Source organism: Vitis vinifera, chromosome 4, assembly GCF_030704535.1.
Source record: "Vitis vinifera cultivar Pinot Noir 40024 chromosome 4, ASM3070453v1".
NCBI classification, from domain to species: domain Eukaryota; kingdom Viridiplantae; phylum Streptophyta; class Magnoliopsida; order Vitales; family Vitaceae; genus Vitis; species Vitis vinifera.
The window spans coordinates 12,895,242-13,039,420 of NC_081808.1; positions in this window are offsets into that span (position 1 = coordinate 12,895,242).

Genomic DNA, 144,179 nt, shown 5'->3' on the forward strand with positions numbered 1-144,179 from the left:
CTCGCATGGATTCTACCTATTCCCGATACTCGCCCGGATTCTATTATTTTTCCGTACTCACATTGATTCGACCATTTTTTATTAATCGTCGGGACAGTTTTTCAATACTCGCACGGATTCTTCATTTTCTCGGTACTCTTCCGGATTCTACTTTTTTGTGGTACTCACACTGATTCGACCCTTTTCCGGGACACGTCAGAACAATTTTTCGATACTCGCATGGATTCTACCTTTCCCGGTACTCGCCCGGATTCTATAATTTTTCGGTACTCACATTGATTCGACCATTTTTTTGTAATCGTCGGGACAGTTTTTCAATACTCGCACGGATTCTATCTTTTCCCGGTACTCGCACGGATTCTACTATATTTCGGTACTCACACTAATTCGACCCTTCTCCGGTACTCGTCAGGACAATATTTCGATACTCGCATGGATTCTACCTATTCCCGGTACTCGCCCGGATTCTATTATTTTTCCGTACTCACATTGATTCGACCATTTTTTATTAATCGTCGGGACAGTTTTTCAATACTCGCACGGATTCTATCTTTTCCCGGTAGTCTCCCGGATTCTACTATTTTTTGGTACTCACACTGATTCGACCCTTCTCCGGTACTCGTCACGACAATTGTTCGATAGTCGCACGGATTCTACCTTTTCTCGGTACTCTCCCGGATTCTACTATTTTTCGGTACTCACACTGATTCGACCCTTTTCCGGTACTCGTCAGGACAATTTTTCGATACTCGCATGGATTCTACCTTTTCCCGGTACTCGTACGGATTCTATAATTTTTCGGTACTCACATTGAATCGACCATATTTTTGTAATCGTCGGGACAGTTTTTCAATACTCGCACGGATTCTTCCTTTTCCCGGTACTCTTCCGGATTCTACTATTTTTTGGTACTCACACTGATTCGACCCTTCTCCGGTACTCGTCACGACAATTTTTCGATACTCGCATGGATTCTACCTGTTCCCGGTACTCGCCCGGATTCTATTATTTTTCGGTACTCACAGTGATTCGACCATTTTTTTGTAATCGCTGGGTCAGTTTTTGAATACTCGCACGGATTCTTCCTTTTCCCGGTACTCTTCCGGATTCTACTTTTTTTTGGTACTCACACTGATTCGACCCTTTTCCGGTACTCGTCAGAACAATTTTTCGATACTCGCATGGATTCTACCTTTTCCCGGTACTCGCCCGGATTCTATAATTTTTCGGTACTCACATTGATTCGACCATTTTTTTGTAATCGCCGGGACAGTTTTTCAATACTTGCACGGATTCTATCTTTTCCCGGTAGTCTCCCGGATTCTACTATATTTCGGTACTCACACTGATTCGACCCTTCTCCGGTACTCGTCAGGACAATATTTCGATACTCGCATGGATTCTACCTATTCCCGGTACTCTCCCGGATTCTATTATTTTTCCGTACTCACATTGATTCGACCATTTTTTATTAATCGTCGGGACAGTTTTTCCATACTCACACGGATTCTATCTTTTCCCGATAGTCTCCCGGATTCTACTATTTTTCGGTACTCACACTAATTCGACCCTTCTCCGGTACTCGTCAGGACAATTTTTCGATACTCGCATGGATTCTACCTTTTCCGGGTACTCACCCGGATTCTATAATTTTTCGGTACTCACATTGATTCGACCATTTTTTTGTAATCGCCGGGACAGTTTTTCAATACTCGCACGGATTCTTCCTTTTCCCGGTACTCTTCCGGATTCTACTATTGTTTGGTACTCACACTGATTCGACCCTTTTCTGGTACTCGTCAGGACAATTTTTCGATACTCGCATGGATTCTACCTTTTCCCGGTACTCGCCCGGATTCTATTATTTTTCGGTACTCACATTGATTCGACCATTTTTTTGTAATCGTCGGGACAGTTTTTCGATACTCGCACGGATTCTATCTTTTCCCGGTAGTCTCCCAGATTCTACTAATTTTCGGTACTCACACTGATTCGAGCCTTTTGCGGTACTCGACAGGACAATTTTTCAATACTCGCATGGATTCTACCTTTTCCCGGTACTCGCCCGGATTCTATCATTTTTCGGTACTCACATTGATTCGACCATTTTTTTGTAATAGCCGGGACTGTTTTTCGTTAGTCGCACGGATTCTAACTTTTCCTAGTACTCTCCCGGATTCTACTATTTTTCGGTACTCACACTGATTCGACCCTTTTTCGGTACTTGTCAGGACAATTTTTCGATACTCGCATGGAGTCTACCTTTTCCCGGTACTCGCCCGGATTCTATCATTTTTCGGTACTCACATTGATTCGACCATTTTTTTGTAATTGCCGGGACAGTTGTTCGATAGTCGCACGAATTCTACCTTTTCTCGGTACTCTCCCGGATTCTACTATTTTTCGGTACTCACACTGATTCGATCCTTTTCCGGTACTTGTCAGGACAATTTTTCGATACTCGCATGGATTCTACCTTTTCCCGGTACTCGCACGGATTCTATAAATTTTCGGTACTCACATTGATTAGACCATTTTTTTGTAATCGTCGGGACAGTTTTTGAATACTCGCACGGATTCTTCCTTTTCTCGGTACTCACACTGATTCGACCTTTTTCCGGTACTCGTCAGAACAATTTTTCGATACTCGCATGGATTCTACCTATTCCCGGTACTCGCCCGGATTCTATTATTTTTCCGTACTCACATTGATTCGACCATTTTTTATTAATCGTCGGGACAGTTTTTCAATACTCGCACGGATTCTATCTTTTCCCGGTAGTCTCCCGGATTCTACTATTTTTTGGTACTCACACTGATTCGACCCTTCTCCGGTACTCGTCACGACAATTGTTCGATAGTCGCACGGATTCTACCTTTTCTCGGTACTCTCCCGGATTCTACTATTTTTCGGTACTCACACTGATTCGACCCTTTTCCGGTACTCGTCAGGACAATTTTTCGATACTCGCATGGATTCTACCTTTTCCCGGTACTCGTACGGATTCTATAATTTTTCGGTACTCACATTGAATCGACCATATTTTTGTAATCGTCGGGACAGTTTTTCAATACTCGCACGGATTCTTCCTTTTCCCGGTACTCTTCCGGATTCTACTATTTTTTGGTACTCACACTGATTCGACCCTTCTCCGGTACTCGTCACGACAATTTTTCGATACTCGCATGGATTCTACCTGTTCCCGGTACTCGCCCGGATTCTATTATTTTTCGGTACTCACAGTGATTCGACCATTTTTTTGTAATCGCTGGGTCAGTTTTTGAATACTCGCACGGATTCTTCCTTTTCCCGGTACTCTTCCGGATTCTACTTTTTTTTGGTACTCACACTGATTCGACCCTTTTCCGGTACTCGTCAGAACAATTTTTCGATACTCGCATGGATTCTACCTTTTCCCGGTACTCGCCCGGATTCTATAATTTTTCGGTACTCACATTGATTCGACCATTTTTTTGTAATCGCCGGGACAGTTTTTCAATACTTGCACGGATTCTATCTTTTCCCGGTAGTCTCCCGGATTCTACTATATTTCGGTACTCACACTGATTCGACCCTTCTCCGGTACTCGTCAGGACAATATTTCGATACTCGCATGGATTCTACCTATTCCCGGTACTCTCCCGGATTCTATTATTTTTCCGTACTCACATTGATTCGACCATTTTTTATTAATCGTCGGGACAGTTTTTCCATACTCACACGGATTCTATCTTTTCCCGATAGTCTCCCGGATTCTACTATTTTTCGGTACTCACACTGATTCGAGCCTTTTGCGGTACTCGACAGGACAATTTTTCGATACTCGCATGGATTCTACCTTTTCCCGGTACTCGCCCGGATTCTATCATTTTTCGGTACTCACATTGATTCGACCATTTTTTTGTAATAGCCGGGACTGTTTTTCGTTAGTCGCACGGATTCTAACTTTTCCTAGTACTCTCCCGGATTCTACTATTTTTCGGTACTCACACTGATTCGACCCTTTTTCGGTACTTGTCAGGACAATTTTTCGATACTCGCATGGAGTCTACCTTTTCCCGGTACTCGCCCGGATTCTATCATTTTTCGGTACTCACATTGATTCGACCATTTTTTTGTAATTGCCGGGACAGTTGTTCGATAGTCGCACGAATTCTACCTTTTCTCGGTACTCTCCCGGATTCTACTATTTTTCGGTACTCACACTGATTCGATCCTTTTCCGGTACTTGTCAGGACAATTTTTCGATACTCGCATGGATTCTACCTTTTCCCGGTACTCGCACGGATTCTATAAATTTTCGGTACTCACATTGATTAGACCATTTTTTTGTAATCGTCGGGACAGTTTTTGAATACTCGCACGGATTCTTCCTTTTCTCGGTACTCACACTGATTCGACCTTTTTCCGGTACTCGTCAGAACAATTTTTCGATACTCGCATGGATTCTACCTTTTCCCGGTACTCGCCCAGATTCTATCATTTTTCGGCACTCACATTGATTCGACCATTTTTTTGTAATTGCCGGGACAGTTTTTCAATACTCGCACGGATTCTTCCTTTTCCCGGTACTCTTCCGGATTCTACTATTTTTTGGTACTCACACTGATTCGACCCTTCTCCGGTACTCGTCAGGACAATTTTTCGATACTCGCATGGATTCTACCTTTTCCCGGTACTCGCCCGGATTCTATTATTTTTCGGTACTCACATTGATTCGACCATTTTTTTGTAATCGCCGGGACAGTTTTTCGATACTCGCACGGATTCTATCTTTTCCCGGTAGTCTCCCGGATTCTACTATTTTTCGGTACTCACACTGATTTACCCTTTTCCGGTACTCGTCAGGACAATTTTTCGATACTCGCATGGATTCCACCTTTTCCCGGTACTCGCCCGGATTCTATTATTTTTCGGTACTCACATTGATTCGACCATTTTTTTGTAATCGCCGGGAAAGTTTTTCAATACTCGCACGGATTCTTCCTTTTCCCGGTACTCTTCCGGATTCTACTATTTTTTGGTACTCACACTGATTCGACCCTTTTCCGGTACTCGTCAGAACAATTTTTCAATACTCGCATGGATTCTATCTTTTCCCGGTACTCGCCCGGATTCTATCATTTTTCGGTACTCACACTGATTCGACCATTTTTTTGTAATTGCCGGGACAGTTGTTCGATAGTCGCACGGATTCTACCTTTTCTCGGTACTCTCCCGGATTCTACTATTTTTCGGTCCTCACACTGATTCGACCCTTTTCCGGTACTCGTCAGGACAATTTTTCGATACTCGCATGGATTCTACCTTTTCCCGGTACTCGCACGGATTCTATAATTTTTCGGTACTCACATTGATTCGACCATTTTTTTGTAATCGTCGGGACATTTTTTCAATACTCGCACGGATTCTTCCTTTTCCCGGTACTCTTCCGGATTCTAGTATTTTTTGGTACTCACACTGATTCGACTCTTCTCCGGTACTCGTCACGACAATTTTTCGATACTCGCATGGATTCTACCTGTTCCCGGTACTCGCCCGGATTCTATTATTTTTCGGTACTCACAGTGATTCGACCATTTTTTTGTAATCGCCGGGAAAGTTTTTCAATACTCGCACGGATTCTTCCTTTTCCCGGTACTCTTCCGGATTCTACTATTTTTTGGTACTCACACTGATTCGACCCTTTTCCGGTACTCGTCAGAACAATTTTTCAATACTCGCATGGATTCTATCTTTTCCCGGTACTCGCCCGGATTCTATCATTTTTCGGTACTCACACTGATTCGACCATTTTTTTGTAATTGCCGGGACAGTTGTTCGATAGTCGCACGGATTCTACCTTTTCTCGGTACTCTCCCGGATTCTACTATTTTTCGGTCCTCACACTGATTCGACCCTTTTCCGGTACTCGTCAGGACAATTTTTCGATACTCGCATGGATTCTACCTTTTCCCGGTACTCGCACGGATTCTATAATTTTTCGGTACTCACATTGATTCGACCATTTTTTTGTAATCGTCGGGACATTTTTTCAATACTCGCACGGATTCTTCCTTTTCCCGGTACTCTTCCGGATTCTAGTATTTTTTGGTACTCACACTGATTCGACTCTTCTCCGGTACTCGTCACGACAATTTTTCGATACTCGCATGGATTCTACCTGTTCCCGGTACTCGCCCGGATTCTATTATTTTTCGGTACTCACAGTGATTCGACCATTTTTTTGTAATCGCCGGGACAGTTTTTGAATACTCGCATGGATTCTTCCTTTTCCCGGTACTCTTCCGGATTCTACTTTTTTTTGGTACTCACACTGATTCGACTCTTTTCCGGTACTCGTCAGAACAATTTTTCGATACTCGCATGGATTCTACCTTTTCCCGGTACTCACCCGGATTCTATAATTTTTCGGTACTCACATTGATTCGACCATTTTTTTGTAATCGCCGGGACAGTTTTTCAATACTCGCACGGATTCTTCCTTTTCCCGGTACTCTTCCGGATTCTACTATTTTTTGGTACTCACACTGATTCGACCCTTCTCCGGTACTCGTCAGGACAATTTTTCGATACTCGCATGGATTCTACCTTTTCCCGGTACTCGCCCGGATTCTATTATTTTTCGGTACTCACATTGATTCGACCATTTTTTTGTAATCGCCGGGACAGTTTTTCGATACTCGCACGGATTCTATCTTTTCCCGGTAGTCTCCCGGATTCTACTATTTTTCGGTACTCACACTGATTCGAGCCTTTTCTGGTACTCGACAGGACAATTTTTCAATACTCGCATGGATTCTATCTTTTCCCGGTACTCGTCCGGATTCTATCATTTTTCGGTACTCACATTGATTCGACCATTTTTTTGTAATAGCCGGGACTGTTTTTCGTTAGTCGCACGGATTCTACCTTTTCCTAGTACTCTCCCGGATTCTACTATTTTTCGGTACTGACACTGATTCGACCCTTCTCCGGTACTTGTCAGGACAATTTTTCGATACTCGCATGGAGTCTACCTTTTCCCGGTACTCGCCCGGATTCTATCATTTTTCGGTACTCACATTGATTCGACCATTTTTTTGTAATTTCCGGGACAGTTGTTCGATACTCGCACGGATTCTACCTTTTCTCGGTACTCTCCCGGATTCTACTATTTTTCAGTACTCACACTGATTCGACCCTTTTCCGGTACTCGTCAGGACAATTTTTCGATACTCGCATGGATTCTACCTTTTCCCGGTACTCGCACGGATTCTATAATTTTTCGGTACTCACATTGATTCGACCATTTTTTTGTAATCGTCGGGACAGTTTTTCAATACTCGCACGGATTCTTCCTTTTCCCGGTACTCTTCCGGATTCTACTATTTTTTGGTACTCACACTGATTCGACTCTTCTCCGGTACTCGTCACGACAATTTTTCGATACTCGCATGGATTCTACCTGTTCCCGGTACTCGCCCGGATTCTATTATTTTTCGGTACTCACAGTGATTCGACCATTTTTTTGTAATCGCCGGGACAGTTTTTGAATACTCGCATGGATTCTTCCTTTTCCCGGTACTCTTCCGGATTCTACTTTTTTTTGGTACTCACACTGATTCGACTCTTTTCCGGTACTCGTCTGAACAATTTTTCGATACTCGCATGGATTCTACATTTCCCGGTACTCACCCGGATTCTATAATTTTTCGGTACTCACATTGATTCGACCATTTTTTTGTAATCGCCGGGACAGTTTTTCAATACTCGCACGGATTCTTCCTTTTCCCGGTACTCTTCCGGATTCTACTATTTTTTGGTACTCACACTGATTCGACCCTTCTCCGGTACTCGTCAGGACAATTTTTCGATACTCGCATGGATTCTACCTTTTCCCGGTACTCGCCCGGATTCTATTATTTTTCGGTACTCACATTGATTCGACCATTTTTTTGTAATTGCCGGGACAGTTTTTCGATACTCGCACGGATTCTATCTTTTCCCGGTAGTCTCCCGGATTCTACTATTTTTCGGTACTCACACTGATTCGAGCCTTTTCTGGTACTCGACAGGACAATTTTTCAATACTCGCATGGATTCTATCTTTTCCCGGTACTCGCCCGGATTCTATCATTTTTCGGTACTGACATTGATTCGACCATTTTTTTGTAATAGCTGGGACTGTTTTTCGTTAGTCGCACGGATTCTAGCTTTTCCTAGTACTCTCCCGGATTCTACTATTTTTCGGTACTGACACTGATTCGACCCTTCTCCGGTACTTGTCAGGACAATTTTTCGATACTTGCATGGAGTCTACCTTTTCCCGGTACTCGCCCGGATTTTATCATTTTTCGGTACTCACATTGATTCGACCATTTTTTTGTAATTGCCGGGACAGTTGTTCGATAGTCGTACGGATTCTACCTTTTCTCGGTACTCTCCCGGATTCTACTATTTTTCGGTACTCACACTGATTCGACCCTTTCCCGGTACTCGTCAGGACAATTTTTCGATACTCGCATGGATTCTACCTTTTCCCGGTACTCGCCCAGATTCTATCATTTTTCGGCACTCACATTGATTCGACCATTTTTTTGTAATTGCCGGGACAGTTGTTCGATAGTCGCACGGATTCTACCTTTTCTCGGTACTCTCCCGGATTCTACTATTTTTCGGTACTCACACTGATTCGACCCTTTTCCGGTACTCGTCAGAACAATTTTTCGATACTCGCATGGATTCTACCTTTTCCCGGTACTCACCCGGATTCTATAATTTTTCGGTACTCACATTGATTCGACCATTTTTTTGTAATCGCCGGGACAGTTTTTCAATACTCGCACGGATTCTTCCTTTTCCCGCTACTCTTCCGGATTCTACTATTTTTTGGTACTCACACTGATTCGAGCCTTTTCTGGTACTCGACAGGACAATTTTTCAATACTCGCATGGATTCTATCTTTTCCCGGTACTCGCCCGGATTCTATCATTTTTCGGTACTCACATTGATTCGACCATTTTTTTGTAATAGCCGGGACTGTTTTTCGTTAGTCGCACGGATTCTACCTTTTCCTAGTACTCTCCCGGATTCTACTATTTTTCGGTACTGACACTGATTCGACCCTTCTCCGGTACTTGTCAGGACAATTTTTCGATACTCGCATGGAGTCTACCTTTTCCCGGTACTCGCCCGGATTCTATCATTTTTCGGTACTCACATTGATTCGACCATTTTTTTGTAATTGCCGGGACAGTTGTTCGATAGTCGTACGGATTCTACCTTTTCTCGGTACTCTCCCGGATTCTACTATTTTTCGGTACTCACACTGATTCGACCCTTCTCCGGTACTCGTCAGGACAATTTTTCGATACTCGCATGGATTCTACCTTTTCCCGGTACTCGCCCGGATTCTATTATTTTTCGGTACTCACATTGATTCGACCATTTTTTTGTAATCGCCGGGACAGTTTTTCGATACTCGCACGGATTCTATCTTTTCCCGGTAGTCTCCCGGATTCTACTATTTTTCGGTACTCACACTGATTCGAGCCTTTTCTGGTACTCGACAGGACAATTTTTCAATACTCGCATGGATTCTATCTTTTCCCGGTACTCGCCCGGATTCTATCATTTTTCGGTACTGACATTGATTCGACCATTTTTTTGTAATAGCCGGGACTGTTTTTCGTTAGTCGCACGGATTCTACCTTTTCCTAGTACTCTCCCGGATTCTACTATTTTTCGGTACTGACACTGATTCGACCCTTCTCCGGTACTTGTCAGGACAATTTTGCGATACTCGCATGGAGTCTACCTTTTCCCGGTACTCGCCCGGATTCTATCATTTTTCGGTACTCACATTGATTCGACCATTTTTTTGTAATTGCCGGGACAGTTGTTCGATAGTCGTACGGATTCTACCTTTTCTCGGTACTCTCCCGGATTCTACTATTTTTCGGTACTCACACTGATTCGACCCTTTCCCGGTACTCGTCAGGACAATTTTTCGATACTCGCATGGATTCTACCTTTTCCCGGTACTCGCCCAGATTCTATCATTTTTCGGCACTCACATTGATTCGACCATTTTTTTGTAATTGCCGGGACAGTTGTTCGATAGTCGCACGGATTCTACCTTTTCTCGGTACTCTCCCGGATTCTACTATTTTTCGGTACTCACACTGATTCGACCCTTTTCCGGTACTCGTCAGAACAATTTTTCGATACTCGCATGGATTCTACCTTTTCCCGGTACTCACCCGGATTCTATAATTTTTCGGTACTCACATTGATTCGACCATTTTTTTGTAATCGCCGGGACAGTTTTTCAATACTCGCACGGATTCTTCCTTTTCCCGGTACTCTTCCGGATTCTACTATTTTTTGGTACTCACACTGATTCGAGCCTTTTCTGGTACTCGACAGGACAATTTTTCAATACTCGCATGGATTCTATCTTTTCCCGGTACTCGCCCGGATTCTATCATTTTTCGGTACTCACATTGATTCGACCATTTTTTTGTAATAGCCGGGACTGTTTTTCGTTAGTCGCACGGATTCTACCTTTTCCTAGTACTCTCCCGGATTCTACTATTTTTCGGTACTGACACTGATTCGACCCTTCTCCGGTACTTGTCAGGACAATTTTTCGATACTCGCATGGAGTCTACCTTTTCCCGGTACTCGCCCGGATTCTATCATTTTTCGGTACTCACATTGATTCGACCATTTTTTTGTAATTGCCGGGACAGTTGTTCGATAGTCGTACGGATTCTACCTTTTCTCGGTACTCTCCCGGATTCTACTATTTTTCGGTACTCACACTGATTCGACCCTTCTCCGGTACTCGTCAGGACAATTTTTCGATACTCGCATGGATTCTACCTTTTCCCGGTACTCGCCCGGATTCTATTATTTTTCGGTACTCACATTGATTCGACCATTTTTTTGTAATCGTCGGGACAGTTTTTCGATACTCGCACGGATTCTATCTTTTCCCGGTAGTCTCCCGGATTCTACTATTTTTCGGTACTCACACTGATTCGAGCCTTTTCTGGTACTCGACAGGACAATTTTTCAATACTCGCATGGATTCTATCTTTTCCCGGTACTCGCCCGGATTCTATCATTTTTCGGTACTGACATTGATTCGACCATTTTTTTGTAATAGCCGGGACTGTTTTTCGTTAGTCGCACGGATTCTACCTTTTCCTAGTACTCTCCCGGATTCTACTATTTTTCGGTACTGACACTGATTCGACCCTTCTCCGGTACTTGTCAGGACAATTTTTCGATACTCGCATGGAGTCTACCTTTTCCCGGTACTCGCCCGGATTCTATCATTTTTCGGTACTCACATTGATTCGACCATTTTTTTGTAATTGCCGGGACAGTTGTTCGATAGTCGTACGGATTCTACCTTTTCTCGGTACTCTCCCGGATTCTACTATTTTTCGGTACTCACACTGATTCGACCCTTTCCCGGTACTCGTCAGGACAATTTTTCGATACTCGCATGGATTCTACCTTTTCCCGGTACTCGTCCAGATTCTATCATTTTTCGGCACTCACATTGATTCGACCATTTTTTTGTAATTGCCGGGACAGTTGTTCGATAGTCGCACGGATTCTACCTTTTCTCGGTACTCTCCCGGATTCTACTATTTTTCGGTACTCACACTGATTCGACCCTTTTCCGGTACTCGTCAGAACAATTTTTCGATACTCGCATGGATTCTACCTTTTCCCGGTACTCACCCGGATTCTATAATTTTTCGGTACTCACATTGATTCGACCATTTTTTTGTAATCGCCGGGACAGTTTTTCAATACTCGCACGGATTCTTCCTTTTCCCGGTACTCTTCCGGATTCTACTATTTTTTGGTACTCACACTGATTCGAGCCTTTTCTGGTACTCGACAGGACAATTTTTCAATACTCGCATGGATTCTATCTTTTCCCGGTACTCGCCCGGATTCTATCATTTTTCGGTACTCACATTGATTCGACCATTTTTTTGTAATAGCCGGGACTGTTTTTCGTTAGTCGCACGGATTCTACCTTTTCCTAGTACTCTCCCGGATTCTACTATTTTTCGGTACTGACACTGATTCGACCCTTCTCCGGTACTTGTCAGGACAATTTTTCGATACTCGCATGGAGTCTACCTTTTCCCGGTACTCGCCCGGATTCTATCATTTTTCGGTACTCACATTGATTCGACCATTTTTTTGTAATTGCCGGGACAGTTGTTCGATAGTCGTACGGATTCTACCTTTTCTCGGTACTCTCCCGGATTCTACTATTTTTCGGTACTCACATTGATTCGACCCTTTTCCGGTACTCGTAAGGACAATTTTTCGATACTCGCATGGATTCTACCTTTTCCCGGTACTCGCACGGATTCTATAATTTTTCGGTACTCACATTGATTCGACCATTTTTTTGTAATCGCCGGGACAGTTTTTCGATACTCGCACGGATTCTATCTTTTCCCGGTAGTCTCCCGGATTCTACTATTTTTCGGTACTCACACTGATTCGAGCCTTTTCTGGTATTCGACAGGACAATTTTTCAATACTCGCATGGATTCTATCTTTTCCCGGTACTCGCCCGGATTCTATCATTTTTCGGCACTCACATTGATTCGACCATTTTTTTCTAATCGCCGGGACAGTTTTTCGATACTCGCACGGATTCTACCTTTTCCTGGTACTCTCCCGGATTCTACTATTTTTCGGTACTCACACTGATTCGACCCTTTTCCGGTACTCGTCAGGACAATTTGTTCGATACTCGCATCGATTCTACCTTTTCCCGGTACTCGTCCGAATTCTATTATTTTTTGGTACTCACATTGATTCGACCATTTTTTTGTAATCGCCGGGACAGTTTTTCAATACTCGCACGGAATCTTCCTTTTCCCGGTACTCTTCCGGATGCTACAATTTTTTGGTACTCACACTGATTTGACCCTTTTCCGGTACTCGTCAGGACAATTTTTCGATACTCGCATGGATTCTACCTTTTCCTGGTACTCGCCCGGATTCTATTATTTTTCGGTACTCACATTGATTCGACCATTTTTTTGTAATCGCCGGGACAATTTTTCGATACTCGCTAGGATTCTACTTTTTCCCGGTACTCAACCGGATTCTATCATTTTTCGGAACTCACATTGATTCGACCATTTTTTTGTAATCGCCGGGACAATTTTTCGATATTCGCTCGGATTCTACCTTTTCTCGGTACTCTTCCGGATTCTACTATTTTTCGGTACTCACACTGATTCAACCCTTTTCCGGTACTCGTCAGGACAATTTTTCGATACTCTCATGGATTCTACCTTTTTCCCGTAGTTGCCCGGATTCTATCATTTTTCGGTACACACATTGATTCGACCATTTTTTTTTAATCGCCGGGACAGTTTTTCGATACTCGTACGGATTCTACCTTTTCCCGGTACTCTCCCGGATTCTACTATTTTTCGGTACTCACACTCATTCGACCCTTTTTCGGTACTCGTCAGGACAATTTGTTCGATACTCGCATCGATTCTACCTTTTCCCGGTACTCGTCCGAATTCTATTATTTTTTGGTACTCACATTGATTCGACCATTTTTTTGTAAACGCCGGGACAGTTTTTCAATACTCGCACGGATTCTTCCTTTTCCCGGTACTCTTCCGGATTCTTCTATTTTTTGGTACTCACACTGATTCGACCCTTCTCCGGTACTCGTCAGGACAATTTTTCAATACTCGCATGATTCTACCTTTTCCCGGTACTCGCCCGGATTCTATCATTTTTCGGTACTCACATTGATTCGACCATTTTTTTGTAATAGCCGGGATTGGTTTTCGATACTCGCACGGATTCTAACCTTTCCCAGTACTCACTCGGATTCTACTATTTTTCGGTACTCACACTGATTGACCCTTTTCCGGTACTCGTCAGGACAATTTCTCGATACTCGCATGGATTCTACCTTTTCCCGGTACTCGCCCGGATTCTATCATTTTTCGGTACTCACATTGATTCGACCATTTTTTTGTAATCGCCGGGACAATTTTTCGATATTCGCACGGATTCTACCTTTTCTCGGTACTCTTCCGGATTCTACAATTTTTCGGTACTCACACTGATTCGACCCTCTCCAGTACTCGTCAGGACAATTTTTCGATACTCGCATGGATTCTACCTTTTCCCGGTACTCGCCCGGATTCTATCATTTTTCGGTACTCACATTGATTCCACCATTTTTTTGTAATCGCCGGGACAATTTTTCAATACTCACACGGATTCTTCCTTTTCCCCGTACTCTTCCGGATTCTACAATTTTTTGGTACTCACACTGATTCGACCCTTCTCCGGTACTCGTCAGGACAATTTTTCGATAGTCGCTAGGATTCTACCTTTTCCCGGTACTCGCCCGAATTCTATTATTTTTCGGTACTCACATTGATTCGACCATTTTTTTGTAATCACCGGGACAGTTTTTCAATACTCGCACTGATTCTTACTTTTCCCGGTACTCTTCCGGATTCTACAATTTTTTGGTACTCACACTGATTCGACCCTTTTCCGGTACTCGTCAGGACAATTTTTCGATACTCGCATGGATTCTACCTTTTCCCGGTACTCGCCCAGATTCTATCATTTTTCGGTACTCACATTGATTCGACCATTTTTTTGTAATCGCCGGGACAGTTTTTCGATACTCGCACGGATTCTATATTTTCCCGGTAGTCTCCCGGATTCTACTATTTTTCGGTACTCACACTGATTCGAGCCTTTTCCGGAACTCGACAGGACAATGTTTCAATACTCGCATGGATTATACCTTTTCCCGGTACTCGCCCGGATTCTATCATTTTTCGGTACTCACATTGATTCGACCATTTTTTTGTAATCGCCGGGACAGTTTTTCAATACTCGCACGGATTCTTCCTTTTCCCTGTACTCTTCCGGATTCTACTATTTTTTGGTACTCACACTGACTCGACCCTTCTCCGGTACTCATCAGGACAATTTTTCGATACTCGCATGGATTCTTCCTTTTCCCGGTACTCGCCCGGATTCTATTATTGTTCGGTACTCACATTGATTCGACCATTTTTTTGTAATCGCCGGGACAGTTTTTCGATACTCGCACGGATTCTATCTTTTCCCGGTAGTCTCCCGGATTCTACTATTTTTCGGTACTCACACTAATTCGAGCCTTTTCCGGTACTCGACAGGACAATTTTTCAATACTCGCATGGATTCTACCTTTTCCCGGTACTCGCCCGGATTCTATCATTTTTCGGTACTCACATTGATTCGACCATTTTTTTGTAATCGCCGGGACAGTTTTTCAATACTCGCACGGATTCTTCCTTTTCCCGGTACTCTTCCGGATTCTACTATTTTTTGGTACTCACGCTGATTCGACCCTTCTCCAGTACTCGTCAGGACAAATTTTCGATACTCGCATGGATTCCACCTTTTCCCGGTACTCGCCCGGATTCTATTATTTTTCGGTACTCACATTGATTCGACCATTTTTTTGTAATCGCCGGGAAAGTTTTTCAATACTCGCACGGATTCTTCCTTTTCCCGGTACTCTTCCGGATTCTACTATTTTTTGGTACTCACACTGATTCGACCCTTCTCCGGTACTCGTTAGGACAATTTTTCGATACTCGCATGGATTCTTCCTTTTCCCGGTACTCGCCCGGATTCTATTATTGTTCGGTACTCACATTGATTCGACCATTTTTTTCTAATCGCCGGGACAGTTTTTCGATACTCGCACGGATTCTATCTTTTCCCGGTAGTCTCCCGGATTCTAATATTTTTCGGTAGTCACACTGATTCGAGCCTTTTCCGGTACTCGACAGGACAATTTTTCAATACTCGCATGGATTCTACGTTTTCCCGGTACTCGCCCGGATTCTATCATTTTTCGGTACTCACATTGATTCGACCATTTTTTTGTAATCGCCGGGAAAGTTTTTCAATACTCGCACGGATTCTTCCTTTTCCCGGTACTCTTCCAGATTCTACTATTTTTTGGTACTCACACTGATTCGACCCTTCTCCGGTACTCGTGAGGACAATTTTTCGATACTCGCATGGATTCTTCCTTTTCCCGGTACTCGCCCGGATTCTATTATTGTTCGGTACTCACATTGATTCGACCATTTTTTTGTAATCGCCGGGACAGTTTTTCGGTACTCGCACGGATTCTATCTTTTCCCGGTAGTCTCCCGGATTCTACTATTTTTCGGTACTCACACTGATTCGACCCTTTTCCGGTACTCGACAGGACAATTTTTCAATACTCGCATGGACTCTACCTTTTCCCGGTACTCGCCCGGATTCTATCATTTTTCGGTACTCACATTGATTCGACCATTTTTTTGTAATCGCCGGGACAGTTTTTCAATACTCGCACGGATTCTTCCTTTTCCCGGTACTCTTCCGGATTCTACTATTTTTTGGTACTCACACTGATTCGACCCTTCTCCGGTACTCGTCAGGACAATTTTTCAATACTCGCATGATTCTACCTTTTCCCGGTACTCGCCCGGATTCTATCATTTTTCGGCACTCACATTGATTCGACCATTTTTTTGTAATAGCCGGGATTGGTTTTCGATACTCGCACGGATTCTAACTTTTCCCAGTACTCACTCGGATTCTACTATTTTTCGGTACTCACACTTATTGACCCTTTTCCGGTACTCGTCAGGACAATTTTTCGATACTCGCATGGATTCTACCTTTTCCCGGTACTCGCCCGGACTCTATCATTTTTCGGTACTCACATTGATTCGACCATTTTTTTGTAATCGCCGGGAAATTTTTTCAATACTCGCACGGATTCTTCATTTTCCCGGTACTCTTCCGGATTCTACTATTTTTTGGTACTCACACTGATTCGACCCTTCTCCGGTACTCGTTAGGACAATTTTTCGATACTCGCATGGATTCTTCCTTTTCCCAGTACTCGCCCGGATTCTATTATTCTTCGGTACTCACATTTATTCGACCATTTTTTTGTAATCGCCGGGACAGTTTTTCGATACTCGCACGGATTCTATCTTTTCCCGGTAGTCTCCCGGATTCTACTATTTTTCGGTACTCACACTGATTCGAGCCTTTTCCGGTACTCGACAGGACAATTTTTCAATACTCGCATGGATTCTACCTTTTCCCGGTACTCGCCCGGATTCTATCATTTTTCGGTACTCACATTGATTCGACCATTTTTTTGTAATCGCCGGGACAGTTTTTCAATACTCGCACGGATTCTTCCTTTTCCCTGTACTCTTCCGGATTCTACTATTTTTTGGTACTCACACTGACTCGACCCTTCTCCGGTACTCATCAGGACAATTTTTCGATACTCGCATGGATTCTTCCTTTTCCCGGTACTCGCCCGGATTCTATTATTGTTCGGTACTCACATTGATTCGACCATTTTTTTGTAATCGCCGGGACAGTTTTTCGATACTCGCACGGATTCTATCTTTTCCCGGTAGTCTCCCGGATTCTACTATTTTTCGGTACTCACACTGATTCGAGCCTTTTCCGGTACTCGACAGGACAATTTTTCAATACTCGCATGGATTCTACCTTTTCCCGGTACTCGCCCGGATTCTATCATTTTTCGGTACTCACATTGATTCGACCATTTTTTTGTAATCGCCGGGACAGTTTTTCAATACTCGCACGGATTCTTCCTTTTCCCGGTACTCTTCCGGATTCTACTATTTTTTGGTACTCACGCTGATTCGACCCTTCTCCAGTACTCGTCAGGACAAATTTTCGATACTCGCATGGATTCCACCTTTTCCCGGTACTCGCCCGGATTCTATTATTTTTCGGTACTCACATTGATTCGACCATTTTTTTGTAATCGCCGGGAAAGTTTTTCAATACTCGCACGGATTCTTCCTTTTCCCGGTACTCTTCCGGATTCTACTATTTTTTGGTACTCACACTGATTCGACCCTTCTCCGGTACTCGTTAGGACAATTTTTCGATACTCGCATGGATTCTTCCTTTTCCCGGTACTCGCCCGGATTCTATTATTGTTCGGTACTCACATTGATTCGACCATTTTTTTCTAATCGCCGGGACAGTTTTTCGATACTCGCACGGATTCTATCTTTTCCCGGTAGTCTCCCGGATTCTAATATTTTTCGGTAGTCACACTGATTCGAGCCTTTTCCGGTACTCGACAGGACAATTTTTCAATACTCGCATGGATTCTACGTTTTCCCGGTACTCGCCCGGATTCTATCATTTTTCGGTACTCACATTGATTCGACCATTTTTTTGTAATCGCCGGGAAAGTTTTTCAATACTCGCACGGATTCTTCCTTTTCCCGGTACTCTTCCAGATTCTACTATTTTTTGGTACTCACACTGATTCGACCCTTCTCCGGTACTCGTGAGGACAATTTTTCGATACTCGCATGGATTCTTCCTTTTCCCGGTACTCGCCCGGATTCTATTATTGTTCGGTACTCACATTGATTCGACCATTTTTTTGTAATCGCCGGGACAGTTTTTCGGTACTCGCACGGATTCTATCTTTTCCCGGTAGTCTCCCGGATTCTACTATTTTTCGGTACTCACACTGATTCGACCCTTTTCCGGTACTCGACAGGACAATTTTTCAATACTCGCATGGACTCTACCTTTTCCCGGTACTCGCCCGGATTCTATCATTTTTCGGTACTCACATTGATTCGACCATTTTTTTGTAATCGCCGGGACAGTTTTTCAATACTCGCACGGATTCTTCCTTTTCCCGGTACTCTTCCGGATTCTACTATTTTTTGGTACTCACACTGATTCGACCCTTCTCCGGTACTCGTCAGGACAATTTTTCAATACTCGCATGATTCTACCTTTTCCCGGTACTCGCCCGGATTCTATCATTTTTCGGCACTCACATTGATTCGACCATTTTTTTGTAATAGCCGGGATTGGTTTTCGATACTCGCACGGATTCTAACTTTTCCCAGTACTCACTCGGATTCTACTATTTTTCGGTACTCACACTTATTGACCCTTTTCCGGTACTCGTCAGGACAATTTTTCGATACTCGCATGGATTCTACCTTTTCCCGGTACTCGCCCGGATTCTATCATTTTCCGGTACTCACATTGATTCGACCATTTTTTTGTAATCGCCGGGAAATTTTTTCAATACTCGCACGGATTCTTCCTTTTCCCGGTACTCTTCCGGATTCTACTATTTTTTGGTACTCACACTGATTCGACACTTCTCCGGTACTCGTTAGGACAATTTTTCGATACTCGCATGGATTCTTCCTTTTCCCGGTACTCGCCCGGATTCTATTATTGTTCGGTACTCACATTGATTCGACCATTTTTTTCTAATCGCCGGGACAGTTTTTCGATACTCGCACGGATTCTATCTTTTCCCGGTAGTCTCCCGGATTCTACTATTTTACGGTACTCACACTGATTCGAGCCTTTTCCGGTACTCGACAGGACAATTTTTCAATACTCGCATGGATTCTACGTTTTCCCGGTACTCGCCCAGATTCTATCATTTTTCGGTACTCACATTGATTCGACCATTTTTTTGTAATAGCCGGGATTGATTTTCGATACTCGCACGGATTCTAACTTTTCCCAGTACTCACTCGGATTCTACTATTTTTCGGTACTCACACTGATTGACCCTTTTCCGGTACTCGTCAGGACAATTTTTCGATACTCGCATGGATTCTACCTTTTCCCGGTACTCGCCCGGACTCTATCATTTTTCGGTACTCACATTGATTCGACCATTTTTTTGTAATCGCCGGGAAATTTTTTCAATACTCGCACGGATTCTTCCTTTTCCCGGTACTCTTCCGGATTCTACTATTTTTTGGTACTCACACTGATTCGACCCTTCTCCGGTACTCGTTAGGACAATTTTTCGATACTCGCATGGATTCTTCCTTTTCCCAGTACTCGCCCGGATTCTATTATTCTTCGGTACTCACATTGATTCGACCATTTTTTTGTAATCGCCGGGACAGTTTTTCGATACTCGCACGGATTCTATCTTTTCCCGGTAGTCTCCCGGATTCTACTATTTTTCGGTACTCACACTGATTCGAGCCTTTTCCGGTACTCGACAGGACAATTTTTCAATACTCGCATGGATTCTACCTTTTCCCGGTACTCGCCCGGATTCTATCATTTTTCGGTACTCACATTGATTCGACCATTTTTTTGTAATCGCCGGGACAGTTTTTCAATACTCGCACGGATTCTTCCTTTTCCCTGTACTCTTCCGGATTCTACTATTTTTTGGTACTCACACTGACTCGACCCTTCTCCGGTACTCATCAGGACAATTTTTCGATACTCGCATGGATTCTTCCTTTTCCCGGTACTCGCCCGGATTCTATTATTGTTCGGTACTCACATTGATTCGACCATTTTTTTGTAATCGCCGGGACAGTTTTTCGATACTCGCACGGATTCTATCTTTTCCCGGTAGTCTCCCGGATTCTACTATTTTTCGGTACTCACACTGATTCGAGCCTTTTCCGGTACTCGACAGGACAATTTTTCAATACTCGCATGGATTCTACCTTTTCCCGGTACTCGCCCGGATTCTATCATTTTTCGGTACTCACATTGATTCGACCATTTTTTTGTAATCGCCGGGACAGTTTTTCAATACTCGCACGGATTCTTCCTTTTCCCGGTACTCTTCCGGATTCTACTATTTTTTGGTACTCACGCTGATTCGACCCTTCTCCAGTACTCGTCAGGACAAATTTTCGATACTCGCATGGATTCCACCTTTTCCCGGTACTCGCCCGGATTCTATTATTTTTCGGTACTCACATTGATTCGACCATTTTTTTGTAATCGCCGGGAAAGTTTTTCAATACTCGCACGGATTCTTCCTTTTCCCGGTACTCTTCCGGATTCTACTATTTTTTGGTACTCACACTGATTCGACCCTTCTCCGGTACTCGTTAGGACAATTTTTCGATACTCGCATGGATTCTTCCTTTTCCCGGTACTCGCCCGGATTCTATTATTGTTCGGTACTCACATTGATTCGACCATTTTTTTCTAATCGCCGGGACAGTTTTTCGATACTCGCACGGATTCTATCTTTTCCCGGTAGTCTCCCGGATTCTAATATTTTTCGGTAGTCACACTGATTCGAGCCTTTTCCGGTACTCGACAGGACAATTTTTCAATACTCGCATGGATTCTACGTTTTCCCGGTACTCGCCCGGATTCTATCATTTTTCGGTACTCACATTGATTCGACCATTTTTTTGTAATCGCCGGGAAAGTTTTTCAATACTCGCACGGATTCTTCCTTTTCCCGGTACTCTTCCAGATTCTACTATTTTTTGGTACTCACACTGATTCGACCCTTCTCCGGTACTCGTGAGGACAATTTTTCGATACTCGCATGGATTCTTCCTTTTCCCGGTACTCGCCCGGATTCTATTATTGTTCGGTACTCACATTGATTCGACCATTTTTTTGTAATCGCCGGGACAGTTTTTCGGTACTCGCACGGATTCTATCTTTTCCCGGTAGTCTCCCGGATTCTACTATTTTTCGGTACTCACACTGATTCGACCCTTTTCCGGTACTCGACAGGACAATTTTTCAATACTCGCATGGACTCTACCTTTTCCCGGTACTCGCCCGGATTCTATCATTTTTCGGTACTCACATTGATTCGACCATTTTTTTGTAATCGCCGGGACAGTTTTTCAATACTCGCACGGATTCTTCCTTTTCCCGGTACTCTTCCGGATTCTACTATTTTTTGGTACTCACACTGATTCGACCCTTCTCCGGTACTCGTCAGGACAATTTTTCAATACTCGCATGATTCTACCTTTTCCCGGTACTCGCCCGGATTCTATCATTTTTCGGCACTCACATTGATTCGACCATTTTTTTGTAATAGCCGGGATTGGTTTTCGATACTCGCACGGATTCTAACTTTTCCCAGTACTCACTCGGATTCTACTATTTTTCGGTACTCACACTTATTGACCCTTTTCCGGTACTCGTCAGGACAATTTTTCGATACTCGCATGGATTCTACCTTTTCCCGGTACTCGCCCGGATTCTATCATTTTCCGGTACTCACATTGATTCGACCATTTTTTTGTAATCGCCGGGAAATTTTTTCAATACTCGCACGGATTCTTCCTTTTCCCGGTACTCTTCCGGATTCTACTATTTTTTGGTACTCACACTGATTCGACACTTCTCCGGTACTCGTTAGGACAATTTTTCGATACTCGCATGGATTCTTCCTTTTCCCGGTACTCGCCCGGATTCTATTATTGTTCGGTACTCACATTGATTCGACCATTTTTTTCTAATCGCCGGGACAGTTTTTCGATACTCGCACGGATTCTATCTTTTCCCGGTAGTCTCCCGGATTCTACTATTTTACGGTACTCACACTGATTCGAGCCTTTTCCGGTACTCGACAGGACAATTTTTCAATACTCGCATGGATTCTACGTTTTCCCGGTACTCGCCCAGATTCTATCATTTTTCGGTACTCACATTGATTCGACCATTTTTTTGTAATAGCCGGGATTGATTTTCGATACTCGCACGGATTCTAACTTTTCCCAGTACTCACTCGGATTCTACTATTTTTCGGTACTCACACTGATTGACCCTTTTCCGGTACTCGTCAGGACAATTTTTCGATACTCGCATGGATTCTACCTTTTCCCGGTACTCGCCCGGACTCTATCATTTTTCGGTACTCACATTGATTCGACCATTTTTTTGTAATCGCCGGGAAATTTTTTCAATACTCGCACGGATTCTTCCTTTTCCCGGTACTCTTCCGGATTCTACTATTTTTTGGTACTCACACTGATTCGACCCTTCTCCGGTACTCGTTAGGACAATTTTTCGATACTCGCATGGATTCTTCCTTTTCCCAGTACTCGCCCGGATTCTATTATTCTTCGGTACTCACATTGATTCGACCATTTTTTTGTAATCGCCGGGACAGTTTTTCGATACTCGCACGGATTCTATCTTTTCCCGGTAGTCTCCCGGATTCTACTATTTTTCGGTACTCACACTGATTCGAGCCTTTTCCGGTACTCGACAGGACAATTTTTCAATACTCGCATGGATTCTACCTTTTCCCGGTACTCGCCCGGATTCTATCATTTTTCGGTACTCACATTGATTCGACCATTTTTTTGTAATCGCCGGGACAGTTTTTCAATACTCGCACGGATTCTTCCTTTTCCCTGTACTCTTCCGGATTCTACTATTTTTTGGTACTCACACTGACTCGACCCTTCTCCGGTACTCATCAGGACAATTTTTCGATACTCGCATGGATTCTTCCTTTTCCCGGTACTCGCCCGGATTCTATTATTGTTCGGTACTCACATTGATTCGACCATTTTTTTGTAATCGCCGGGACAGTTTTTCGATACTCGCACGGATTCTATCTTTTCCCGGTAGTCTCCCGGATTCTACTATTTTTCGGTACTCACACTGATTCGAGCCTTTTCCGGTACTCGACAGGACAATTTTTCAATACTCGCATGGATTCTACCTTTTCCCGGTACTCGCCCGGATTCTATCATTTTTCGGTACTCACATTGATTCGACCATTTTTTTGTAATCGCCGGGACAGTTTTTCAATACTCGCACGGATTCTTCCTTTTCCCGGTACTCTTCCGGATTCTACTATTTTTTGGTACTCACGCTGATTCGACCCTTCTCCAGTACTCGTCAGGACAAATTTTCGATACTCGCATGGATTCCACCTTTTCCCGGTACTCGCCCGGATTCTATTATTTTTCGGTACTCACATTGATTCGACCATTTTTTTGTAATCGCCGGGAAAGTTTTTCAATACTCGCACGGATTCTTCCTTTTCCCGGTACTCTTCCGGATTCTACTATTTTTTGGTACTCACACTGATTCGACCCTTCTCCGGTACTCGTTAGGACAATTTTTCGATACTCGCATGGATTCTTCCTTTTCCCGGTACTCGCCCGGACTCTATCATTTTTCGGTACTCACATTGATTCGACCATTTTTTTCTAATCGCCGGGACAGTTTTTCAATACTCGCACGGATTCTATCTTTTCCCGGTACTCTTCCGGATTCTAATATTTTTCGGTAGTCACACTGATTCGAGCCTTTTCCGGTACTCGTTAGGACAATTTTTCAATACTCGCATGGATTCTACGTTTTCCCAGTACTCGCCCGGATTCTATCATTTTTCGGTACTCACATTGATTCGACCATTTTTTTGTAATCGCCGGGACAGTTTTTCGATACTCGCACGGATTCTTCCTTTTCCCGGTACTCTTCCAGATTCTACTATTTTTTGGTACTCACACTGATTCGACCCTTCTCCGGTACTCGACAGGACAATTTTTCGATACTCGCATGGATTCTACCTTTTCCCGGTACTCGCCCGGATTCTATCATTTTTCGGTACTCACATTGATTCGACCATTTTTTTGTAATCGCCGGGACAGTTTTTCAATACTCGCACGGATTCTTCCTTTTCCCTGTACTCTTCCGGATTCTACTATTTTTTGGTACTCACACTGACTCGACCCTTCTCCGGTACTCATCAGGACAATTTTTCGATACTCGCATGGATTCTTCCTTTTCCCGGTACTCGCCCGGATTCTATTATTGTTCGGTACTCACATTGATTCGACCATTTTTTTGTAATCGCCGGGACAGTTTTTCGATACTCGCACGGATTCTATCTTTTCCCGGTAGTCTCCCGGATTCTACTATTTTTCGGTACTCACACTGATTCGAGCCTTTTCCGGTACTCGACAGGACAATTTTTCAATACTCGCATGGATTCTACCTTTTCCCGGTACTCGCCCGGATTCTATCATTTTTCGGCACTCACATTGATTCGACCATTTTTTTGTAATCGCCGGGACAGTTTTTCAATACTCGCACGGATTCTTCCTTTTCCCGGTACTCTTCCGGATTCTACTATTTTTTGGTACTCACGCTGATTCGACCCTTCTCCAGTACTCGTCAGGACAAATTTTCGATACTCGCATGGATTCCACCTTTTCCCGGTACTCGCCCGGATTCTATTATTTTTCGGTACTCACATTGATTCGACCATTTTTTTGTAATCGCCGGGAAAGTTTTTCAATACTCGCACGGATTCTTCCTTTTCCCGGTACTCTTCCGGATTCTACTATTTTTTGGTACTCACACTGATTCGACCCTTCTCCGGTACTCGTTAGGACAATTTTTCGATACTCGCATGGATTCTTCCTTTTCCCGGTACTCGCCCGGATTCTATTATTGTTCGGTACTCACATTGATTCGACCATTTTTTTCTAATCGCCGGGACAGTTTTTCGATACTCGCACGGATTCTATCTTTTCCCGGTAGTCTCCCGGATTCTAATATTTTTCGGTAGTCACACTGATTCGAGCCTTTTCCGGTACTCGACAGGACAATTTTTCAATACTCGCATGGATTCTACGTTTTCCCGGTACTCGCCCGGATTCTATCATTTTTCGGTACTCACATTGATTCGACCATTTTTTTGTAATCGCCGGGAAAGTTTTTCAATACTCGCACGGATTCTTCCTTTTCCCGGTACTCTTCCGGATTCTACTATTTTTTGGTACTCACACAGATTCGACCCTTCTCCAGTACTCGTCAGGACAATTTTTCGATACTCGCATGGATTCCACCTTTTCCCGGTACTCGCCCGGATTCTATTATTTTTCGGTACTCACATTGATTCGACCATTTTTTTGTAATCGCCGGGACAGTTTTTCAATACTCGCACGGATTCTTCCTTTTCCCGGTACTCTCCCGGATTCTACTATTTTTCGGTACTCACACTGATTCGACCCTTTTCCGGTACTCGACAGGACAATTTTTCAATACTCGCATGGACTCTACCTTTTCCCGGTACTCGCCCGGATTCTATCATTTTTCGGTACTCACATTGATTCGACCATTTTTTTGTAATCGCCGGGACAGTTTTTCAATACTCGCACGGATTCTTCCTTTTCCCGGTACTCTTCCGGATTCTACTATTTTTTGGTACTCACACTGATTCGACCCTTCTCCGGTACTCGTCAGCACAATTTTTCGATACTCGCATGGATTCTACCTTTTCCCGGTACTCGCTCGGATTCTATCATTTTTCGGTACTCACATTGATTCGACCATTTTTTTGTAATAGCCGGGATTGGTTTTCGATACTCGCACGGATTCTAACTTTTCCCAGTACTCACTCGGATTCTACTATTTTTCGGTACTCACACTGATTGACCCTTTTCCGGTACTCGTCAGGATAATTTTTCGATACTCGCATGGATTCTACCTTTTCCCGGTACTCGCCCGGATTCTATCATTTTTCGGTACTCACATTGATTCGACCATTTTTTTGTAATCGCCGGGAAAGTTTTTCAATACTCGCACGGATTCTTCCTTTTCCCGGTACTCTTCCGGATTCTACTATTTTTTGGTACTCACACTGATTCGACACTTCTCCGGTACTCGTTAGGACAATTTTTCGATACTCGCATGGATTCTTCCTTTTCCCGGTACTCGCCCGGATTCTATTATTGTTCGGTACTCACATTGATTCGACCATTTTTTTCTAATCGCCGGGACAGTTTTTCGATACTCGCACGGATTCTATCTTTTCCCGGTAGTCTCCCGGATTCTACTATTTTACGGTACTCACACTGATTCGAGCCTTTTCCGGTACTCGACAGGACAATTTTTCAATACTCGCATGGATTCTACGTTTTCCCGGTACTCGCCCAGATTCTATCATTTTTCGGTACTCACATTGATTCGACCATTTTTTTGTAATCGCCGGGACAGTTTTTCAATACTCGCACGGATTCTTCCTTTTCCCGGTACTCTTCCGGATTCTACTATTTTTTGGTACTCACACAGATTCGACCCTTCTCCAGTACTCGTCAGGACAATTTTTCGATACTCGCATGGATTCCACCTTTTCCCGGTACTCGCCCGGATTCTATTATTTTTCGGTACTCACATTGATTCGACCATTTTTTTGTAATCGCCGGGACAGTTTTTCAATACTCGCACGGATTCTTCCTTTTCCCGGTACTCTCCCGGATTCTACTATTTTTCGGTACTCACACTGATTCGACCCTTTTCCGGTACTCGACAGGACAATTTTTCAATACTCGCATGGACTCTACCTTTTCCCGGTACTCGCCCGGATTCTATCATTTTTCGGTACTCACATTGATTCGACCATTTTTTTGTAATCGCCGGGACAGTTTTTCAATACTCGCACGGATTCTTCCTTTTCCCGGTACTCTTCCGGATTCTACTATTTTTTGGTACTCACACTGATTCGACCCTTCTCCGGTACTCGTCAGCACAATTTTTCGATACTCGCATGGATTCTACCTTTTCCCGGTACTCGCTCGGATTCTATCATTTTTCGGTACTCACATTGATTCGACCATTTTTTTGTAATAGCCGGGATTGGTTTTCGATACTCGCACGGATTCTAACTTTTCCCAGTACTCACTCGGATTCTACTATTTTTCGGTACTCACACTGATTGACCCTTTTCCGGTACTCGTCAGGATAATTTTTCGATACTCGCATGGATTCTACCTTTTCCCGGTACTCGCCCGGATTCTATCATTTTTCGGTACTCACATTGATTCGACCATTTTTTTGTAATCGCCGGGAAAGTTTTTCAATACTCGCACGGATTCTTCCTTTTCCCGGTACTCTTCCGGATTCTACTATTTTTTGGTACTCACAATGATTCGACCCTTCTCTGGTACTCGTTAGGACAATTTTTCGATACTCGCATGGATTCTTCCTTTTCCCGGTACTCGCCCGGATTCTATTATTGTTCGGTACTCACATTGATTCGACCATTTTTTTGTAATCGCCGGGACAGTTTTTCGATACTCGCACGGATTCTATCTTTTCCCGGTAGTCTCCCGGATTCTACTATTTTTCGGTACTCACACTGATTCGAGCCTTTTCCGGTACTCGACAGGACAATTTTTCAATACTCGCATGGATTCTACGTTTTCCCGGTACTCGCCCGGATTCTATCATTTTTCGGTACTCACATTGATTCGACCATTTTTTTGTAATAGCCGGGATTGATTTTCGATACTCGCACGGATTCTAACTTTTCCCAGTACTCACTCGGATTCTACTATTTTTCGGTACTCACACTGATTGACCCTTTTCCGGTACTCGTCAGGACAATTTTTCGATACTCGCATGGATTCTACCTTTTCCCGGTACTCGCCCGGACTCTATCATTTTTCGGTACTCACATTGATTCGACCATTTTCTTGTAATCGCCGGGAAATTTTTTCAATACTCGCACGGATTCTTCCTTTTCCCGGTACTCTTCCGGATTCTACTATTTTTTGGTACTCACACTGATTCGACCCTTCTCCGGTACTCGTTAGGACAATTTTTCGATACTCGCATGGATTCTTCCTTTTCCCAGTACTCGCCCGGATTCTATTATTCTTCGGTACTCACATTGATTCGACCATTTTTTTGTAATCGCCGGGACAGTTTTTCGATACTCGCACGGATTCTATCTTTTCCCGGTAGTCTCCCGGATTCTACTATTTTTCGGTACTCACACTGATTCGAGCCTTTTCCGGTACTCGACAGGACAATTTTTCAATACTCGCATGGATTCTACCTTTTCCCGGTACTCGCCCGGATTCTATCATTTTTCGGTACTCACATTGATTCGACCATTTTTTTGTAATCGCCGGGACAGTTTTTCAATACTCGCACGGATTCTTCCTTTTCCCGGTACTCTTCCGGATTCTACTATTTTTTGGTACTCACACTGATTCGACCCTTCTCCAGTACTCGTCAGGACAATTTTTCGATACTCGCATGGATTCCACCTTTTCCCGGTACTCGCCCGGATTCTATTATTTTTCGGTACTCACATTGATTCGACCATTTTTTTGTAATCGCCGGGACAGTTTTTCAATACTCGCACGGATTCTTCCTTTTCCCGGTACTCTCCCGGATTCTACTATTTTTCGGTACTCACACTGATTCGACCCTTTTCCGGTACTCGACAGGACAATTTTTCAATACTCGCATGGACTCTACCTTTTCCCGGTACTCGCCCGGATTCTATCATTTTTCGGTACTCACATTGATTCGACCATTTTTTTGTAATCGCCGGGACAGTTTTTCAATACTCGCACGGATTCTTCCTTTTCCCGGTACTCTTCCGGATTCTACTATTTTTTGGTACTCACACTGATTCGACCCTTCTCCGGTACTCGTCAGCACAATTTTTCGATACTCGCATGGATTCTACCTTTTCCCGGTACTCGCTCGGATTCTATCATTTTTCGGTACTCAGATTGATTCGACCATTTTTTTGTAATAGCCGGGATTGGTTTTCGATACTCGCACGGATTCTAACTTTTCCCAGTACTCACTCGGATTCTACTATTTTTCGGTACTCACACTGATTCGAGCCTTTTCCGGTACTCGACAGGACAATTTTTCAATACTCGCATGGATTCTACCTTTTCCCGGTACTCGCCCGGATTCTATCATTTTTCGGTACTCACATTGATTCGACCATTTTTTTGTAATAGCCGGGACTGTTTTTCGTTAGTCGCACGGATTCTACCTTTTCCTAGTACTCTCCCGGATTCTACTATTTTTCGGTACTGACACTGATTCGACCCTTCTCCGGTACTTGTCAGGACAATTTTTCGATACTCGCATGGAGTCTACCTTTTCCCGGTACTCGCCCGGATTCTATCATTTTTCGGTACTCACATTGATTCGACCATTTTTTTGTAATCGCCGGGAAAGTTTTTCAATACTCGCACGGATTCTTCCTTTTCCCTGTACTCTTCCGGATTCTACTATTTTTTGGTACTCACACTGATTCGACCCTTCTCCGGTACTCGTTAGGACAATTTTTCGATACTCGCATGGATTCTTCCTTTTCCCGGTACTCGCCCGGATTCTATTATTGTTCGGTACTCACATTGATTCGACCATTTTTTTGTAATCGACGGGACAGTTTTTCGATACTCGCACGGATTCTATCTTTTCCCGGTAGTCTCCCGGATTCTACTATTTTTCGGTACTCACACTGATTCGAGCCTTTTCCGGTACTCGACAGGACAATTTTTCAATACTCGCATGGATTCTACGTTTTCCCGGTACTCGCCCGGATTCTATCATTTTTCGGTACTCACATTGATTCGACCATTTTTTTGTAATAGCCGGGATTGATTTTCGATACTCGCACGGATTCTAACTTTTCCCAGTACTCACTCGGATTCTACTATTTTTCGGTACTCACACTGATTGACCCTTTTCCGGTACTCGTCAGGACAATTTTTCGATACTCGCATGGATTCTACCTTTTTCCGGTACTCGCCCGGACTCTATCATTTTTCGGTACTCACATTGATTCGACCATTTTTTTGTAATCGCCGGGAAATTTTTTCAATACTCGCACGGATTCTTCCTTTTCCCGGTACTCTTCCGGATTCTACTATTTTTTGGTACTCACACTGATTCGACCCTTCTCCGGTACTCGTTAGGACAATTTTTCGATACTCGCATGGATTCTTCCTTTTCCCGGTACTCGCCCGGATTCTATTATTGTTCGGTACTCACATTGATTCGACCATTTTTTTGTAATCGCCGGGACAGTTTTTCGATACTCGCACGGATTCTATCTTTTCCCGGTAGTCTCCCGGATTCTACTATTTTTCGGTACTCACACTGATTCGAGCCTTTTCCGGTACTCGACAGGACAATTTTTCAATACTCGCATGGATTCTACCTTTTCCCGGTACTCGCCCGGATTCTATCATTTTTCGGTACTCACATTGATTCGACCATTTTTTTGTAATCGCCGGGAAAGTTTTTCAATACTCGCACGGATTCTTCCTTTTCCCGGTACTCTTCCGGATTCTACTATTTTTTGGTACTCACAATGATTCGACCCTTCTCTAGTACTCGTTAGGACAATTTTTCGATACTCGCATGGATTCTTCCTTTTCCCGGTACTCGCCCGGATTCTATTATTGTTCGGTACTCACATTGATTCGACCATTTTTTTGTAATCGCCGGGACAGTTTTTCGATACTCGCACGGATTCTATCTTTTCCCGGTAGTCTCCCGGATTCTACTATTTTTCGGTACTCACACTGATTCGAGCCTTTTCCGGTACTCGACAGGACAATTTTTCAATACTCGCATGGATTCTACGTTTTCCCGGTACTCGCCCGGATTCTATCATTTTTCGGTACTCACATTGATTCGACCATTTTTTTGTAATAGCCGGGATTGATTTTCGATACTCGCACGGATTCTAACTTTTCCCAGTACTCACTCGGATTCTACTATTTTTCGGTACTCACACTGATTGACCCTTTTCCGGTACTCGTCAGGACAATTTTTCGATACTCGCATGGATTCTACCTTTTTCCGGTACTCGCCCGGACTCTATCATTTTTCGGTACTCACATTGATTCGACCATTTTTTTGTAATCGCCGGGAAATTTTTTCAATACTCGCACGGATTCTTCCTTTTCCCGGTACTCTTCCGGATTCTACTATTTTTTGGTACTCACACTGATTCGACCCTTCTCCGGTACTCGTTAGGACAATTTTTCGATACTCGCATGGATTCTTCCTTTTCCCGGTACTCGCCCGGATTCTATTATTGTTCGGTACTCACATTGATTCGACCATTTTTTTGTAATCGCCGGGACAGTTTTTCGATACTCGCACGGATTCTATCTTTTCCCGGTAGTCTCCCGGATTCTACTATTTTTCGGTACTCACACTGATTCGAGCCTTTTCCGGTACTCGACAGGACAATTTTTCAATACTCGCATGGATTCTACCTTTTCCCGGTACTCGCCCGGATTCTATCATTTTTCGGTACTCACATTGATTCGACCATTTTTTTGTAATCGCCGGGAAAGTTTTTCAATACTCGCACGGATTCTTCCTTTTCCCGGTACTCTTCCGGATTCTACTATTTTTTGGTACTCACAATGATTCGACCCTTCTCTAGTACTCGTTAGGACAATTTTTCGATACTCGCATGGATTCTTCCTTTTCCCGGTACTCGCCCGGATTCTATTATTGTTCGGTACTCACATTGATTCGACCATTTTTTTGTAATCGCCGGGACAGTTTTTCGATACTCGCACGGATTCTATCTTTTCCCGGTAGTCTCCCGGATTCTACTATTTTTCGGTACTCACACTGATTCGAGCCTTTTCCGGTACTCGACAGGACAATTTTTCAATACTCGCATGGATTCTACGTTTTCCCGGTACTCGCCCGGATTCTATCATTTTTCGGTACTCACATTGATTCGACCATTTTTTTGTAATAGCCGGGATTGATTTTCGATACTCGCACGGATTCTAACTTTTCCCAGTACTCACTCGGATTCTACTATTTTTCGGTACTCACACTGATTGACCCTTTTCCGGTACTCATCAGGACAATTTTTCGATACTCGCATGGATTCTACCTTTTCCCGGTACTCGCCCGGACTCTATCATTTTTCGGTACTCACATTGATTCGACCATTTTTTTGTAATCGCCGGGAAATTTTTTCAATACTCGCACGGATTCTTCCTTTTCCCGGTACTCTTCCGGATTCTACTATTTTTTGGTACTCACACTGATTCGACCCTTCTTCGGTACTCGTTAGGACAATTTTTCGATACTCGCATGGATTCTTCCTTTTCCCGGTACTCGCCCGGATTCTATTATTGTTCGGTACTCACATTGATTCGACCATTTTTTTGTAATCGCCGGGACAGTTTTTCGATACTCGCACGGATTCTATCTTTTCCCGGTAGTCTCCCGGATTCTACTATTTTTCGGTACTCACACTGATTCGAGCCTTTTCCGGTACTCGACAGGACAATTTTTCAATACTCGCATGGATTCTACGTTTTCCCGGTACTCGCCCGGATTCTATCATTTTTCGGTACTCACATTGATTCGACCATTTTTTTGTAATAGCCGGGATTGATTTTCGATACTCGCACGGATTCTAACTTTTCCCAGTACTCACTCGGATTCTACTATTTTTCGGTACTCACACTGATTGACCCTTTTCCGGTACTCGTCAGGACAATTTTTCGATACTCGCATGGATTCTACCTTTTTCCGGTACTCGCCCGGACTCTATCATTTTTCGGTACTCACATTGATTCGACCATTTTTTTGTAATCGCCGGGAAATTTTTTCAATACTCGCACGGATTCTTCCTTTTCCCGGTACTCTTCCGGATTCTACTATTTTTTGGTACTCACACTGATTCGACCCTTCTCCGGTACTCGTTAGGACAATTTTTCGATACTCGCATGGATTCTTCCTTTTCCCGGTACTCGCCCGGATTCTATTATTGTTCGGTACTCACATTGATTCGACCATTTTTTTGTAATCGCCGGGACAGTTTTTCGATACTCGCACGGATTCTATCTTTTCCCGGTAGTCTCCCGGATTCTACTATTTTTCGGTACTCACACTGATTCGAGCCTTTTCCGGTACTCGACAGGACAATTTTTCAATACTCGCATGGATTCTACCTTTTCCCGGTACTCGCCCGGATTCTATCATTTTTCGGTACTCACATTGATTCGACCATTTTTTTGTAATCGCCGGGAAAGTTTTTCAATACTCGCACGGATTCTTCCTTTTCCCGGTACTCTTCCGGATTCTACTATTTTTTGGTACTCACAATGATTCGACCCTTCTCTAGTACTCGTTAGGACAATTTTTCGATACTCGCATGGATTCTTCCTTTTCCCGGTACTCGCCCGGATTCTATTATTGTTCGGTACTCACATTGATTCGACCATTTTTTTGTAATCGCCGGGACAGTTTTTCGATACTCGCACGGATTCTATCTTTTCCCGGTAGTCTCCCGGATTCTACTATTTTTCGGTACTCACACTGATTCGAGCCTTTTCCGGTACTCGACAGGACAATTTTTCAATACTCGCATGGATTCTACGTTTTCCCGGTACTCGCCCGGATTCTATCATTTTTCGGTACTCACATTGATTCGACCATTTTTTTGTAATAGCCGGGATTGATTTTCGATACTCGCACGGATTCTAACTTTTCCCAGTACTCACTCGGATTCTACTATTTTTCGGTACTCACACTGATTGACCCTTTTCCGGTACTCGTCAGGACAATTTTTCGATACTCGCATGGATTCTACCTTTTTCCGGTACTCGCCCGGACTCTATCATTTTTCGGTACTCACATTGATTCGACCATTTTTTTGTAATCGCCGGGAAATTTTTTCAATACTCGCACGGATTCTTCCTTTTCCCGGTACTCTTCCGGATTCTACTATTTTTTGGTACTCACACTGATTCGACCCTTCTCCGGTACTCGTTAGGACAATTTTTCGATACTCGCATGGATTCTTCCTTTTCCCGGTACTCGCCCGGATTCTATTATTGTTCGGTACTCACATTGATTCGACCATTTTTTTGTAATCGCCGGGACAGTTTTTCGATACTCGCACGGATTCTATCTTTTCCCGGTAGTCTCCCGGATTCTACTATTTTTCGGTACTCACACTGATTCGAGCCTTTTCCGGTACTCGACAGGACAATTTTTCAATACTCGCATGGATTCTACCTTTTCCCGGTACTCGCCCGGATTCTATCATTTTTCGGTACTCACATTGATTCGACCATTTTTTTGTAATCGCCGGGAAAGTTTTTCAATACTCGCACGGATTCTTCCTTTTCCCGGTACTCTTCCGGATTCTACTATTTTTTGGTACTCACAATGATTCGACCCTTCTCTAGTACTCGTTAGGACAATTTTTCGATACTCGCATGGATTCTTCCTTTTCCCGGTACTCGCCCGGATTCTATTATTGTTCGGTACTCACATTGATTCGACCATTTTTTTGTAATCGCCGGGACAGTTTTTCGATACTCGCACGGATTCTATCTTTTCCCGGTAGTCTCCCGGATTCTACTATTTTTCGGTACTCACACTGATTCGAGCCTTTTCCGGTACTCGACAGGACAATTTTTCAATACTCGCATGGATTCTACGTTTTCCCGGTACTCGCCCGGATTCTATCATTTTTCGGTACTCACATTGATTCGACCATTTTTTTGTAATAGCCGGGATTGATTTTCGATACTCGCACGGATTCTAACTTTTCCCAGTACTCACTCGGATTCTACTATTTTTCGGTACTCACACTGATTGACCCTTTTCCGGTACTCATCAGGACAATTTTTCGATACTCGCATGGATTCTACCTTTTCCCGGTACTCGCCCGGACTCTATCATTTTTCGGTACTCACATTGATTCGACCATTTTTTTGTAATCGCCGGGAAATTTTTTCAATACTCGCACGGATTCTTCCTTTTCCCGGTACTCTTCCGGATTCTACTATTTTTTGGTACTCACACTGATTCGACCCTTCTTCGGTACTCGTTAGGACAATTTTTCGATACTCGCATGGATTCTTCCTTTTCCCGGTACTCGCCCGGATTCTATTATTGTTCGGTACTCACATTGATTCGACCATTTTTTTGTAATCGCCGGGACAGTTTTTCGATACTCGCACGGATTCTATCTTTTCCCGGTAGTCTCCCGGATTCTACTATTTTTCGGTACTCACACTGATTCGAGCCTTTTCCGGTACTCGACAGGACAATTTTTCAATACTCGCATGGATTCTACGTTTTCCCGGTACTCGCCCGGATTCTATCATTTTTCGGTACTCACATTGATTCGACCATTTTTTTGTAATAGCCGGGATTGATTTTCGATACTCGCACGGATTCTAACTTTTCCCAGTACTCACTCGGATTCTACTATTTTTCGGTACTCACACTGATTGACCCTTTTCCGGTACTCGTCAGGACAATTTTTCGATACTCGCATGGATTCTACCTTTTCCCGGTACTCGCCCGGATTCTATCATTTTTCGGTACTCACATTGATTCGACCATTTTTTTGTAATCGCCGGGAAATTTTTTCAATACTCGCACGGATTCTTCCTTTTCCCGGTACTCTTCCGGATTCTACTATTTTTTGGTACTCACACTGATTCGACCCTTCTCCTGTACTCGTCAGCACAATTTTTCGATACTCGCATGGATTCTACCTTTTCCCGGTACTCGCTCGGATTCTATCATTTTTCGGTACTCACATTGATTCGACCATTTTTTTGTAATAGCCGGGATTGGTTTTCGATACTTGCACGGATTCTAACTTTTCCCAGTACTCACTCGGATTCTACTATTTTTCGGTACTCACACTGATTGACCCTTTTCCGGTATTCGTCAGGACAATTTTTCGATACTCGCATGGATTCTACCTTTTCCCGGTACTCGCCCGGATTCTATCATTTTTCGGTACTCACATTGATTCGACCATTTTTTTGTAATCGCCTGGAAATTTTTTCAATACTCGCACGGATTATTCCTTTTCCCGGTACTCTTCCGGATTCTACTATTTTTTGGTACTCACACTGATTCGACCCTTCTCCGGTACTCGTCAGCACAATTTTTTGATACTCGCATGGATTCTACCTTTTCCCGGTACTCGCTCGGATTCTATCATTTTTCGGTACTCACATTGATTCGACCATTTTTTTGTAATCGCCGGGACAGTTTTTCGATACTCGCACGGATTCTATCTTTTCCCGGTAGTCTCCCGGATTCTACTATTTTTCGGTACTCACACTGATTCGAGCCTTTTCTGGTACTCGACAGGACAATTTTTCAATACTCGCATGGATTCTATCTTTTCCCGGTACTCGCCCGGATTCTATCATTTTTCGGTACTCACATTGATTCGACCATTTTTTTGTAATAGCCGGGACTGTTTTTCGTTAGTCGCACGGATTCTACCTTTTCCTAGTACTCTCCCGGATTCTACTATTTTTCGGTACTGACACTGATTCGACCCTTCTCCGGTACTTGTCAGGACAATTTTTCGATACTCGCATGGAGTCTACCTTTTCCCGGTACTCGCCCGGATTCTATCATTTTTCGGTACTCACATTGATTCGACCATTTTTTTGTAATCGCCGGGAAAGTTTTTCAATACTCGCACGGATTCTTCCTTTTCTCGGTACTCTTCCGGATTCTACTATTTTTTGGTACTCACACTGATTCGACCCTTCTCCGGTACTCGTTAGGACAATTTTTCGATACTCGCATGGATTCTTCCTTTTCCCGGTACTCGCCCGGATTCTATTATTGTTCGGTACTCACATTGATTCGACCATTTTTTTGTAATCGCCGGGACAGTTTTTCGATACTCGCACGGATTCTATCTTTTCCCGGTAGTCTCCCGGATTCTACTATTTTTCGGTACTCACACTGATTCGAGCCTTTTCCGGTACTCGACAGGACAATTTTTCAATACTCGCATGGATTCTACGTTTTCCCGGTACTCGCCCGGATTCTATCATTTTTCGGTACTCACATTGATTCGACCATTTTTTTGTAATAGCCGGGACTGTTTTTCGTTAGTCGCACGGATTCTACCTTTTCCTAATACTCTCCCGGATTCTACTATTTTTCGGTACTGACACTGATTCGACCCTTCTCCGGTACTTGTCAGGACAATTTTTCGATACTCGCATGGAGTCTACCTTTTCCCGGTACTCGCCCGGATTCTATCATTTTTCGGTACTCACATTGATTCGACCATTTTTTTGTAATCGCCGGGAAATTTTTTCAATACTCGCACGGATTCTTCCTTTTCCCGGTACTCTTCCGGATTCTACTATTTTTTGGTACTCACACTGATTCGACCCTTCTCCTGTACTCGTCAGCACAATTTTTCGATACTCGCATGGATTCTACCTTTTCCCGGTACTCGCTCGGATTCTATCATTTTTCGGTACTCACATTGATTCGACCATTTTTTTGTAATAGCCGGGATTGGTTTTCGATACTTGCACGGATTCTAACTTTTCCCAGTACTCACTCGGATTCTACTATTTTTCGGTACTCACACTGATTGACCCTTTTCCGATACTCGTCAGGACAATTTTTTGATACTCGCATGGATTCTACCTTTTCCCGGTACTCGCCCGGATTCTATCATTTTTCGGTACTCACATTGATTCGACCATTTTTTTGTAATCGCCGGGAAATTTTTTCAATACTCGCACGGATTCTTCCTTTTCCCGGTACTCTTCCGGATTCTACTATTTTTTGGTACTCACACTGATTCGACCCTTCTCCGGTACTCGTCAGGACAATTTGTCGATACTCGCATAGATTCTACCTTTTCCCGGTACTCGCCCGGATTCTATCATTTTTCGGTACTCACATTGATTCGACCATTTTTTTGTAATAGCCGGGATTGGTTTTCGATACTCGCACGGATTCTAACTTTTCCCAGTACTCACTCGGATTCTCCTATTTTTCGGTACTCACACTGATTGACCCTTTTCCGGTACTCGTCAGGACAATTTTTCGATACTCGCATGGATTCTACCTTTTCCCGGTACTCGCCCGGATTCTATCATTTTTCGGTACTCACATTGATTCGACCATTTTTTTGTAATCGCCGAGAAAGTTTTTCAATACTCGCACGGATTCTTCCTTTTCCCGGTACTCTTCCGGATTCTACTATTTTTTGGTACTCACAATGATTCGACCCTTCTCTGGTACTCGTTAGGACAATTTTTCGATACTCGCATGGATTCTTCCTTTTCCCGGTACTCGCCCGGATTCTATTATTGTTCGGTACTCACATTGATTCGACCATTTTTTTGTAATCGCCGGGACAGTTTTTCGATACTCGCACGAATTCTATCTTTTCCCGGTAGTCTCCCGGATTCTACTATTTTTCGGTACTCACACTGATTCGAGCCTTTTCCGGTACTCGACAGGACAATTTTTCAATACTCGCATGGATTCTACGTTTTCCCGGTACTCGCCCGGATTCTATTATTTTTCGGTACTCACATTGATTCGACCATTTTTTTGTAATAGCCGGGATTGATTTTCGATACTCGCACGGATTCTAACTTTTCCCAGTACTCACTCGGATTCTACTATTTTTCGGTACTCACACTGATTGACCCTTTTCCGGTACTCGTCAGGACAATTTTTCGATACTCGCATGGATTCTACCTTTTCCCGGTACTCGCCCGGATTCTATCATTTTTCGGTACTCACATTGATTCGACCATTTTTTTGTAATCGCCGGGAAATTTTTTCAATACTCGCACGGATTCTTCCTTTTCCCGGTACTCTTCCGGATTCTACTATTTTTTGGTACTCACACTGATTCGAGCCATTTCCGGTACTCGACAGGACAATTTTTCAATACTCGCATGGATTCTACGTTTTCCCGGTACTCGCTCGGATTCTATCATTTTTCGGTACTCACATTGACTCGACCATTTTTTTGTAATAGCCGGGATTGGTTTTCGATACTCGCACGGATTCTAACTTTTCCCAGTACTCACTCGGATTCTACTATTTTTCGGTACTCACACTGATTGACCCTTTTCCGATACTCGTCAGGACAATTTTTCGATACTCGCATGGATTCTACCTTTTCCCGGTACTCGCCCGGATTCTATCATTTTTCGGTACTCACATTGATTCGACCATTTTTTTGTAATCGCCGGGAAAGTTTTTCAATACTCGCACGGATTCTTCCTTTTCCCGGTACTCTTCCGGATTCTACTATTTTTTGGTACTCACACTGATTCGACCCTTCTCCGGTACTCGTCAGGACAATTTGTCGATACTCGCATGGATTCTACCTTTTCCCGGTACTCGCCCGGATTCTATCATTTTTCGGTACTCACATTGATTCGACCATTTTTTTGTAATAGCCGGGATTGGTTTTCGATACTCGCATGGATTCTAACTTTTCCCAGTACTCACTCGGATTCTCCTATTTTTCGGTACTCACACTGATTGACCCTTTTCCGGTACTCGTCAGGACAATTTTTCGATACTCGCATGGATTCTACCTTTTCCCGGTACTTGCCCGGATTCTATCATTTTTCGGTACTCACATTGATTCGACCATTTTTTTGTAATCGCCGGGAAATTTTTTCAATACTCGCACGGATTCTTCCTTTTCCCGGTACTCTTCCGGATTCTACTATTTTTTGGTACTCACACTGATTCGACCCTTCTCCTGTACTCGTCAGCACAATTTTTCGATACTCGCATGGATTCTACCTTTTCCCGGTACTCGCTCGGATTCTATCATTTTTCGGTACTCACATTGATTCGACCATTTTTTTGTAATAGCCGGGATTGGTTTTCGATACTTGCACGGATTCTAACTTTTCCCAGTACTCACTCGGATTCTACTATTTTTCGGTACTCACACTGATTGACCCTTTTCCGATACTCGTCAGGACAATTTTTTGATACTCGCATGGATTCTACCTTTTCCCGGTACTCGCCCGGATTCTATCATTTTTCGGTACTCACATTGATTCGACCATTTTTTTGTAATCGCCGGGATATTTTTTCAATACTCGCACGGATTCTTCCTTTTCCCGGTACTCTTCCGGATTCTACTATTTTTTGGTACTCACACTGATTCGACCCTTCTCCGGTACTCGTCAGGACAATTTGTCGATACTCGCATGGATTCTACCTTTTCCCAGTACTCGCCCGGATTCTATCATTTTTCGGTACTCACATTGATTCGACCATTTTTTTGTAATCGCCGGGAAAGTTTTTCAATACTCGCACGGATTCTTCCTTTTCCCGGTACTCTTCCGGATTCTACTATTTTTTGGTACTCACACTGATTCGACCCTTCTCCGGTACTCGTCAGGACAATTTGTCGATACTCGCATGGATTCTACCTTTTCCCGGTACTCGCCCGGATTCTATCATTTTTCGGTACTCACATTGATTCGACCATTTTTTTGTAATAGTCGGGATTGGTTTTCGATACTCGCATGGATTCTAACTTTTCCCAGTACTCACTCGGATTCTCCTATTTTTCGGTACTCACACTGATTGACCCTTTTCCGGTACTCGTCAGGACAATTTTTCGATACTCGCATGGATTCTACCTTTTCCCGGTACTTGCCCGGATTCTATCATTTTTCGGTACTCACATTGATTCGACCATTTTTTTGTAATCGCCGGGAAAGTTTTTCAATACTCGCACGGATTCTTCCTTTTCCCGGTACTCTTCCGGATTCTACTATTTTTTGGTACTCACACTGATTCGACCCTTCTCCGGTACTCGTCAGGACAATTTGTCGATACTCGCATGGATTCTACCTTTTCCCGGTACTCGCCCGGATTCTATCATTTTTCGGTACTCACATTGATTCGACCATTTTTTTGTAATAGCCGGGATTGGTTTTCGATACTCGCACGGATTCTAACTTTTCCCAGTACTCACTCGGATTCTCCTATTTTTCGGTACTCACACTGATTGACCCTTTTCCGGTACTCGTCAGGACAATTTTTCGATACTCGCATGGATTCTACCTTTTCCCGGTACTCGCCCGGATTCTATCATTTTTCGGTACTCACATTGATTCGACCATTTTTTTGTAATCGCCGGGAAAGTTTTTCAATACTCGCACGGATTCTTCCTTTTCCCGGTACTCTTCCGGATTCTACTATTTTTTGGTACTCACACTTATTCGACCCTTCTCCGGTACTCGTTAGGACAATTTTTCGATACTCGCATGGATTCTTCCTTTTCCCGGTACTCGCCCGGATTCTATTATTGTTCGGTACTCACATTGATTCGACCATTTTTTTGTAATCGCCGGGACAGTTTTTCGATACTCGCACGGATTCTATCTTTTCCCGGTAGTCTCCCGGATTCTACTATTTTTCGGTACTCACACTGATTCGAGCCTTTTCCGGTACTCGACAGGACAATTTTTCAATACTCGCATGGATTCTACCTTTTCCCGGTACTCGCCCGGATTCTATCATTTTTCGGTACTCACATTGATTCGACCATTTTTTTGTAATCGCCGGGACAGTTTTTCAATACTCGCACGGATTCTTCCTTTTCCCGGTACTCTTCCGGATTCTACTATTTTTCGGTACTCACACTGATTGACCCTTTTCCGGTACTCGTCAGGATAATTTTTCGATACTCGCATGGATTCTACCTTTTCCCGGTACTCGCCCGGATTCTATCATTTTTCGGTAGTCACATTGATTCGACCATTTTTTTGTAATCGCCGGGAAAGTTTTTCAATACTCGCACGGATTCTTCCTTTTCCCGGTACTCTTCCGGATTCTACTATTTTTTGGTACTCACAATGATTCGACCCTTCTCTGGTACTCGTTAGGACAATTTTTCGATACTCGCATGGATTCTTCCTTTTCCCGGTACTCGCCCGGATTCTATTATTGTTCGGTACTCACATTGATTCGACCATTTTTTTGTAATCGCCGGGACAGTTATTCGATACTCGCACGGATTCTATCTTTTCCCGGTAGTCTCCCGGATTCTACTATTTTTCGGTACTCACACTGATTCGAGCCTTTTCCGGTACTCGACAGGACAATTTTTCAATACTCGCATGGATTCTACCTTTTCCCGGTACTCGCCCGGATTCTATCATTTTTCGGTACTCACATTGATTCGACCATTTTTTTGTAATCGCCGGGACAGTTTTTCAATACTCGCACGGATTCTTCCTTTTCCCGGTACTCTTCCGGATTCTACTATTTTTTGGTACTCACACTGATTCGACCCTTCTCCAGTACTCGTCAGGACAATTTTTCGACACTCGCATGGATTCCACCTTTTCCCGGTACTCGCCCGGATTCTATTACTTTTCGGTACTCACATTGATTCGACCATTTTTTTGTAATCGCCGGGAAAGTTTTTCAATACTCGCACGGATTCTTCCTTTTCCCGGTACTCTTCTGGATTCTACTATTTTTTGGTACTCACACTGATTCGACCCTTCTCCGGTACTCGTCAGGACAATTTTTCCATACTCGCATGATTCTACCTTTTCCCGGTACTCGCCCGGATTCTATCATTTTTCGGTACTCACATTGATTCGACCATTTTTTTGTAATAGCCGGGATTGGTTTTCGATACTCGCACGGATTCTAACTTTTCCCAATACTCACTCGGATTCTACTATTTTTCGGTACTCACACTGATTGACCCTTTTCCGGTACTCGTCAGGACAATTTTTCGATAGTCGCATGGATTCTACCTTTTCCCGGTACTCGCCCGGATTCTATCATTTTTCGGTACTCACATTGATTCGACCATTTTTTTGTAATCGCCGGGAAAGTTTTTCAATACTCGCACGGATTCTTCCTTTTCCCGGTACTCTTCCGAATTCTACTATTTTTTGGTACTCACACTGATTCGACCCTTCTCCGGTACTCGTTAGGACAATTTTTCGATACTCGCATGGATTCTTCCTTTTCCCGGTACTCGCCCGGATTCTATTATTGTTCGGTACTCACATTGATTCGACCATTTTTTTGTAATCGCCGGGACAGTTTTTCGATACTCGCACGGATTCTATCTTTTCCCGGTAGTCTCCCGGATTCTACTATTTTTCGGTACTCACACTGATTCGAGCCTTTTCCGGTACTCGACAGGACAATTTTTCAATACTCGCATGGATTCTACCTTTTCCCGGTACTCGCCCGGATTCTATCATTTTTCGGTACTCACATTGATTCGACCATTTTTTTGTAATCGCCGGGACAGTTTTTCAATACTCGCACGGATTCTTCCTTTTCCCGGTACTCTTCCGGATTCTACTATTTTTTGGTACTCACACTGATTCGACCCTTCTCCAGTACTCGTCAGGACAATTTTTCGATACTCGCATGGATTCCACCTTTTCCCGGTACTCGCCCGGATACTATTATTTTTCGGTACTCACATTGATTCGACCATTTTTTTGTAATCGCCGGGAAAGTTTTTCAATACTCGCACGGATTATTCCTTTTCCCGGTACTCTTCCGGATTCTACTATTTTTTGGTACTCACACTGATTCGACCCTTCTCCGGTACTCGTCAGGACAATTTTTCCATACTCGCATGATATTACCTTTTCCCGGTACTCGCCCGGATTCTATTATTGTTCGGTACTCACATTGATTCGACCATTTTTTTGTAATCGCCGGGACAGTTATTCGATACTCGCACGGATTCTATCTTTTCCCGGTAGTCTCCCGGATTCTACTATTTTTCGGTACTCACACTGATTCGAGCCTTTTCCGGTACTCGACAGGACAATTTTTCAATACTCGCATGGATTCTACCTTTTCCCGGTACTCGCCCGGATTCTATCATTTTTCGGTACTCACATTGATTCGACCATTTTTTTGTAATCGCCGGGACAGTTTTTCAATACTCGCACAGATTCTTCCTTTTCCCGGTACTCTTCCGGATTCTACTATTTTTTGGTACTCACACTGATTCGACCCTTCTCCAGTACTCGTCAGGACAATTTTTCGACACTCGCATGGATTCCACCTTTTCCCGGTACTCGCCCGGATTCTATTACTTTTCGGTACTCACATTGATTCGACCATTTTTTTGTAATCGCCGGGAAAGTTTTTCAATACTCGCACGGATTCTTTCTTTTCCCGGTACTCTTCTGGATTCTACTATTTTTTGGTACTCACACTGATTCGACCCTTCTCCGGTACTCGTCAGGACAATTTTTCCATACTCGCATGATTCTACCTTTTCCCGGTACTCGCCCGGATTCTATCATTTTTCGGTACTCACATTGATTCGACCCTTTTTTTGTAATAGCCGGGATTGGTTTTCGATACTCGCACGGATTCTAACTTTTCCCAATACTCACTCGGATTCTACTATTTTTCGGTACTCACACTGATTGACCCTTTTCCGGTACTCGTCAGGACAATTTTTCGATAGTCGCATGGATTCTACCTTTTCTCGGTACTCGCCCGGATTCTATCATTTTTCGGTACTCACATTGATTCGACCATTTTTTTGTAATCGCCGGGAAAGTTTTTCAATACTCGCACGGATTCTTCCTTTTCCCGGTACTCTTCCGGATTCTACTATTTTTTGGTACTCACACTGATTCGACCCTTCTCCGGTACTCGTTAGGACAATTTTTCGATACTCGCATGGATTCTTCCTTTTCCCGGTACTCGCCCGGATTCTATTATTGTTCGGTACTCACATTGATTCGACCATTTTTTTGTAATCGCCGGGACAGTTTTTCGATACTCGCACGGATTCTATCTTTTCCCGGTAGTCTCCCGGATTCTACTATTTTTCGGTACTCACACTGATTCGAGCCTTTTCCGGTACTCGACAGGACAATTTTTCAATACTCGCATGGATTCTACCTTTTCCCGGTACTCGCCCGGATTCTATCATTTTTCGGTACTCACATTGATTCGACCATTTTTTTGTAATCGCCGGGACAGTTTTTCAATACTCGCACGGATTCTTCCTTTTCCCGGTACTCTTCCGGATTCTACTATTTTTTGGTACTCACACTGATTCGACCCTTCTCCAGTACTCGTCAGGACAATTTTTCGATACTCGCATGGATTCCACCTTTTCCCGGTACTCGCCCGGATGCTATTATTTTTCGGTACTCACATTGATTCGACCATTTTTTTGTAATCGCCGGGAAAGTTTTTCAATACTCGCACGGATTATTCCTTTTCCCGGTACTCTTCCGGATTCTACTATTTTTTGGTACTCACACTGATTCGACCCTTCTTCGGTACTCGTCAGGACAATTTTTCCATACTCGCATGATATTACCTTTTCCCGGTACTCGCCCGGATTCTATTATTGTTCGGTACTCACATTGATTCGACCATTTTTTTGTAATCGCCGGGACAGTTATTCGATACTCGCACGGATTCTATCTTTTCCCGGTAGTCTCCCGGATTCTACTATTTTTCGGTACTCACACTGATTCGAGCCTTTTCCGGTACTCGACAGGACAATTTTTCAATACTCGCATGGATTCTACCTTTTCCCGGTACTCGCCCGGATTCTATCATTTTTCGGTACTCACATTGATTCGACCATTTTTTTGTAATCGCCGGGACAGTTTTTCAATACTCGCACGGATTCTTCCTTTTCCCGGTACTCTTCCGGATTCTACTATTTTTTGGTACTCACACTGATTCGACCCTTCTCCAGTACTCGTCAGGACAATTTTTCGACACTCGCATGGATTCCACCTTTTCCCGGTACTCGCCCGGATTCTATTACTTTTCGGTACTCACATTGATTCGACCATTTTTTTGTAATCGCCGGGAAAGTTTTTCAATACTCGCACGGATTCTTTCTTTTCCCGGTACTCTTCTGGATTCTACTATTTTTTGGTACTCACACTGATTCGACCCTTCTCCGGTACTCGTCAGGACAATTTTTCCATACTCGCATGATTCTACCTTTTCCCGGTACTCGCCCGGATTCTATCATTTTTCGGTACTCACATTGATTCGACCCTTTTTTTGTAATAGCCGGGATTGGTTTTCGATACTCGCACGGATTCTAACTTTTCCCAATACTCACTCGGATTCTACTATTTTTCGGTACTCACACTGATTGACCCTTTTCCGGTACTCGTCAGGACAATTTTTCGATAGTCGCATGGATTCTACCTTTTCTCGGTACTCGCCCGGATTCTATCATTTTTCGGTACTCACATTGATTCGACCATTTTTTTGTAATCGCCGGGAAAGTTTTTCAATACTCGCACGGATTCTTCCTTTTCCCGGTACTCTTCCGGATTCTACTATTTTTTGGTACTCACACTGATTCGACCCTTCTCCGGTACTCGTTAGGACAATTTTTCGATACTCGCATGGATTCTTCCTTTTCCCGGTACTCGCCCGGATTCTATTATTGTTCGGTACTCACATTGATTCGACCATTTTTTTGTAATCGCCGGGACAGTTTTTCGATACTCGCACGGATTCTATCTTTTCCCGGTAGTCTCCCGGATTCTACTATTTTTCGGTACTCACACTGATTCGAGCCTTTTCCGGTACTCGACAGGACAATTTTTCAATACTCGCATGGATTCTACCTTTTCCCGGTACTCGCCCGGATTCTATCATTTTTCGGTACTCACATTGATTCGACCATTTTTTTGTAATCGCCGGGACAGTTTTTCAATACTCGCACGGATTCTTCCTTTTCCCGGTACTCTTCCGGATTCTACTATTTTTTGGTACTCACACTGATTCGACCCTTCTCCAGTACTCGTCAGGACAATTTTTCGATACTCGCATGGATTCCACCTTTTCCCGGTACTCGCCCGGATGCTATTATTTTTCGGTACTCACATTGATTCGACCATTTTTTTGTAATCGCCGGGAAAGTTTTTCAATACTCGCACGGATTATTCCTTTTCCCGGTACTCTTCCGGATTCTACTATTTTTTGGTACTCACACTGATTCGACCCTTCTTCGGTACTCGTCAGGACAATTTTTCCATACTCGCATGATATTACCTTTTCCCGGTACTCGCCCGGATTCTATTATTGTTCGGTACTCACATTGATTCGACCATTTTTTTGTAATCGCCGGGACAGTTATTCGATACTCGCACGGATTCTATCTTTTCCCGGTAGTCTCCCGGATTCTACTATTTTTCGGTACTCACACTGATTCGAGCCTTTTCCGGTACTCGACAGGACAATTTTTCAATACTCGCATGGATTCTACCTTTTCCCGGTACTCGCCCGGATTCTATCATTTTTCGGTACTCACATTGATTCGACCATTTTTTTGTAATCGCCGGGACAGTTTTTCAATACTCGCACGGATTCTTCCTTTTCCCGGTACTCTTCCGGATTCTACTATTTTTTGGTACTCACACTGATTCGACCCTTCTCCAGTACTCGTCAGGACAATTTTTCGACACTCGCATGGATTCCACCTTTTCCCGGTACTCGCCCGGATTCTATTACTTTTCGGTACTCACATTGATTCGACCATTTTTTTGTAATCGCCGGGAAAGTTTTTCAATACTCGCACGGATTCTTTCTTTTCCCGGTACTCTTCTGGATTCTACTATTTTTTGGTACTCACACTGATTCGACCCTTCTCCGGTACTCGTCAGGACAATTTTTCCATACTCGCATGATTCTACCTTTTCCCGGTACTCGCCCGGATTCTATCATTTTTCGGTACTCACATTGATTCGACCCTTTTTTTGTAATAGCCGGGATTGGTTTTCGATACTCGCACGGATTCTAACTTTTCCCAATACTCACTCGGATTCTACTATTTTTCGGTACTCACACTGATTGACCCTTTTCCGGTACTCGTCAGGACAATTTTTCGATAGTCGCATGGATTCTACCTTTTCCCGGTACTCGCCCGGATTCTATCATTTTTCGGTACTCACATTGATTCGACCATTTTTTTGTAATCGCCGAGAAAGTTTTTCAATACTCGCACGGATTCTTCCTTTTCCCGGTACTCTTCCGGATTCTACTATTTTTTGGTACTCACACTGATTCGACCCTTCTCCGGTACTCGTTAGGACAATTTTTCGATACTCGCATGGATTCTTCCTTTTCCCGGTACTCGCCCGGATTCTATTATTGTTCGGTACTCACATTGATTCGACCATTTTTTTGTAATCGCCGGGACAGTTTTTCGATACTCGCACGGATTCTATCTTTTCCCGGTAGTCTCCCGGATTCTACTATTTTCCGGTACTCACACTGATTCGAGCCTTTTCCGGTACTCGACAGGACAATTTTTCAATACTCGCATGGATTCTACCTTTTCCCGGTACTCGCCCGGATTCTATCATTTTTCGGTACTCACATTGATTCGACCATTTTTTTGTAATCGCCGGGACAGTTTTTCAATACTCGCACGGATTCTTCCTTTTCCCGGTACTCTTCCGGATTCTACTTTTTTCGGTACTCACACTGATTGACCCTTTTCCGGTACTCGTCAGGTTAATTTTTCGATACTCGCATGGATTCTACCTTTTCCCGGTACTCGCCCGGATTCTATCATTTTTCGGTACTCACATTGATTCGACCATTTTTTTGTAATCGCCGGGACAGTTTTTCGATACTCGCACGGATTCTATCTTTTCCCGGTAGTCTCCCGGATTCTACTATTTTTCGGTACTCACACTGATTCGAGCCTTTTCCGGTACTCGACAGGACAATTTTTCAATACTCGCATGGATTCTACCTTTTCCCGGTACTCGCCCGGATTCTATCATTTTTCGGTACTCACATTGATTCGACCATTTTTTTGTAATCGCCGGGACAGTTTTTCAATACTCGCACGGATTCTTCCTTTTCCCGGTACTCTTCCGGATTCTACTATTTTTCGGTACTCACACTGATTGACCCTTTTCCGGTACTCGTCAGGATAATTTTTCGATACTCGCATGGATTCTACCTTTTCCCGGTACTCGCCCGGATTCTATCATTTTTCGGTACTCACATTGATTCGACCATTTTTTTGTAATCGCCGGGAATGTTTTTCAATACTCGCACGGATTCTTCCTTTTCCCGGTACTCTTCCGGATTCTACTATTTTTTGGTACTCACAATGATTCGACCCTTCTCTGGTACTCGTTAGGACAATTTTTCGATACTCGCATGGATTCTTCCTTTTCCCGGTACTCGCCCGGATTCTATTATTGTTCGGTACTCACATTGATTCGACCATTTTTTTGTAATCGCCGGGACAGTTATTCGATACTCGCACGGATTCTATCTTTTCCCGGTAGTCTCCCGGATTCTACTATTTTTCGGTACTCACACTGATTCGAGCCTTTTCCGGTACTCGACAGGACAATTTTTCAATACTCGCATGGATTCTACCTTTTCCCGGTACTCGCCCGGATTCTATCATTTTTCGGTACTCACATTGATTCGACCATTTTTTTGTAATCGCCGGGACAGTTTTTCAATACTCGCACGGATTCTTCCTTTTCCCGGTACTCTTCCGGATTCTACTATTTTTTGGTACTCACACTGATTCGACCCTTCTCCAGTACTCGTCAGGACAATTTTTCGACACTCGCATGGATTCCACCTTTTCCCGGTACTCGCCCGGATTCTATTACTTTTCGGTACTCACATTGATTCGACCATTTTTTTGTAATCGCCGGGAAAGTTTTTCAATACTCGCACGGATTCTTCCTTTTCCCGGTACTCTTCTGGATTCTACTATTTTTTGGTACTCACACTGATTCGACCCTTCTCCGGTACTCGTCAGGACAATTTTTCCATACTCGCATGATTCTACCTTTTCCCGGTACTCGCCCGGATTCTATCATTTTTCGGTACTCACATTGATTCGACCATTTTTTTGTAATAGCCGGGATTGGTTTTCGATACTCGCACGGATTCTAACTTTTCCCAATACTCACTCGGATTCTACTATTTTTCGGTACTCACACTGATTGACCCTTTTCCGGTACTCGTCAGGACAATTTTTCGATAGTCGCATGGATTCTACCTTTTCCCGGTACTCGCCCGGATTCTATCATTTTTCGGTACTCACATTGATTCAACCATTTTTTTGTAATCGCCGGGACAGTTTTTCGATACTCGCACGGATTCTATCTTTTCCCGGTAGTCTCCCGGATTCTACTATTTTTCGGTACTCACACTGATTCGAGCCTTTTCCGGTACTCGACAGGACAATTTTTCAATACTCGCATGGATTCTACCTTTTCCCGGTACTCGCCCGGATTCTATCATTTTTCGGTACTCACAATGATTCGACCATTTTTTTGTAATCGCCGGGAAAGTTTTTCAATACTCGCACGGATTCTTCCTTTTCCCGGTACTCTTCCGGATTCTACTATTTTTTGGTACTCACACTGATTCGACCCTTCTCCAGTACTCGTTAGGACAATTTTTCGATACTCGCATGGATTCTTCCTTTTCCCGGTACTCGCCCGGATTCTATTATTGTTCGGTACTCACATTGATTCGACCATTTTTTTGTAATCGCCGGGACAGTTTTTCGATACTCGCACGGATTCTATCTTTTCCCGGTAGTCTCCCGGATTCTACTATTTTTCGGTACTCACACTGATTCGAGCCTTTTCCGGTACTCGACAGGACAATTTTTCAATACTCGCATGGATTCTACCTTTTCCCGGTACTCGCCCGGATTCTATCATTTTTCGGTACTCACATTGATTCGACCATTTTTTTGTAATCGCCGGGACAGTTTTTCAATACTCGCACGGATTCTTCCTTTTCCCGGTACTCTTCCGGATTCTACTATTTTTTGGTACTCACACTGATTCGACCCTTCTCCAGTACTCGTCAGGACAATTTTTCGATACTCGCATGGATTCCACCTTTTCCCGGTACTCGCCCGGATGCTATTATTTTTCGGTCCTCACATTGATTCGACCATTTTTTTGTAATCGCCGGGAAAGTTTTTCAATACTCGCACGGATTCTTCCTTTTCCCGGTACTCTTCCGGATTCTACTATTTTTTGGTACTCACACTGATTCGACCCTTCTCCGGTACTCGTCAGGACAATTTTTCCATACTCGCATGATTCTACCTTTTCCCGGTACTCGCCCGGATTCTATCATTTTTCGGTACTCACATTGATTCGACCATTTTTTTGTAATAGCCGGGATTGGTTTTCGATACTCTCACGGATTCTAACTTTTCCCAATACTCACTCGGATTCTACTATTTTTCGGTACTCACACTGATTGACCCTTTTCCGGTACTCGTCAGGACAATTTTTCGATAGTCGCATGGATTCTACCTTTTCCCGGTACTCGCCCGGATTCTATCATTTTTCGGTACTCACATTGATTCGACCATTTTTTTGTAATCGCCGGGAAAGTTTTTCAATACTCGCACGGATTCTTCCTTTTCCCGGTACTCTTCCGGATTCTACTATTTTTTGGTACTCACACTGATTCGACCCTTCTCCGGTACTCGTTAGGACAATTTTTCGATACTCGCATGGATTCTTCCTTTTCCCGGTACTTGCCCGGATTCTATTATTGTTCGGTACTCACATTGATTCGACCATTTTTTTGTAATCGCCGGGACAGTTTTTCGATACTCGCACGGATTCTATCTTTTCCCGGTAGTCTCCCGGATTCTACTATTTTTCGGTACTCACACTGATTCGAGCCTTTTCCGGTACTCGACAGGACAATTTTTCAATACTCGCATGGATTCTACGTTTTCCCGGTACTCGCCCGGATTCTATCATTTTTCGGTACTCACATTGATTCGACCATTTTTTTGTAATCGCCGGGAAAGTTTTTCAATACTCGCACGGATTCTTCCTTTTCCCAGTACTCTTCCGGATTCTACTATTTTTTGGTACTCACACTGATTCGACCCTTCTCCGGTACTCGTCAGGACAATTTTTCGATACTCGCATGGATTCCACCTTTTCCCGGTACTCGCCCGGATTCTATCATTTTTCGGTACTCACATTGATTCGACCATTTTTTTTTAATCGCCAGGACAGTTTTTCAATACTCGCACGGATTCTTCCTTTTCCCGGTACTCTTCCGGATTCTACTATTTTTTGGTACTCACACTGATTCGACCCTTCTCTGGTACTCGTCAGGACAATTTTTCCATACTCGCATGGATTCTACGTTTTCCCGGTACTCGCCCGGATTCTATCATTTTTCGATACTCACATTGATTCGACCATTTTTTTGTAATAGCCGGGATTGATTTTCGATACTCGCACGGATTCTAACTTTTCCCAGTACTCACTCGGATTCTACTATTTTTCGGTACTCACACTGATTGACCCTTTTCCGGTACTCGTCAGGACAATTTTTCGATACTCGCATGGATTCTACCTTTTCCCGGTACACGCCCGGATTCTATCATTTTTCGGTACTCACATTGATTCGACCATTTTTTTGTAATCGCCGGGAAATTTTTTCAATACTCGCACGGATTCTTCCTTTTCCCGGTACTCTTCCGGATTCTACTATTTTTTGGTACTCACACTGATTCGACCCTTCTCCGGTACTCGTTAGGACAATTTTTCGATACTCGCATGGATTCTTCCTTTTCCCGGTACTCGCCCGGATTCTATTATTGTTCGGTACGCACATTGATTCGACCATTTTTTTGTAATCGCCGGGACAGTTTTTCGATACTCGCACGGATTCTATCTTTTCCCGGTAGTCTCCCGGATTCTACTATTTTTCGGTACTCACACTGATTCGAGCCATTTCCGGTACTCGACAGGACAATTTTTCAATACTCGCATGGATTCTACGTTTTCCCGGTACTCGCCCGGATTCTATCATTTTTCGGTACTCACATTGATTCGACCATTTTTTTCTAATAGCCGGGATTGATTTTCGATACTCGCACGGATTCTAACTTTTCCCAGTACTCACTCGGATTCTACTATTTTTCGGTACTCACACTGATTGACCCTTTTCCGGTACTCGTCAGGACAATTTTTCGATACTCGCATGGATTCCACCTTTTCCCGGTACTCGCCCGGATTCTATCATTTTTCGGTACTCACATTGATTCGACCATTTTTTTGTAATCGCCGGGAAATTTTTTCAATACTCGCACGGATTCTTCCTTTTCCCGGTACTCTTCCGGATTCTACTATTTTTTGGTACTCACACTGATTCGACCCTTCTCCGGTACTCGTCAGGACAATTTTTCGATACTCGCATGGATTCTACCTTTTCCCGGTACTCGCCCGGATTCTATCATTTTTCGGTACTCACATTGATTCGACCATTTTTTTGTAATAGCCGGGATTGGTTTTCGATACTCGCACGGATTCTAACTTTTCCCAGTACTCACTCGGATTCTGCTATTTTTCGGTACTCACACTGATTGACCCTTTTCCGGTACTCGTCAGGACAATTTTTCGATACTCGCATGGATTCTACCTTTTCTCGGTACTCGCCCGGATTCTATCATTTTTCGGTACTCACATTGATTCGACCATTTTTTTGTAATCGCCGGGAAATTTTTTCAATACTCGCACGGATTCTTCCTTTTCCCGGTACTCTTCCGGATTCTACTATTTTTTGGTACTCACACTGATTCGACCCTTCTCCGGTACTCGTCAGGACAATTTTTCAATACTCGCATGGATTCTACGTTTTCCCGGTACTCGCCCGGATTCTATCATTTTTCGGTACTCACATTGATTCGACCATTTTTTTGTAATCGCCGGGAAAGTTTTTCAATACTCGCACGGATTCTTCCTTTTCCCAGTACTCTTCCGGATTCTACTATTTTTTGGTACTCACACTGATTCGACCCTTCTCCGGTACTCGTCAGGACAATTTTTCGATACTCGCATGGATTCCACCTTTTCCCGGTACTCGCCCGGATTCTATCATTTTTCGGTACTCACATTGATTGCACCATTTTTTTTTAATCGCCAGGACAGTTTTTCAATACTCGCACGGATTCTTCCTTTTCCCGGTACTCTTCCGGATTCTACTATTTTTTGGTACTCACACTGATTCGACCCTTCTCTGGTACTCGTCAGGACAATTTTTCAATACTCGCATGGATTCTACGTTTTCCCGGTACTCGCCCGGATTCTATCATTTTTCGATACTCACATTGATTCGACCATTTTTTTGTAATAGCCGGGATTGATTTTCGATACTCGCACGGATTCTAACTTTTCCCAATACTCACTCGGATTCTACTATTTTTCGGTACTCACACTGATTGACCCTTTTCCGGTACTCGTCAGGACAATTTTTCGATACTCGCATGGATTCTACCTTTTCCCGGTACTCGCCCGGATTCTATCATTTTTCGGTACTCACATTGATTCGACCATTTTTTTGTAATCGCCGGGATTGGTTTTCAATACTCGCACGGATTCTTCCTTTTCCCGGTACTCTTCCGGATTCTACTATTTTTTGGTACTCACACTGATTCGACCCTTCTCCGGTACTCGTTAGTACAATTTTTCGATACTCGCATGGATTCTTCCTTTTCCCGGTACTCGCCCGGATTCTATTATTGTTCGGTACTCACATTGATTCGACCATTTTTTTGTAATCGCCGGGACAGTTTTTCGATACTCGCACGGATTCTATCTTTTCCCGGTAGTCTCCCGGATTCTACTATTTTTCGGTACTCACACTGATTCGAGCCTTTTCCGGTACTCGACAGGACAATTTTTCAATACTCGCATGGATTCTACCTTTTCCCGGTACTCGCCCGGATTCTATCATTTTTCGGTACTCACATTGATTCGACCATTTTTTTGTAAACGCCGGGACAGTTTTTCAATACTCGCACGGATTCTTCCTTTTCCCGGTACTCTTCCGGATTCTACTATTTTTTGGTACTCACACTGATTCGACCCTTCTCCAGTACTCGTCAGGACAATTTTTCGATACTCGCATGGATTCCACCTTTTCCCGGTACTCGCCCGGATTCTATTATTTTTCGGTACTCACATTGATTCGACCATTTTTTTGTAATCGCCGGGACAGTTTTTCAATACTCGCACGGATTCTTCCTTTTCTCGGTACTCTTCCGGATTCTACAATTTTTTGGTACTCACATTGATTCGACCCTTCTCCGGTACTCGTCAGGACAATCTTTCGATACTCGCATGGATTCCACCTTTTCCCGGTACTCGCCCGGATTCTATCTTTTTTCGGTACTCACATTGATTCGACCATTTTTTTTTAATCGCCAGGACAGTTTTTCAATACTCGCACGGATTCTTCCTTTTCCCGGTACTCTTCCGGATTCTACTATTTTTTGGTACTCACACTGGTTCGACCCTTCTCCGGTACTCGTCAGGACAATTTGTCGATACTCGCATGGATTCTACCTTTTCCCGGTACTCGCCCGGATTCTATCATTTTTCGATACTCACATTGATTCGACCATTTTTTTGTAATAGCCGGGATTGATTTTCGATACTCGCACGGATTCTAACTTTTCCCAGTACTCACTCGGATTCTACTATTTTTCGGTACTCACACTGATTGACCCTTTTCCGGTACTCGTCAGGACAATTTTTCGATACTCGCATGGATTCTACCTTTTCCCGGTACTCGCACGGATTCTATCATTTTTCGGTACTCACATTGATTCGACCATTTTTTTGTAATCGCCGGGAAATTTTTTCAATACTCGCACGGATTCTTCCTTTTCCCGGTACTCTTCCGGATTCTACTATTTTTTGGTACTCACACTGATTCGACCCTTCTCTGGTACTCGTCAGGACAATTTTTCCATACTCGCATGGATTCTACGTTTTCCCGGTACTCGCCCGGATTCTATCATTTTTCGATACTCACATTGATTCGACCATTTTTTTGTAATAGCCGGGATTGATTTTCGATACTCGCACGGATTCTAACTTTTCCCAGTACTCACTCGGATTCTACTATTTTTCGGTACTCACACTGATTGACCCTTTTCCGGTACTCGTCAGGACAATTTTTCGATACTCGCATGGATTCTACCTTTTCCCGGTACACGCCCGGATTCTATCATTTTTCGGTACTCACATTGATTCGACCATTTTTTTGTAATCGCCGGGAAATTTTTTCAATACTCGCACGGATTCTTCCTTTTCCCGGTACTCTTCCGGATTCTACTATTTTTTGGTACTCACACTGATTCGACCCTTCTCCGGTACTCGTTAGGACAATTTTTCGATACTCGCATGGATTCTTCCTTTTCCCGGTACTCGCCCGGATTCTATTATTGTTCGGTACTCACATTGATTCGACCATTTTTTTGTAATCGCCGGGACAGTTTTTCGATACTCGCACGGATTCTATCTTTTCCCGGTAGTCTCCCGGATTCTACTATTTTTCGGTACTCACATTGATTCGAGCCTTTTCCGGTACTCGACAGGACAATTTTTCAATACTCGCATGGATTCTACCTTTTCCCGGTACTCGCCCGGATTCTATCATTTTTCGGTACTCACATTGATTCGACCATTTTTTTGTAAACGCCGGGACAGTTTTTCAATACTCGCACGGATTCTTCCTTTTCCCGGTACTCTTCCGGATTCTACTATTTTTTGGTACTCACACTGATTCGACCCTTCTCCAGTACTCGTCAGGACAATTTTTCGATACTCGCATGGATTCCACCTTTTCCCGGTACTCGCCCGGATTCTATTATTTTTCGGTACTCACATTGATTCGACCATTTTTTTGTAATCGCCGGGACAGTTTTTCAATACTCGCACGGATTCTTCCTTTTCCCGGTACTCTTCCGGATTCTACAATTTTTTGGTACTCACATTGATTCGACCCTTCTCCGGTACTCGTCAGGACAATCTTTCGATACTCGCATGGATTCCACCTTTTCCCGGTACTCGCCCGGATTCTATCTTTTTTCGGTACTCACATTGATTCGACCATTTTTTTTTAATCGCCAGGACAGTTTTTCAATACTCGCACGGATTCTTCCTTTTCCCGGTACTCTTCCGGATTCTACTATTTTTTGGTACTCACACTGGTTCGACCCTTCTCTGGTACTCGTCAGGACAATTTTTCAATACTCGCATGGATTCTACGTTTTCCCGGTACTCGCCCGGATTCTATCATTTTTCGATACTCACATTGATTCGACCATTTTTTTGTAATAGCCGGGATTGATTTTCGATACTCGCACGGATTCTAACTTTTCCCAGTACTCACTCGGATTCTACTATTTTTCGGTACTCACACTGATTGACCCTTTTCCGGTACTCGTCAGGACAATTTTTCGATACTCGCATGGATTCTACCTTTTCCCGGTACTCGCACGGATTCTATCATTTTTCGGTACTCACATTGATTCGACCATTTTTTTGTAATCGCCGGGAAATTTTTTCAATACTCGCACGGATTCTTCCTTTTCCCGGTACTCTTCCGGATTCTACTATTTTTTGGTACTCACACTGATTCGACCCTTCTCCGGTACTCGTTAGGACAATTTTTCGATACTCGCATGGATTCTTCCTTTTCCCGGTACTCGCCCGGATTCTATCATTTTTCGGTACTCACATTGATTCGACCATTTTTTTGTAAACGCTGGGACAGTTTTTCAATACTCGCACGGATTCTTCCTTTTCCCGGTACTCTTCCGGATTCTACTATTTTTTGGTACTCACACTGATTCGACCCTTCTCCAGTACTCGTCAGGACAATTTTTCGATACTCGCATGGATTCCACCTTTTCCCGGTACTCGCCCGGATTCTATTATTTTTCGGTACTCACATTGATTCGACCATTTTTTTGTAATCGCCGGGACAGTTTTTCAATACTCGCACGGATTCTTCCTTTTCCCGGTACTCCTCCGGATTCTACTATTTTTTGGTACTCACACTGATTCGACCCTTCTCCGGTACTCGTCAGGACAATTTTTCAATACTCGCATGGATTCTACTTTTCCCGGTACTCGCCCGGATTCTATCATTTTTCGGTACTCACATTGATTCGACCATTTTTTTGTAATCGCCGGGAAAGTTTTTCAATACTCGCACGGATTCTTCCTTTTCCCAGTACTCTTCCGGATTCTACTATTTTTTGGTACTCACACTGATTCGACCCTTCTCCGGTACTCGTCAGGACAATTTTTCGATACTCGCATGGATTCCACCTTTCCCCGGTACTCGCCCGGATTCTATCATTTTTCGGTACTCACATTGATTGCACCATTTTTTTTAATCGCCAGGACAGTTTTTCAATACTCGCACGGATTCTTCCTTTTCCCGGTACTCTTCCGGATTCTACTATTTTTTGGTACTCACACTGATTCGACCCTTCTCTGGTACTCGTCAGGACAATTTTTCAATACTCGCATGGATTCTACGTTTTCCCGGTACTCGCCCGGATTCTATCATTTTTCGATACTCACATTGATTCGACCATTTTTTTGTAATAGCCGGGATTGATTTTCGATACTCGCACGGATTCTAACTTTTCCCAGTACTCACTCGGATTCTACTATTTTTCGGTACTCACACTGATTGACCCTTTTCCGGTACTCGTCAGGACAATTTTTCGATACTCGCATGGATTCTACCTTTTCCCGGTACTCGCCCGGATTCTATCATTTTTCGGTACTCACATTGATTCGACCATTTTTTTGTAATCGCCGGGATTGGTTTTCAATACTCGCACGGATTCTTCCTTTTCCCGGTACTCTTCCGGATTCTACTATTTTTTGGTACTCACACTGATTCGACCCTTCTCCGGTACTCGTTAGTACAATTTTTCGATACTCGCATGGATTCTTCCTTTTCCCGGTACTCGCCCGGATTCTATTATTGTTCGGTACTCACATTGATTCGACCATTTTTTTGTAATCGCCGGGACAGTTTTTCGATACTCGCACGGATTCTATCTTTTCCCGGTAGTCTCCCGGATTCTACTATTTTTCGGTACTCACATTGATTCGAGCCTTTTCCGGTACTCGACAGGACAATTTTTCAATACTCGCATGGATTCTACCTTTTCCCGGTACTCGCCCGGATTCTATCATTTTTCGGTACTCACATTGATTCGACCATTTTTTTGTAAACGCCGGGACAGTTTTTCAATACTCGCACGGATTCTTCCTTTTCCCGGTACTCTTCCGGATTCTACTATTTTTTGGTACTCACACTGATTCGACCCTTCTCCAGTACTCGTCAGGACAATTTTTCGATACTCGCATGGATTCCACCTTTTCCCGGTACTCGCCCGGATTCTATTATTTTTCGGTACTCACATTGATTCGACCATTTTTTTGTAATCGCCGGGACAGTTTTTCAATACTCGCACGGATTCTTCCTTTTCCCGGTACTCTTCCGGATTCTACAATTTTTTGGTACTCACATTGATTCGACCCTTCTCCGGTACTCGTCAGGACAATCTTTCGATACTCGCATGGATTCCACCTTTTCCCGGTACTCGCCCGGATTCTATCTTTTTTCGGTACTCACATTGATTCGACCATTTTTTTTTAATCGCCAGGACAGTTTTTCAATACTCGCACGGATTCTTCCTTTTCCCGGTACTCTTCCGGATTCTACTATTTTTTGGTACTCACACTGGTTCGACCCTTCTCTGGTACTCGTCAGGACAATTTTTCAATACTCGCATGGATTCTACGTTTTCCCGGTACTCGCCCGGATTCTATCATTTTTCGATACTCACATTGATTCGACCATTTTTTTGTAATAGCCGGGATTGATTTTCGATACTCGCACGGATTCTAACTTTTCCCAGTACTCACTCGGATTCTACTATTTTTCGGTACTCACACTGATTGACCCTTTTCCGGTACTCGTCAGGACAATTTTTCGATACTCGCATGGATTCTACCTTTTCCCGGTACTCGCACGGATTCTATCATTTTTCGGTACTCACATTGATTCGACCATTTTTTTGTAATCGCCGGGAAATTTTTTCAATACTCGCACGGATTCTTCCTTTTCCCGGTACTCTTCCGGATTCTACTATTTTTTGGTACTCACACTGATTCGACCCTTCTCCGGTACTCGTTAGGACAATTTTTCGATACTCGCATGGATTCTTCCTTTTCCCGGTACTCGCCCGGATTCTATCATTTTTCGGTACTCACATTGATTCGACCATTTTTTTGTAAACGCCGGGACAGTTTTTCAATACTCGCACGGATTCTTCCTTTACCCGGTACTCTTCCGGATTCTACTATTTTTTGGTACTCACACTGATTCGACCCTTCTCCAGTACTCGTCAGGACAATTTTTCGATACTCGCATGGATTCCACCTTTTCCCGGTACTCGCCCGGATTCTATTATTTTTCGGTACTCACATTGATTCGACCATTTTTTTGTAATCGCCGGGACAGTTTTTCAATACTCGCACGGATTCTTCCTTTTCCCGGTACTCCTCCGGATTCTACTATTTTTTGGTACTCACACTGATTCGACCCTTCTCCGGTACTCGTCAGGACAATTTTTCAATACTCGCATGGATTCTACCTTTTTCCCGTAGTTGCCCGGATTCTATTATTTTTCGGTACTCACATTGATTCGACCATTTTTTTGTAATCGCCGGGACAGTTTTTCAATACTCGCACGGATTCTTCCTTTTCCCAGTACTCTTCCGGATTCTACTATTTTTTGGTACTCACACTGATTCGACCCTTCTCCGGTACTCGTTAGGACAATTTTTCGATACTCGCATGGATTCTTCCTTTTCCCGGTACTCGCCCGGATTCTATTATTGTTCGGTACTCACATTGATTCGACCATTTTTTTGTAATCGCCGGGACAGTTTTTCGATACTCGCACGGATTCTATCTTTTCCCGGTAGTCTCCCGGATTTTACTATTTTTCGGTACTCACACTGATTCGAGCCTTTTCCGGTACTCGACAGGACAATTTTTCAATACTCGCATGGATTCTTCCTTTTCCCGGTACTCGCCCGGATTCTATCATTTTTCGGTACTCACATTGATTCGACCATTTTTTTGTAATCGCCGGGAAAGTTTTTCAATACTCGCACGGATTCTTCCTTTTCCCAGTACTCTTCCGGATTCTACTATTTTTTGGTACTCACATTGATTCGACCCTTCTCCGGTACTCGTCAGGACAATTTTTCGATACTCGCATGGATTCCACCTTTTCCCGGTACTCGCCCGGATTCTATCATTTTTCGGTACTCACATTGATTCGACCATTTTTTTTTAATCGCCAGGACAGTTTTTCAATACTCGCACGGATTCTTCCTTTTCCCGGTACTCTTCCGGATTCTACTATTTTTTGGTACTCACACTGATTCGACCCTTCTCTGGTACTCGTCAGGACAATTTTTCCATACTCGCATGGATTCTACGTTTTCCCGGTACTCGCCCAGATTCTATCATTTTTCGATACTCACATTGATTCGACCATTTTTTTGTAATAGCCGGGATTGATTTTCGATACTCGCACGGATTCTAAATTTTCCCAGAACTCACTCGGATTCTACTATTTTTCGGTACTCACACTGATTGACCCTTTTCCGGTACTCGTCAGGACAATTTTTCGATACTCGCATGGATTCTACCTTTTCCCGGTACACGCCCGGATGCTATCATTTTTCGGTACTCACATTGATTCGACCATTTTTTTGTAATCGCCGGGAAATTTTTTCAATACTCGCACGGATTCTTCCTTTTCCCGGTACTCTTCCGGATTCTACTATTTTTTGGTACTCACACTGATTCGACCCTTCTCCGGTACTCGTTAGGACAATTTTTCGATACTCGCATGGATTCTTCCTTTTCCCGGTACTCGCCCGGATTCTATTATTGTTCGGTACGCACATTGATTCGACCATTTTTTTGTAATCGCCGGGACAGTTTTTCGATACTCGCACGGATTCTATCTTTTCCCGGTAGTCTCCCGGATTCTACTATTTTTCGGTACTCACACTGATTCGAGCCATTTCCGGTACTCGACAGGACAATTTTTCAATACTCGCATGGATTCTACGTTTTCCCGGTACTCGCCCGGATTCTATCATTTTTCGGTACTCACATTGATTCGACCATTTTTTTCTAATAGCCGGGATTGATTTTCGATACTCGCACGGATTCTAACTTTTCCCAGTACTCACTCGGATTCTACTATTTTTCGGTACTCACACTGATTGACCCTTTTCCGGTACTCGTCAGGACAATTTTTCGATACTCGCATGGATTCCACCTTTTCCCGGTACTCGCCCGGATTCTATCATTTTTCGGTACTCACATTGATTCGACCATTTTTTTGTAATCGCCGGGAAATTTTTTCAATACTCGCACGGATTCTTCCTTTTCCCGGTACTCTTCCGGATTCTACTATTTTTTGGTACTCACACTGATTCGACCCTTCTCCGGTACTCGTCAGGACAATTTTTCGATACTCGCATGGATTCTACCTTTTCCCGGTACTCGCCCGGATTCTATCATTTTTCGGTACTCACATTGATTCGACCATTTTTTTGTAATAGCCGGGATTGGTTTTCGATACTCGCACGGATTCTAACTTTTCCCAGTACTCTCTCGGATTCTGCTATTTTTCGGTACTCACACTGATTGACCCTTTTCCGGTACTCGTCAGGACAATTTTTCGATACTCGCATGGATTCTACCTTTTCCCGGTACTCGCCCGGATTCTATCATTTTTCGGTACTCACATTGATTCGACCATTTTTTTGTAATAGCCGGGATTGGTTTTCGATACTCGCACGGATTCTAACTTTTCCCAGTACTCACTCGATTCTGCTATTTTTCGGTACTCACACTGATTGACCCTTTTCCGGTACTCGTCAGGACAATTTTTCGATACTCGCATGGATTCTACCTTTTCCCGGTACTCACCCGGATTCTATCATTTTTCGGTACTCACATTGATTCGACCATTTTTTTGTAATCGCCGGGACAGTTTTTCGATACTCGCACGGATTCTATCTTTTCCCGGTAGTCTCCCGGATTCTACTATTTTTCGGTACTCACACTGATTCGAGCCTTTTCCGGTACTCGACAGGACAATTTTTCAATACTCGCATGGATTCTACCTTTTCCCGGTACTCGCCCGGATTCTATCATTTTTCGGTACTCACATTGATTCGACCATTTTTTTGTAATCGCCGGGAAAGTTTTTCAATACTCGCACGGATTCTTCCTTTTCCCAGTACTCTTCCGGATTCTACTATTTTTTGGTACTCACACTGATTCGACCCTTCTCCGGTACTCGTCAGGACAATTTTTCGATACTCGCATGGATTCCACCTTTTCCCGGTACTCGCCCGGATTCTATCATTTTTCGGTACTCACATTGATTCCACCATTTTTTTTTAATCGCCAGGACAGTTTTTCAATACTCGCATGGATTCTTCCTTTTCGCGGTACTCTTCCGGATTCTACTATTTTTTGGTACTCACACTGATTCGACCCTTCTCTGGTACTCGTCAGGACAATTTTTCAATACTTGCATGGATTCTACGTTTTCCCGGTACTCGCCCGGATTCTATCATTTTTCGATACTCACATTGATTCGACCATTTTTTTGTAATAGCCGGGATTGATTTTCGATACTCGCACGGATTCTAACTTTTCCCAGTACTCACTCGGATTCTACTATTTTTCGGTACTCACACTGATTGACCCTTTTCCGGTACTCGTCAGGACAATTTTTCGATACTCGCATGGATTCTACCTTTTCCCGGTACTCGCACGGATTCTATCATTTTTCGGTACTCACATTGATTCGACCATTTTTTTGTAATCGCCGGGAAAGTTTTTCAATACTCGCACGGATTCTTCCTTTTCCCGGTACTCTTCCGGATTCTACTATTTTTTGGTACTCACACTGATTCGACCCTCTCCAGTACTCGTCAGGACAATTTTTCGATACTCGCATGGATTCTACCTTTTCCCGGTACTCGCCCGGATTCTATCATTTTTCGGTACTCACATTGATTCGACCATTTTTTTGTCATCGCCGGGAAAGTTTTTCAATACTCGCACGGATTCTTCCTTTTCCCGGTACTCTTCCGGATTCTACTATTTTTTGGTACTCACACTGATTCGACCCTCTCCAGTACTCGTCAGGACAATTTTTCGATACTCGCATGGATTCTACCTTTTCCCGGTACTCGCCCGGATTCTATCATTTTTCGTTACTCACATTGATTCGACCATTTTTTTGTAATAGCCGGGATTGATTTTCGATACTCGCACGGATTCTATCTTTTCCCGGTAGTCTCCCGGATTCTACTATTTTTCGGTACTCACACTGATTCGAGCCTTTTCCGGTACTCGACAGGACAATTTTTCAATACTCGCATGGATTCTACGTTTTCCCGGTACTCGCCCGGATTCTATCATTTTTCGGTACTCACATTGATTCGACCATTTTTTTGTAATAGCCGGGATTGATTTTCGATACTCGCACGGATTCTAACTTTTCCCAGTACTCACTCGAATTCTACTATTTTTCGGTACTCACACTGATTGACCCTTTTCCGGTACTCGTCAGGACAATTTTTCGATACTCGCATGGATTCTACCTTTTCCCGGTACTCGCACGGATTCTATCATTTTTCGGTACTCACATTGATTCGACCATTTTTTTGTAATCGCCGGGAAAGTTTTTCAATACTCGCACGGATTCTTCCTTTTCCCGGTACTCTTCCGGATTCTACTATTTTTTGGTACTCACACTGATTCGACCCTCTCCAGTACTCGTCAGGACAATTTTTCGATACTCGCATGGATTCTACCTTTTCCCGGTACTCGCCCGGATTCTATCATTTTTCGGTACTCACATTGATTCGACCATTTTTTTGTAATCGCCGGGAAAGTTTTTCAATACTCGCACGGATTCTTCCTTTTCCCGGTACTCTTCCGGATTCTACTATTTTTTGGTACTCACACTGATTCGACCCTCTCCAGTACTCGTCAGGACAATTTTTCGATACTCGCATGGATTCTACCTTTTCCCGGTACTCGCCCGGATTCTATCATTTTTCGGTACTCACATTGATTCGACCATTTTTTTGTAATCGCCGGGAAAGTTTTTCAATACTCGCACGGATTCTTCCTTTTCCCGGTACTCTTCCGGATTCTACTATTTTTTGGTACTCACACTGATTCGACCCTCTCCAGTACTCGTCAGGACAATTTTTCGATACTCGCATGGATTCTACCTTTTCCCGGTACTCGCCCGGATTCTATCATTTTTCGGTACTCACATTGATTCGACCATTTTTTTGTAATCGCCGGGAAAGTTTTTCAATACTCGCACGGATTCTTCCTTTTCCCGGTACTCTTCCGGATTCTACTATTTTTTGGTACTCACACTGATTCGACCCTTCTCCGGTACTCGTTAGGACAATTTTTCGATACTCGCATGGATTCTTCCTTTTCCCGGTACTCGCCCGGATTCTATTATTGTTCGGTACTCACATTGATTCGACCATTTTTTTGTAGTCGCCGGGACAGTTTTTCGATACTCGCACGGATTCTATCTTTTCCCGGTAGTCTCCCGGATTCTACTATTTTTCGGTACTCACACTGATTCGAGCCTTTTCCGGTACTCGACAGGACAATTTTTCAATACTCGCATGGATTCTACCTTTTCCCGGTACTCGCCCGGATTCTATCATTTTTCGGTACTCACATTGATTCGACCATTTTTTTGTAAACGCCGGGACAGTTTTTCAATACTCGCACGGATTCTTCCTTTTCCCGGTACTCTTCCGGATTCTACTATTTTTTGGTACTCACACTGATTCGACCCTTCTCCAGTACTCGTCAGGACATTTTTTCGATACTCGCATGGATTCCACCTTTTCCCGGTACTCGCCCGGATTCTATTATTTTTCGGTACTCACATTGATTCGACCATTTTTTTGTAATCGCCGGGACAGTTTTTCGATACTCGCACGGATTCTTCCTTTTCCCGGTACTCGCCCGGATTCTATCATTTTTCGTTACTCACATTGATTCGACCATTTTTTTGTAATAGCCGGGATTGATTTTCGATACTCGCCCGGATTCTATCATTTTTCGGTACTCACATTGATTCGACCATTTTTTTTTAATCGCCAGGACAGTTTTTCAATACTCGCACGGATTCTTCCTTTTCCCGGTACTCTTCCGGATTCTACTATTTTTTGGTACTCACACTGGTTCGACCCTTCTCTGGTACTCGTTAGGACAATTTTTCAATACTCGCATGGATTCTACGTTTTCCCGGTACTCGCCCGGATTCTATCATTTTTCGGTACTCACATTGATTCGACCATTTTTTTGTAATAGCCGGGATTGATTTTCGATACTCGCACGGATTCTAACTTTTCCCACTACTCACTCGGATTCTACTATTTTTCGGTAGTCACATTGATTGACCCTTTTCCGGTACTCGTCAGGACAATTTTTCGATACTCGCATGGATTCTACCTTTTCCCGGTACTCGCCCGGATTCTATCATTTTTCGGTACTCACATTGATTCGACCATTTTTTTGTAATCGCCGGTAAAGTTTTTCAATACTCGCACGGATTCTTCCTTTTCCCTGTACTCTTCCGGATTCTACTTTTTTTTTTGTACTCACACTGATTCGACCCTTCTCCGGTACTCGTTAGGACAATTTTTCGTTACTCGCATGGATTCTTCCTTTTCCGGTACTCGCCCGGATTCTATTATTGTTCGGTACTCACATTGATTCGACCATTTTTTTTGTAATCGCCGGGACAGTTTTTCGATACTCGCCCGGATTCTATCATTTTTCGGTACTCACATTGATTCGACCATTTTTTTTTAATCGCCAGGACAGTTTTTCAATACTCGCACGGATTCTTCCTTTTCCCGGTACTCTTCCGGATTCTACTATTTTTTGGTACTCACACTGATTCGACCCTTCTCCGGTACTCGTCAGGACAATTTTTCAATAGTCGCATGGATTCTACGTTTTCCCGGTACTCGCCCGGATTCTATCATTTTTCGGTACTCACATTGATTCGACCATTTTTTTGTAACAGCCGGGATTGATTTTTGATACTCGCACGGATTCTAACTTTTCCCAGTACTCACTCGGATTCTACTATTTTTCGGTACTCACACAGATTGACCCTTTTCCGGTACTCGTCAGGACAATTTTTCGATACTCGCATGGATTCCACCTTTTCCCGGTACTCGCCCGGATTCTATCATTTTTCGGTACTCACATTGATTCGACCATTTTTTTGTAATCGCCGGGAAAGTTTTTCAATACTCGCACGGATTCTTCCTTTTCCCGGTACTCTACCGGATTCTACTATTTTTTGGTACTCACACTGATTCGACCCTTCTCCGGTACTCGTCAGGACAATTTTTCAATACTCGCATGATTCTACCTTTTCCCGGTACTCGCCCGGATTCTATCATTTTTCGGTACTCACATTGATTCGACCATTTTTTTGTAATCGCCGGGACAGTTTTTCGATACTCGCACGGATTCTTCCTTTTCCCGGTACTCGCCCGGATTCTATCATTTTTCGGTACTCACATTGATTCGACCATTTTTTTGTAATCGCCGGGACAGTTTTTCAATACTCGCACGGATTCTTCCTTTTCCCGGTACTCTTCCGGATTCTACTATTTTTTGGTACTCACACTGATTCGACCCTCTCCAGCACTCGTCAGGACAATTTTTCGATACTCGCATGGATTCTACCTTTTCCCGGTACTCGCCCGGATTCTATCATTTTTCGGTACTCACATTGATTCGACCATTTTTTTGTAATCGCCGGGAAAGTTTTTCAATACTCGCACGGATTCTTCCTTTTCCCGGTACTCTTCCGGATTCTACTATTTTTTGGTACTCACACTGATTCGACCCTTCTCCGGTACTCGTCAGGACAATTTTTCAATACTCGCATGATTCTACCTTTTCCCGGTACTCGCCCGGATACTATCATTTTTCGGTACTCATATTGATTCGACCATTTTTTTGTAATCGCCGGGACAGTTTTTCGATACTCGCACGGATTCTTCCTTTTCCCGGTACTCGCCCGGATTCTATCATTTTTCGGTACTCACATTGATTCGACCATTTTTTTGTAATCGCCGGGACAGTTTTTCAATACTCGCACGGATTCTTCCTTTTCCCGGTACTCTTCCGGATTCTACTATTTTTTGGTACTCACACTGATTCGACCCTCTCCAGCACTCGTCAGGACAATTTTTCAATACTCGCATGGATTCTACGTTTTCCCGGTACTCGCCCGGATTCTATCATTTTTCGATACTCACATTGATTCGACCATTTTTTTGTAACAGCCGGGATTGATTTTTGATACTCGCACGGATTCTAACTTTTCCCAGTACTCACTCGGATTCTACTATTTTTCGGTACTCACACAGATTGACCCTTTTCCGGTACTCGTCAGGACAATTTTTCGATACTCGCATGGATTCCACCTTTTCCCGGTACTCGCCCGGATTCTATCATTTTTCGGTACTCACATTGATTCGACCATTTTTTTGTAATCGCCGGGAAAGTTTTTCAATACTCGCACGGATTCTTCCTTTTCCCGGTACTCTACCGGATTCTACTATTTTTTGGTACTCACACTGATTCGACCCTTCTCCGGTACTCGTCAGGACAATTTTTCAATACTCGCATGATTCTACCTTTTCCCGGTACTCGCCCGGATTCTATCATTTTTCGGTACTCACATTGATTCGACCATTTTTTTGTAATCGCCGGGACAGTTTTTCGATACTCGCACGGATTCTTCCTTTTCCCGGTACTCGCCCGGATTCTATCATTTTTCGGTACTCACATTGATTCGACCATTTTTTTGTAATCGCCGGGACAGTTTTTCAATACTCGCACGGATTCTTCCTTTTCCCGGTACTCTTCCGGATTCTACTATTTTTTGGTACTCACACTGATTCGACCCTCTCCAGCACTCGTCAGGACAATTTTTCGATACTCGCATGGATTCTACCTTTTCCCGGTACTCGCCCGGATTCTATCATTTTTCGGTACTCACATTGATTCGACCATTTTTTTGTAATCGCCGGGAAAGTTTTTCAATACTCGCACGGATTCTTCCTTTTCCCGGTACTCTTCCGGATTCTACTATTTTTTGGTACTCACACTGATTCGACCCTTCTCCGGTACTCGTCAGGACAATTTTTCAATACTCGCATGATTCTACCTTTTCCCGGTACTCGCCCGGATACTATCATTTTTCGGTACTCATATTGATTCGACCATTTTTTTGTAATCGCCGGGACAGTTTTTCGATACTCGCACGGATTCTTCCTTTTCCCGGTACTCGCCCGGATTCTATCATTTTTCGGTACTCACATTGATTCGACCATTTTTTTGTAATCGCCGGGACAGTTTTTCAATACTCGCACGGATTCTTCCTTTTCCCGGTACTCTTCCGGATTCTACTATTTTTTGGTACTCACACTGATTCGACCCTCTCCAGCACTCGTCAGGACAATTTTTCAATACTCGCATGGATTCTACGTTTTCCCGGTACTCGCCCGGATTCTATCATTTTTCGATACTCACATTGATTCGACCATTTTTTTGTAATAGCCGGGATTGATTTTCGATACTCGCACGGATTCTAACTTTTCCCAGTACTCACTCGGATTCTACTATTTTTCGGTACTCACACTGATTGACCCTTTTCCGGTACTCGTCAGGACAATTTTTCGATACTCGCATGGATTCTACCTTTTCCCGGTACTCGCACGGATTCTATCATTTTTCGGTACTCACATTGATTCGACCATTTTTTTGTAATCGCCGGGAAAGTTTTTCAATACTCGCACGGATTCTTCCTTTTCCCGGTACTCTTCCGGATTCTACTATTTTTTGGTACTCACACTGATTCGACCCTCTCCAGTACTCGTCAGGACAATTTTTCGATACTCGCATGGATTCTACCTTTTCCCGGTACTCGCCCGGATTCTATCATTTTTCGGTACTCACATTGATTCGACCATTTTTTTGTAATCGCCGGGAAAGTTTTTCAATACTCGCACGGATTCTTCCTTTTCCCGGTACTCTTCCGGATTCTACTATTTTTTGGTACTCACACTGATTCGACCCTCTCCAGTACTCGTCAGGACAATTTTTCGATACTCGCATGGATTCTACCTTTTCCCGGTACTCGCCCGGATTCTATCATTTTTCGGTACTCACATTGATTCGACCATTTTTTTGTAATCGCCGGGAAAGTTTTTCAATACTCGCACGGATTCTTCCTTTTCCCGGTACTCTTCCGGATTCTACTATTTTTTGGTACTCACACTGATTCGACCCTTCTCCGGTACTCGTTAGGACAATTTTTCGATACTCGCATGGATTCTTCCTTTTCCCGGTACTCGCCCGGATTCTATTATTGTTCGGTACTCACATTGATTCGACCATTTTTTTGTAGTCGCCGGGACAATTTTTCGATACTCGCACGGATTCTATCTTTTCCCGGTAGTCTCCCGGATTCTACTATTTTTCGGTACTCACACTGATTCGAGCCTTTTCCGGTACTCGACAGGACAATTTTTCAATACTCGCATGGATTCTACCTTTTCCCGGTACTCGCCCGGATTCTATCATTTTTCGGTACTCACATTGATTCGACCATTTTTTTGTAATCGCCGGGAAAGTTTTTCAATACTCGCACGGATTCTTCCTTTTCCCAGTACTCTTCCGGATTCTACTATTTTTTGGTACTCACACTGATTCGACCCTTCTCCGGTACTCGTCAGGACAATTTTTCGATACTCGCATGGATTCCACCTTTTCCCTGTACTCGCCCGGATTCTATCATTTTTCGGTACTCACATTGATTCGACCATTTTTTTTTAATCGCCAGGACAGTTTTTCAATACTCGCACGGATTCTTCCTTTTCCCGGTACTCTTCCGGATTCTACTATTTTTTGGTACTCACACTGATTCGACCCTCTCCAGTACTCGTCAGGACAATTTTTCGATACTCGCATGGATTCTACCTTTTCCCGGTACTCGCCCGGATTCTATCATTTTTCGGTACTCACATTGATTTGACCATTTTTTTGTAATCGCCGGGAAAGTTCTTCAATACTCGCACGGATTCTTCCTTTTCCCGGTACTCTTCCGGATTCTACTATTTTTTGGTACTCACACTGATTCGACCCTTCTCCGGTACTCGTCAGGACAATTTTTCAATACTCGCATGATTCTACCTTTTCCCGGTACTCGCCCGGATTCTATCATTTTTCGGTACTCAGATTGATTCGACCATTTTTTTGTAATCGCCGGGACAGTTTTTCGATACTCGCACGGATTCTTCCTTTTCCCGGTACTCGCCCGGATTCTATCATTTTTCGGTACTCACATTGTTTCGATCATTTTTTTGTAATCGCCGGGACAGTTTTTCAATACTCGCACGGATTCTTCCTTTTCCCGGTACTCTTCCGGATTCTACTATTTTTTGGTACTCACACTGATTCGACCCTCTCCAGTACTCGTCAGGACAATTTTTCGATACTCGCATGGATTCTACCTTTTCCCGGTACTCGCCCGGATTCTATCATTTTTCGGTACTCACATTGATTTGACCATTTTTTTGTAATCGCCGGGAAAGTTTTTCAATACTCGCACGGATTCTTCCTTTTCCCGGTACTCTTCCGGATTCTACTATTTTTTGGTACTCACACTGATTCGACCCTTCTCCGGTACTCGTTAGGACAATTTTTCGATACTCGCATGGATTCTACCTTTTCCCGGTACTCGCCCGGATTCTATCATTTTTCGGTACTCACATTGATTTGACCATTTTTTTGTAATCGCCGGGAAAGTTCTTCAATACTCGCACGGATTCTTCCTTTTCCCGGTACTCTTCCGGATTCTACTATTTTTTGGTACTCACACTGATTCGACCCTTCTCCGGTACTCGTCAGGACAATTTTTCAATACTCGCATGATTCTACCTTTTCCCGGTACTCGCCCGGATTCTATCATTTTTCGGTACTCATATTGATTCGACCATTTTTTTGCAATCGCCGGGACAGTTTTTCGATACTCGCACGGATTCTTCCTTTTCCCGGTACTCGCCCGGATTCTATCATTTTTCGGTACTCACATTGATTCGACCATTTTTTTGTAATCGTCGGGAAAGTTTTTCAATACTCGCACGGATTCTTCCTTTTCCCGGTACTCTTCCGGATTCTACTATTTTTTGGTACTCACACTGATTCGACCCTTCTCCGGTACTCGTTAGGACAATTTTTCGATACTCGCATGGATTCTTCCTTTTCCCGGTACTCGCCCGGATTCTATTATTGTTCGGTACTCACATTGATTCGACCATTTTTTTGTAGTCGCCGGGACAGTTTTTCGATACTCGCACGGATTCTATCTTTTCCCGGTAGTCTCCCGGATTCTACTATTTTTCGGTACTCACACTGATTCGAGCCTTTTCCGGTACTCGACAGGACAATCTTTCAATACTCGCATGGATTCTACGTTTTCCCGGTACTCGCCCGGATTCTATCATTTTTCGGTACTCACATTGATTCGACCATTTTTTTGTAATCGTCGGGACAGTTTTTCAATACTCACACGGATTCTTCCTTTTCCCGGTACTCTTCCGGATTCTACTATTTTTTGGTACTCACACTGATTCGACCCTTCTCCGGTACTCGTCAGGACAATTTTTCAATACTCGCATGATTCTACCTTTTCCCGGTACTCGCCCGGATTCTATCATTTTTCGGTACTCACATTGATTCGACCATTTTTTTGTAATAGCCGGGATTGATTTTCGATACTCGCACGGATTCTATCTTTTCCCGGTAGTCTCCCGGATTCTACTATTTTTCGGTACTCACACTGATTCGAGCCTTTTCCGGTACTCGACAGGACAATTTTTCAATACTCGCATGGATTCTACCTTTTCCCGGTACTCGCCCGGATTCTATCATTTTTCGGTACTCACATTGATTCGACCATTTTTTTGTAATCGCCGGGAAAGTTTTTCAATACTCGCACGGATTCTTCCTTTTCCCAGTACTCTTCCGGATTCTACTATTTTTTGGTACTCACACTGATTCGACCCTTCTCCGGTACTCGTCAGGACAATTTTTCGATACTCGCATGGATTCCACCTTTTCCCTGTACTCGCCCGGATTCTATCATTTTTCGGTACTCACATTGATTCGACCATTTTTTTGTAATCGCCGGGACAGTTTTTAAATACTCGCACGGATTCTTCCTTTTCCCGGTACTCTTCCGGATTCTACTATTTTTTGGTACTCACACTGATTCGACCCTTCTCCGGTACTCGTCAGGACAATTTTTCAATACTCGCATGATTCTACCTTTTCCCGGTACTCGCCCGGATTCTATCATTTTTCGGTACTCATATTGATTCGACCATTTTTTTGCAATCGCCGGGACAGTTTTTCGATACTCGCACGGATTCTTCCTTTTCCCGGTACTCGCCTGGATTCTATCATTTTTCGGTACTCACATTGATTCGACCATTTTTTTGTAATCGTCGGGAAAGTTTTTCAATACTCGCACGGATTCTTCCTTTTCCCGGTACTCTTCCGGATTCTACTATTTTTTGGTACTCACACTGATTCGACCCTCTCCAGTACTCGTCAGGACAATTTTTCGATACTCGCATGGATTCTACCTTTTCCCGGTACTCGCCCGGATTCTATCATTTTTCGGTACTCACATTGATTCGACCATTTTTTTGTAATCGCCGGGAAAGTTTTTCAATACTCGCACGGATTCTTCCTTTTCCCGGTACTCTTCCGGATTCTACTATTTTTTGGTACTCACACTGATTCGACCCTCTCCAGTACTCGTCAGGACAATTTTTCGATACTCGCATGGATTCTACCTTTTCCCGGTACTCGCCCGGATTCTATCATTTTTCGGTACTCACATTGATTTGACCATTTTTTTGTAATCGCCGGGAAAGTTTTTCAATACTCGCACGGATTCTTCCTTTTCCCGGTACTCTTCCGGATTCTACTATTTTTTGGTACTCACACTGATTCGACCCTTCTCCGGTACTCGTTAGGACAATTTTTCGATACTCGCATGGATTCTTCCTTTTCCCGGTACTCGCCCGGATTCTATTATTGTTCGGTACTCACATTGATTCGACCATTTTTTTGTAGTCGCCGGGACAGTTTTTCGATACTCGCACGGATTCTATCTTTTCCCGGTAGTCTCCCGGATTCTACTATTTTTCGGTACTCACACTGATTCGAGCCTTTTCCGGTACTCGACAGGACAATTTTTCAATACTCGAATGGATTCTACGTTTTCCCGGTACTCGCCCGGATTCTATCATTTTTCGGTACTCACATTGATTCGACCATTTTTTTGTAATCGCCGGGAAAGTTTTTCAATACTCGCACGGATTCTTCCTTTTCCCAGTACTCTTCCGGATTCTACTATTTTTTGGTACTCACACTGATTCGACCCTTCTCCGGTACTCGTCAGGACAATTTTTCGATACTCGCATGGATTCCACCTTTTCCCGGTACTCGCCCGGATTCTATCATTTTTCGGTACTCACATTGATTCGACAATTTTTTTTTAATCGCCAGGACAGTTTTTCAATACTCGCACGGATTCTTCCTTTTCCCGGTACTCTTCCGGATTCTACTATTTTTTGGTACTCACACTGATTCGACCCTCTCCAGTACTCGTCAGGACAATTTTTCGATACTCGCATGGATTCTACCTTTTCCCGGTACTCGCCCGGATTCTATCATTTTTCGGTACTCACATTGATTCGACCATTTTTTTGTAATCGCCGGGAAAGTTTTTCAATACTCGCACGGATTCTTCCTTTTCCCGGTACTCTTCCGGATTCTACTATTTTTTGGTACTCACACTGATTCGACCCTTCTCCGGTACTCGTCAGGACAATTTTTCAATACTCGCATGATTCTACCTTTTCCCGGTACTCGCCCGGATTCTATCATTTTTCGGTACTCATATTGATTCGACCATTTTTTTGTAATCGCCGGGACAGTTTTTCGATACTCGCACGGATTCTTCCTTTTCCCGGTACTCGCCCGGATTCTATCATTTTTCGGTACTCACATTGATTCGACCATTTTTTTGTAATAGCCGGGATTGATTTTCGATACTCGCACGGATTCTATCTTTTCCCGGTAGTCTCCCGGATTCTACTATTTTTCGGTACTCACACTGATTCGAGCCTTTTCCGGTACTCGACAGGACAATTTTTCAATACTCGCATGGATTCTACCTTTTCCCGGTACTCGCCCGGATTCTATCATTTTTCGGTACTCACATTGATTCGACCATTTTTTTGTAATCGCCGGGAAAGTTTTTCAATACTCGCACGGATTCTTCCTTTTCCCAGTACTCTTCCGGATTCTACTATTTTTTGGTACTCACACTGATTCGACTCTTCTCCGGTACTCGTCAGGACAATTTTTCGATACTCGCATGGATTCCACCTTTTCCCGGTACTCGCCCGGATTCTATCATTTTTCGGTACTCACATTGATTCGACCATTTTTTTTTAATCGCCAGGACAGTTTTTCAATACTCGCACGGATTCTTCCTTTTCCCGGTACTCTTCCGGATTCTACTATTTTTTGGTACTCACACTGATTCGACCCTTCTCTGGTACTCGTCAGGACAATTCTTCAATACTCGCATGGATTCTACGTTTTCCCGGTACTCGCCCGGATTCTATCATTTTTCGATACTCACATTGATTCGACCATTTTTTTGTAATAGCCGGGATTGATTTTCGATACTCGCACGGATTCTAACTTTTCCCAGTACTCACTCGGATTCTACTATTTTTCGGTACTCACACTGATTGACCCTTTTCCGGTACTCGTCAGGACAATTTTTCGATACTCGCATGGATTCTACCTTTTCCCGGTACTCGCCCGGATTCTATCATTTTTCGGTACCCACATTGATTCGACCATTTTTTTGTAATCGCCGGGACAGTTTTTCAATACTCGCACGGATTCTTCCTTTTCCCGGTACTCTTCCGGATTCTACTATTTTTTGGTACTCACACTGATTCGACCCTCTCCAGTACTCGTCAGGACAATTTTTCGATACTCGCATGGATTCTACCTTTTCCCGGTACTCGCCCGGATTCTATCATTTTTCGGTACTCACATTGATTCGACCATTTTTTTGTAATCGCCGGGAAAGTTTTTCAATACTCGCACGGATTCTTCCTTTTCCCGGTACTCTTCCGGATTCTACTATTTTTTGGTACTCACACTGATTCGACCCTTCTCCGGTACTCGTTAGGACAATTTTTCGATACTCGCATGGATTCTTCCTTTTCCGGTACTCGCCCGGATTCTATTATTGTTCGGTACTCACATTGATTCGACCATTTTTTTTGTAATCGCCGGGACAGTTTTTCGATACTCGCACGGATTCTATCTTTTCCCGGTAGTCTCCCGGATTCTACTATTTTTCGGTACTCACACTGATTCGAGCCTTTTTCCGGTACTCGACAGGACAATTTTTCAATACTCGCATGGATTCTACGTTTTCCCGGTACTCGCCCGGATTCTATCATTTTTCGGTACTCACATTGATTCGACCATTTTTTTGTAATAGCCGGGATTGATTTTCGATACTCGCACGGATTCTAACTTTTCCCACTACTCACTCGGATTCTACTATTTTTCGGTAGTCACACTGATTGACCCTTTTCCGGTACTCGTCAGGACAATTTTTCGATACTCGCATGGATTCTACCTTTTCCCGGTACTCGCCCGGATTCTATCATTTTTCGGTACTCACATTGATTCGACCATTTTTTTGTAATCGCCGGGAAAGTTTTTCAATACTCGCACGGATTCTTCCTTTTCCCTGTACTCTTCCGGATTCTACTTTTTTTTTGCACTCACACTGATTCGACCCTTCTCCGGTACTCGTTAGGACAATTTTTCGTTACTCGCATGGATTCTTCCTTTTCCGGTACTCGCCCGGATTCTATTATTGTTCGGTACTCACATTGATTCGACCATTTTTTTTGTAATCGCCGGGACAGTTTTTCGATACTCGCACGGATTCTATCTTTTCCCGGTAGTCTCCCGGATTCTACTATTTTTCGGTACTCACACTGATTCGAGCCTTTTCCGGTACTCGACAGGACAATTTTTCAATACTCGCATGGATTCTACGTTTTCCCGGTACTCGCCCGGATTCTATCATTTTTCGGTACTCACATTGATTCGACCATTTTTTTGTAATAGCCGGGATTGATTTTTGATACTCGCACGGATTCTAACTTTTCCCAGTACTCACTCGGATTCTACTATTTTTCGGTACTCACACAGATTGACCCTTTTCCGGTACTCGTCAGGACAATTTTTCGATACTCGCATGGATTCCACCTTTTCCCGGTACTCGCCCGGATTCTATCATTTTTCGGTACTCACATTGATTCGACCATTTTTTTGTAATCGTCGGGAAAGTTTTTCAATACTCGCACGGATTCTTCCTTTTCCCGGTACTCTTCCGGATTCTACTATTTTTTGGTACTCACACTGATTCGACCCTTCTCCGGTACTCGTCAGGACAATTTTTCAATACTCGCATGATTCTACCTTTTCCCGGTACTCGCCCGGATTCTATCATTTTTCGGTACTCATATTGATTCGACCATTTTTTTGTAATCGCCGGGACAGTTTTTCGATACTCGCACGGATTCTTCCTTTTCCCGGTACTCGCCCGGATTCTATCATTTTTCGGTACTCACATTGATTCGACCATTTTTTTGTAATCGCCGGGACAGTTTTTCAATACTCGCACGGATTCTTCCTTTTCCCGGTACTCTTCCGGATTCTACTATTTTTTGGTACTCACACTGATTCGACCCTCTCCAGTACTCGTCAGGACAATTTTTCGATACTCGCATGGATTCTACCTTTTCCCGGTACTCGCCCGGATTCTATCATTTTTCGGTACTCACATTGATTTGACCATTTTTTTGTAATCGCCGGGAAAGTTCTTCAATACTCGCACGGATTCTTCCTTTTCCCGGTACTCTTCCGGATTCTACTATTTTTTGGTACTCACACTGATTCGACCCTTCTCCGGTACTCGTCAGGACAATTTTTCAATACTCGCATGATTCTACCTTTTCCCGGTACTCCCCCGGATTCTATCATTTTTCGGTACTCATATTGATTCGACCATTTTTTTTTAATCGCCGGGACAGTTTTTCGATACTCGCACGGATTCTTCCTTTTCCCGGTACTCGCCCGGATTCTATCATTTTTCGGTACCCACATTGATTCGACCATTTTTTTGTAATCGCCGGGACAGTTTTTCAATACTCGCACGGATTCTTCCTTTTCCCGGTACTCTTCCGGATTCTACTATTTTTTGGTACTCACACTGATTCGACCCTCTCCAGTACTCGTCAGGACAATTTTTCGATACTCGCATGGATTCTACCTTTTCCCGGTACTCGCCCGGATTCTATCATTTTTCGGTACTCACATTGATTCGACCATTTTTTTTGTAATCGCCGGGAAAGTTTTTCAATACTCGCACGGATTCTTCCTTTTCCCGGTACTCTTCCGGATTCTACTATTTTTTGGTACTCACACTGATTCGACCCTTCTCCGGTACTCGTTAGGACAATTTTTCGATACTCGCATGGATTCTTCCTTTTCCGGTACTCGCCCGGATTCTATTATTGTTCGGCACTCACATTGATTCGACCATTTTTTTTGTAATCGCCGGGACAGTTTTTCGATAATCGCACGGATTCTATCTTTTCCCGGTAGTCTCCCGGATTCTACTATTTTTCGGTACTCACACTGATTCGAGCCTTTTCCGGTACTCGACAGGACAATTTTTCAATACTCGCATGGATTCTACGTTTTCCCGGTACTCGCCCGGATTCTATCATTTTTCGGTACTCACATTGATTCGACCATTTTTTTGTAATAGCCGGGATTGATTTTTGATACTCGCACGGATTCTAACTTTTCCCAGTACTCACTCGGATTCTACTATTTTTCGGTACTCACACAGATTGACCCTTTTCCGGTACTCGTCAGGACAATTTTTCGATACTCGCATGGATTCCACCTTTTCCCGGTACTCGCCCGGATTCTATCATTTTTCGTACTCACATTGATTCGACCATTTTTTTGTAATCGCCGGGAAAGTTTTTCAATACTCGCACGGATTCTTCCTTTTCCCGGTATTCTTCCGGATTCTACTATTTTTTGGTACTCACACTGATTCGAGCCTTTTCCGGTACTCGACAGGACAATTTTTCAATACTCGCATGGATTCTACGTTTTCCCGGTACTCGCCCGGATTCTATCATTTTTCGGTACTCACATTGATTCGACCATTTTTTTGTAATAGCCGGGATTGATTTTTGATACTCGCACGGATTCTAACTTTTCCCAGTACTCACTCGGATTCTACTATTTTTCGGTACTCACACAGATTGACCCTTTTCCGGTACTCGTCAGGACAATTTTTCGATACTCGCATGGATTCCACCTTTTCCCGGTACTCGCCCGGATTCTATCATTTTTCGGTACTCACATTGATTCGACCATTTTTTTGTAATCGCCGGGAAAGTTTTTCAATACTCGCACGGATTCTTCCTTTTCCCGGTATTCTTCCGGATTCTACTATTTTTTGGTACTCACACTGATTCGACCCTTCTCCGGTACTCGTCAGGACAATTTTTCAATACTCGCATGATTCTACCTTTTCCCGGTACTCGCCCGGATTCTATCATTTTTCGGTACTCATATTGATTCGACCATTTTTTTGTAATCGCCGGGACAGTTTTTCGATACTCGCACGGATTCTTCCTTTTCCCGGTACTCGCCCGGATTCTATCATTTTTCGGTACCCACATTGATTCGACCATTTTTTTGTAATCGCCGGGACAGTTTTTCAATACTCGCACGGATTCTTCCTTTTCCCGGTACTCTTCCGGATTCTACTATTTTTCGGTAGTCACACTGATTGACCCTTTTCCGGTACTCGTCAGGACAATTTTTCGATACTCGCATGGATTCTACCTTTTCCCGGTACTCGCCCGGATTCTATCATTTTTCGGTACTCACATTGATTCGACCATTTTTTTGTAATCGCCGGGAAAGTTTTTCAATACTCGCACGGATTCTTCCTTTTCCCGGTACTCTTCCGGATTCTACTATTTTTTGGTACTCACACTGATTCGACCCTTCTCCGGTACTCGTTAGGACAATTTTTCGATACTCGCATGGATTCTTCCTTTTCCCGGTACTCGCCCGGATTCTATTATTGTTCGGTACTCACATTGATTCGACCATTTTTTTGTAGTCGCCGGGACAGTTTTTCGATACTCGCACGGATTCTATCTTTTCCCGGTAGTCTCCCGGATTCTACTATTTTTCGGTACTCACACTGATTCGAGCCTTTTCCGGTACTCGACAGGACAATTTTTCAATATTCGCATGGATTCTACGTTTTCCCGGTACTCGCCCGGATTCTATCATTTTTCGGTACTCACATTGATTCGACCATTTTTTTGTAATCGCCGGGACAGTTTTTCAATACTCGCACGGATTCTTCCTTTTCCCGGTACTCTTCCGGATTCTACTATTTTTTGGTACTCACACTGATTCGACCCTTCTCCGGTACTCGTCAGGACAATTTTTCAATACTCGCATGATTCTACCTTTTCCCGGTACTCGCCCGGATTCTATCATTTTTCGGTACTCACATTGATTCGACCATTTTTTTGTAATAGCCGGGATTGATTTTCGATACTCGCACGGATTCTAACTTTTCCCACTACTCACTCGGATTCTACTATTTTTCGGTACTCACACTGATTCGAGCCTTTTCCGGTACTCGACAGGAAAATTTTTCAATACTCGCATGGATTCTACGTTTTCCCGGTACTCGCCCGGATTCTATCATTTTTCGGTACTCACATTGATTCGACCATTTTTTTGTAATAGCCGGGATTGATTTTTGATACTCGCACGGATTCTAACTTTTCCCAGTACTCACTCGGATTCTACTATTTTTCGGTACTCACACAGATTGACCCTTTTCCGGTACTCGTCAGGACAATTTTTCGATACTCGCATGGATTCCACCTTTTCCCGGTACTCGCCCGGATTCTATCATTTTTCGGTACTCACATTGATTCGACCATTTTTTTGTAATCGTCGGGAAAGTTTTTCAATACTCGCACGGATTCTTCCTTTTCCCGGTACTCTTCCGGATTCTACTATTTTTTGGTACTCACACTGATTCGACCCTTCTCCGGTACTCGTCAGGACAATTTTTCAATACTCGCATGATTCTACCTTTTCCCGGTACTCGCCCGGATTCTATCATTTTTCGGTACTCATATTGATTCGACCATTTTTTTGTAATCGCCGGGACAGTTTTTCGATACTCGCACGGATTCTTCCTTTTCCCGGTACTCGCCCGGATTCTATCATTTTTCGGTACTCACATTGATTCGACCATTTTTTTGTAATCGCCGGGACAGTTTTTCGATACTCGCACGGATTCTTCCTTTTCCCGGTACTCTTCCGGATTCTACTATTTTTTGGTACTCACACTGATTCGACCCTCTCCAGTACTCGTCAGGACAATTTTTCGATACTCGCATGGATTCTACCTTTTCCCGGTACTCGCCCGGATTCTATCATTTTTCGGTACTCACATTGATTCGACCATTTTTTTGTAATCGCCGGGACAGTTTTTCAATACTCGCACGGATTCTATCTTTTCCCGGTAGTCTCCCGGATTCTACTATTTTTCGGTACTCACACTGATTCAAGCCTTTTCCGGTACTCGACAGGACAATTTTTCAATACTCGCATGGATTCTACCTTTTCCCGGTACTCGCCCGGATTCTATCATTTTTCGGTACTCACATTGATTCGACCATTTTTTTGTAATCGCCGGGAAAGTTTTTCAATACTCGCACGGATTCTTCCTTTTCCCGGTACTCTTCCGGATTCTACTATTTTTTGGTACTCACACTGATTCGACCCTTCTCCGGTACTCGTCAGGACAATTTTTCAATACTCGCATGATTCTACCTTTTCCCGGTACTCGCCCGGATTCTATCATTTTTCGGTACTCATATTGATTCGACCATTTTTTTGTAATCGCCGGGACAGTTTTTCGATACTCGCACGGATTCTTCCTTTTCCCGGTACTCGCCCGGATTCTATCATTTTTCGGTACCCACATTGATTCGACCATTTTTTTGTAATCGCCGAGACAGTTTTTCAATACTCGCACGGATTCTTCCTTTTCCCGGTACTCTTCCGGATTCTACTATTTTTTGGTACTCACACTGATTCGACCCTTCTCCGGTACTCGTCAGGACAATTTTTCAATACTCGCATGATTCTACCTTTTCCCGGTACTCGCCCGGATTCTATCATTTTTCGGTACTCACATTGATTCGACCATTTTTTTGTAATCGCCGGGAAAGTTTTTCAATACTCGCACGGATTCTTCCTTTTCCCGGTACTCTTCCGGATTCTACTATTTTTTGGTACTCACACTGATTCGACCCTTCTCCGGTACTCGTTAGGACAATTTTTCGATACTCGCATGGATTCTTCCTTTTCCCGGTACTCGCCCGGATTCTATTATTGTTCGGTACTCACATTGATTTGACCATTTTTTTGTAGTCGCCGGGATTGATTTTCGATACTCGCACGGATTCTATCTTTTCCCGGTAGTCTCCCGGATTCTACTATTTTTCGGTACTCACACTGATTCGAGCCTTTTCCGGTACTCGACAGGACAATTTTTCAATACTCGCATGGATTCTACGTTTTCCCGGTACTCGCCCGGATTCTATCATTTTTCGGTACTCACATTGATTCGACCATTTTTTTGTAATCGCCGGGACAGTTTTTCAATACTCGCACGGATTCTTCCTTTTCCCGGTACTCTTCCGGATTCTACTATTTTTTGGTACTCACACTGATTCGACCCTTCTCCGGTACTCGTCAGGACAATTTTTCAATACTCGCATGATTCTACCTTTTCCCGGTACTCGCCCGGATTCTATCATTTTTCGGTACTCACATTGATTCGACCATTTTTTTGTAATAGCCGGGATTGATTTTCGATACTCGCACGGATTCTAACTTTTCCCACTACTCACTCGGATTCTACTATTTTTCGGTAGTCAGACTGATTGACCCTTTTCCGGTACTCGTCAGGACAATTTTTCGATACTCGCATGGATTCTACCTTTTCCCGGTACTCGCCCGGATTCTATCATTTTTCGGTACTCACATTGATTCGACCATTTTTTTGTAATCGCCGGGAAAGTTTTTCAATACTCGCACGGATTCTTCCTTTTCCCTGTACTCTTCCGGATTCTACTTTTTTTTTGTACTCACACTGATTCGACCCTTCTCCGGTACTCGTTAGGACAATTTTTCGTTACTCGCATGGATTCTTCCTTTTCCGGTACTCGCCCGGATTCTATTATTGTTCGGTACTCACATTGATTCGACCATTTTTTTTGTAATCGCCAGGACAGTTTTTCGATACTCGCACGGATTCTATCTTTTCCCGGTAGTCTCCCGGATTCTACTATTTTTCGGTACTCACACTGATTCGAGCCTTTTCCGGTACTCGACATGACAATTTTTCATTACTCGCATGGATTCTACGTTTTCCCGGTACTCGCCCGGATTCTATCATTTTTCGGTACTCACATTGATTCGACCATTTTTTTGTAATAGCCGGGATTTATTTTTGATACTCGCACGGATTCTAACTTTTCCCAGTACTCACTCGGATTCTACTATTTTTCGGTACTCACACAGATTGACCCTTTTCCGGTACTCGTCAGGACAATTTTTCGATACTCGCATGGATTCCACCTTTTCCCGGTATTCGCCCGGATTCTATCATTTTTCGGTACTCACATTGATTCGACCATTTTTTTGTAATCGCCGGGAAAGTTTTTCAATACTCGCACGGATTCTATCTTTTCCCGGTACTCTTCCGGATTCTACTATTTTTTGGTACTCACACTGATTCGACCCTTCTCCGGTACTCGTCAGGACAATTTTTCAATACTCGCATGATTCTACCTTTTCCCGGTACTCGCCCGGATTCTATCATTTTTCGGTACTCACATTGATTCGACCATTTTTTTGTAATCGCCGGGAAAGTTTTTCAATATTCGCACGGATTCTTCCTTTTCCCGGTACTCTTCCGGATTCTACTATTTTTTGGTACTCACACTGATTCGACCCTTCTCCGGTACTCGTTAGGACAATTTTTCGATACTCGCATGGATTCTTCCTTTTCCCGGTACTCGCCCGGATTCTATTATTGTTCGGTACTCACATCGATTCGACCATTTTTTTGTAATCGCCGGGACAGTTTTTCGATACTCGCACGGATTCTATCTTTTCCCGGTAGTCTCCCGGATTCTACTATTTTTCGGTACTCACACTGATTCAAGCCTTTTCCGGTACTCGACAGGACAATTTTTCAATACTCGCATGGATTCTACCTTTTCCCGGTACTCGCCCGGATTCTATCATTTTTCGGTACTCACATTGATTCGACCATTTTTTTGTAATCGCCGGGAAAGTTTTTCAATACCCGCACGGATTCTTCCTTTTCCCTGTACTCTTCCGGATTCTACTTTTTTTTGGTACTCACACTGATTCGACCCTTCTCCGGTACTCGTTAGGACAATTTTTCGTTACTCGCATGGATTCTTCCTTTTCCGGTACTCGCCCGGATTCTATTATTGTTCGGTACTCACATTGATTCGACCATTTTTTTTGTAATCGCCGGGACAGTTTTTCGATACTCGCACGGATTCTATCTTTTCCCGGTAGTCTCCCGGATTCTACTATTTTTCGGTACTCACACTGATTCGAGCCTTTTCCGGTACTCGACAGGACAATTTTTCAATACTCGCATGGATTCTACGTTTTCCCGGTACTCGCCCGGATTCTATCATTTTTCGGTACTCACATTGATTCGACCATTTTTTTGTAATCGCCGGGACAGTTTTTCAATACTCGCACGGATTCTTCCTTTTCCCGGTACTCTTCCGGATTCTACTATTTTTTGGTACTCACACTGATTCGACCCTTCTCCGGTACTCGTCAGGACAATTTTTCAATACCTGCATGATTCTACCTTTTCCTGGTACTCGCCCGGATTCTATCATTTTTCGGTACTCACATTGATTCGACCATTTTTTTGTAATAGCCGGGATTGATTTTCGATACTCGCACGGATTCTAACTTTTCCCACTACTCACTCGGATTCTACTATTTTTTGGTAGTCACACTGATTGACCCTTTTCCGGTACTCGTCAGGATAATTTTTCGATACTCGCATGGATTCTACCTTTTCCCGGTACTCGCCCGGATTCTATCATTTTTCGGTACTCACATTGATTCGACCATTTTTTTGTAATCGCCGGAAAAAGTTTTTCAATACTCGCACGGATTCTTCCTTTTCCCTGTACTCTTCCGGATTCTACTTTTTTTTGGTACTCACACTGATTCGACCCTTCTCCGGTACTCGTTAGGACAATTTTTCGTTACTCGCATGGATTCTTCCTTTTCCGGTACTCGCCCGGATTCTATTATTGTTCGGTACTCACATTGATTCGACCATTTTTTTTGTAATCGCCGGGACAGTTTTTCGATACTCGCACGGATTCTATCTTTTCCCGGTAGTCTCCCGGATTCTACTATTTTTCGGTACTTACACTGATTCGAGCCTTTTCCGGTACTCGACAGGACAATTTTTCAATACTCGCATGGATTCTACGTTTTCCCGGTACTCGCCCGGATTCTATCATTTTTCGGTACTCACATTGATTCGACCATTTTTTTGTAATAGCCGGGATTGATTTTCGATACTCGCACGGATTCTAACTTTTCCCAGTACTCACTCGGATTCTACTATTTTTCGGTACTCACACAGATTGACCCTTTTCCGGTACTCGTCAAGACAATTTTTCGATACTCGCATGGATTCTACCTTTTCCCGGTACTCGCCCGGATTCTATTATTTTTCGGTACTCACATTGATTCGACCATTTTTTTGTAATCGCCGGGAAGGTTTTTCAATACTCGCACGGATTCTTCCTTTTCCCGGTACTCTTCCGGATTCTACTATTTTTTGGTACTCACACTGATTCGACCCTTCTCCGGTACTCGTCAGGACAATTTTTCAATACTCGCATGATTCTACCTTTTCCCGGTACTCGCCCGGATTCTATCATTTTTCGGTACTCACATTGATTCGACCACTTTTTTGTAATCGCGGGGACAGTTTTTCGATACTCGCACGGATTCTTCCTTTTCCCGGTACTCGCCCGGATTCTATCATTTTTCGGTACTCACATTGATTCGACCATTTTTTTGTAATCGCTGGGACAGTTTTTCAATACTCGCACGGATTCTTCCTTTTCCCGGTACTCTTCCGGATTCTACTATATTTTGGTACTCACACTGATTCGACCCTCTCTAGTACTCGTCAGGACAATTTTTCGATACTCGCATGGATTCTACCTTTTCCCGGTACTCGCCCGGATTCTATCATTTTTCGGTACTCACATTGATTCGACCATTTTTTTGTAATCGCCGGGAAAGTTTTTCAATACTCGCACGGATTCTTCCTTTTCCCGGTACTCTTCCGGATTCTACTATTTTTTGGTACTCACACTGATTCGACCCTTCTCCGGTACTCGTTAGGACAATTTTTCGATACTCGCATGGATTCTTCCTTTTCCCGGTACTCGCCCGGATTCTATTATTGTTCGGTACTCACATTGATTCGACCATTTTTTTGTAGTCGTCGGGATTGGTTTTCGATACTCGCACGGATTCTATCTTTTCCCGGTAGTCTCCCGGATTCTACTATTTTTCGGTACTCACACTGATTCGAGCCTTTTCCGGTACTCGACAGGACAATTTTTCAATACTCGCATGGATTCTACGTTTTCCCGGTACTCGCCCGGATTCTATCATTTTTCGGTACTCACATTGATTCGACCATTTTTTTGTAATCGCCGGGACAGTTTTTCAATACTCGCACGGATTCTTCCTTTTCCCGGTACTCTTCCGGATTCTACTATTTTTTGGTACTCACACTGATTCGACCCTTCTCCGGTACTCGTCAGGACAATTTTTCAATACTCGCATGGATTCTACGTTTTCCGGGTACTCGCCCGGATTCTATCATTTTTCGGTACTCACATTGATTCGACCATTTTTTTGTAATCGCCGGGACAGTTTTTCAATACTCGCACGGATTCTTCCTTTTCCCGGTACTCTTCCGGATTCTACTGTTTTTTGGTACTCACACTGATTCGACCCTTCTCCGGTACTCGTCAGGACAATTTTTCAATACTCGCATGATTCTACCTTTTCCCGGTACTCGCCCCGATTCTATCATTTTTCGGTACTCACATTGATTCGTCCATTTTTTTGTAATAGCCGGGATTGGTTTTCGATACTCGCCCGGATTCTACCTTTTCCCAGTACTCACACGGATTCTACTATTTTTCGGTACTCACACTGATTCGACCCTTTTCGGGTACTCGTCAGGACAATTTTTCGATACTCGCATGCATTCTACCTTTTCCAGGTACTTGCCCAGATTCAATCATTTTTCGGTACTCACATTGATTCGACCATTTTTTTGTAATCGCCAAGAAAGTTTTTCAGTACTCTCACGGATTCTTCCTTTTCCCGGTACTCTTCCGGATTCTACTATTTTTTGGTACTCACACTGATTCGACCCTTCTCCAGTACTCGTCAGGACAATTTTTCAATACTCGCATGATTCTATCTTTTCCCGGTACTCGCCCGGATTCTATCATTTTTCGGTACTCACATTGATTCGACCATTTTTTTGTAATAGTCGGGATTGGTTTTCGATACTCGCACGGATTCTACCTTTTCCCAGTACTCACCCGGATTCTACTATTTTTCGGTACTCACACTGATTCGACCCTTTTCGGGTACTCGTCAGGACAATTTTTCGATACTCGCATGCATTCTACCTTTTCCAGGTACTTGCCCAGATTCAATCATTTTTCGGTACTCACATTGATTCGACCATTTTTTTGTAATCGCCAGGAAAGTTTTTCAGTACTCGCACGGATTCTTCCTTTTCCCGGTACTCTTCCGGATTCTACTATTTTTTGGTACTCACACTGATTCGACCCTTCTCCAGTACTGGTCAGGACAATTTTTCAATACTCGCATGATTCTATCTTTTCCCGGTACTCGCCCGGATTCTATCATTTTTCGGTACTCACATTGATTCGACCATTTTTTTGTAATAGTCGGGATTGGTTTTCGATACTCGCACGGATTCTACCTTTTCCCAGTACTCACCCGGATTCTACTATTTTTCGGTACTCTCACTGATTCGACCCTTTTCCGGTACTCGTCAGGACAATTTTTCGATACTCGCATGGATTCTACCTTTTCCCGATACTCGCCCGGATTCTATCATTTTTCGGTACTCACAACGATTCGACCATTTTGTTGTAATCGCCGGGAAAGTTTTTCAATACTCGCACGGATTCTTCCTTTTCCCGGTACTCTTCCGGATTCTACTATTTTTTGGTACTCACACTGATTCGATCCTTCTTCGGTACTCGTCAGGACAATTTTTCGATACTCGCATGGATTCTACATTTTCCCGGTACTCGCCCGGATTCTATTATTTTTCGGTACTCACATTGATTCGACCATTTTTTTGTAATCGCCGGGAAAGTTTTTCAATACTCGCATGGATTCTTCCTTTTCCCGGTACCCTTCCGGATTCTACTATTTTTTGGTACTCACACTGATTCGACCCATCTCCGGTACTCGTCAGGACAATTTTTCAATACTCGCATGATTCTACCTTTTCCCGGTACTCGCCCGGATTCTATCATTTTTCGGTACTCACATTGATTCGAGCATTTTTTTGTAATAGTCGGGATTGGTTTTCGATACTCGCACGGATTCTACCTTTTCCCAGTACTCACCCGGATTCTACTATTTTTTGGTACTCTCACTGATTCGACCCTTTTCCGGTATTCGTCCGGACAATTTTTCGATACTCGCATGCATTCTACCTTTTCCCGGTACTCGCCCAGATTCTATCATTTTTCGGTACTCACATTGATTCGACCATTTTTTTGTAATCGCCAGGAAAGTTTTTCAGTACTCACACGGATTCTTCCTTTTCCCGGTACTCTTCCGGATTCTACTATTTTTTGGTACTCACACTGATTCGACCCTTCTCCGGTACTCGTCTGGACAATTTTTCAATACTCGCATGATTCTACCTTTTCCTGGTACTCGCCCGGATTCTATCATTTTTCGGTACTGACATTGATTCGAGCATTTTTTTTGTAATAGTCGGGATTGGTTTTCGATACTCGCACGGATTCTACCTTTTCCCAGTACTCACCCGGATTCTACTATTTTTCGGTACTCTCACTGATTCGACCCTTTTCCGGTACTCGTCAGGACAATTTTTCGATACTCGAATGCATTCTACCTTTTCCCGGTACTCGCCCAGATTCTATCATTTTTCGGTACTCACATTGATTCGACCATTTTTTTGTAATCGCCAGGAAAGTTTTTCAGTACTCACACGGATTCTTCCTTTTCCCGGTACTCTTCCGGATTCTACTATTTTTTGGGACTCACACTGATTCGACCCTTCTCCGGTACTCGTCAGGATAATTTTTCAATACTCGCATGGATTCTACCTTTTCCCGGTACTCGCCCGGATTCTATCATTTTTCGGTACTCACATTGATTTGACCATTTTTTTGTAATAGCCGGGACTTGTTGTCGATACTCGCACTGATTCTATCTTTTCCCGGTAGTCTCCCAGATTCTACTATTTTTCGGTACTCACATTGATTCGAGCCTTTTCCGGTACTCGACAGGACAATTTTCGATACTTGCATGGATTCTACCTTTTCCCGGTACTCGCCCGGATTCTATTATTTTTCGGTACTCACATTGATTCGACCATTTTTTTGTAATCGTCGGGAAAGTTTTTCAATACTCGCATGGATTCTTCCTTTTCCCGGTACCCTTCCGGATTCTACTATTTTTTGGTACTCACACTGATTCGACCCATCTCCGGTACTCGTCAGGACAATTTTTCAATACTCGCATGATTCTACCTTTTCCCGGTACTCGCCCGGATTCTATCATTTTTCGGTACTCACAACGATTCGACCATTTTTTTGTAATCGCCGGGAAAGTTTTTCAATACTCGCACGGATTCTTCCTTTTCCTGGTACCCTTCCGAATTCTACTATTTTTTGGTACTCACACTGATTCGACCCATCTCCGGTACTCATCAGGACAATTTTTCAATACTCGCATGATTCTACCTTTTCCCGGTACTCGCCCCGATTCTATCATTTTTCGGTACTCACATTGATTCGACCATTTTTTTGTAATAGCCGGGATTGGTTTTCGATACTCGCCAGGATTCTACCTTTTCCCAGTATTCACACGGATTCTACTATTTTTCGGTACTCACACTGATTCGACCCTTTTCCGGTACTCTTCAGGACAATTTTTCGATACTCGCATGCATTCTACCTTTTCCCGGTACTCGCCCAGATTCTATCATTTTTCGGTACTCACATTGATTCGACCATTTTTTTGTAATCGCCAGGAAAGTTTGTCAGTACTCGCACGGATTCTTCCTTTTCCCGGTACTCTTCCGGATTCTACTATTTTTTGGTACTCACACTGATTCGACCCTTCTCCGGTACTCGTGAGGACAATTTTTCAATACTCGCATGGATTCTACCTTTTCCCGGTACTCGCCCAAATTCTATCATTTTTCGGTACTCACATTGATTCGACCATTTTTTTGTAATAGCCGGGACTTGTTTTTGATACTCGCACGGATTGTATCTTTTCCCGGTAGTCTCCCAGATTCTACTATTTTTCGGTACTCACACTGATTCGAGCCTTTTCCGGTACTCGACAGGACAATTTTTCGATACTTGCATGGATTCTACCTTTTCCCGGTACTCACCCGGATTCTATTATTTTTCGGTACTCACATTGATTCGACCATTTTTTTGTAATCGCCGGGACAGTTTCTCAATACTCGCACGGATTCTTCCTTTTCCCGGTACTCTTCCGGATTCTACTGTTTTCCGGTACTCACACTGATTCGACCCTTCTCCGGTACTCGTCAGGACAATTTTTCAATACTCACATGATTCTACCTTTTCCCGGTACTCGCTCCGATTCTATCATTTTTCGGTACTCACATTGATTCGACCATTTTTTTGTAATAGCCGGGATTGGTTTTCGATACTCGCCCGGATTCTACCTTTTCCCAGTACTCACACGGATTCTACTATTTTTCGGTACTCACACTTATTCGACCCTTTTCCGGTACTCATCAGGACAATTTTTCAATACTCGCATGATTCTACCTTTTCCCGGTACTCGCCCGGATTCTACCTTTTCCCAGTACTCACACGGATTCTACTATTTTTCGGTACTCACACTGATTCGACCCTTTTCCGGTACTCGTCAGGACAATTTTTCGATACTCGCATGCATTCTACCTTTTCTCGGTACTCGCCCAGATTCTATCATTTTTCGGTACTCACATTGATTCGACCATTTTTTTGTAATCGCCAGGAAAGTTTTTCAGTACTCGCACGGATTCTTCCTTTTCCCGGTACTCTTCCGGATTCTACTATTTTTTGGTACTGACACTGATTCGACCCTTCTCCGGTACTCGTCAGGACAATTTTTCAATACTCGCATGATTCTACCTTTTCCCGGTACTCGCCCGGATTCTATCATTTTTCGGTACTCACATTGATTCGACCATTTTTTTGTAATAGTCGGGATTGGTTTTCGATACTCGCACGGATTCTACCTTTTCCCAGTACTCATCCGGATTCTACTATTTTTCGGTACTCTCACTGATTCGACCCTTTTCCGGTACTCGTCAGGACAATTTTTCGATACTCGCATGGATTCCACCTTTTCCCGATACTCGCCCGGATTCTATCATTTTTCGGTACTCACAACGATTCGACCATTTTTTTGTAATCGCCGGGAAAGCGGATTCTTCCTTTTCCCGGTACTCTTCCGGATTCAACTATTTTTTGGTACTCACACTGATTCGACCCTTCTCCGGTACTCGTCAGGACAATTTTTCGATACTCGCATGCATTCTACCTTTTCCCGGTACTCGCCCAGATTCTATCATTTTTCGGTACTCACATTGATTGGACCATTTTTTTGTAATCGCCAGGAAAGTTTTTCAGTACTCGCACGGATTCTTCCTTTTCCCGGTACTCTTCCGGATTCTACTATTTTTTGGTACTGACACTGATTCGACCCTTCTCCGGTACTCGTCAGGACAATTTTGCAATACTCGCATGATTCTACCTTTTCCCGGTACTCGCCCCGATTCTATCATTTTTCGGTACTCACATTGATTCGACCATTTTTTTGTAATAGTCGGGATTGGTTTTCGATACTCGCACGGATTCTACCTTTTCCCAGTACTCATCCGGATTCTACTATTTTTCGGTACTCTCACTGATTCGACCCTTTTCCGGTACTCGTCAGGACAATTTTTCGATACTCGCATGGATTCCACCTTTTCCCGATACTCGCCCGGATTCTATCATTTTTCGGTACTCACAACGATTCGACCATTTTTTTGTAATCGCCGGGAAAGCGGATTCTTCCTTTTCCCGGTACTCTTCCGGATTCAACTATTTTTTGGTACTCACACTGATTCGACCCTTCTCCGGTACTCGTCAGGACAATTTTTCGATACTCGCATGCATTCTACCTTTTCCCGGTACTCGCCCAGATTCTATCATTTTTCGGTACTCACATTGATTGGACCATTTTTTTGTAATCGCCAGGAAAGTTTTTCAGTACTCGCACGGATTCTTCCTTTTCCCGGTACTCTTCCGGATTCTACTATTTTTTGGTACTGACACTGATTCGACCCTTCTCCGGTACTCGTCAGGACAATTTTTCAATACTCGCATGATTCTACCTTTTCCCGGTACTCGCCCCGATTCTATCATTTTTCGGTACTCACATTGATTCGACCATTTTTTTGTAATAGTCGGGATTGGTTTTCGATACTCGCACGGATTCTACCTTTTCCCAGTGCTCATCCGGATTCTACTATTTTTCGGTACTCTCACTGATTCGACCCTTTTCCGGTACTCGTCAGGACAATTTTTCGATACTCGCATGGATTCTACCTTTTCTCGATACTCGTCCGGATTCTATCATTTTTCGGTACTCACATTGATTCGACCTTTTTTTTGTAATCGCCGGGACAGTTTTTCAATACTCGCACGTATTCTTCCTTTTCCCGGTACTCTTCCGGATTCTACTATTTTTTGGTACTCACACTGATTCGACCCTTCTCCGGTACTCGTCAGGACAATTTTTCAATACTCGCATGGATTCTACCTTTTCCCGGTACTCGCCCGGATTCTATCATTTTTCGGTACTCACATTGATTCGACCATTTTTTTGTAATAGCCGGGACTGGTTTTCGATACTCGCACGGATTCTATCTTTTCCCGGTAGTCTCCCAGATTCTACTATTTTTCGGTACTCACAATGATTCGAGCCTTTTCCGGTACTCGACAGGACAATTTTTCGATACTCGCATGGAATCTTCCTTTTCCTGGTACACGCCCGGATTCTATTATTTTTCGGTACTCACATTGATTCGACCATTTTTTTGTAATCGCCGGGACAGTTTTTCAATACTCGCACGGATTCTTCCTTTTCCCGGTACTCTTCCGGATTCTACTGTTTTTTGGTACTCACACTGATTCGACCCTTCTCCGGTACTCGTCAGGACAATTTTTCAATACTCGCATGGATTCTACCTTTTCCCGGTACTCGCCCGGATTCTATCATTTTTCGGTACTCACAACGATTCGACCATTTTTTTGTAATCGGCGGGAAAGGTTTTCAATACTCGCACGGATTCTTCCTTTTCCCGGTACTCTTCCGGATTCTACTATTTTTCGGTACTCACACTGATTCGAGCTTTTTCCGGTACTCGACAGGACAATTTTTCGATACTTGCATGGATTCTACCTTTTCCCGGTACTCGCCCGGATTCTATTATTTTTCGGTACTCACATTGATTCGACCATTTTTTTGTAATCGCCGGGACAGTTTTTCAATACTCGCACGGATTCTTCCTTTTCCCGGTACCCTTCCGGATTCTACTATTTTTTGGTACTCACACTGATTCGACCCTTCTCCAGTACTCGTCAGGATAATTTTTCAATACTCGCATGATTCTACCTTTTCCCGGTACTCGCCCGGATTCTATCATTTTTCGGTACTCACATTGATTCGACCATTTTTTTGTAATAGTCGGGATTGGTTTTCGATACTCGCACGGATTCTACCTTTTCCCAGTACTCACCCGGATTCTACTATTTTTCGGTACTCTCACTGATTCGACCCTTTTCCGGTACTCGTGAGGACAATTTTTCGATACTCGCATGGATTCTACCTTTTCCCGATACTCGCCCGGATTCTATCATTTTTCGGTACTCACAACGATTCGACCATTTTTTTGTAATCGCCGGGAAAGGTTTTCAATACTCGCACGGATTCTTCCTTTTCCCGGTACTCTTCCGGATTCTACTATTTTTCGGTACTCACACTGATTCGAGCCTTTTTCGGTACTCGACAGGACAATTTTTCGATACTTGCATGGATTCTACCTTTTCCCGGTACTCGCCCGGATTCTATTATTTTTCGGTACTCACATTGATTCGACCATTTTTTTTTAATCGCCGGGACAGTTTTTCAATACTCGCACGGATTCTTCCTTTTCCCGGTACCCTTCCGGATTCTACTATTTTTTGGTACTCACACTGATTCAACCCTTCTCCAGTACTCGTCAGGATAATTTTTCAATACTCGCATGATTCTACCTTTTCCCGGTACTCGCCCGGATTCTATCATTTTTCGGTACTCACATTGATTCGAGCATTTTTTTTTGTAATAGTCAGGATTGGTTTTCGATACTCGCACGGATTCTACCTTTTCCCAGTACTCACCCGGATTCTACTATTTTTCGGTACTCTCACTGATTCGACCATTTTCCGGTACTCGTCAGGACAATTTTTCGACACTCGCATGGATTCTACCTTTTCCCGATACTCGCCCGGATTCTATCATTTTTCGGTACTCACAACGATTCGACCATTTTTTTGTAATCGCCGGGAAAGTTTTTCAATACTCGCACGGATTCTTCCTTTTCCCGGTACTCTTCCGGATTCTACTATTTTTCGGTACTCACACTGATTCAAGCCTTTTCCGGTACTCGACAAGACAATTTTTCGATACTCGCATGGAATCTTCCTTTTCCTGGTACTCGCCCGGATTCTATTATTTTTCGGTACTCACATTGATTCGACCATTTTTTTGTAATCGCCGGGACAATTTTTCAATACTCGCACGGATTCTTCCTTTTCCCGGTACTCTTCCGGATTCTACTATTTTTTGGTACTCACACTGATTCGACCCTTCTCCGGTACTCGTCAGGACAATTTTTGAATACTCGCATGGATTCTACCTTTTCCCGGTACTCGCCCGAATTCTATCATTTTTCGGTACTCACATTGATTCGACCATTTTTTTGTAATAGCCGGGACTTGTTTTCGATACTCCCACGGATTCTATCTTTTCCCGGTAGTCTCCCAGATTCTACTATTTTTCGGTACTCACACTGATTCGAGCCTTTTCCGGTACTCGACAGGACAATTTTTCGATACTTGCATGGATTCTACCTTTTCCCGGTACTCGCCCGGATTCTATTATTTTTCGGTACTCAAATTGATTCGACCATTTTTTGTAATCGCCGGGACAGTTTTTCAATACTCGCACGGATTCTTCCTTTTCCCGGTACTCTTCCGGATTCTACTATTTTTCGGTACTCACACTGATTCGAGCCTTTTTCGGTACTCGACAGGACAATTTTTCGATTCTTGCATGGATTCTACCTTTTCCCGGTACTCGCCCGGATTCTATTATTTTTCGGTACTCACATTGATTCGACCATTTTTTTGTAATCGCCGGGACAGTTTTTCAATACTCGCACGGATTCTTCCTTTTCCCGGTACCCTTCCGGATTCTACTATTTTTTGGTACTCACACTGATTCGACCCTTCTCCAGTACTCGTCAGGATAATTTTTCAATACTCGCATGATTCTACCTTTTCCCGGTACTCGCCCGGATTCTATCATTTTTCGGTACTCACATTGATTCGACCATTTTTTTGTAATAGTCGGGATTGGTTTTCGATACTCGCACGGATTCTACCTTTTCCCAGTACTCACCCGGATTCTACTATTTTTCGGTACTCTCACTGATTCGACCCTTTTCCGGTACTCGTCAGGACAATTTTTCGATACTCGCATGGATTCTACCTTTTCCCGATACTCGCCCGGATTCTATCATTTTTCGGTAATCACAACGATTCGACCATTTTTTTGTAATCGCCGGGAAAGGTTTTCAATACTCGCACGGATTCTTCCTTTTCCCGGTACTCTTCCGGAGTCTACTATTTTTCGGTACTCACACTGATTCAAGCCTTTTCCGGTACTCGACAAGACAATTTTTCGATACTCGCATGGAATCTTCCTTTTCCTGGTACTCGCCCGGATTCTATTATTTTTCGGTACTCACATTGATTCGACCATTTTTTTGTAATCGCCGGTACAGTTTTTCAATACTCGCACGGATTCTTCCTTTTCCCGGTACCCTTCCGGATTCTACTATTTTTTTGTACTCACACTGATTCGATCCTTCTCCAGTACTCGTCAGGATAATTTTTCAATACTCGCATGATTCTACCTTTTCCCGGTACTCTCCCGGATTCTATCATTTTTCGGTACTCACATTGATTCGAGCATTTTTTTTTGTAATAATCAGGATTGGTTTTCGATACTCGCACGGATTCTACCTTTTCCCAGTACTCACCCGGATTCTACTATTTTTCGGTACTCTCACTGATTCGACCCTTTTCCGGTACTCGTCAGGACAATTTTTCGACACTCGCATGGATTCTACCTTTTCCCGATACTCGCCCGGATTCTATCATTTTTCGGTACTCACAACGATTCGAACATTTTTTTGTAATCGCCGGGAAAGTTTTTCAATACTCGCACGGATTCTTCCTTTTCCCGGTACTCTTCCGGATTCTACTATTTTTCGGTACTCACACTGATTCAAGCCTTTTCCGGTACTCGACAAGACAATTTTTCGATACTCGCATGGAATCTTCCTTTTCCTGGTACTCGCCCGGATTCTATTATTTTTCGGTACTCACATTGATTCGACCATTTTTTTGTAATCGCCGGGACAATTTTTCAATACTCGCACGGATTCTTCCTTTTCCCGGTACTCTTCCGGATTCTACTATTTTTTGGTACTCACACTGATTCGACCCTTCTCCGGTACTCGTCAGGACAATTTTTGAATACTCGCATGGATTCTACCTTTTCCCGGTACTCGCCCGAATTCTATCATTTTTCGGTACTCACATTGATTCGACCATTTTTTTGTAATAGCCGGGACTTGTTTTCGATACTCCCACGGATTCTATCTTTTCCCGGTAGTCTCCCAGATTCTACTATTTTTCGGTACTCACACTGATTCGAGCCTTTTCCGGTACTCGACAGGACAATTTTTCGATACTTGCATGGATTCTACCTTTTCCCGGTACTCGCCCGGATTCTATTATTTTTCGGTACTCAAATTGATTCGACCATTTTTTGTAATCGCCGGGACAGTTTTTCAATACTCTCACGGATTCTTCCTTTTCCCGGTACTCTTCCGGATTCTACTATTTTTCGGTACTCACACTGATTCGATCCTTTTTCGGTACTCGACAGGACAATTTTTCGATTTTTGCATGGATTCTACCTTTTCCCGGTACTCGCCCGGATTCTATTATTTTTCGGTACTCACATTGATTCGACCATTTTTTTGTAATCGCCGGGACAGTTTTTCAATACTCGCACGGATTCTTCCTTTTCCCGGTACCCTTCCGGATTCTACTATTTTTTGGTACTCACACTGATTCGACCCTTCTCCAGTACTCGTCAGGATAATTTTTCAATACTCGCATGATTCTACCTTTTCCCGGTACTCGCCCGGATTCTATCATTTTTCGGTACTCACATTGATTCGACCATTTTTTTGTAATAGTCGGGATTGGTTTTCGATACTCGCACGGATTCTACCTTTTCCCAGTACTCACCCGGATTCTACTATTTTTCGGTACTCTCACTGATTCGACCCTTTTCCGGTACTCGTCAGGACAATTTTTCGATACTCGCATGGATTCTACCTTTTCCCGATACTCGCCCGGATTCTATCATTTTTCGGTAATCACAACGATTCGACCATTTTTTTGTAATCGCCGGGAAAGGTTTTCAATACTCGCACGGATTCTTCCTTTTCCCGGTACTCTTCCGGAGTCTACTATTTTTCGGTACTCACACTGATTCAAGCCTTTTCCGGTACTCGACAAGACAATTTTTCGATACTCGCATGGAATCTTCCTTTTCCTGGTACTCGCCCGGATTCTATTATTTTTCGGTACTCACATTGATTCGACCATTTTTTTGTAATCGCCGGTACAGTTTTTCAATACTCGCACGGATTCTTCCTTTTCCCGGTACCCTTCCGGATTCTACTATTTTTTTGTACTCACACTGATTCGATCCTTCTCCAGTACTCGTCAGGATAATTTTTCAATACTCGCATGATTCTACCTTTTCCCGGTACTCTCCCGGATTCTATCATTTTTCGGTACTCACATTGATTCGAGCATTTTTTTTTGTAATAATCAGGATTGGTTTTCGATACTCGCACGGATTCTACCTTTTCCCAGTACTCACCCGGATTCTACTATTTTTCGGTACTCTCACTGATTCGACCCTTTTCCGGTACTCGTCAGGACAATTTTTCGACACTCGCATGGATTCTACCTTTTCCCGATACTCGCCCGGATTCTATCATTTTTCGGTACTCACAACGATTCGAACATTTTTTTGTAATCGCCGGGAAAGTTTTTCAATACTCGCACGGATTCTTCCTTTTCCCGGTACTCTTCCGGATTCTACTATTTTTCGGTACTCACACTGATTCAAGCCTTTTCCGGTACTCGACAAGACAATTTTTCGATACTCGCATGGAATCTTCCTTTTCCTGGTACTCGCCCGGATTCAATTATTTTTCGGTACTCACATTGATTCGACCATTTTTTTGTAATCGCCGGGACAGTTTTTCAATACTCGCACGGATTCTTCCTTTTCCCGGTACTCTTTCGGATTCTACTATTTTTTGGTACTCACACTGATTCGACCCTTCTCCGGTACTCGTCAGGACAATTTTTCCATACTCGCATGGATTCTACCTTTTCCCGGTACTCGCCCGGATTCTATCATTTTTCGGTACTCACATTGATTCGAGCATTTTTTTTTGTAATAATCAGGATTGGTTTTCGATACTCGCACGGATTCTACCTTTTCCCAGTACTCACCCGGATTCTACTATTTTTCGGTACTCTCACTGATTCGACCCTTTTCCGGTACTCGTCAGGACAATTTTTCGACACTCGCATGGATTCTACCTTTTCCCGATACTCGCCCGGATTCTATCATTTTTCGGTACTCACAACGATTCGAACATTTTTTTGTAATCGCCGGGAAAGTTTTTCAATACTCGCACGGATTCTTCCTTTTCCCGGTACTCTTCCGGATTCTACTATTTTTCGGTACTCACACTGATTCAAGCCTTTTCCGATACTCGACAAGACAATTTTTCGATACTCGCATGGAATCTTCCTTTTCCTGGTACTCGCCCGGATTCAATTATTTTTCGGTACTCACATTGATTCGACCATTTTTTTGTAATCGCCGGGACAGTTTTTCAATACTCGCACGGATTCTTCCTTTTCCCGGTACTCTTTCGGATTCTACTATTTTTTGGTACTCACACTGATTCGACCCTTCTCCGGTACTCGTCAGGACAATTTTTCCATACTCGCATGGATTCTACCTTTTCCCGGTACTCGCCCGGATTCTATCATTTTTCGGTACTCACATTGATTCGACCATTTTTTTGTAATAGCCGGGACTTGTTTTCAATACTCGCACGGATTCTATCTTTTCCCTGTACCCTTCCGGATTCTACTATTTTTCGGTACTCACACTGATTCGAGCCTTTTCCGGTACTCGACAGGACAATTTTTCGATACTTGCATGGATTCTATCTTTTCCCAGTACTCGCCCGGATTCTATCATTTTTCGGTACTCACATTGATTCGACCATTTTTTTGTAATAGCCGGGACTTGTTTTCGATACTCGCACGGATTCTATCTTTTCCCGGTAGTCTCCCAGATTCTACTATTTTTCGGTACTCACACTGATTCGAGCCTTTTCCGGTACTCGACAGGACAATTTTTCGATACTCGCATGGATTCTACCTTTTCCCGGTACTCGCCTGGATTCTATTATTTTTCGGTACTCACATTGATTGGACCATTTTTTTGTAATCGCCGGTACAGTTTTTCAATACTCGCACGGATTCTTCCTTTTCCCGGTACCCTTCCGGATTCTACTATTTTTTTGTACTCACACTGATTCGATCCTTCTCCAGTACTCGTCAGGATAATTTTTCAATACTCGCATGATTCTACCTTTTCCCGGTACTCGCCCGGATTCTATCATTTTTCGGTACTCACATTAATTCGAGCATTTTTTTTTGTAATAGTCAGGATTGGTTTTCGATACTCGCACGGATTCTACCTTTTCCCAGTACTCACCCGGATTCTACTATTTTTCGGTACTCTCACTGATTCGACCCTTTTCCGGTACTCGTCAGGACAATTTTTCGACACTCGCATGGATTCTACATTTTCCCGATACTCGCCCGGATTCTATCATTTTTCGGTAATCACAACGATTCGACCATTTTTTTGTAATCGCCGGGAAAGGTTTTCAATACTCGCACGGATTCTTCCTTTTCCCGGTACTCTTCCGGATTCTACTATTTTTCGGTACTCACACTGATTCGAGCCTTTTCCGGTACTCGACAGGACAATTTTTCGATACTTGCATGGATTCTACCTTTTCCCAGTACTCGCCCGGATTCTATTATTTTTCGGTACTCACATTGATTCGACCATTTTTTTGTAATCGCCGGGACAGTTTTTCAATACTCGCACGGATTCTTCCTTTTCCCGGTACCCTTCCGGATTCTACTATTTTTTTGTACTCACACTGATTCGATCCTTCTCCAGTACTCGTCAGGATAATTTTTCAATACTCGCATGATTCTACCTTTTCCCGGTACTCTCCCGGATTCTATCATTTTTCGGTACTCACATTGATTCGAGCATTTTTTTTGTAATAGTCAGGATTGGTTTTCGATACTCGCACGGATTCTACCTTTTCCCAGTACTCACCCGGATTCTACTATTTTTCGGTACTCTCACTGATTCGACCCTTTTCCGGTACTCGTCAGGATAATTTTTCGATACTCGCATGGATTCTACCTTTTCCCGATACTCGCCCGGATTCTATCATTTTTCGGTACTCACAACGATTCGACCATTTTTTTGTAATCGCCGGGAAAGTTTTTCAATACTCGCACGGATTCTTCCTTTTCCCGGTATTCTTCCGGATTCTACTATTTTTCGGTTCTCACACTGATTCAAGCCTTTTCCGGTACTCGACAAGACAATTTTTCGATACTCGCATGGAATCTTCCTTTTCCTGGTACTCGCCTGGATTCTATTATTTTTTGGTACTCACATTGATTCGACCATTTTTTTGTAATCGCCGGGACAATTTTTCAATACTCGCACGGATTCTTCCTTTTCCCGGTACACTTTCGGATTCTACTATTTTTTGGTACTCACACTGATTCGACCCTTCTCCGGTACTCGTCAGGACAATTTTTCCATACTCGCATGGATTCTACCTTTTCCCGGTACTCGCCCGGATTCTATCATTCTTCGGTACTCACAATTATTCGACCATTTTTTTGTAATAGCCGGGACTAGTTTTCGATACTCGGACGGATTCTATCTTTTCCCGGTAGTCTCCCAGATTCTACTATTTTTCGGTACTCACACTGATTCGAGCCTTTTCCAGTACTCGACAGGACAATTTTTCGATACTCGCATGCATTCTACCTTTTCCCGGTACTCGCCCAGATTCTATCATTTTTCGGTACTCACATTGATTCGACCATTTTTTTGTAATCGCCAGGAAAGTTTTTCAGTACTCGCACGGATTCTTCCTTTTCCCGGTACTCTTCCGGATTCTACTATTTTTTGGTACTCACATTGATTCGACCCTTCTCCGGTACTCGTCAGGACAATTTTTCGATACTCGCCTGGATTCTATTATTTTTCGGTACTCACATTGATTCGACCATTTTTTTGTAATCGCCGGGACAGTTTTTCAATACTCGCACGGATTATTCCTTTTCCCGGTACTCTTCCGGATTCTACTATTTTTTGGTACTCACACTGATTCGACCCTTCTCCATTACTCGTCAGGATAATTTTTCAATACTCGCATGATTCTACCTTTTCCTGGTACTCGCCCGGATTCTATCATTTTTCGGTACTCACATTGATTCGACCATTTTTTTGTAATAGTCGGGATTGGTTTTCGATACTCGCACGGATTCTACCTTTTCCCAGTACTCACCCGGATTCTACTATTTTTCGGTACTCTCACTGATTCGACCCTTTTCCGGTGAGTGTCAGGACAATTTTTCGATACTCGCATGGATTCTACCTTTTCCCGATACTCGCCCGGATTCTATCATTTTTCGGTACTCACAACGATTCGACCATTTTTTTGTAATCGCAGGGAAAGGTTTTCAATACTCGCACGGATTCTTCCTTTTCCCGGTACTCTTCCGGATTCTACTATTTTTCGGTACTCACACTGATTCGAGCCTTTTCCGGTACTCGACAGAACAATTTTTCGATACTTGCATGGATTCTACCTTTTCCCAGTACTCGCCCGGATTCTATTATTTTTCGGTACTCACATTGATTCGACCATTTTTTTGTAATCGCCGGGACAGTTTTTCAATACTCGCACGGATTCTTCCTTTTCCCGGTACCCTTCCGGATTCTACTATTTTTTGGTACTCACACTGATTCGACCCTTCTCCAGTAGTCGTCAGGATAATTTTTCAATACTCGCATGATTCTACCTTTTCCCGGTACTCGCCCGGATTCTATCATTTTTCGGTACTCACATTGATTCGAGCATTTTTTTTGTAATAGTCAGGATTGGTTTTCGATACTCGCACGGATTCTACCTTTTCCCAGTACTCACCCGGATTCTACTATTTTTCGGTACTCTCACTGATTCGACCCTTTTCCGGTACTCGTCAGGACAATTTTTCGATACTCGCATGGATTCTACCTTTTCCCGATACTCGCCCGGATTCTATCATTTTTCGGTACTCACAACGATTCGACCATTTTTTTGTAATCGCCGGGAAAGTTTTTCAATACTCGCACGGATTCTTCCTTTTCCCGGTATTCTTCCGGATTCTACTATTTTTCGGTTCTCACACTGATTCAAGCCTTTTCCGGTACTCGACAAGACAATTTTTCGATACTCGCATGGAATCTTCCTTTTCCTGGTACTCGCCCGGATTCTATTATTTTTTGGTACTCACATTGATTCGACCATTTTTTTGTAATCGCCGGGACAATTTTTCAATACTCGCACGGATTCTTCCTTTTCCCGGTACTCTTTCGGATTCTACTATTTTTTGGTACTCACACTGATTCGACCCTTCTCCGGTACTCGTCAGGACAATTTTTCCATACTCGCATGGATTCTACCTTTTCCCGGTACTCGCCCGGATTCTATCATTCTTCGGTACTCACAATTATTCGACCATTTTTTTGTAATAGCCGGGACTAGTTTTCGATACTCGGACGGATTCTATCTTTTCCCGGTAGTCTCCCAGATTCTACTATTTTTCGGTACTCACACTGATTCGAGCCTTTTCCAGTACTCGACAGGACAATTTTTCGATACTCGCATGCATTCTACCTTTTCCCGGTACTCGCCCAGATTCTATCATTTTTCGGTACTCACATTGATTCGACCATTTTTTTGTAATCGCTAGGAAAGTTTTTCAGTACTCGCACGGATTCTTCCTTTTCCCGGTACTCTTCCGGATTCTACTATTTTTTGGTACTCACATTGATTCGACCCTTCTCCGGTACTCGTCAGGACAATTTTTCGATACTCGCCTGGATTCTATTATTTTTCGGTACTCACATTGATTCGACCATTTTTTTGTAATCGCCGGGACAGTTTTTCAATACTCGCACGGATTATTCCTTTTCCCGGTACTCTTCCGGATTCTACTATTTTTTGGTACTCACACTGATTCGACCCTTCTCCATTACTCGTCAGGACAATTTTTCGATACTCGCATGATTCTACCTTTTCCCGGTACTCGCCCGGATTCTATCATTTTTCGGTACTCACATTAATTCGACCATTTTTTTGTAATAGCCGGGATTGGTTTTCGATACTCGCACGGATTCTAACTTTTCCCAGTACTCACCCGGATTCTACTATTTTTCGGTACTCACACTGATTGACCCTTTTCCGGTACTCGTCAGGACAATTTTTCGATACTCGCATGGATTCTACCTTTTCCCGGTACTCGACCGGATTCTATCATTTTTCGGTACTCACATTGATTCGACCATTTTTTTGTAATCGCCGGGAAAGTTTTTCAATACTCGCACGGATTCTTCCTTTTCCCGGTACTCTTTCGGATTCTACTATTTTTTGGTACTCACACTGATTCGACCCTTCTCCGGTACTCGTCAGGACAATTTTTCAATACTCGCATGGATTCTACCTTTTCCCGGTACTCGCCCGGATTCTATCATTCTTCGGTACTCACAATTATTCGACCATTTTTTTGTAATAGCCGGGACTGGTTTTCGATACTCGCACGGATTCTATATTTTCCCGGTAGTCTCCCAGATTCTACTATTTTTCGGTACTCACACTGATTCAAGCCTTTTCCGGTACTCGACAGGACAATTTCTCGATACTCGCATGGATACTTCCTTTTCCTGGTACTCGCCCGGATTCTATTATTTTTCGGTACTCACATTGATTCGACCATTTTTTTGTAATCGCCGGGACAGTTTTTCAATACTCGCACGGATTCTTCCTTTTCCCGGTACTCTTCCGGATTCTACTATTTTTTGGTACTCACACTGATTCGACCCTTCTCCGGTACTCGTCAGGACAATTTTTCGATACTCGCATGGATTCTACCTTTTCCCGGTACTCGCCCGGATTCTATTATTTTTCGGTACTCACATTGATTCGACCATTTTTTTGTAATCGCCGGGAAAGTTTTTCAATACTCGCACGGATTCTTCCTTTTCCCGGTACTCTTCCGGATTCTACTATTTTTCGGTACTCACACTGATTCAGGCCTTTTCCGGTACTCAACAGGACAATTTTTCGATACTCAAATGGATTCTACCTTTTCCCGGTACTCGCCCGGATTTTATCATTTTTCGGTACTCACATTAATTCGACCATTTTTTTGTAATAGCCGGGATTGGTTTTCGATACTCGCACGGATTCTAACTTTTCCCAGTACTCACCCGGATTCTACTATTTTTCGGTACTCACACTGATTGACCCTTTTCCGGTACTCGTCAGGACAATTTTTCGATACTCGCATGGATTCTACCTTTTCCCGGTACTCGACCGGATTCTATCATTTTTCGGTACTCACATTGATTCGACCATTTTTTTGTAATCGCCGGGAAAGTTTTTCAATACTCGCACGGATTCTTCCTTTTCCCGGTACTCTTTCGGATTCTACTATTTTTTGGTACTCACACTGATTCGACCCTTCTCCGGTACTCGTCAGGACAATTTTTCAATACTCGCATGGATTCTACCTTTTCCCGGTACTCGCCCGGATTCTATCATTCTTCGGTACTCACAATTATTCGACCATTTTTTTGTAATAGCCGGGACTGGTTTTCGATACTCGCACGGATTCTATATTTTCCCGGTAGTCTCCCAGATTCTACTATTTTTCGGTACTCACACTGATTCAAGCCTTTTCCGGTACTCGACAGGACAATTTCTCGATACTCGCATGGATACTTCCTTTTCCTGGTACTCGCCCGGATTCTATTATTTTTCGGTACTCACATTGATTCGACCATTTTTTTGTAATCGCCGGGACAGTTTTTCAATACTCGCACGGATTCTTCCTTTTCCCGGTACTCTTCCGGATTCTACTATTTTTTGGTACTCACACTGATTCGACCCTTCTCCGGTACTCGTCAGGACAATTTTTCGATACTCGCATGGATTCTACCTTTTCCCGGTACTCGCCCGGATTCTATTATTTTTCGGTACTCACATTGATTCGACCATTTTTTTGTAATCGCCGGGAAAGTTTTTCAATACTCGCACGGATTCTTCCTTTTCCCGGTACTCTTCCGGATTCTACTATTTTTCGGTACTCACACTGATTCAGGCCTTTTCCGGTACTCAACAGGACAATTTTTCGATACTCAAATGGATTCTACCTTTTCCCGGTACTCGCCCGGATTCTATCATTCTTCGGTACTCACAATTATTCGACCATTTTTTTGTAATAGCCGGGACTGGTTTTCGATACTCGCACGGATTCTATATTTTCCCGGTAGTCTCCCAGATTCTACTATTTTTCGGTACTCACACTGATTCGAGCCTTTTCCGATACTCGACAGGACAATTTTTCGATACTCGCATGGATACTTCCTTTTCCTGGTACTCGCCCGGATTCTATTATTTTTCGGTACTCACATTGATTCGACCATTTTTTTGTAATCGCCGGGACAGTTTTTCAATACTCGCACGGATTATTCCTTTTCCCGGTACACTTCCGGATTCTACTATTTTTTGGTACTCACACTGATTCGACCCTTCTCCATTACTCGTCAGGACAATTTTTCGATACTCGCATGGATTCCACCTTTTCCCGGTACATGCCCGGATTCTATTATTTTTCGGTACTCACATTGATTCGACCATTTTTTTGTAATCGCCGGGAAAGTTTTTCAATACTCGCACGGATTATTCCTTTTCCCGGTACTCTTCCGGATTCTACTATTTTTTGGTACTCACACTGATTCGACCCTTCTCCTGTACTCGTCAGGACACTTTTTCAATACTCGCATGATTCTACCTTTTCCCGGTACTCGCCCGGATTCTATCATTTTTCGGTACTCACATTGATTCGACCATTTTTTTGTAATAGCCGGGATTGGTTTTCGATACTCGCACGGATTCTAACTTTTCCCAGTACTCACCCGGATTCTACTATTTTTCGGTACTCACACTGATTGACCCTTTTCCGGTACTCGTCAGGACAATTTTTCGATACTCGCATGGATTCCCCCTTTTCCCGGTACTCGCCCGGATTCTATCATTCTTCGGTACCCACAATTATTCGACCATTTTTTTGTAATCGACGAGACAGTTTTTCAATACTCGCACGGATTATTCCTTTTCCCGGTACTCTTCCGGATTCTACTATTTTTTGGTACTCACACTGATTCGACCCTTCTCCATTACTCGTCAGGACAATTTTTCGATACTCGCATGGATTCCACCTTTTCTCGGTACTCGCCCGGATTCTATTATTTTTCGGTACTCACATTGATTCGACCATTTTTTTGTAATCGCCGGGAAAGTTTTTCAATACTCGCACGGATTCTACCTTTTCCCGGTACTCTTCCGGATTCTACTATTTTTTGGTACTCACACTGATTCGACCCTTCTCCTGTACTCGTCAGGACACTTTTCAATACTCGCATGATTCTACCTTTTCCCGGTACTCGCCCGGATTCTATCATTTTTCGGTACTCACATTGATTCGACCATTTTTTTGTAATAGCCGGGATTGGTTTTCGATACTCGCACGGATTCTAACTTTTCCCAGTACTCACCCGGATTCTACTATTTTTCGGTACTCACACTTATTGACCCTTTTCCGGTACTCGTCAGGACAATTTTTCGATACTCGCATGGATTCTACCTTTTCCCGGTACTCGCCCGGATTCTATCATTTTTCGGTACTCACATTGATTCGACCATTTTTTTGTAATCGCCGGGAAAGTTTTTCAATACTCGCTCGGATTCTTCCTTTTCCCGGTACTCTTCCGGATTCTACTATTTTTTGGTACTCACACTGATTCGACCCTTCTCCGGTACTCGTCAGGACAATTTTTCAATACTCGTATCATTCTACCTTTTCCCGGTACTCGCCCGGATTCTATCATTTTTCGGTACTCACATTGATTCGACCATTTTTTTGTAATAGCCGGGAAAGTTTTTCAATAATCGCACGGATGCTTCCTTTTCCCGGTACACTTCCGGATTCTACTATTTTTTGGTACTCACACTGATTCGACCCTTCTCCAGTACTCGTCAGGACAATTTTTCAATACTCGCATGATTCTACCTTTTCCCGGTACTCGCCCGGATTCTATCGTTTTTCGGTACTCACATTGATTCGACCATTTTTTTGTAATAGCCGGGATTGGTTTTCGATACTCGCACGGATTCTACCTTTTCCCAGTACTCACCCGGATTCTACTATTTTTCGGTACTCACACTGATTGACCCTTTTCCGGTACTCGTCAGGACAATTTTTCGATACTCGCATGGATTCTACCTTTTCCCGGTACTCGCTCGGATTCTATCATTTTTCGGTACTCACATTGATTCGACCATTTTTTTGTAATAGCAGGGACTGGTTTTCGATACTCGCACGGATTCTACCTGTTCCCGGTACTCTCCCGAATTCTACTATTTTTCGGTACTCACACTGATTCGACCCATTTCCGGTACTTGTCAGGACAATTTTTCGATAGTCGCACGGATTCTACCTTTTCCCGGTACTCTCCCGGATTCTACTATTTTTCGGGACTCACACTGATTCAACCCTTTTCCGGTACTCGTCAGGACAAATTTTCGATACTCTCATGGATTCTACCTTTTTCCCGTAGTTGCCCGGATTCTATCATTTTTCGGTACTCACATTGATTCGACCATTTTTTTCTAATCGCCGGGACAGTTTTTCGATACTCGCACGGATTCTATCTTTTCCCGGTAGTCTCCCGGATTCTACTATTTTTCGGTACTCACACTGATTTGAGCCTTTTCCGGTACTCGACAGGACAATTTTTCAATACTCGCATGGATTCTACCTTTTCCCGGTACTCGCCCGGATTCTATCATTTTTCGGTACTCACACTGATTCGACAATTTTTTTGTAATCGCCGGGACAGTTTTTCAATACTCGCACGGATTCTTCCTTTTCCCGGTACTCTTCCGGATTCTACTATTTTTTGGTACTCACACTGATTCGACCCTTTTCCGGTACTCGTCAGGACAATTTTTCGATACTCGCATGGATTCTACCTTTTCCCGGTACTCGCCCGGATTCTATCATTTTTCGGTACACACATTAATTCGACCATTTTTTTGTAATCGCCGGGACTGTTTTTCGATACTCGCACGGATTCTACCTTTTCCCGGTACTCTCCCGAATTCTACTATTTTTCGGTACTCACACTGATTCGACCCTTTTCCGGTACTCGTCAGGACAATTTTTCGATAGTTGCATGGATTCTACCTTTTCCCGGTACTTGCCCGGATTCTATCATTTTTCAGTACTCACATTGATTCGACCATTTTTTTCTAATCGCCGAGACAGTTTTTCGATAGTCGCACGGATTCTACCTTTACCCGGTACTCTCCCGGATTCTATTATTTTTCGGTACTCACACTGATTCGACCCTTTTCCGGTACTCGTCAGGACAATTTTTCGATACTCGCATGGATTCTACCTTTTCCCGGTACTCGCCCGGATTCTATCATTTTTCGGTACACACATGAATTCGACCATTTTTTTGTAATCGCCGGGACAGTTTTTCGATACTCGCACGGATTCTACCTTTTCCCGGTACTCTCCCGAATGCTACTATTTTTCGGTACTCACACTGATTCGACCCTTTTCCGGTACTCGACAGGACAATTTTTCAATACTCGCATGGATTCTACCTTTTCCCGGTACTCGCCCGGATTCTATCATTTTTCGGTACTCACATTGATTCGACCATTTTTTTGCAATCGCCGGGACAGTTTTCAATACTCGCACGGATTCTTCCTTTTCCCGGTATTCTTCCGGATTCTACTATTTTTCGGTACTCACACTGATTCGAGCCTTTTCCGGTACTCGACAAGACAATTTTTCGATACTTGCATGGATTCTACCTTTTCCCGGTACTCGCCCGGATTCTATCATTTTTCGGTACTCACATTGATTCGACCATTTGTTTGTAATTGCCGGGAAAGTTTTCCAATACTCGCATGGATTCTTCCTTTTCCCGGTACTCGTCCGGATTCTACTTTTTTTTGGTACTCACACTAATTCGACCCTTCTCCGGTACTCGTCAGGACAATTTTTCAATACTCGCATGATTCTACCTTTTCCTGGTACTCGCCCGGATTCTATAATTTTTCGGTACTCACATTGATTCGACCATTTTTTTGTAGTAGCCGGGACTGGTTTTCGATTCTCGCACGGATTCTATCTTTTCCCGGTAGTCTCACAGATTCTACTATTTTTCGGTACTCACACTGATTCAAGCCTTTTCCGGTACTCGACAGGACAATTTTTCGATACTCGCATGGATACTTCCTTTTCCTGGTACTCGCCCGGATTCTATTATTTTTCGGTACTCACATTGATTCGACCATTTTTTTGTAATCGCCGGGACAGTTTTTCAATACTCGCACGGATTCTTCCTTTTCCCGATACTCTTCCGGATTCTACTATTTTTTGGTACTCACACTGATTCGACCCTTTTCCGGTACTCGTCAGGACAATTTTTCGATACTCGCATGGATTCTACCTTTTCCCGGTACTCGCCCGGATTCTATCATTTTTCGGTACTCACATTGATTCGACCATTTTTTTGTAATCGCCGGGAAAGTTTTTCAATACTCGCACGGATTATTCCTTTTCCCGGTACTCTTCCGGATTCTACTATTTTTTGGTACTCACACTGATTCGACCCTTCTCCTGTACTCGTCAGGACACTTTTTCAATACTCGCATGATTCTACCTTTTCCCGGTACTCGCCCGGATTCTATCATTTTTCGGTACTCACATTGATTCGACCATTTTTTTGTAATAGCCGGGATTGGTTTTCGATACTCGCACGGATTCTAACTTTTCCCAGTACTCACCCGGATTCTACTATTTTTCGGTACTCACACTGATTGACCCTTTTCCGGTACTCGTCAGGACAATTTTTCGATACTCGCATGGATTCCCCCTTTTCCCGGTACTCGCCCGGATTCTATCATTCTTCGGTACCCACAATTATTCGACCATTTTTTTGTAATCGCCGGGACAGTTTTTCAATACTCGCACGGATTATTCCTTTTCCCGGTACTCTTCCGGATTCTACTATTTTTTGGTACTCACACTGATTCGACCCTTCTCCATTACTCGTCAGGACAATTTTTCGATACTCGCATGGATTCCACCTTTTCTCGGTACTCGCCCGGATTCTATTATTTTTCGGTACTCACATTAATTCGACCATTTTTTTGTAATCGCCGGGACAGTTTTTCAATACTCGCACGGATTCTTCCTTTTCCCGGTACTCTTCCGGATTCTACTATTTTTTGGTACTCACACTGATTCGACCCTTCTCCGGTACTCGTCAGGACAATTTTTCAATACTTGCATGATTCTACCTTTTCCCGGTACTCGCCCGGATTCTATCGTTTTTCGGTACTCACATTGATTCGACCATTTTTTTGTAATAGTCGGGATTGGTTTTCGATACTCGCACGGATTATACCTTTTCCCAGTACTCACCCGGATTCTACTATTTTTCGGTACTCACACTGATTGACCCTTTTCCGGTACTCGTCAGGACAATTTTTCGATACTCGCATGGATTCTACCTTTTCCCGGTACTCGCCCGGATTCTATCATTTTTCGGTACTCACATTGATTCGACCATTTTTTTGTAATAGCAGGGACTGGTTTTCGATACTCGCACGGATTCTACCTGTTCCCGGTACTCTCCCGAATTCTACTATTTTTCGGTACTCACACTGATTCGACCCATTTCCGGTACTTGTCAGGACAATTTTTCGATAGTCGCACGGATTCTACCTTTTCCCGGTACTCTCCCGGATTCTACTATTTTTCGGGACTCACACTGATTCAACCCTTTTCCGGTACTCGTCAGGACAAATTTTCGATACTCTCATGGATTCTACCTTTTTCCCGTAGTTGCCCGGATTCTATCATTTTTCGGTACTCACATTGATTCGACCATTTTTTTCTAATCGCCGGGACAGTTTTTCGATACTCGCACGGATTCTATCTTTTCCCGGTAGTCTCCCGGATTCTACTATTTTTCGGTACTCACACTGATTTGAGCCTTTTCCGGTACTCGACAGGACAATTTTTCAATACTCGCATGGATTCTACCTTTTCCCGGTACTCGCCCGGATTCTATCATTTTTCGGTACTCACACTGATTCGACAATTTTTTTGTAATCGCCGGGACAGTTTTTCAATACTCGCACGGATTCTTCCTTTTCCCGGTACTCTTCCGGATTCTACTATTTTTTGGTACTCACACTGATTCGACCCTTTTCCGGTACTCGTCAGGACAATTTTTCGATACTCGCATGGATTCTACCTTTTCCCGGTACTCGCCCGGATTCTATCATTTTTCGGTACACACATTAATTCGACCATTTTTTTGTAATCGCCGGGACAGTTTTTCGATACTCGCACGGATTCTACCTTTTCCCGGTACTCTCCGGAATTCTACTATTTTTCGGTACTCACACTGATTCGACCCTTTTCCGGTACTCGTCAGGACAGTTTTTCGATAGTCGCACGGATTCTACCTTTACCCGGTACTCTCCCGGATTCTATTATTTTTCGGTACTCACACTGATTCGACCCTTTTCCGGTACTCGTCAGGACAATTTTTCGATACTCGCATGGATTCTACCTTTTCCCGGTACTCGCCCGGATTCTATCATTTTTCGGTACACACATTAATTCGACCATTTTTTTGTAATCGCCGGGACAGTTTTTCGATACTCGCACGGATTCTACCTTTTCCCGGTACTCTCCTGAATTCTACTATTTTTCGGTACTCACACTGATTCGACCCTTTTCAGGTACTCGACAGGACAATTTTTCAATACTCGCATGGATTCTACCTTTTCCCGGTACTCGCCCGGATTCTATCATTTTTCGGTACTCACATTGATTCGACCATTTTTTTGCAATCGCCGGGACAGTTTTTCAATACTCGCACGGATTCTTCCTTTTCCCGGTATTCTTCCGGATTCTACTATTTTTCGGTACTCACACTGATTCGAGCCTTTTCCGGTACTCGACAAGACAATTTTTCGATACTTGCATGGATTCTACCTTTTCCCGGTACTTGCCCGGATTCTATCATTTTTCAGTACTCACATTGATTCGACCATTTTTTTCTAATCGCCGAGACAGTTTTTCGATAGTCGCACGGATTCTACCTTTACCCGGTACTCTCCCGGATTCTATTATTTTTCGGTACTCACACTGATTCGACCCTTTTCCGGTACTCGTCAGGACAATTTTTCGATACTCGCATGGATTCTACCTTTTCCCGGTACTCGCCCGGATTCTATCATTTTTCGGTACACACATTAATTCGACCATTTTTTTGTAATCGCCGGGACAGTTTTTCGATACTCGCACGGATTCTACCTTTTCCCGGTACTCTCCCGAATGCTACTATTTTTCGGTACTCACACTGATTCGACCCTTTTCCGGTACTCGACAGGACAATTTTTCAATACTCGCATGGATTCTACCTTTTCCCGGTACTCGCCCGGATTCTATCATTTTTCGGTACTCACATTGATTCGACCATTTTTTTGCAATCGCCGGGACAGTTTTTCAATACTCGCACGGATTCTTCCTTTTCCCGGTATTCTTCCGGATTCTACTATTTTTCGGTACTCACACTGATTCGAGCCTTTTCCGGTACTCGACAAGACAATTTTTCGATACTTGCATGGATTCTACCTTTTCCCGGTACTCGCCCGGATTCTATCATTTTTCGGTACTCACATTGATTCGACCATTTGTTTGTAATTGCCGGGAAAGTTTTCCAATACTCGCATGGATTCTTCCTTTTCCCGGTACTCGTCCGGATTCTACTTTTTTTTGGTACTCACACTAATTCGACCCTTCTCCGGTACTCGTCAGGACAATTTTTCAATACTCGCATGATTCTACCTTTTCCTGGTACTCGCCCGGATTCTATAATTTTTCGGTACTCACATTGATTCGACCATTTTTTTGTAGTAGCCGGGACTGGTTTTCGATTCTCGCACGGATTCTATCTTTTCCCGGTAGTCTCACAGATTCTACTATTTTTCGGTACTCACACTGATTCAAGCCTTTTCCGGTACTCGACAGGACAATTTTTCGATACTCGCATGGATACTTCCTTTTCCTGGTACTCGCCCGGATTCTATTATTTTTCGGTACTCACATTGATTCGACCATTTTTTTGTAATCGCCGGGACAGTTTTTCAATACTCGCACGGATTCTTCCTTTTCCCGATACTCTTCCGGATTCTACTATTTTTTGGTACTCACACTGATTCGACCCTTTTCCGGTACTCGTCAGGACAATTTTTCGATACTCGCATGGATTCTACCTTTTCCCGGTACTCGCCCGGATTCTATCATTTTTCGGTACTCACATTGATTCGACCATTTTTTTGTAATCGCCGGGAAAGTTTTTCAATACTCGCACGGATTATTCCTTTTCCCGGTACTCTTCCGGATTCTACTATTTTTTGGTACTCACACTGATTCGACCCTTCTCCTGTACTCGTCAGGACACTTTTTCAATACTCGCATGATTCTACCTTTTCCCGGTACTCGCCCGGATTCTATCATTTTTCGGTACTCACATTGATTCGACCATTTTTTTGTAATAGCCGGGATTGGTTTTCGATACTCGCACGGATTCTAACTTTTCCCAGTACTCACCCGGATTCTACTATTTTTCGGTACTCACACTGATTGACCCTTTTCCGGTACTCGTCAGGACAATTTTTCGATACTCGCATGGATTCCCCCTTTTCCCGGTACTCGCCCGGATTCTATCATTCTTCGGTACCCACAATTATTCGACCATTTTTTTGTAATCGCCGGGACAGTTTTTCAATACTCGCACGGATTATTCCTTTTCCCGGTACTCTTCCGGATTCTACTATTTTTTGGTACTCACACTGATTCGACCCTTCTCCATTACTCGTCAGGACAATTTTTCGATACTCGCATGGATTCCACCTTTTCTCGGTACTCGCCCGGATTCTATTATTTTTCGGTACTCACATTAATTCGACCATTTTTTTGTAATCGCCGGGACAGTTTTTCAATACTCGCACGGATTCTTCCTTTTCCCGGTACTCTTCCGGATTCTACTATTTTTTGGTACTCACACTGATTCGACCCTTCTCCGGTACTCGTCAGGACAATTTTTCAATACTTGCATGATTCTACCTTTTCCCGGTACTCGCCCGGATTCTATCGTTTTTCGGTACTCACATTGATTCGACCATTTTTTTGTAATAGTCGGGATTGGTTTTCGATACTCGCACGGATTATACCTTTTCCCAGTACTCACCCGGATTCTACTATTTTTCGGTACTCACACTGATTGACCCTTTTCCGGTACTCGTCAGGACAATTTTTCGATACTCGCATGGATTCTACCTTTTCCCGGTACTCGCCCGGATTCTATCATTTTTCGGTACTCACATTGATTCGACCATTTTTTTGTAATAGCAGGGACTGGTTTTCGATACTCGCACGGATTCTACCTGTTCCCGGTACTCTCCCGAATTCTACTATTTTTCGGTACTCACACTGATTCGACCCATTTCCGGTACTTGTCAGGACAATTTTTCGATAGTCGCACGGATTCTACCTTTTCCCGGTACTCTCCCGGATTCTACTATTTTTCGGGACTCACACTGATTCAACCCTTTTCCGGTACTCGTCAGGACAAATTTTCGATACTCTCATGGATTCTACCTTTTTCCCGTAGTTGCCCGGATTCTATCATTTTTCGGTACTCACATTGATTCGACCATTTTTTTCTAATCGCCGGGACAGTTTTTCGATACTCGCACGGATTCTATCTTTTCCCGGTAGTCTCCCGGATTCTACTATTTTTCGGTACTCACACTGATTTGAGCCTTTTCCGGTACTCGACAGGACAATTTTTCAATACTCGCATGGATTCTACCTTTTCCCGGTACTCGCCCGGATTCTATCATTTTTCGGTACTCACACTGATTCGACAATTTTTTTGTAATCGCCGGGACAGTTTTTCAATACTCGCACGGATTCTTCCTTTTCCCGGTACTCTTCCGGATTCTACTATTTTTTGGTACTCACACTGATTCGACCCTTTTCCGGTACTCGTCAGGACAATTTTTCGATACTCGCATGGATTCTACCTTTTCCCGGTACTCGCCCGGATTCTATCATTTTTCGGTACACACATTAATTCGACCATTTTTTTGTAATCGCCGGGACAGTTTTTCGATACTCGCACGGATTCTACCTTTTCCCGGTACTCTCCGGAATTCTACTATTTTTCGGTACTCACACTGATTCGACCCTTTTCCGGTACTCGTCAGGACAGTTTTTCGATAGTCGCACGGATTCTACCTTTACCCGGTACTCTCCCGGATTCTATTATTTTTCGGTACTCACACTGATTCGACCCTTTTCCGGTACTCGTCAGGACAATTTTTCGATACTCGCATGGATTCTACCTTTTCCCGGTACTCGCCCGGATTCTATCATTTTTCGGTACACACATTAATTCGACCATTTTTTTGTAATCGCCGGGACAGTTTTTCGATACTCGCACGGATTCTACCTTTTCCCGGTACTCTCCTGAATTCTACTATTTTTCGGTACTCACACTGATTCGACCCTTTTCAGGTACTCGACAGGACAATTTTTCAATACTCGCATGGATTCTACCTTTTCCCGGTACTCGCCCGGATTCTATCATTTTTCGGTACTCACATTGATTCGACCATTTTTTTGCAATCGCCGGGACAGTTTTTCAATACTCGCACGGATTCTTCCTTTTCCCGGTATTCTTCCGGATTCTACTATTTTTCGGTACTCACACTGATTCGAGCCTTTTCCGGTACTCGACAAGACAATTTTTCGATACTTGCATGGATTCTACCTTTTCCCGGTACTCGCCCGGATTCTATCATTTTTCGGTACTCACATTGATTCGACCATTTGTTTGTAATCGCCGTGAAAGTTTTTCAATACTCGCATGGATTCTTCTTTTTCCCGGTACTCGTCCGGATTCTACTATTTTTTGGTACTCACACTAATTCGACCCTTCTCCGGTACTCGTCAGGACAATTTTTCAATACTCGCATGATTCTACCTTTTCCTGGTACTCGCCCGGATTCTATAATTTTTCGGTACTCACATTGATTCGACCATTTTTTTGTAGTAGCCGGGACTGGTTTTCGATTCTCGCACGGATTCTATCTTTTCCCGGTAGTCTCACAGATTCTACTATTTTTCGGTACTCACACTGATTCAAGCCTTTTCCGGTACTCGACAGGACAATTTTTCGATACTCGCATGGATACTTCCTTTTCCTGGTACTCGCCCGGATTCTATTATTTTTCGGTACTCACATTGATTCGACCATTTTTTTGTAATCGCCGGGACAGTTTTTCAATACTCGCACGGATTCTTCCTTTTCCTGATACTCTTCCGGATTCTACTATTTTTTGGTACTCACACTGATTCGACCCTTTTCCGGTACTCGTCAGGACAATTTTTCGATACTCGCATGGATTCTACCTTTTCCCGGTACTCGCCCGGATTCTATCATTTTTCGGTACTCACATTGATTCGACCATTTTTTTCTAATCGCCGAGACAGTTTTTCGATAGTCGCACGGATTCTACCTTTACCCGGTACTCTCCCGGATTCTACTATTTTTCGGTACTCACACTGATTCGAATCTTTTCCGGTACTCGACAGGACGATTTTTCGATACTCGCATGGAATCTTCCTTTTCCCGGTACTCGCCCGGATTCTATCATTTTTCGGTACTCACATTGATTCGACCATTTTTTTGCAATCGCCGGGACAGTTTTTCAATACTCGCACGGATTCTTCCTTTTCCCGGTATTCTTCCGGATTCTACTATTTTTCGGTACTCACACTGATTCGAGCCTTTTCCGGTACTCGACAGGACAATTTTTCGATACTTGCATGGATTCTACCTTTTCCCGGTACTCGCCCGGATTCTATCATTTTTCGGTACTCACATTGATTCGACCATTTTTTTGTAATAGCTGGCACTGGTTTTCGATACTCGCACGGATTCTATCTTTTCCCGATAGTCTCCCATATTCTGCTATTTTTCGGTACTCACACTGATTCGAGCCTTTTCCGGTACTCGACAGGACAATTTTTCGATACTCTCATGGGTTCTACATTTTTCCCGTAGTTGCCTGGATTCTATCATTTTTCGGTACTCACATTGATTCGACCATTTTTTTGTAATCGCCGGGATAGCTTTTCGATACTCGCACGGATTCTATCTTTTCCCGGTAGTCTCCCGGATTCTACTATTTTTCGGTACTCACACTGATTCGAGCCTTTTCCGGTACTCGACAGGACGATTTTTCGATACTCGCATGGAATCTTCCTTTTCCCGGTACTCGCCCGGATTCTATCATTTTTCGGTACTCACATTGATTCGACCATTTTTTTGCAATCGCCGGGACAGTTTTTCAATACTCGCACGGATTCTTCCTTTTCCCGGTATTCTTCCGGATTCTACTATTTTTCGGTACTCACACTGATTCGAGCCTTTTCCGGTACTCGACAGGACAATTTTTCGATACTTGCATGGATTCTACCTTTTCCCGGTACTCGCCCGGATTCTATCATTTTTCGGTACTCACATTGATTCGACCATTTTTTTGTAATAGCCGGCACTGGTTTTCGATACTCGCACGAATTCTATCTTTTCCCGATAGTCTCCCATATTCTACTATTTTTCGGTACTCACACTGATTCGAGCCTTTTCCGGTACTCGACAGGACAATTTTTCGATACTCGCATGGATACTTCCTTTTCCTGGTACTCGCCCGGATTCTATTATTTTTCGGTACTCACATTGATTCGACCATTTTTTTGTAATCGCCGGGACAGTTTTTCAATACTCGTACGGATTTTTCCTTTTCGCGGTACTCTTACGGATTCTACTATTTTTTGGTACTCACACTGATTCGACCCTTCTCCGGTACTCATCAGGACAATTTTTCGATACTCGCATGGATTCTACCTTTTCCCGGTACTCGCCCGGATTCTATTATTTTTCTGTACTCACATTGATTCGACCATTTTTTTGTAATCGCCAGGAAAGTTTTTCAATACTCGCACGGATTCTTCCTTTTCCCGGTACTCTTCCGGATTGTACTATTTTTTGGTACTCACACTGATTCGACCCTTCTCCGGTACTCGTCAGGACAATTTTTCAATACTCGCATGATTGTACCTTTTCCCGGTACTCGCCCGGATTCTATTATTTTTCGGTACTGACATTGATTCGACCATTTTTTTTGTAATAGCCGGGATTGGTTTTCAATACTCGCACGAATTCTACCTTTTCCCAGTACTCACCCGGATTCTACTATTTTTCGGTACTCACACTGATTCGAGCCTTTTCCGGTACTCAACAGGACAATTTTTCGATACTCGCATGGATACTTCCTTTTCCTGGTACTCGCCCGGATTCTATTATTTTTCGGTACTCACATTGATTCGACCATTTTTTTCTAATCGCCGAGACAGTGTTTCGATAGTCGCACGGATTCTACCTTTTCCCGGTACTCTCCCGGATTCTACTATTTTTCGGTACTCACACTGATTCGACCCTTCTCAGGTACTCGTCAGGACAATTTTTCGATACTCGCATGGATTCTACCTTTTCCCGGAACTCGTCCGGATTCTATCATTTTTCGGTACTCACATTGATTCGACCATTTTTTTGTAATCGCCGGGAAAGTTTTTCAATACTCGCACGGATTCTTCTTTTTCCCGGTGCTATTCCGGATTCTACTATTTTTTGGGTACTCACACTGATTCGACCCTTCTCCGGTACTCGTCAGGACAATTTTTCAATACTCGCATGGATTCTACCTTTTCCCGGTACTCGCCCGGATTCTATCATTTTTCGGTACTCACATTGATTCGACCATTTTTTTGTAATAGCCGGGACTGGTTTTCGATACTCGCACGGATTCTACCTGTTCCCGGTACTCCCCCGAATTCTACTATTTTTCGGTACTCACACTGATTCGAGCCTTTTCCGATACTCGACAGGACAATTTTTCGATACTCGCATGGATACTTCCTTTTCCTGGTACTCGCCCGGATTCTATTATTTTTCGGTACTCACATTGATTCGACCATTTTTTTGTAATCGCCGGGACAGTTTTTCAATACTCGAACGGATTCTTCCTTTTCCCGGTACTCTTTCGGATTCTACTATTTTTTGGTACTCACACTGATTCGACCCTTCTCCGGTACTCGTCAGGACAATTTTTCGATACTCGCATGGATTCTACCTTTTCCCGGTACTCGCCCGGATTCTATTATTTTTCGGTACTCACATTGATTCGACCATTTTTTTCTAATCGCCGGGAAAGTTTTTCAATACTCGCACGGATTCTTCCTTTTCCCGGTACTCTTCCGGATTCTACTATTTTTTTGTACTCACACTGATTCGACCCTTCTCCGGTACTCGTCACGACAATTTTTCAATACTCGCATGATTCTACCTTTTCCCGGTACTCGCCCGGATTCTATCATTTTTCGGTACTCACATTGATTCGACCATTTTTTTGTAATAGCCGGGATTGGTTTTCGATACTCGCACGGATTCTACCTTTTCCCAGTACTCACCCGGATTCTACTATTTTTCGGTACTCACACTGATTCGAGCCTTTTCCGGTACTCGTCAGGACAATTTTTCGATACTCGCATGGGTTCTACCTATTCCCGGTACTCGCCCGGATTCTATCATTTTTCGGTACTCACATTGATTCGACCATTTGTTTCTAATCGCCGTGACAGTTTTTCGATAGTCGCACGGATTCTACCTTTTCCCGGTACTCTCCCGGATTCTACTATTTTTCGGTACTCACATTGATTCGACCCTTCTCCGGTACTCGTCAGGACAATTTTTCAATACTCGCATGGATTCTACCTTTTCCCGGTACTCGCCCGGATTCTATCATTTTTCGGTACTCACATTGATTCGACCATTTTTTTGTAATAGCCCGGACTGGTTTTCGATTCTCGCACGGATTCTATCTTTTCCCGGTAGTCTCCCAGATTCTACTATTTTTCGGTACTCACACTGATTCGAGCCTTTTCCGTTACTCGACAGGACAATTTTTCGATACTCGCATGGATACTTCCTTTTCCTGGTACTCGCCCGGATTCTATTATTTTTCGGTACTCACATTGATTCGACCATTTTTTTCTAATCGCCGAGACAGTTTTTCGATAGTCGCACGGATTCTACCTTTTCCCGGTATTCTCCCGGATTCTACTATTTTTCGGTACTCACACTGATTCGACCCTTCTCAGGTACTCGTCAGGACAATTTTTCGATACTCGCATGGATTCTACCTTTTCCCGGTACTCGCCCGGATTCTATCATTTTTCGGTACTCACATTGATTCGACCATTTTTTTGTAATCGCCGGGAAAGTTTTTCAATACTCGCACGGATTCTTCCTTTTGCCGGTACTCTTCCGGATTCTACTATTTTTTGGTACTCACACTGATTCGACCCTTCTCCGGTGCTCGTCAGGACAATTTTTCGATACTCGCATGGATTCTACCTTTTCCCGGTACTCGCCCGGATTCTATCATTTTTCGGTACTCACATTGATTCGACCATTTTTTTGTAATAGCCGGGACTGGTTTTCGATACTCGCACGGATTCTACCTGTTCCCGGTACTCTCCCGAATTCTACTATTTTTCGGTACTCACACTGATTCGAGCCTTTTCCGGTACTCGACAGGACAATTTTTCGATACTCGCATGGATACTTCCTTGTCCTGGTACTCGCCCAGATTCCATTATTTTTCGGTACTGACATTGATTAGACCATTTTTTTGTAATCGCCGGGAATGTTTTTCAATACTCGTACGGATTCTTCCTTTTCCCGGTACTCTTCCGGATTCTACTATTTTTTGGTACTCTAATTGATTCGACCCTTCTCCGGTACTCGTCAGGACAATTTTTCGATACTCGCATGGATTCTACCTTTTCCCGGTACTCGCCCGGATTCTATTATTTTTCGGTACTCACATTGATTCGACCATTTTTTTGTAATCGCCGGGAATGTTTTTCAATACTCGCACGGATTCTTCCTTTTCCCGGTACTCTTCCGGATTCTACTATTTTTTTGTACTCACACTGATTCGACCCTTCTCCGGTACTCGTCAGGACAATTTTTCAATACTCGCATGATTCTACCTTTTCCCGGTACTCGCCCGGATTCTATCATTTTTCGGTACTCACATTCATTCGACCATTTTTTTGTAATAGTCGGGATTGGTTTTCGATACTCGCATGGATTCTACCTTTTCCCAGTACTCACCCGGATTCTACTATTTTTCGGTACTCACACTGATTCGAGCCTTTTCCGATACTCGACAGGACAATTTTTCGATACTCGCATGGATACTTCCTTTTCCTGGTACTCGCCCGGATTCTATTATTTTTCGGTACTCACATTGATTCGACCATTTTTTTGTAATCGCCGGGACAGTTTTTCAATACTCGAACGGATTCTTCCTTTTCCCGGTACTCTTTCGGATTCTACTATTTTTTGGTACTCACACTGATTCGACCCTTCTCCGGTACTCGTCTGGACAATTTTTCGATACTCGCATGGATTCTACCTTTTCCCGGTACTCGCCCGGATTCTATTATTTTTCGGTACTCACATTGATTCGACCATTTTTTTCTAATCGCCGGGAAAGTTTTTCAATACTCGCACGGATTCTTCCTTTTCCCGGTACTCTTCAGGATTCTACTATTTTTTTGTACTCACACTGATTCGACCCTTCTCCGGTACTCGTCAGGACAATTTTTCAATACTCGCATGATTCTACCTTTTCCCGGTACTCGCCCGGATTCTATCATTTTTCGGTACTCACATTGATTCGACCATTTTTTTGTAATAGCCGGGATTGGTTTTCGATACTCGCACAGATTCTACCTTTTCCCAGTACTCACCCGGATTCTACTATTTTTCGGTACTCACACTGATTCGAGCCTTTTCCGGTACTCGTCAGGACAATTTTTCGATACTCGCATGGATTCTACCTTTTCCCGGTACTCGCCCGGATTCTATCATTTTTCGGTACTCACATTGATTCGACCATTTTTTTGTAATAGCCGGGATTGGTTTTCGATACTCGAACGGATTCTACCTTTTCCAAGTACTCACCCGGATTCTACTATTTTTCGGTACTCACACTGATTCGACCCTTTTCCGGTACTCGTCAGGACAATTTTTCGATACTCGCATGGATTCTACCTTTTCCCGGTACTCGCCCGGATTCTATCATTTTTCGGTACTCACATTGATTCGACCATTTTTTTGTAATAGCCGGGACTGGTTTTCGATTCTCGCACGGATTCTATCTTTTCCCGGTAGTCTCCCAGATTCTACTATTTTTCGGTACTCACACTGATTCGAGCCTTTTCCGTTACTCGACAGGACAATTTTTCGATACTCGCATGGATACTTCCTTTTCCTGGTACTCGCCCGGATTCTATTATTTTTCGGTACTCACATTGATTCGACCATTTTTTTGTAATCGCCGGGACAGTTTTTCAATACTCGCACGGATTCTTCCTTTTCCCGATACTCTTCCGGATTCTACTATTTTTTGGTACTCACACTGATTCGACCCTTTTCCGGTACTCGTCAGGACAATTTTTCGATACTCGCATGGATTCTACCTTTTCCCGGTACTCGCCCGGATTCTATCATTTTTCGGTACTCACATTGATTCGACCATTTTTTTGTAATAGCCGGGATTGGTTTTCGATACTCGCACGGATTCTACCTTTTCCAAGTACTCACCCGGATTCTACTATTTTTCGGTACTCACACTGATTCGACCCTTTTCCGGTACTCGTCAGGACAATTTTTCGATACTCGCATGGATTCTACCTTTTCCCGGTACTCGCCCGGATTCTATCATTTTTCGGTACTCACATTGATTCGACCATTTTTTTGTAATAGCCGGGACTGGTTTTCGATACTCGCACGGATTCTACCTGTTCCCGGTACTCTCCCGAATTCTACTATTTTTTGGTACTCACACTGATTCGAGCCTTTTCCGGTACTCGACAGGACAATTTTTCGATACTCGCATGGATACTTCCTTGTCCTGGTACTCGCCCGGATTCTATTATTTTTCGGTACTGACATTGATTAGACCATTTCTTTGTAATCGCCGGGACAGTTTTTCAATACTCGTACGGATTCTTCCTTTTCCCGGTACTCTTCCGGATTCTACTATTTTTTGGTACTCAAATTGATTCGACCCTTCTCCGGTACTCGTCAGGACAATTTTTCGATACTCGCATGGATTCTACCTTTTCCCGGTACTCGCCCGGATTCTATCATTTTTCGGTACTCACATTGATTCGACCATTTTTTTGTAATAGCCGGGACTGGTTTTCGATACTCGCACGGATTCTACCTGTTCCCGGTACTCTCCCGAATTCTACTATTTTTTGGTACTCACACTGATTCGAGCCTTTTCCGGTACTCGACAGGACAATTTTTCGATACTCGCATGGATACTTCCTTGTCCTGGTACTCGCCCGGATTCTATTATTTTTCGGTACTGACATTGATTAGACCATTTCTTTGTAATCGCCGGGACAGTTTTTCAATACTCGTACGGATTCTTCCTTTTCCCGGTACTCTTCCGGATTCTACTATTTTTTGGTACTCAAATTGATTCGACCCTTCTCCGGTACTCGTCAGGACAATTTTTCGATACTCGCATGGATTCTACCTTTTCCCGGTACTCGCCGGGATTCTATTATTTTTCGGTACTCACATTGATTCGACCATTTTTTTGTAATCGCCGGGAAAGTTTTTCAATACTCGCACGGATTCTTCCTTTTGCCGGTACTCTTCCGGATTCTACTATTTTTTGGTACTCACACTGATTCGACCCTTCTCCGATACTCGTCAGGACAATTTTTCGATACTCGCATGGATTCTACCTTTTCCCGGTACTCGCCGGGATTCTATTATTTTTCGGTACTCACATTGATTCCACCATTTTTTTGTAATCGCCGGGAAAGTTTTTCAATACTCGCACGGATTCTTCCTTTTGCCGGTACTCTTCCGGATTCTACTATTTTTTGGTACTCACACTGATTCGACCCTTCTCCGGTGCTCGTCAGGACAATTTTTCGATACTCGCATGGATTCTACCTTTTCCCGGTACTCGCCCGGATTCTATCATTTTTCGGTACTCACATTGATTCGACCATTTTTTTGTAATAGCCGGGACTGGTTTTCGATACTCGCACGGATTCTACCTGTTCCCGGTACTCTCCCGAATTCTACTATTTTTCGGTACTCACACTGATTCGAGCCTTTTCCGGTACTCGACAGGACAATTTTTCGATACTCGCATGGATACTTCCTTGTCCTGGTACTCGCCCGGATTCTATTATTTTTCGGTACTGACATTGATTAGACCATTTTTTTGTAATCGTCGGGACAGTTTTTCAATACTCGTACGGATTCTTCCTTTTCCCGGTACTCTTCCGGATTCTACTATTTTTTGGTACTCAAATTGATTCGACCCTTCTCCGGTACTCGTCAGGACAATTATTCGATACTCGCATGGATTCTACCTTTTCCCGGTACTCGCCCGGATTCTATTATTTTTCGGTACTCACATTGATTCGACCATTTTTTTATAATCGCCGGGAAAGTTTTTCAATACTCGCACGGATTCTTCCTTTTCCCGGTACTCTTCCGGATTCTACTATTTTTTTGTACTCACACTGATTCGACCCTTCTCCGGTACTCGTCAGGACAATTTTTCAATACTCGCATGATTCTACCTTTTCCCGGTACTCGCCCGGATTCTATCATTTTTCGGTACTCACATTGATTCGACCATTTTTTTGTAATAGCCGGGATTGGTTTTCGATACTCGCATGGATTCTACCTGTTCCCGGTACTCTCCCGAATTCTACTATTTTTCGGTACTCACACTGATTCGAGCCTTTTCCGGTACTCGACAGGACAATTTTTCGATACTCGCATGGATACTTCCTTGTCTTGGTACTCGCCCGGATTCTATTATTTTTCGGTACTGACATTGATTAGACCATTTTTTTGTAATCGCCGGGACAATTTTTCAATACTCGTACGGATTCTTCCTTTTCCCGGTACTCTTCCGGATTCTACTATTTTTTGGTACTCAAATTGATTCGACCCTTCTCCGATACTCGTCAGGACAATTTTTCGATACTCGCATGGATTCTACCTTTTCCCGGTACTCGCCCGGATTCTATTATTTTTCGGTACTCACATTGATTCGACCATTTTTTTGTAATCGCCGGGAAAGTTTTTCAATACTCGCACGGATTCTTCCTTTTCCCGGTACTCTTCCGAATTCTACTATTTTTTTGTACTCACACTGATTCGACCCTTCTCCGGTACTCGTCAGGACAATTTTTCAATACTCGCATGATTCTACCTTTTCCCGGTACTCGCCCGGATTCTATCATTTTTCGGTACTCACATTGATTCGACCATTTTTTTGTAATAGCCGGGATTGGTTTTCGATACTCGCATGGATTCTACCTGTTCCCGGTACTCTCCCGAATTCTACTATTTTTCGGTACTCACACTGATTCGAGCCTTTTCCGGTACTCGACAGGACAATTTTTCGATACTCGCATGGATACTTCCTTGTCCTGGTACTCGCCCGGATTCTATTATTTTTCGGTACTGACATTGATTAGACCATTTTTTTGTAATCGCCGGGACAGTTTTTCAATACTCGTACGGATTCTTCCTTTTCCCGGTACTCTTCCGGATTCTACTATTTTTTGGTACTCAAATTGAGTCGACCCTTCTCCGGTACTCGTCAGGACAATTTTTCGATACTCGCATGGATTCTACCTTTTCCCGGTACTCGCCCGGATTCTATTATTTTTCGGTACTCACATTGATTCGACCATTTTTTTGTAATCGCCGGGAAAGTTTTTCAATACTCGCACGGATTCTTCCTTTTCCCGGTACTCTTCCGGATTCTACTATTTTTTTGTACTCACACTGATTCGACCCTTCTCCGGTGCTCGTCAGGACAATTTTTCGATACTCGCATGGATTCTACCTTTTCCCGGTACTCGCCCGGATTCTATCATTTTTCGGTACTCACATTGATTCGACCATTTTTTTGTAATCGCCGGGAAAGTTTTTCAATACTCGCACGGATTCTTCCTTTTCCCGGTACTCTTCCGAATTCTACTATTTTTTTGTACTCACACTGATTCGACCCTTCTCCGGTACTCGTCAGGACAATTTTTCAATACTCGCATGATTCTACCTTTTCCCGGTACTCGCCCGGATTCTATCATTTTTCGGTACTCACATTGATTCGACCATTTTTTTGTAATAGCCGGGATTGGTTTTCGATACTCGCATGGATTCTACCTGTTCCCGGTACTCTCCCGAATTCTACTATTTTTCGGTACTCACACTGATTCGAGCCTTTTCCGGTACTCGACAGGACAATTTTTCGATACTCGCATGGATACTTCCTTGTCCTGGTACTCGCCCGGATTCTATTATTTTTCGGTACTGACATTGATTAGACCATTTTTTTGTAATCGCCGGGACAGTTTTTCAATACTCGTACGGATTCTTCCTTTTCCCGGTACTCTTCCGGATTCTACTATTTTTTGGTACTCAAATTGAGTCGACCCTTCTCCGGTACTCGTCAGGACAATTTTTCGATACTCGCATGGATTCTACCTTTTCCCGGTACTCGCCCGGATTCTATTATTTTTCGGTACTCACATTGATTCGACCATTTTTTTGTAATCGCCGGGAAAGTTTTTCAATACTCGCACGGATTCTTCCTTTTCCCGGTACTCTTCCGGATTCTACTATTTTTTTGTACTCACACTGATTCGACCCTTCTCCGGTGCTCGTCAGGACAATTTTTCGATACTCGCATGGATTCTACCTTTTCCCGGTACTCGCCCGGATTCTATCATTTTTCGGTACTCACATTGATTCGACCATTTTTTTGTAATAGCCGGGACTGGTTTTCGATACTCGCACGGATTCTACCTGTTCCCGGTACTCTCCCGAATTCTACTATTTTTCGGTACTCACACTGATTCGAGCCTTTTCCGGTACTCGACAGGACAATTTTTCGATACTCGCATGGATACTTCCTTGTCCTGGTACTCGCCCGGATTCTATTATTTTTCGGTACTGACATTGATTAGACCATTTTTTTGTAATCGCCGGGACAGTTTTTCAATACTCGTACGGATTCTTCCTTTTCCCGGTACTCTTCCGGATTCTACTATTTTTTGGTACTCACACTGATTCAAGCCTTTTCCGGTACTCGACAGGACAATTTTTCGATACTCGCATGGATTCTACCTTTTCCCGGTACTCGCCCGGATTCTATTATTTTTCGGTACTCACATTGATTCGACCATTTTTTTGTAATCGCCGGGAAAGTTTTTCAATACTCGCACGGATTCTTCCTTTTCCCGGTACTCTTCCGGATTCTACTATTTTTTTGTACTCACACTGATTCGACCCTTCTCCGGTGCTCGTCAGGACAATTTTTCGATACTCGCATGGATTCTACCTTTTCCCGGTACTCGCCCGGATTCTATCATTTTTCGGTACTCACATTGATTCGACCATTTTTTTGTAATAGCCGGGACTGGTTTTCGATACTCGCACGGATTCTACCTGTTCCCGGTACTCTCCCGAATTCTACTATTTTTCGGTACTCACACTGATTCGAGCCTTTTCCGGTACTCGACAGGACAATTTTTCGATACTCGCATGGATACTTCCTTGTCCTGGTACTCGCCCGGATTCTATTATTTTTCGGTACTGACATTGATTAGACCATTTTTTTGTAATCGCCGGGACAGTTTTTCAATACTCGTACGGATTCTTCCTTTTCCCGGTACTCTTCCGGATTCTACTATTTTTTGGTACTCATACTGATTCGACCATTCTCCAGTACTCGTCAGGACAATTTTTCGATACTCGCATGGATTCCACCTTTTCCCGGTACTCGCCCGGATTCTATTATTTTTCGGTACTCACATTGATTCGACCATTTTTTTCTAATCGCCGAGACAGTTTTTCGATAGTCGCACGGATTCTAGCTTTTCCCGATACTCTCCCGGATTCTACTATTTTTCGGTACTCACACTGATTCGACCCTTCTCAGGTACTCGTCAGGACAATTTTTCGATACTCGCATGGATTCTACCTTTTCCCGGTACTCGCCCGGATTCTATCATTTTTCGGTACTCACATTTATTCGACCATTTTTTTGTAATCGCCGGGAAAGTTTTTCAATACTCGCACGGATTCTTCCTTTTCCCGGTACTCTTCCGGATTCTACTATTTTTTGTACTCACAGTGATTTGACCCTTCTCTGGTACTCGTCAGGACAATTTTTCGATACTCGCATGGATTCTACCTTTTCCCGGTACTCGCCCGGATTCTATTATTTTTCGGTACTCACATTGATTCGACAATTTTTTTGTAATCGCCGGGACAGTTTTTCAATACTCGCACGGATTCTTCCTTTTCCCGGTACTCTTCCGGATTCTACTATTTTTTGGTACTCACACTGATTCAAGCCTTTTCCGGTACTCGACAGGACAATTTTTCGATACTCGCATGGATTCTACCTTTTCCCGGTACTCGCCCGGATTCTATTATTTTTCGGTACTCACATTGATTCGACCATTTTTTTGTAATCGCCAGGACAGTTTTTCAATACTCGCACGGATTCTTCCTTTTCCCGGTACTCTTCCGGATTCTACTATTTTTTGGAACTCATACTGATTCGACCCTTCTCCAGTACTCGTCAGGACAATTTTTCGATACTCGCATGGATTCCACCTTTTCCCGGTACTCGCCCGGATTCTATGATTTTTCGGTACTCACATTGATTCGACCATTTTTTTGTAATCGCCGGGAAAGTTTTTCAATACTCGCACGGATTCTTCCTTTTCCCGGTACTCTTCCGGATTCTACTATTTTTGGGTACTCACATTGATTCAAGCCTTTTCCGGTACTCGACAGGACAATTTTTCGATACTCGCATGGATTCTACCTTTTCCCGTAGTTGCCCGGATTCTATTATTTTTCGGTACTCACATTGATTCGACCGTCTTTTTGTAATCGCCGGGACAGTTTTTCAATACTCGCACGGATTCTTCCTTTTCTCGGTACTCTTCCGGATTCTACTATTTTTTGGTACTCACACTGATTCGACCCTTCTCAAGTACTCGTCAAGACAATTTTTCGATACTCGCATGGATTCCACCTTTTCCCGGTACTCGCCCGGATTCTATTATTTTTCAGTACTCACATTGATTCGACCATTTTTTTGTAATCGCCGGGAAAGTTTTTCAATACTCGCATGGATTCTTCCTTTTCCCGGTACTCTTCCGGATTCTACCATTTTTTGGTACTCACACAGATTCGACCCTTCTCCGGTACACGTCAGGACAATTTTTCAATACTCGCATGATTCTACCTTTTCCCAGTACTCGCCCGGATTCTATCATTTTTCGGTACTCACATTGATTCGACCATTTTTTTGTAATAGCCGAGATTGGTTTTCGATACTCGCACGGATTCTACCTTTTCCGAGTACTCACCCGGATTCTACTATTTTTCGGTACTCACACTGATTGACCCTTTTCCGGTAATCGTCAGGACAATTTTTCGATACTCGCATGGATTCTACCCTTTCCCGGTACTCGCCCGGATTCTATCATTTTTCAGTACTCACATTGATTCGACCATTTTTTTGTAATCGCCGGGAAAGTTTTTCAATACTCGCACGGATTCTTCCTTTTCCTGGTACTCTTCCGGATTCTACTATTTTTTGGTGCTCACACTGATTCGACCCTTCTCCGGTACTCGTCAGGACAAATTTTCAATACTCGCATGGATTCTACCTTTTCCCGGTACTCGCCCGGATTCTATCATTTTTCGGTACTCACATTGATTCGACCATTTTATTGTAATAGCCGGGACTGGTTTTCGATACTCGCACGGACTCTACCTTTTCCCAATACTCTCCCGGATTCTACTATTTTTCGGTACTCACACTGATTCGACCCTTCTCCGGTACTCGTCAGGACAATTTTTCAATACTCGCATGGATTCTACCTTTTCCCGGTAGTCGCCCGGATTCTATCATTTTTCGGTACTCACATTGATTCGACCATTTTTTTGTAATAGCCGGGACTGGTTTTCGATACTCGCACGGATTCTATCTTTTCCCGGTAGTCTCCCAGATTCTACTATTTTTCGGTACTCACACTGATTCGACCCTTCTCCGGTGCTCGTCAGGACAATTTTTCGATACTCGCATGGATTCTACCTTTTCCCGGTACTCGCCCGGATTCTATCATTTTTCGGTACTCACATTGATTCGACCATTTTTTTGTAATAGCCGGGACTGGTTTTCGATACTCGCACGGATTCTACCTGTTCCCGGTACTCTCCCGAATTCTACTATTTTTCGGTACTCACACTGATTCGAGCCTTTTCCGGTACTCGACAGGACAATTTTTCGATACTCGCATGGATACTTCCTTGTCCTGGTACTCGCCCGGATTCTATTATTTTTCGGTACTGACATTTATTAGACCATTTTTTTGTAATCGCCGGGACAGTTTTTCAATACTCGTACGGATTCTTCCTTTTCCCGGTACTCTTCCGGATTCTACTATTTTTTGTACTCACAGTGATTTGACCCTTCTCTGGTACTCGTCAGGACAATTTTTCGATACTCGCATGGATTCTACCTTTTCCCGGTACTCGCCCGGATTCTATTATTTTTCGGTACTCACATTGATTCGACAATTTTTTTGTAATCGCCGGGACAGTTTTTCAATACTCGCACGGATTCTTCCTTTTCCCGGTACTCTTCCGGATTCTACTATTTTTTGGTACTCACACTGATTCAAGCCTTTTCCGGTACTCGACAGGACAATTTTTCGATACTCGCATGGATTCTACCTTTTCCCGGTAGTCGCCCGGATTCTATTATTTTTCGGTACTCACATTGATTCGACCATTTTTTTGTAATCGCCAGGACAGTTTTTCAATACTCGCACGGATTCTTCCTTTTCCCGGTACTCTTCCGGATTCTACTATTTTTTGGAACTCATACTGATTCGACCCTTCTCCAGTACTCGTCAGGACAATTTTTCGATACTCGCATGGATTCCACCTTTTCCCGGTACTCGCCCGGATTCTATGATTTTTCGGTACTCACATTGATTCGACCATTTTTTTGTAATCGCCGGGAAAGTTTTTCAATACTCGCACGGATTCTTCCTTTTCCCGGTACTCTTCCGGATTCTACTATTTTTGGGTACTCACATTGATTCAAGCCTTTTCCGGTACTCGACAGGACAATTTTTCGATACTCGCATGGATTCTACCTTTTCCCGTAGTTGCCCGGATTCTATTATTTTTCGGTACTCACATTGATTCGACCGTCTTTTTGTAATCGCCGGGACAGTTTTTCAATACTCGCACGGATTCTTCCTTTTCTCGGTACTCTTCCGGATTCTACTATTTTTTGGTACTCACACTGATTCGACCCTTCTCAAGTACTCGTCAAGACAATTTTTCGATACTCGCATGGATTCCACCTTTTCCCGGTACTCGCCCGGATTCTATTATTTTTCGGTACTCACATTGATTCGACCATTTTTTTGTAATCGCCGGGAAAGTTTTTCAATACTCGCATGGATTCTTCCTTTTCCCGGTACTCTTCCGGATTCTACCATTTTTTGGTACTCACACAGATTCGACCCTTCTCCGGTACACGTCAGGACAATTTTTCAATACTCGCATGATTCTACCTTTTCCCAGTACTCGCCCGGATTCTATCATTTTTCGGTACTCACATTGATTCGACCATTTTTTTGTAATAGCCGAGATTGGTTTTCGATACTCGCACGGATTCTACCTTTTCCGAGTACTCACCCGGATTCTACTATTTTTCGGTACTCACACTGATTGACCCTTTTCCGGTAATCGTCAGGACAATTTTTCGATACTCGCATGGATTCTACCCTTTCCCGGTACTCGCCCGGATTCTATCATTTTTCAGTACTCACATTGATTCGACCATTTTTTTGTAATCGCCGGGAAAGTTTTTCAATACTCGCACGGATTCTTCCTTTTCCTGGTACTCTTCCGGATTCTACTATTTTTTGGTGCTCACACTGATTCGACCCTTCTCCGGTACTCGTCAGGACAAATTTTCAATACTCGCATGGATTCTACCTTTTCCCGGTACTCGCCCGGATTCTATCATTTTTCGGTACTCACATTGATTCGACCATTTTATTGTAATAGCCGGGACTGGTTTTCGATACTCGCACGGACTCTACCTTTTCCCAATACTCTCCCGGATTCTACTATTTTTCGGTACTCACACTGATTCGACCCTTCTCCGGTACTCGTCAGGACAATTTTTCAATACTCGCATGGATTCTACCTTTTCCCGGTAGTCGCCCGGATTCTATCATTTTTCGGTACTCACATTGATTCGACCATTTTTTTGTAATAGCCGGGACTGGTTTTCGATACTCGCACGGATTCTATCTTTTCCCGGTAGTCTCCCAGATTCTACTATTTTTCGGTACTCACACTGATTCGAGCCTTTTCCGATACTCGACAGGACAATTTTTCGATACTCGCATGGATACTTCCTTTTCCTGGTACTCGCCCGGATTCTATTATTTTTCGGTACTCACATTGATTCGACCATTTTTTTGTAATCGCCGGGAAAGTTTTTCAATACTTGCACAGATTCTTCCTTTTCCCGGTACTCTTCCGGATTCTACTATTTTTCGGTACTCACACTGATTCAAGCCTTTTCCGGTACTCGACAGGACAATTTTTCAATTCTCGCATGGATTCTTCCTTTTCCTGGTACTCGCCCGTATTCTATTATTTTTCGGTACTCACATTGATTCGACCATTTTTTTGTAATCGCCAGGACAGTTTTTCAATACTCGCACGGATTCTTCCTTTTCCCGGTACTCTTCCGGATTCTACTATTTTTTGGTACTCATACTGATTCGACCCTTCTCCAGTACTCGTCAGGACAATTTTTTGATACTCGCATGGATTCCAACTTTTCCCGGTACTCGCCCGGATTCTATTATTTTTCGGTACTCACATTGATTCGACCATTTTTTTGTAATCGCCGGGAATGTTTTTCAATACTCGCACGGATTCTTCCTTTTCCCGGTACTCTTCCGGAATCTACTATTTTTTGGTACTCACACTGATTCGACCCTTCCCTGGTACTCGTCAGGACAATTTTTCGATGCTCGCATGGATTCTACCTTTTCCCGGTACTCGCCCAGATTCTATCATTTTTCGGTACTCACATTGATTCGACCATTTTTTTGTAATAGCCGGGACAGTTTTTCGATAGTCGCACGGATTCTACCTTTTCCCGGTACTCTCCCGGATTCTACTATTTTTCTGTACTCACACTGATTCGACCCTTCTCCGGTACTCGTCAGGACAATTTTTCAATACTCGCATGGATTCTACCTTTTCCCGGTACTCGCCCGGATTCTATCATTTTTCGGTACTCACATTGATTCGACCATTTTTTTGTAATAGCTGGGACTGGTTTTCGATACTCGCACGGATTCTATCTTTTCCCGGTAGTCTCCCAGATTCTACTATTTTTCGGTACTCACACTGATTCGAGCCTTTTCCGGTACTCGACAGGACAATTTTTCAATTCTCGCATGGATTCTTCCTTTTCCTGGTACTCGCCCGTATTCTATTATTTTTCGGTACTCACATTGATTCGACCATTTTTTTGTAATCGCCAGGACAGTTTTTCAATACTCGCACGGATTCTTCCTTTTCTCGGTACTCTTCCGGATTCTACTATTTTTTTGTACTCACACTGATTCGACCCTTCTCCAGTACTCGTCAGGACAATTTTTCGATACTCGCATGGATTCTACCTTTTCTCGGTACTCGCCCGGATTCTATCATTTTTCAGTACTCACATTGATTCGACCATTTTTTTGTAATCGCCGGGAAAGTTTTTCAATACTCGCACGGATTCTTCCTTTTCCCGGTACTCTTCCGGATTCTACTATTTTTTGGTGCTCACACTGATTCGACCCTTCTCCGGTACTCGTCAGGACAATTTTTCAATACTCGCATGGATTCTACCTTTTCCCGGTACTCGCCCGGATTCTATCATTTTTCGGTACTCACATTGATTCGACCATTTTTTTGTAATAGCCGGGATTGGTTTTCGATACTCGCACGGATTCTACCTTTTCCCAGTACTCACCCGGATTCTACTATTTTTCGGTACTCACACTGATTCGAGCCTTTTCCGGTACTCGTTAGGACAATTTTTCGATACTCACACTGATTCGACCCTTCTCCGGTACTCGTCAGGATTATTTTTCAATACTCGCATGGATTCTACCTTTTCCCGGTACTCGCCCGGATTCTATCATTCTTCGGTACTCACATTGATTCGACCATTTTTTTGTAATAGCCGGGACTGGTTTTCGATACTCGCACGGATTCTATCTTTTCCCGGTAGTCTCCCAGATTCTACTATTTTTCGGTACTCAAACTGATTCGAGCCTTTTCCGGTACTCGACAAGACAAGTTTTCGATACTCGCATGATACTTCCTTTTCCGGGTACTCGCCCGGATTCTATTATTTTTCGGTACTCACATTGATTCGACCATTTTTTTGTAATCGCCGGGACAGTTTTTCAATACTCGCACGGATTCTTCCTTTTCCCGGTACTCTTCCGGATTCTACTATTTTTTGGTACTCACACTGATTCGACCCTTCTCCGGTACTCATCAGGACAATTTTTCGATACTCGCATAGATTCTACCTTTTCCCGGTACTCGGCCGGATTCTATCATTTTTCGGTACTCACATTGATTCGACCATTTTTTTGTAATCGCCGGGAAAGTTTTTCAATACTCGCACGGATTCTTCCTTTTCCCGGTACTCTTCCAGATTCTACTATTTTTTGGTACTCACACTGATTCGACCCTTCTCCGGTACTCGTCAGGACAATTTTTCAATACTCGCATGGATTCTACCTTTTCCCGGTACTCGCCCGGATTCTATCATTTTTCGGTACTCACATTGATTCGACCATTTTTTTGTAATAGCCGGGACTGGTTTTCGATACTCGCACGGATTCTATCTTTTCCCGGTAGTCTCCCAGATTCTACTATTTTTCGGTACTCACACTGATTCGAGCCTTTTCCGGTACTTGACAGGACAATTTTTCGATACTCGCATGGATACTTCCTTTTCCTGGTACTCGCCCGGATTCTATTATTTTTCGGTACTCACATTGATTCGACCATTTTTTTGTAATCGCCGGGAAAGTTTTTCAATACTCGCACGGATTATTCCTTTTCCCGGTACTCTTCCGGATTCTACTATTTTTTGGGACTCACACTGATTCGACCCTTCTCCGGTACTCGTCAGGACAATTTTTCAATACTCGCATGATTCTACCTTTTCCCGGTACTTGCCCGGATTCTATCATTTTTCGGTACTCACATTGATTCGACCATTTTTTTGTAATAGCCGGGATTGGTTTTCGATACTCGCACGGATTTTACCTTTTCCCAGTACTCACCCGGATTCTACTATTTTTCGGTACTCACACTGATTGACCCTTTTCCGGTACTCGTGAGGACAATTTTTCGATACTCACATGGATTCTACCTTTTCCCGGTACTCGCCCGGATTCTATCATTTTTCAGTTCTCACATTGATTCGACCATTTTTTTGTAATCGCCGGGAAAGTTTTTCAATACTCGCACGGATTCTTCCTTTTGTTCTCTTCCGGATTCTACTATTTTTTGGTGCTCACACTGATTCGACCCTTCTCCGGTACTCGTCAGGACAATTTTTCAATACTCGCATGGATTCTACCTTTTCCTGGTACTCGCCCGGATTCTATCATTTTTCGGTACTCACATTGATTCGACCATTTTTTTCTAATCGCCGAGACAGTTTTTCGATAGTCGCACGGATTCTACCTTTTCCCGGTACTCTCCCGGATTCTACTATTTTTCTGTACTCACACTGATTCGACCCTTCTCCGGTACTCGTCAGGACAATTTTTCAATACTCGCATGGATTCTACCTTTTCCCGGTACTCGCCCGGATTCTATCATTTTTCGGTACTCACATTGATTCGACCATTTTTTTGTAATAGCTGGGACTGGTTTTCGATACTCGCACGGATTCTATCTTTTCCCGGTAGTCTCCCAGATTCTACTATTTTTCGGTACTCACACTGATTCGAGCCTTTTCCGGTACTCGACAGGACAATTTTTCGATACTCGCATGGATTCTACCTTTTCCCGGTACTCGCCGGGATTCTATCATTTTTCGGTACTCACATTGATTCGACCATTTTTTTCTAATCGCCGGGACAGTTTTTCAATACTCGCACGGATTCTTCCTTTTCCCGGTACTCGTCAGGACAATTTTTCGATACTCGCATGGATTCTACCTTTTCCCGGTACTCGCCCGGATTCTATTATTTTTCTGTACTCACATTGATTCGACCATTTTTTTGTAATCGCCGGGAAAGTTTTTCAATACACACACGGATTCTTTCTTTTCCCGGTACTCTTCCAGATTCTACTATTTTTTGGTACTCACACTGATTCGACCCTTCTCCGGTACTCGTCAGGACAATTTTTCAATACTCGCATGGATTCTACCTTTTCCCGGTACTCGCCCGGATTCTATCATTTTTCGGTACTCACATTGATTCGACCATTTTTTTGTAATAGCCGGGACTGGTTTTCGATACTCGCACGGATTCTATCTTTTCCCGGTAGTCTCCCAGATTCTACTATTTTTCGGTACTCACACTGATTCGAGCCTTTTCCGGTACTCGACAGGACAATTTTTCGATACTCGCATGGATACTTCCTTTTCCTGGTACTCGCCCGGATTCTATTATTTTTCGGTACTCACATTGATTCGACCATTTTTTTGTAATCGCCGGGACAGTTTTTCAATACTCGCACGGATTCTTCCTTTTCCCGGTACTCTTCCGGATTCTACTATTTTTTGGTACTCACACTGATTCGACCCTTCTCCGGTACTCGTCAGGACAATTTTTCAATACTCGCATGATTCTACCTTTTCCCGGTACTTGCCCCGATTCTATCATTTTTCGGTACTCACATTGATTCGACCATTTTTTTGTAATAGCCGGGATTGGTTTTCGATACTCGCACGGATTCTACCTTCTCCCAGTACTCACCCGGATTCTACTATTTTTCGATACTCACACTGATTCGAGCCTCTTCCGGTACTCGTTAGGACAATTTTTCGATACTCGCATGGATTCTACCTTTTCCCGGTACTCGCCGGGATTCTATCATTTTTCGGTACTCACATTGATTCGACCATTTTTTTCTAATCGCCGGGACAGTTTTTCAATACTCGCACGGATTCTTCCTTTTCCCGGTACTCGTCAGGATTCTACTATTTTTTGGTGCTCACACTGATTCGACCCTTCTCCGGTACTCGTCAGGACAATTTTTCAATACTCGCATGGATTCTACCTTTTCCCGGTACTCGCCCGGATTCTATCATTTTTCGGTACTCACATTGATTCGACCATTTTTTTCTAATCGCCGAGACAGTTTTTCGATAGTCGCACGGATTCTAGCTTTTCCCGGTACTCTCCCGGATTCTACTATTTTTCGGTACTCACACTGATTCGACCCTTCTCAGGTACTCGTCAGGATAATTTTTCAATACTCGCATGGATTCTACCTTTTCCCGGTACTCGCCCGGATTCTATCATTCTTCGGTACTCACATTGATTCGACCATTTTTTTGTAATAGCCGGGACTGGTTTTCGATACTCGCACGGATTCTATCTTTTCCCGGTAGTCTCCCAGATTCTACTATTTTTCGGTACTCAAACTGATTCGAGCCTTTTCCGGTACTCGACAAGACAAGTTTTCGATACTCGCATGGATACTTCCTTTTCCTGGTACTCGCCCGGATTCTATTATTTTTCGGTACTCACATTGATTCGACCATTTTTTTGTAATCGCCGGGACAGTTTTTCAATACTCGCACGGATTCTTCCTTTTCCCGGTACTCTTCCGGATTCTACTATTTTTTGGTACTCACACTGATTCGACCCTTCTCCGGTACTCATCAGGACAATTTTTCGATACTCGCATAGATTCTACCTTTTCCCGGTACTCGGCCGGATTCTGTCATTTTTCGGTACTCACATTGATTCGACCATTTTTTTGTAATCGCCGGGAAAGTTTTTCAATACTCGCACGGATTCTTCCTTTTACCGGTACTCTTCCAGATTCTACTATTTTTTGGTACTCACACTGATTCGACCCTTCTCCGGTACTCGTCAGGACAATTTTTCAATACTCGCATGGATTCTACCATTTCCCGGTACTCGCCCGGATTCTATCATTTTTCGGTACTCACATTGATTCGACCATTTTTTTGTAATAGCCGGGACTGGTTTTCGATACTCGCACGGATTCTATCTTTTCCCGGTAGTCTCCCAGATTCTACTATTTTTCGGTACTCACACTGATTCGAGCCTTTTCCGGTACTCGACAGGACGATTTTTCGATACTCGCATGGATACTTCCTTTTCCTGGTACTCGCCCGGATTCTATTATTTTTCGGTACTCACATTGATTCGACCATTTTTTTGTAATCGCCGGGACAGTTTTTCAATACTCGCACGGATTCTTCCTTTTCCCGGTACTCTTCCGGATTCTACTATTTTTTGGAACTCATACTGATTCGACCCTTCTCCAGTACTCGTCAGGACAATTTTTCGATACTCGCATGGATTCCACCTTTTCCCGGTACTCGCCCGGATTCTATCATTTTTCGGTACTCACATTGATTCGACCATTTTTTTGTAATAGCTGGGACTGGTTTTCGATACTCGCACGGATTCTATCTTTTCCCGGTAGTTTCCCAAATTCTACTATTTTTCGGTACTCACACTGATTCGAGCCTTTTCCGGTACTCGACAGGACAATTTTTCGATACTCGCATGGATTCTACCTTTTCCCGGTACTCGCCGGGATTCTATCATTTTTCGGTACTCACATTGATTCGACCATTTTTTTCTAATCGCCGGGACATTTTTTCAATACTCGCACGGATTCTTCCTTTTCCCGGCACTCGTCAGGACAATTTTTCGATACTCGCATGGATTCTACCTTTTCCCGGTACTCGATCAGATTCTATCATTTTTCGGTACTCACATTGATTCGACCATTTTTTTCTAATCGCCGAGACAGTTTTTCGATAGTCGCACGGATTCTACCTTTTCCCGGTACTCTCCCAGATTCTACTATTTTTCGGTACTCACACTGATTCGACCCTTCTCCGGTACTCGTCAGGATAATTTTTCGATACTCGCATGGATACTTCCTTTTCCTGGTACTCGCCCGGATTCTATTATTTTTCGGTACTCACATTGATTCGACCATTTTTTTCTAATCGCCGAGACAGTTTTTCGATAGTCGCACGGATTCTACCTTTTCCCGGTACTCTCCCAGATTCTACTATTTTTCGGTACTCACACTGATTCGACCCTTCTCCGGTACTCGTCAGGATAATTTTTCGATACTCGCATGGATACTTCCTTTTCCTGGTACTCGCCCGGATTCTATTATTTTTCGGTACTCACATTGATTCGACCATTTTTTTCTAATCGCCGAGACAGTTTTTCGATAGTCGCACGGATTCTTCCTTTTCCCGGTACTCTTCCAGATTCTACTATTTTTTGGTACTCACACTGATTCGACCCTTCTCCGGTACTCGTCAGGACAATTTTTCAATACTCGCATGGATTCTACCTTTTCCCGGTACTCGCCCGGATTCTATCATTTCTCGGTACTCACATTGATTCGGCCATTTTTTTTTAATAGACGGGACTGGTTTTCGATACTCGCACGGATTCTATCTTTTCCCGGTAGTCTCCCAGATTCTACTATTTTTCGGTACTCACACTGATTCGAGCCGTTTCCGGTACTCGACAGGACAATTTTTAGATACTCGCATGGATACTTCCTTTTCCTGGTACTCGCCCGGATTCTATTATTTTTCGGTACTCACATTGATTCGACCATTTTTTTGTAATCGCCGGGACAGTTTTTCAATACTCGCACGGATTCTTCCTTTTCCCGGTACTCTTCCGGATTCTACTATTTTTCGGTACTCACACTGATTCGACCCTTTTCCGGTACTCGTCAGGACAATTTTTCGATACTCGGATGGATTCTACCTTTTCCCGGTACTCGCCCGGATTCTATCATTTTTCGGTACTCACATTGATTCGACCATTTTTTTCTAATAGCCGGGACTGGTTTTCGATACTCGCACGGATTCTATCTTTTCCCGGGCGTCTCCCAGATTCTACTATTTTTCGGTACTCACACTAATTCGAGCCTTTTCCGCTACTCGACAGGACAATTTTTCGATACTCTCATGGATACTTCCTTTTCCTGGTACTCGCCCGGATTCTATTATTTTTCGGTACTCACATTGATTCGACCATTTTTTTGTAATCGCCGGGAAAGTTTTTCAATACACACACGGATTCTTCCTTTTCCCGGTACTCTTCCGGATTCTACTATTTTTTGGTACTCACACTGATTCGACCCTTCTCCGGTACTCGTCAGGACAATTTTTCAATACTCGCACAATTCTACCTTTTCCCGGTACTTGCCCCGATTCTATCATTTTTCGGTACTCACATTGATTCGACCATTTTTTTGTAATAGCCGGGATTGGTTTTCGATACTCGCACGGATTCTACCTTTTCCCAGTACTCACCCGGATTCTACTATTTTTCGGTACTCACACTGATTCGAGCCTTTTCCGGTACTCGATAGGACAATTTTTCGATACTCGCATGGATACTTCCTTTTCCTGGTACTCGCCCGGATTCTATTATTTTTCGGTACTCACATTGATTCGACCATTTTTTTGTAATCGCCGGCAAAGTTTTTCAATACTGGACGGATTCTTCCTTTTCCCGGTACTCTTCCGGATTCTACTATTTTTCGGTACTCACACTATTGACCCTTTTCCGGTACTCGTGAGGACAATTTTTCGATACTCACATGGATTCTACCTTTTCCCGGTACTCACCCGGATTCTATCATTTTTCAGTACTCACATTGATTCGACCATTTTTTTCTAATCGCCGGGACAGTTTTTCAATACTCGCACGTATTCTTCCTTTTCCCGGTACTCGTCAGGACAATTTTTCGATACTCGCATGGATTCTACCTTTTCCCGATACTCGCCCGGATTCTATTATTTTTCGGTACTCACATTGATTCGACCATTTTTTTGTAATCGCCGGGAAAGTTTTTCAATAGTCGCACGGATTCTTCCTTTTCCCGGTACTCTTCCGGATTCTACTATTTTTTGGTACTCACACTGATTCGACCCTTCTCCGGTACTCGTCAGGACAATTTTTCAATACTCGCATGGATTCTACCTTTTCCCGGTACTCGCCCGGATTCTATCATTTCTCGGTACTCACATTGATTCGACCATTTTTTTGTAATAGACGGGACTGGTTTTCGATACTCGCACGGATTCTATCTTTTCCCGGTAGTCTCCCAGATTCTACTATTTTTCGGTACTCACACTGATTCGAGCCTTTTCCGGTACTCGACAGGACAATTTTTAGATACTCGCATGGATACTTCCTTTTCCTGGTACTCGCCCGGATTCTATTATTTTTCGGTACTCACATTGATTCGACCATTTTTTTGTAATCGCCGGGACAGTTTTTCAATACTCGCACGGATTCTTCCTTTTCCCGGTACTCTTCCGGATTCTACTATTTTTTGGTACTCACACTGATTCGACCCTTTTCCGGTACTCGTCAG